This window comes from Myotis myotis, unplaced genomic scaffold, assembly GCF_014108235.1.
Source record: "Myotis myotis isolate mMyoMyo1 unplaced genomic scaffold, mMyoMyo1.p scaffold_m19_p_2, whole genome shotgun sequence".
Lineage (NCBI taxonomy): Eukaryota > Metazoa > Chordata > Mammalia > Chiroptera > Vespertilionidae > Myotis > Myotis myotis.
Window position 1 is genome coordinate 43,594,514 of NW_023416324.1, and position 103,064 is coordinate 43,697,577.

At 37.9% G+C, this 103,064-nt stretch overlaps 1 protein-coding gene and 1 non-coding gene across 3 annotated transcripts; one reads left to right on the plus strand and one right to left on the minus strand.

Annotated features, from left to right (window-relative positions):
* The first annotated feature begins 1,763 nt into the window (after positions 1 to 1,763).
* ATG4C (autophagy related 4C cysteine peptidase) lies at positions 1,764 to 66,373 on the plus strand. Of its 2 annotated transcripts, XR_004974451.1 has the most exons (11): positions 1,764 to 1,900; positions 4,756 to 4,839; positions 21,440 to 21,673; positions 25,071 to 25,401; positions 28,208 to 28,278; positions 33,523 to 33,659; positions 38,709 to 38,787; positions 39,448 to 39,524; positions 44,423 to 44,542; positions 64,750 to 65,406; positions 66,250 to 66,373. XR_004974451.1 is itself a non-coding variant. In XM_036352924.1 (10 exons), exons 1-10 carry the CDS (start codon positions 1,825 to 1,827, stop codon positions 64,915 to 64,917), a joined length of 1,377 nt encoding a protein of 458 aa, XP_036208817.1. In that variant the 5' UTR covers positions 1,764 to 1,824; the 3' UTR covers positions 64,918 to 65,858. The 2 variants fall into 2 exon arrangements, 1 of the variants encoding a protein (XP_036208817.1); XM_036352924.1 differs by lacking the exon at positions 66,250 to 66,373 and having other exon boundaries at positions 64,750 to 65,858.
* A 7,380-nt stretch (positions 66,374 to 73,753) lies between these two features.
* Positions 73,754 to 73,890, minus strand: LOC118677987. The gene has a single exon (XR_004974682.1). It is a non-coding gene; the product is annotated as a small nucleolar RNA SNORA2/SNORA34 family (small nucleolar RNA).
* Between the last annotated feature and the right edge of the window lie 29,174 nt (positions 73,891 to 103,064).

The window sequence follows — 103,064 nt, forward strand, 5'->3', positions numbered from 1 at the left end:
TCACGCTTGAGCTCTAGATCTATATAATCCAACTGCCTTGTTGTCCTCTCTAGAATATATCTAGAATGTAAGCTCGTGACAGAAGTATAATAGTCTGCACTTCATGTTGTCGACAGGTTTTGGAACTTTAAGTGAAATGATAGATAATTAAAGCAATTTCCCCATAGGTTAATTGATACAAACAAGAATTAAGTTCCTATGACATTTCATCAACATTATATAACTAAATGATGTTGAACGAAATGACTTTATTCAAGGACCTGTTATATTTCACTGCCTTTGTTCTAAGCTTTATCTGCATTGCCTAGAATAGTGCCTGACAATAATTTATCAGGTGATTAAATAAGTAATGATTCTCTACTGTTTCTCTCAGAGGCATCTCACATTCCACATAAATCAAATTCATGATCTCCCTCTAACCTGCCCCTCTCCTAATATTCCCTATATCAGTGATTGGCAGCATCTATTTAGTTTTATAAGCCTGGAACCTGGCTAGTTTATCCTTGACATATCCCTGTTTCTCACCTTCCACATTCATTTTATCACCAAGACTTAGTGAATTTTTGACACCCTTTCTCATATACTAGTATCGATAGCTCTCCATCTCCACAGCTCCAGTCCAACCTACTATTATTATTTCACTTATAGTCTTGTACAGTAGTAGTACACTCTCACCATCTACTCTTGTCCCTTTTCAGTCTATTCTCTTTGCTGCTATTGAAGTCAAATAAACCCACAGAATCTGATTCTGATATTTCTGTTTGAAACTAGGTGCTAGGATAAAGAACACAATTCTTAACATAGTCTACAAGGCCCTGTGTGCTCTGGCCCCTGTCTAGCCCTAGAGCCACATCTTGTGTTACTTTTTTGGACTTTCTCTTCACCTTGGCTTTTTAAATTCTTCCAATGGACTATGTTTTCTCCTGCCTCAACTATGATGTATAATTAGTAGCTTTTAATACATTTTATAAAATGGAATGTGTATTGTTAGAGAAATGAATGTATCAGTACTTTTGAGTAGATATTTATAACCCTAAAATGTAATGTTCTGTGCAGCATTTTTTTGAAAAGTAAACTGTCTGTGAATTATTGCAGATAAGCTCAAGCACTTTGAATTATAATTTGTTCCTCTTTCAGATTATATCACACATTTCTATTTTTCACCTCAAAATTAGTTAAAAAACAAACACTTATGAGCTACATTTATTCTTATTTTAAAGTAAGAAAACATTTCCTGTTGTAAATTTAAGCCATTCTATTTTTTTTTTAAATGCTGCAGTATTAAGATAGGCAGTAATTGTAGGAAATGCCTTAATTTAAAATAAAACAAAAATTTAGGCTTTATATGAAAGTAGTTACTTGATATGAGTGGAAGCCTCCATTCTGAAGATAGTCATCATTTTCCATAAGATTTCAAATCACCTTCTTTAATTACAAATAAAACAAATCTTGAACAGTTGCACAAGCACCAATGCTGAGCTGTGTTACTAAGTTAACTTATTGTTTTTAATTGTGAGTGCCTGGGAGAGATTATTGTCTAGTTTTGTGTGATAATTTATATTGTTGTATATTTGGTATTAAGTGTTTTTTAAATTTAAAATATTTATTGACTTTATTATAGTCTGTTCTATAATATGAGAAATTGGTTTGCTCATTTCAAATTCAAATTTTATTTAATCACTAAAGTAACATTAGCAGGTATTGTACCATATAACATGAACTTATTACTTATTTTCTTTTAACTTTTTTCTTTTAGTCAGTACAAAAGATTAAACTCTGTAGAAGAATGAAATCAAGTGATGGCTGTTTCTTTAGAATTTGAATATGGAGGCCACAGGAACAGAAGAAGTTGACAAGCTAAAAACTAAATTTATATCTGCTTGGAATAACATGAAGTATAGTAAGTATTTTGATTTAAAAATTGTATAAATCCAAAGATATATTTGAAGATGTGTATCATCTTCCTTATTAAATCACTGACATTGCTTAAGGTTCTCATTGAATGACATATTTCTGTAAGGAATGTAGATAAGAATGTCTCATGAAGAAAGAACCAAATATCAACATAAACAATGCTTAGAAACTAAAGCATACTTAATGTGCCCTCTTTTTTTTTTTTTAAATTCCAAACAGAATTTATTCAGGTGATGGTAATACCTCCGTTTTTAGATTTAATTTCAGGCAACCTCATGTATGAACCAGGAAGTAAGCAAAATAGACCTCTGAACACACAAAAAAGACGGTATAAAGTTCATGCACTGATACCTATGAATTTCTCCTGGAAGTACCCTCAGACCCTTATTTTTAACCTAGTAACTCTTGGTTTGCAAACAAATCCAATAAGGGTCATATGGTGTTTTCTTTAATTTGTTTTGTTTTACAGTTTATTCTTTTTTATTTGTTTTTAATTTTTTCAGTTACAGTTGACTTTCAGTGTTATATTAGTTTCAGGTGTACAGCATCGTGGCTAGATGTTTATATTCCTTATAAAGCAGCCCCCCAGTAAGTATAGTACCATACATAGTTTACAGTATTATTGACAATATTCCCCGTGCTGTTCTTTACATCCCCATGACTATCTTGTAACTGCCAATTTGTACTTCTTACTCCCTTACCTTTTCACCCAATCCCCTACCCTCTCCCATCTGGCAACCGATCTTATGGTACTTTTGAAGCTCACTTCAGACTAAAAACAAATAGGAGGTAAAGAAGCCTTCAGAAATGGAGAAATACTCAGCAGAACCAGTTTCAACAGGAAGAAATTCATAGCCATAAAATAAAAATGATAAAATTTAGTGAAATTCCTTGACACTGCAAATTCAGGTAAAACCTGTTGGCAGTTGACTTCTGGCTCACTGGAAGTCATGGCCAACTACCTATTTAGACAGTTATAACTTGATAATAACATGACATGGCATTCTGAAAATTATGAACATTAATTTTTAAAGTTGAGGTCAATAGATACAAAAGCCTAAGTGACCATTCTACCTGTAGTTATGACACGCACTGACCACCAGGGGGCAGACTCTAAATGCACAGGCATGGAAACATGGAACAGACTGATGAATCTCAGAGGGAAGTGGGGAGGTGGGAGGGCGGGAAGAGATTAGCCAAAGATCTTATATGCATACTAGAGGCCCGGTGCACGGATTCGTGCACTGGTGGGGTCCCTTGGCCTGGCCTGCAGAGATCGGGCTGAAACCAGCCCTCTGACATCTCCTGAGGGGTCCTGGATTGCGAGAGGGTGCAGGCCAGGCCGAAGGACCTTTAGTATCCGTGCACCGGGCCTCTGTTATAATTTATATACTATAAAATGCACCCTTTTAAAGTGTATGAGTCAGTGGTTTTTAGGATATTCACAAGGCGGTGCAACCATTATCACTATCTAATTCCAGAATATATTTTTAGCCCAAAAAGCAGTCCCATGCCCATTAGTAGCTACTCCCTATTCCTCTCCACCTCCCTCCAGCCCCTGGCAACCACCAGTCTATTTTCTATATCTATGGATTTCCCTATTCTGGACATTCTTCCTCCCTCTCTAAAATCAAATGTAAATTAAATCATACAACCTGTGGCCTTTTGTGTCTGGCCCTTTTCACTTAATGTTTTCAAAGTTCATGTTGTATCATGTATATATCAGTACTTTATTCCTTTATATGGCTGAATAATATTTCATTGTATGGCTATACCACATTTCTTTACCCATTCATCAGTTGATGGACATTTAGGTTATTTCTACTTTTTGAAATACGAATAGTGTTGCTCTGAACATTGTGTTCAAGGTTTTGTGTGAACATGTTTTTTTTAAAAATATCTTTATTGATTTCAGAGAGGAAGGGAGAGGGAAAGAGAGATAGAAACATTAATGATGAGAGAGAATCATTGATTGGCTGCCTCCTGCACATCCCCCACTGGGGATAAAGCCCACAACCCAGGCATGTGCCCGTGGCTGGAATCGAACCTGGGACCCTTCAGTCCACAGGCTGACTCTCTATCCACTGAGCCAAACCAGCCAGGGCTGAACATGTTTTCTGTTGTCTTGGAGTGGAATTTCTGGATCATATGTCAACTCTATGTTTAATTTTTGAGCAACTGCCAAACATTTCCAAAGTGGCTGCACCATTTTACATTCCCACCCTTAATGTATGAGGGTTTGAATTACTCCACATCCTCACCAATACCTTGTCCATTCTTTTATTAGAGCCATCCTAGTGGTTGTGAAGTATTTTACTGTGAGTTTGGTTTGCATTTCTTTGATGAACAATGATGTTAAGCATCTTTTCATGTACTTATTGGCCTTAAATGTATATATTCTTTGGAGTATATATTCAAATTCTTTGTGCATTTTAATTGGGTTGTCCTTTTGTTATTGAATTATAAGAGTTCTTTATATACTCTAGATAAAAAAGAATCCCTTAGCAAATATATGATTTGTAAATATCCTCTCTTCCTTCCTCCCTCCCTCTTTAAAATCAATAAAAATATATCCTTGCATAAGGATTAAAAATTCTTTTATACCATAAGAACATTGTTACCTGTTTGAAAGTAAATTAAAATTATTTTTTCTCTCTCATGTCCTGTAAGTGGAGTGAATGTAGTTAAAATACATATTTTCAGTTCATTGTCCAAATATTTGCTACTTTTGCAAAAAAATGCACATTCATAGTTGATAATTGATGATTTGAAATTAAAGAAAATGTTGCTAGAATTTTAGTGCGTAACCCTTTAATTGCAAAACAATTTTTTCTCATTTAGGTTGGGTGTTGAAAACAAAGACGTATTTTAGTAGAAATTCTCCTGTATTATTGCTTGGAAAATGTTATCATTTTAAATGTGAAGGTAAGTGCTAGATTTGTAACCCATTAAAAATATGTAGAAATTGATTGTGTAACTGTTTTCACTATTTTATTCCTAGATTAATCTACATTTGGCACATTTCTGTTGTTTTTTACTTCTATTTTAAAATTTGTGGTAAAATATAACATAAAATTTACCTCTTAATTATTTTTAAGTTCAGGGGTACTAATACTTTCTTAAGGTTGTGGTACCATTACCACCATTTATCTCCAGACCTCTCCATTTGTAAAATATGAAACTCCATATCCATTAAACAATAATTCATTCCTCCTTACCCTCAATCCCTAACAACCATCATGTTTTGTATAGTATAGGTGTGCTGGTGATGTATTTTTCCAGCTTTTATGTCTCTGATAAAGTATATTACTTTCATTTTTGAAAGATATTTTTGCTGGGTATAGAATCCTGGGTTGATCCTTTTTTTTCTTGCAGTAGCTTTGAAGATGTTGCCTCACTATCGTCTTGTTTGTTTTGTTTCCAGTGAGAAATCTGATGTCATCCTTATCTTTCTTTGTACATAATGTCCTTTTTCTTCTTAACTGCTTTTAAGTTTTTTTTTTATCACTAGTTTGGAACAATGTGATTATGATGTGCATTGGTGTAGTATTATTCATGTTTCTTGTGCTTGGGCTTTGTTGAACTTCTTGGGCTTGTTGGTTTATAGTTTTTATCAAATTTAGCCATGTTGTCTTAAAATACTTTGTCTGTTTTCCCTTCTCTTCTTTATCCTTCTGGATCTCCAAATATACCTACAGGGTGGGGCAAAAGTAGGTTTATAGTTGTTCATATGAAATATCCTATATAATAAAAGGCTAATATGCAAATTGTCTCCTTGACTGGGAGTTCGACCAGGGGGTGGAGCCAGCCGGCCAACCACCCGTAGTTCTTCCCCCTGGACAGCCCTGCCCCTGATTGGCCCCCCCCCCCCCCCTGGTCAGGGGTGGGGCCAGCTTGCCAACTGCCTGTGAATACATAATAACAAGAATAAACTCTGTTTCATGTACCCACAATTGTAAATTTACTTTGACCTCCCCTCCCCCGTGTGTGTGTGTGTGTGTGTGTGTGTGTGTGTATAATTAAATTAAATATATCTGTGAAACTAAAACCTGAGTTGAAAGAAATTTTATCCACGAAGAAATTAGCTTGAAAACTTGTTCCTTAAGACAGGTGTGATGCATTTTCCCCTTCTTTGGGGATAGGAAGGAGAATGAATTATTATACAAAAATAATGCAGGAAAAAATGTATGATGGGGAAAATATGACAAAAATCAATTAAATTTAAATGCAGATACACTCCAATGCAAGTAGGGGACAAGCTATTACTTCTTCCATTAGTAAGTTCCAAAGTAGTATGCATCATTTTAGGAATCTATCTCATAGAAACATACTTTTTGTTTTTCTAGAAACACCCAGTAAAGAGCACCTCTCCTTTTCATTATATTCAACAACTAGAGGCCTGGTGCACAAAAATTTGGGGGGGGGGTCCCTCAGCCCGGCCTGTGCCCTCTCACAGTCTGGGACCCCTCGGGGGATGACCACTTGCTGGCTTAGGCCTGCTCCCTGGGGGATTGGGCCTAAGATGGCAATCAGACATCCCTCTGGCAGCCCGGCAGCCCTCAGGGGATGTCCACTTGCCAGCGGGGAGCAGACCTAAGCTGCAGTCAGACATCCTTAACACTGCTAAGGAGGCAGGAGAGGCTCCCACCACCACCACTGTACTGGCAGCCATCAGCCTGGCTTGTGGCTGAGCAGAGCTCCCCCATGTGAGAGCGCCCTGACCACCAGAGGGCATCTCCTGCATTGAGCGTCTGCCCCCTGGTGGTCAGTGTGTGTCATAGTGACCAGTCATTCCCAGTCTTTCTGCTGTTATGGTCAGTTTGCATATTACCCTTTTACTATATAGGATAGAGGCCTGGTGCATGGTGGGGGCCAGCTGGTTTGCCCTGAAGGATGTCCTGGATCAGGGCGGGGGTCCCCACTGGGGTGTCTGGCCAGCCTGGATGAGGGGCTGATGGCTGTTTGTAGCTGGTCACACCCCTTCAGGGTTGGGGTCCCCAATGGGGTGCCTGGCCAGTCTGGGTAAGGGGCTGAGGGCCGTTTTCAGGCTGGCTGGCGACTGAAGCTCCCAGCCTCTCCTTTTTTTCGTTTTTAATTCTGGGATTTATTTACCTTTAGCTGTCACTGGAGCTGAGAGCCAGCTCCAGTTCTGAGGCCCAGCTCCAGCTCTGAGACCGCGGCTGGCTGAAAGCACATATCTGGGGTTTGTTTAGCTTCTTTAATTGAAACATTGTTGCCGTCCTGCTTGCTCCAGCTCTGAGGCCGCAGCTGCTGAAAGCAGGTATCTGGGGTTTGTTAGCTTCTATAATTGAAACATTGTTGCTTCCAGAGCTCAGAGCTGGGCCGCAGCAGGCCGGGAACCTTGACTTCCTCCATCACTGGAGCAAGCAAGCCTCATGCTCGCTTCAGCTGCATGGCTGCCGGCCGCCATCTTTGTTGGCAGTTAATTTGCATATCTCCCTGATTAGCCAATGGGAACCGTAGCAGAGGTACGGTTAATTACCCTTTTGTCTTTTATTAGATAGGATGTCTTAACAACAGAAATCCAGCAAATAAAGACAAATGCTTTTTCCTGGGATTTCTTATTTGCTAACTGGCTTTCCCTTCATATACTCCTTTTGAGATTAAAATGGAAATTATAAATTTATATTTAGGTCCTTGAAATTAATATATAATGGACACCAGTTTCTTAACCTGATCACTGGAGAAGACAATTAGTTGACTGAAGTTAGGTATTGCTAGAATGCCTTTAGCATAAGGGGGTCTGTTACTCATCCCTTGTCATCCTAGTCATATTCACCATTGGACTGTGGTTCTAAGTTTAGGCTGGCTGACTGTGCTGTCATCTAGAAATATTGTTGAGCATGAGCTATACTTTGTAGTAAGACTCCCAGGAGATACATGAAGGGAAAGGGAAATAGAAGAAAATGTCACAGTAAGTTAAACCTATAAAAGTGTGGTTTTTCCTTAGTTAAAATGTCAATCGATTAAGCATTGTAATTTTTCTTATGCTCCATGAACTGCTTGAGTGTGATATCATGTGCAGCTCTGTAGTAAACCCATTAGATACTCTAACTTCCACAGATGAGATTTGAGGAATGGGTTATAAAATGCTGCCCTTGATATAGCACCTATAATCAAACCTGGCAGACACCTATTATAAATATCCTATATAATAATGTGAAAAGTTTAGAATAAGATTTTAGTATTTTATTTTCTTAAGCAATAAAAAACAGCTGCAATTTTCTATTTCTACTATTCACTTACTACAATAAAATGTAATGCTTTATATAATATTGAAGGAAGAGCATTTTATAGCAGTAAATGAAAGCCAATAATGAATATTTGTTCTGGAGACAGTGTGACAAAACAAATGTGTTCGAGGCAGAGGTGTGTGAGTGCTGGGCTGCCCATTCACTAACAAGCTGAAGGGGCCAAAGGTCTCCCTGGGCCCCAGTTTACTCATCTGGAGAATAAAAGAGTTTTATAAGATTCAGATCCAAAGAAACAGATAAAACAACTTTAACACGTTAATTCTCACTTCATGTTTAAATAAGATTATCGTTACATTACTCAAGGGAGAACCTGAAAGAATACTTTTTATTCATTTTTAAATGTTATTAATTTTATTCTCTAAGTTATCTAATACTCATCATCACCCTGTCTCACTCATGCTGCTCCTCCCCGCAAATCCCTCCCAGTTTACCTCCAGGATATCTTTGCCAGTAGCCACACTATAAAACTTCTCCCTTTCTGTACAGTCACATAGCTCCACTTGTTACAAGGTACCAGCTGCTTACAGGGTGTCCCCCTCACAAAAAAGTAAGCTTCTCCAGGGAAGGGAGGTCTCTCACTTCTCTCCTACCCCCAGCTGCTGAGCACTCACAGCTGTCAGTGAGTGTTTGACAAATGATTTAAAATCAGTTACAGCTGGAAGGTAAATTTTATTACAGAAACAAATTCAAATTTATCTGTAGTGGTATTGGAGTGGTGGCAGTGAACTTTTTGAGATCCTTTTTGAGAGCAGTGCTTTTCAACCGGTGTGCTGTAGGAATTTTTAAAAAATAACTGACTAGTCAGGGGCACTGACTTCTTTTCCCTTAGATTGTCAAATTAAAAAAATGACCATAGCCAACACAACAATACCCTTCTGGTGTGAATACCTTGTCTTAAAACAAAAATATATCTATCTATATAAAACCCTAATAATCAACTCTACCAAATGGCAGAACGACCTGTGGAATGACTGGTTGGTGGGGGGCGGGGCTGGCGAGCAGGCGGTGCCAAGCCAGCCAAGGAGGGTGCCAGTGGGCAGAGGGAGGTGACTGGTGGCAGTGGTGGGGGGCGGGGCTGGCATCAGCAGTGGGATGATGGGGGCCAAGTCTGGCAAGTGGGTGGTGCCAGGCCGTCAGCCAAGGCGGGTGCCAGTGGGGGCCCCCCCTGATAGCCCTGCCAGTTGCTCCACAGATCACTGGCCAGGCCTACGGACCCTACACTATATATTGGGATCAGTTTCTTAGATTTAAAAATTAAAACCTGGCAAGGCTACTCTAACACTGAAAAAACAGGATGATGCAATGATGACATGCATGGACTCTGGCTTGCACATTTTGTGGTCAGCCCTGATTCTGACACTTACAACTGTGTGACAAAGCCAATTACTTAACTTCTCTCTGCTTCAGTTTTTCCACCCATAAGATGGGGAAAATGGTACTACTGCCTCAGAAGGATCATGTTATGTACCACTTTTTATAATCAGGGCAAAAAAATGTAGCTGCCCATACAACAGCAAGATGCCTTTCACCTGTATGAAAAATATGGTCACTGGTGCAGCATCCTGGATTGCAAGAGGAATGTCCGACTGCCAGTTTAGGCCCGTAAACCGGGCAGTTGGACAATCCTGGATTGTGAGAGGGTGCAGGCTGGGCTGAGGGACCCCCGTCCCCTTGCATGAATTTCGTGCACCGAGCCTCTAGTTACTAGAGTCTAGTAGGTCATATAATAGAGTTACATCTTATTGGTCATGTTGTATAATAATGTTGCATTTGATTGGTTAATTCTTGCTACCAGAAATCATTATATACATCTATAGACACCTACTTTTTAAAAATGTCACTTTGGAGCAAAAGGGGAAGATACATACTATTATTTTTTTTGTAAATCAATAAAAAATATACATATTTTTTGTTAGATCAGTAAAAAAAATATATTTTTGGTGTAGTACAGAATTTTAGTTATTTGTTTTTGTGTGCCATGAGATGAAAGTGGTTGGAAATCATTGTTCTAGAGAATAAAGTAACACACTTTAGAAGTAGCCTTTTATTTTTGAAGTATTAATTGATTTGTAAAGAGTCTAACAGTATAGCAAGAATCACATATTGAAATAGCCTAAACTATGTTAGGACAATTCTCTTCCTTAAATAAGGCCAATTACTAATCCCAGTCACTATAAGTAGTTGAAAGAAATAGTAGCATTTTTGAATACCACAGGATACTATTAAAACAAAGATTTTTAATAGGTTTTTTAGAGAGAAAGGAGGGGAGAGGGAGAGAGAAACACCAATGTGAGAGCAAACATGCCTTCTACTAGGGATCAAGCCCATAATCCAGGCATGTGCCCTGATCGGGAATTGAACCAGCAACCTTTTGGTGCATGGGACACACACAGTCAGGGTTCAACAATTTTAATATGCTACGTTTTGTTGTATTTTTAAAACTAATTCAGATCAGCTTTCCTTCCTCATACTAATATAAAATAGTTTTCATCATGCTATCTGTCACACTTTCCCATCAGGATCCCTCACTAATACACAAAAGATGGAGAGGGAGAAAATCTACTTGATGCCTTTTAAAATACATAACACTTATAAATTTCCAGTAGCCAATAATCATAAGTATCTATATATTATATAGGGGGTGGGCAAAAGTAGGTTACAGTTGTGAATATATGAAACACAGTTTATTTTGATATTATTTATTCTTGTATTACATATTTTTCCATATGCACAACTGTAAACCTACTTTTGCCCACCCCCTGTATAAAATGCCATTTTGCATTTTTCAGGTGTTTTACTGCAAAGGCACTTATTCTTTATTAAAAAGTTCAAGATCAAGATGGTATATTTTTGAAAAGTGTAATTATTTAGAGGACTAGATTTTCCAAGCTAGAAATATTTTAACTATAGCTAAAACTCTGAAGTGTTTCTTAAGCTGTGGGGTAAACATGCAGTTTAACTTTTTGATCTCAAAAAACAAAGACAGCATAAAGATGCAAATTCACTCAAATACTTTTATTCCAAATGGAACGTTATTTTTTATTTATTTATAACACAAGAATAATAATTCGTTTAATAACTACAACAATGTAGCATGAGTAGTCAACACCAGGACAATCTGTGGTATGTACATGGTGTCCCCACGGCAGTAAAAGGGACTCTGTGTGTCCTGGAGAAATGAAGTGAGAGACTTCAGGAAGTCCACAAAAAGCAGGAGATTTTCAGCATCCCGGACACTCTGGTGCACATGGACCGAGACATACGGCAAAGCACAATGGTCAGAGCTTCCAATGCCACATCTCAGTATCATGTGGAACTAAAAGTGCTTTACTTATCAGGACAGGAATGGCTTTATCGCCCCATCCATGAAAGATGAGAGCAGAGAAGTAACTCTTAGGGTAAACAGTGCCCCTTTCTACCATTCCCATCAACTCCCAATCCCTCAGAAGGTCACATGGAAAAACGTAGGCAGTCTGTTTATAAATTAGGGCAGGTTTGTAGAAAGAATTGCTCTCAGATGCATTTTCTCTGCTCCCTAAAAAGCTTAGTAAAATGTTGGATCCATGGGAAGAAAAAGTAACGCATTACACAAGCATCTCAATCATCATCCCATCAGGGGAAGGGACAGTAAAAACACACGTATTCCCACTTGCTGCTTCAGTTAACATTCAAGGCAGGTTTCCTAAGAGACCATCTTGGGATGTTGACAACACAGTGGTGGAGAGATCAGGTGATGAGTGTTGTTCCTGAGTTAAAATATGCTTAAGAGAGCAAACTTTAGTAAAACTTCAGTCAACTCTGATTTGTTTTTTACTGCAGTGTCTCATGCATCACCAAAAAATACTACTGTGAAAATATGGCCTGAAAAGAAAAAGAGTCTTCTAGTCCTAGCACTAATGAACAAATGCTAATTACAGGCAGTTGCAATTCTACGTGTAAGGTCAAGTGTGGGCAGCTCAACTTTAGGCCCCAGACATACCTACTGAGCTTGCAGCCAGGAAGGGGCTGGCTCAAGTGACCGCCCTTCAGTGGGAGATGGGCAAGTACAGGCATTGATTAGCAAGGGTGTGGAACAAGAACCAGGGACAACCAGAAAACCAAGTAGTTCCAGAGTTACCCAGTTCATAGGCATCCGAAGATTCTGATGCAATTAAAAGATCCTTGGCCAATACTTACGTGGCAAATCACAAAGTCACATCTGATGCAAAATGGGTATTTCTGAGAAGTCTCTAATGCAAAGTGCAGTGATTTTGCTTTTAAAAGATGTAACACGTTTTATGAAAAAGTTATCTCATTTTAAAACCGACCTCTTTACAAGAGGAAAGTGGAACGCACAGTCCCTGTGACACTGTGATCCTTTCTCCAAGAATAAGCTGGGCTTCAAGGCTGAGCTTCTTGCCCAGGCGCTGCGAAGCTCCTCAAGCCCCTGGGTCAGAGTCAGCATCAGGACTGGCTTCTTCCTCTGTCTGCTCTGCAGTTTGGATAGAGGGAGAAAATGGATCCATATTTAACCTTTAATTACTTAGGTGGCATTTAAGATGCATATTGTTTTATTCTTTTCTTTCTCAGTGAGCACTGCAGTCATGCTTGCTGCACCTTGATGGTAATTTATTGTTGATACTACTGCAGGAATCCTCCATTTCTCCCCCTTTGCCCACCTCCAGCCAACCTCCATCACCCCTCCCTGGCCCTCACACTATTGTCTGTGTCCTTAGGCTATGCATATATGTTCTTTCACTAATTCCTTCATCTCTAATGATATCTTCTGAATTGTCATCTAAGATCAGCATTACTTTCAGATCTTAGAGTAGTACTTTCAAATTTAAGACATCAGAACCTCAAAAATTTAAAAGAGGATGTGGAATATAATGAACAACATAAACTGATGAACAAAAATAGATCCAGAGACAGAGAAACATCGAACAGATTGTCAAACCTCAGAGGGAAGGCAGGGTAGTGTGGGGGTGGGGGTGTGTGTGTAAGAGATCAGCCAAAGGACTTGTATGCATGCATATTAGCATAACCCATGGAAATGGACACTGGGGCAGTGGGGGCTTGTCCTGGGGGGTGGGAGTGGCTGGGGAGGGGTCGATGGGGGAAAAAGGAGACATATATAATACTTTAAACAAAAACAACAAACAAAAATAATTTAAAAGATGAGTTATAATGTCCAGTGAGAAACCATAGCAACTTTAATTTGGGATAAGAACATTTAATGTTAAAATACTTTAACTATGAAATGACATCCTGAATTCCATAGGGAGGTACAATGCATCCGTTTTTATGTGTGTCCTTAGAATAACACATTGTAATGGGACTAGAGGCCCGGTGCACTAAATTCATGCATTCAGGGTGGTCCCTCAGCCCAGCCTGTGCCCTCTCGCAGTCTGGGAGCCCTCAGGGGATGTCTGACTGACGGCTTAGGCAGGCCGTCAGTCAGACATCCTTAACACTGCACGGAGGCTCCCGCCACCGCTGCTGTGTTCATAAGCCATGAGCCTGGCTTTTGGCTAAGCGGTGCACCCCCTGTGGGAGTGTACTGATCACCAGGGGCAGCTCCTTCATTGAGCGTCTGCCCCCTTGTGGTCAGTGCGCATCATAGCGACCGGTCGTTCCGCCATCAGGCTGAAACTGGCTCTCCAACATCCCCTGAGGAGTCCCGGATTGCGAGAGGGCACAGGCCAGGCTGAGGGACCCCACCGGTACATGATTGGAGCCAGGGAGGTTGGCCAGCCGGGAGGGACTGCAGGAGGTCTCCAGGGCGTGTCCAGCCCGTCTTGCTCAGTCCTGATTGGCCGGACCCCAGCAGCAAGCTAACCTACTGGTCGGATTGTCTCCCTCCTGGTGGTCAGTACATGTCATAGCGATTGGTCGACTGGTCGGGTGTCTGCCCCTTGGTGATTAGTGCATGTCATAGCTAGTGGTTGAGCGGCCTTAGCATATCATTAGCATATTACGCTTTGATTGGTTGAACAGATGACCTGACGACAGGACACTTAGCATATTACCCTTTTTTTATATAGGATTGTGTACAGTTTCACTTTAGAAGAGGTCCAACCATAAAGGGTGGGTAAATGGATGATGCTCCAACCATTTGATGGTCCACTGAACAGCTACCAGAGTCATGCAGTAGAGCTCCATGCAGTGCATGGAAGTACATCCTGGAGCGCTCTCTAGATGTCAAGCACAGTTTCAGAAGTTTTATGTCATTACTTCTTTTTATGACTTTTCTATATTTTTTAAATCTTTTCCATCAAATGATTATTAACATTCTCACCAGAAAAAGCAGAGTAAAGATGTTGCTCAGAGATTTTTCCACATAATATTGCCAATTCCTTCCCTACTCACTACTCAGGGGAAAGAAGGGGTAACTTGAGAATCTTTAGCCAGAAGATTAGTAAAGCTCATAAGGTCATAACATAAAAGGTTGTATAAAGTTGATGAGTAATCATAAAATTGTATCACAGGACTTTATTGTGTTACTGATACTACCATCAGTTAGATATATTGACAGGTAAAGGCAAGGTAGTAGAAAACTTCTTTTAAGTTTAACTGAAATCTATACTAGGTTCTTAGGAACAGCTCTTTAAAATGACTTAGAAGAAATCATGTTGCAGTCTCAGAAGAACAAGGCAGAGCATCATTCATATATAATTTTGTGTAACCAAATAATTCAGTTCTCCATTGTAGAAAAGCCAAAATGTTTTACACATAAGTAGGTATTTCTTAGTTTCCAGGGTAACTGATAGAAAATTGTCTGAAATAAAGACATTAAAAGCAAACTTTCATTGTGCTTGTACTTTATATTTTAGTGTTATGACGTTGTTTCTATGGAAACTTGATAATAGGCAAATGCTGAAATTGAGGTTTCTTATATCTCTTTATTGAATGTCTCCCCCAAATTAAAAACAAATTGAAATGAAAGTTTTACTATCATGTTGAACATGAAAAGGTAAATTCTGTACTCACAAACTCTGTTAACTATTCTGACTTAACACTTTCTATCAGAATGCTTAATCCTTACCTGCTTTCTTACCAGCTTCTCCTAAAGTTCTGTCCAGGGCAATTCAAAGTCATCGGGACAAACTCTTTAACATATATCAGCTTGTTTGCCTGGTAAATTCATGCTATTTTATGACGTCTCCTTTTATTCTTACTCATTATAATGAATTCATGAACATAGAATTGAGAGGTAGGTGTTGCCTCTGAGTTGTATACAATAATTTTGAATGGAAATGTTCAAAACTGGGGTAAGTTAAGATAGACTCACTTTGTGGAGGAATTGTAAAACATGAGCTGCATTCTAAAGAGCTTTTCAAGCACCACAAGAACTGAATTTGGCATATCTATCACCTCCACATCAGCTTCTGTTCAGTAGCTGTGTTACACAGTCATTTGAGACCTAACTCTAAATCTCGACTTCTTCATTAGCAATAGAGGGAGACTATACATGGGCCTTATTTGTAGTTAGAAGGGCCAAATGAGATATATATGAAAGTGAGTTGTAAATCTTAAAAAAAGAATTATATAAAGGCCCTGTTTTGGTTTCTATCACTACCACTACCCATCTACTAACTGGTTTGTAAAATCACTCAGAGGCTTACTGTACAGAACCAAGCAGAGCAGAAGTTTTTACAAATAATTATCTGCTTTTTGTTTAAAGGCACAATTAATTCACATAATTTGTTCATTTTTTTTCACAAGACTGTCTTAGTAATTCTGAAAAAAGAGTACTTCCCATTTACAAAGCCACATCCCATCTGGGTGAACTCACAGGCTTAATCTAACTTTTAATGAAATTAAGAGCTTAACTAAAATTTAAATAGAATAAGAGCTATAATACATTTCCTCTATGAAATAAAATAATCTCTGGCATTTAAGTGAGACAAATGGGGCTTTACCATCTTTATGACAATGTTTTTTACTTAAAAGAATGCAGTCTTCACTAGCCACGTTGTTACCCGTAATTATTTTAATCAAACATTTCCTCTCTTTTTCCTCTCTCCTCCCTCTCGCTTCCCTCTTCTCCCCCCAACACCCCAGCCATTTTAACTTTAGAACGTTTACCTCAACACTCTTTTTTTAAAAAAATATATTTTTATTTATTTGGGAGAGAGAGGATAGCAGAAGGAGAGATAGAAACATCAATGATGAGAGAGAATCATTGACTGGCTGCCTCTTGCAAGCCCCCTACTGGGGATCGAGCCCGCAACCCAGGCATGTGCCCTGACTGGAAATCGAACTGTGACCTCCTGGTTCATTGGTCGATGCTCAGCCATTGAGCCATGCTGGCTGGGCTTACCTCAGCACTCTTAAAGTTGAACAGGAGGGGAGAGGAGAGGGAGCCATGGAGACAAGCATTGTTGTGAAGGATCTGGCATCTTAATGCCCAAAACCTTGTGTTACAAATTAAAGTCTAAATTTGTTTTCCTTTTTTTTTTTTTTTTACCAACAGTCTCAAGAACACACCACCTCTCTTTTAGAACAGTCAGTGTAAAAGAGAAGTCTGTTAAATCACTGAAGTAAGACTAAAACATATTTGTGTAAAAGTGGAAATTTTAAAGTAATCAGAACTCTGTGGGTTCTCCTTTGGGTAAAAAACAAGCAAGCAAACAAAAATCTATCTTCTGCAGCACTGGCAGTCACATCTCACATCATTCAGTTACTTTATGTTTTCTTTCCCACAGTTTTCTTTCCTTCTGTGTTCAAATTATAGTTGGAACGAAAAAGGCAGCTTCTGTCTGAGATGCTGAAAGCAGCTCACTTAACACCATACAGCCTCTCCCATGTCAGTCTCTATTTTGAACTTAAATTACAAACCCTAAATTGTTTTCACGTGAATTGTCCTGAGTATCAACTCGCTTAACAGGTTGGAGCAAGGGTACCACTAAGCCCTTAATTTGATTCCTTCACTTAGGTACCATCTGGATAGGTAACAATAGACAAATACTCCAATGTTGGGATATTAAAGTTGTTATTGAGAAAAGAAAAAAAATATACCCTGAAGTCTTCATGTAGTCCCACAAGACCTTAAATAGAGCGATGCATAGGAAAGACTGAGGACTGGAGGGTCTCAGGCAGGTTTGAAAAATGAAAATAGGGAAAAGAACTGGGCTTTCAGGTAGTTGAGAGAGAAACTGGCTAGACACGATGGGGAAGGAATTAGGGGTGGGGATGCCAGGCATAGCCAGTGTTGGTCCCTGGTGTCCTGCCCTGGGAAAGCCAGCTCCAGGCAAGAAGGAGCCCGAGTGGTTAGACAGACTGACTTTCTCCTGGGTAGGGAGTGCAGGAGGAGGAGTAGGTTTGTGGAGGAAGATGACTTTTGGCTCTGTTATGTGGAACATAGAAGTGGAGCTCTCTGGTTGAAAGTTTGTTATAAATTTATTTTGGCTAAGTTTGTTATGTGACATCCCAACTTATATTTTAAAAAATAGCACACATTAAATCAAACACACAAAAAAACAATTAGGGAAATTTCTTAAAGTTAACATGCTAATATCACATTTTTTGTGATTGTTTTCACAGAGCAATTTGGAATCTGGTTTTAGTAAATGAGGCATTCTATGTAAAATAAAACTGTTAAATAAAAACACTTAAAATTGTATTGTTATTAGAGTATATAAAAAGTTATTGAAGCCGTGGGTATAGAAGTGATTGCTTTGACATATTTTTCTTAAAATCTGAAAAATTTTCAGCCATTTTTAATTACAGCTGTTCCCCATTCTTCCTATTCTCTCTTTTTGTATCTCTGATAAATCACTTTGTTAGATTTTTCTCCATGTCTCTGAAATTCTTTGGTCATATTTACTATACTTTGTCTCTCAGTGCTATGTCCTGAATAATTTCTTTAGTTCTTACTTCTGGTTCTTTAATTATCTCCTGAGCTGTGTGTAATTAATCCTACACCAAGCTCCTGTTTTTAGTTATTATATTTTTCATTTCTAGTAGTTCCATTGGGTTTTCTTTCTTATGTGCCTTGTCAGTTTTAATAGTCTCTTTTCTGTTATTTGTCCAACTTTAAATACCTTCCCATTTTTAAAACATACACATATCTAATTTACCCCACATCTGCTAAATAGCTGTACACCTAAGGTTTTATTTTGTAATTTGCTTAAATTCTGACTATTTCTCATCTTAGCTTGTCTAATTGTGATTTCTGATTGTGATAGCCTTGACTAAGCCTTCAATATTACCAGAAATTCTCTTCTATTTGCTTTATCAATTTTCCTATTTTTTTGTAATGGATTTTTGTCAGACATTCCTATCCTTCATAAAGTTCTCCAGTCTCTTCTGTCATAAAAAACAACAACAAAAAGACAAAAGCAAAGCAAACAACAACAACAAAAAATGGGCTTTTCCTTTGGTTCCATTTATTTTACATTCATCTGACAAATGTTTATTGCACATCTACTATGGACTGAACTCTGTGGCAGGTGCTGCAGATTCAGGAGAGCACAAGATAAACCTATTCCTTCTCTTTGGCCCTGGCCAGGTAGCTCAGTTGGTTAGAGCATTGTCCTGATAAGCCACGGTTGTGGGTTCGGAATCCAGTCAGGGCACATACAGAAAACAACTAGTGAATGCCTAAATAAGTGGAACAACAAATTTATCTCTCAAATCAATACATAAAATTAAAAAAAATATATATTCCTTCTATTCTAGGGTACTTGAAATCTGGAGGGATGCAGATGTAGATTTAAAAAACAGTATATAGTTATCCCCCACATAATGATGTTCTAGTCAGTGATGGACCTCATATACCTAGTACATGGTGGTCCCATAAGATTATAATGGAGCTGAAAAATCCCTATCGTAATTTGTATTAAAGTATAACATACAATTGTGTACAGTACAGAATACTTGATAATGATAATGAATGACGATGTTACTGGTTTCTGTATTTCCTGTATTATACTTTTAATTGTTATTTTAGAGAATACTCTTTCTACTTATCAAATTTTTTTTTGCTGTAAAACGATGCCATGTTAGGCTACCAGAAGCCTCATACATCTTGTGTTTACTACATCCCTTGATTGCATTGTTTTCTCATGCTTGATTTGACCTCGTGTGTAGTTTCGTAGAGTGACGTGCTGTACAGGTTTGTAGCCAATGAGCAATAGGCTATACCATTTAGCATAGGTATGTAGTAGTATACCTATATCATCTAGGTTTGTGTAAGTGCACTCTGATGTTTGCACAACTACAAAATCACCTAACAACACACTTCAAAGAATGTGGTCCATGCACGGCTGCAGATATAATTTCCTTTGTGACAAAGGAAAATCAGTCAGATAGTGGAAAGTTAACAGGACAACAAAGTTCATTTAGTACTAGCAGTTTTCCTATAATATTTAGAGTAAATATTAAGAGGAGTCTAGATCTTAAGAGGATAAGGAAGTAACTACTTCTAAGTAGGGGGTTAGGAACTATATGTGTGGCAAGCCGCAAGATGAGGTGTGAGAGTTACTAGAAACTATTGTATCAAGTTTTAAAGTTAAATGTCTCTAAAGTGGACATTTTGGACATATTTTTAGTGCCATGTTCAATTTTCAGGCATTTTATGTTTAATTAACTTTAACCTCTAACATTGAGAGATATTCATTGATAATGGGGCTTGGCTTTTATTCTTTTTATTATTGTTGAAACTATATGCTGCAACTTAGCTCCATTAAGCTGAATATATATATCAGGGGTCCTCAAACTTTTTAAACAGGGGGCCAGTTCACTGTCCCTCAGACTGTTGGAGGGCCGGATTATAGTTTAAAAAAAAACTATGAACAAATTCCTATGCACACTGCACATATCTTATTTTGAAATAAAAAAACAAAACGGGAACAAATACAATATATGTATTTGCATGTGGCCCGCAGGCCGTAGTTTGAGGACCCCTGATATATATATATATATTGGAGGTCTGATGCACAAAATTTGTGCAAGGAGCTCGGCTCTCACAGCCCTGACTGCCTCGGCCAGCCCTGCAGCCCCAGCTTCGTCTGGAAGGTTGTCCAGACACTTGTTCTGCTGTTCAGTCTAATTAGCATATTAGTTCTTTATTATATAGGATATATTGGAGGCCCAGTGCATGGGATTTGTGCACTGGTGGGGGGTGTGGCCTGTGGGGATCTGTCTGCTGTGGGAGCGCTGCTTATCCCCATCAGCCAAACGACGCTTCTGCTGTGGGAGCGCACTGACCACCAGGGGGCAGCTCCTGTGTTGAGCTTCTGCTCCTTGGTGGTCAGTGCGCATCATAGTGACTGGTCAACCCGTCGTTCTGGTCGTTCCACTGTTTGGTCGCTGGGCTTTTATTATTGGGTGATTTAATTTTTTCAAAATGGCCTTGAAGAAGAATAGGTGCAGGAAGGATGAGGAATAAAAGCATGATAAAACTGCTTGAGCATCCTCTCGAAGGGTATTAGAAATTGAACTCCTTGGAATTGAGAGTCGTAGGCAGATTTACCTACCCACATCCACCCACCAAACCAACCAACATTTATTAGGATCTACTTGTATTAGGCATTGTGCTGCATTTTGAGGTTGTAAAGATTATAAGACTTTCGGAGTAATCAAGGAATGTTAGTTCATTTTTAGCACTAGTGTTTTATAAGATATTGGGAAAACAGTGATCATAGTTTTCACATAGAAATTATATTAGAGGTAATCAATTTGAAAAAGCCTTTAAAAATGATATATATGGGTTGCAACAATTTTTAAAAAATTATATTTCCACATAAAAGGATAACTATAAGAATTTTATATTTTTACTCTTTATCTTGGTTTTGATTTTATAATTTGAGTTAAATATTCATGACATTGAATACAGTGTGCATATTTTATTTGATTTTAAGTTCAAACACATTTTTTATGCATTGATAATCATGATATTTTTATTGCAGATCTCATTTTAGAGAGCACTGATATCTATATCCTGAGCCAAATGAGGCAAAAAGAAAAGATATATTTATATTATCCCCTCATAAAAGAGTCGATTATGTTTGGACTATAGGATATTATTATTAACAATATTACTGATAATATATTAGTGCTAGAGTATACAAAACATTCAGAGTTCATTCTCATTTGATTTTCAGAATAGTCTGATTAGGATGAATAAGATTTATCTTCATTTAAATAGAAAAGAAGATTAGAAAAATTGTGACATACTCTGTATCATATGGGTAATAATGGCATATAATACCATTATTGACATCTCAGCATATATTTAGACTATAATTTATATTTTTATTTTGTAGATGAAAATAAACTGTTACCTGCAAGATCAGGATGTACAATAGAAGATCATGTGATTTCAGGAAATGTAGAAGAATTTCGTAAAGATTTTATTTCAAGAATATGGCTGACCTACAGGGAAGAATTTCCTCAAATAGAAGGCTCATCTTTGACAACAGACTGTGGTTGGGGCTGTACATTACGAACTGGCCAGATGCTATTGGCTCAAGGACTCATACTACACTTTCTTGGTAGAGGTAAATCAAATATCTGTTTTTATTGTTTTGTTTTATTTTAATTTGAACGCCAGTTTTTAAACTGCATAAAATTCCCTGAGGTTAATTTCTTGACTCCCTAATGCCTTCTAAAGTTGAAACTAATCTAACATATTGCATCCTTTGAATTGGGTGAGGTATGACTTATACATAAACTTTCATGATTCCCCTTTCAAAAACACGTGTGGAACCTATTATTCTTGGTTACTACCATGAATTAAGTAAGTTCAATTTTTAGTAGCCTTTGTTTTGGTGTGGTTATTATTTATTTACTAGAGGCCCAGTGCACAAATTTCATGTGTATGCGGGGGGTGTCCCTCAGCCCGGCCTGCACCCTCTCCAATCTGGGATCCCTCTCGCAATCTGGAACCACTGGCTCCTAACCGCTCACCTGCCTGCCTGCCTGCCTGATGCCCCTAACTGCTCTCCCCTCCTGGCCTGATCCCCCTAACTGCCTAACTGCTCTCCCTTCCTGGCCTGATTCCCCTAACTGCCTATCTGCTCTCCCCCTCCCCGGCCTGATTGGCGTAACTGCCTATCTGTGCTCCCCTCCTGGTCTGATTGCCCCAACTGCCTATCTGCTCTCCCCTCCTTGCCTGATCCCCCTAACTGCTTATCTGGTCTCCCCTCCTGGCCTGATCCCCTAACTGCCTATCTGCTCTCCTTTCCTCTCCGTGCCCTTCAGGCCCCTGGTGCAGGCGTGCTGAGAGCTCTCTGCTGCGGCCCCGCCCCCATCCTGATTGGTCGTTACATGATGGTGTCCAGAACAATTTGCATATTCCTCTATTATTAATATAGACTAGAGGCCCGGTGCACAGATTTGTTCACCAGTGGGGTCCCTTGGCCTGGCCTGCACTCTCTTGCAATCCAGGACCCCTCGGGGCATGTCGGAGAGCTGGTTTCAGCCTGATCCCCGCAGGCCAGGTCAAGGGACCCTACCGGTGCACGAATTCATGCAGTGGGCCTCTAGTTAGCATATAAGACCTTTGGTTAGTCTCTTCCTGCCCTCCCCTTCTCCCCCTTCCCTCTGAGATTCATCAGTCTGTTCCATGTTTCCATGCCTGTGGTTTCTGCTCCTGCGTTGAGTGTCTGCCCCCTGGTGGTCAGTGCGTGTTATAGCTACTGGCTGGTTGGCTGGTCAGCCAGTCGCTTAGGCTTTTACATATAAGATTTTTGATCGAACTTTCTGGATTATCTCCAGTTCAGTAAATCCTGGGCAGGTCAATAGCAGTGACTTTGAGCAGATGGTTAATATTTTTATATTATTTAAATTTCATTATTGTAACAAATTTTACACTTCTTTATTTTCTCTCTATATGTCAATAATGTTTTAACATTATTTTTATCTTTATAGATATGACAGTAATCAGTTAAACTGATTAGGCATTTCTTAATAAGGTCGTCATATTTAGTCTTTTAGACTCTCAAAAATGTCATTGATACCTAACTTACATATATCTTTTTTTTTAGTGTGCTACCTTCCTTACCCTTCCTATTAGTACATTTTTTTATAATGTGTACATTTGTGGGAGGATTTTAGTTTACCATTTTAGGCTACCCTATATGGTTACCAAGTGCTGTCAATTTTTGTTAGTTTTTCTGAATGCATGGCAAATATTTAGTAACCTTTCTATAGGGATTATTGATGAGATCATGTGGAGAATGTTTATTCAAAAGTGGTGTGAATAATGCAAGGAAGAAGAATTTTTAAACTCTGGGATGGATTTATTGTGAAATCAGGGGCAAGAATTGGAATATTTAAAAAAAAATTTTTTTTTATTGATTTTTTACAGAGAGTAAGGGAGAGGGATAGAGAGTTAGAAACATGGATGAGAGAGAAACATCGATCAGCTACCTCCTGCACACCCCCCACTGGGGATGTGCCCGCAACCAAGGTACATGCATGCCCTTGACCAGAACTGAACTTGGGACCCTTCAGTCCGCAGGCCGACTCTCTAGCCACTGAGCCAAACTGGTTAGGGCAAGAATTGGAATATTTTTAATAGTCTTGACTAGATCTCTGAATCTAGGACTCTTTTTGTTAACTTGAAATTACATCTGAGTTTGGGGACTGTCTTGTTATTAAAAACAGTGACATTGTGGAAAAGTTGACTTTTTTTTAAGAATGCTGATCTTTAATGACTTTATTATACTCTTTCATTTACTAGCAAATTCACATTACTCCTTAAGCAATGATTATGTTATTCTGAAAGGATTGTATGAGAAAAAAAATTTAAGAAATATTTAAAATTGCCATAGTCAGACTTCTGTTTTAATACATAACCAAAACAAACTTGTTTTCTGAAGTTATTCTCTCATAAATCCTCTGAATGTTAGTGAATATGTTCACTGTGCCTTTGGGAGGTCAAGACTGGATATCTGATAAGCAGTACAGGTAATGGAATACAAAAGTCTTTATCCCATCTCAGTGCTGTCAAAGAAAAGAAAAAAAAGCATATTCAGAATTGTCTATGTGTGTCTGAGTTTGCTATTTCTCTTTCTCTCACTTTCTTTTTTTGGAGGGGTCTTTCATTTTAGTGATTTCCCCCCCTGTTTTTATGTAATACAGTCCAATTTTAGAAATTATAGAAACTATAGAAGAGTCAGGAGAATAATATTGCTACTCAAAAGTAAGCTAAGCATTATCAATATATTGACCTATTTCTCCACTCATACCTTTATTTGCTTTTTTAAAAAAAGTGTATTTATTTATATTTTTATTGATTTCAGAGAGGAAGGGAAAGGGAGAGAGATAGAAACATTAATGATGAGAGAATCATTGATCGGATGCCTCCTGCACACCCCCTACTGGGGATCGATCAAGCCGGCATCCTGGGGCATGTGCCCTGATCATGTGCCCTGACTAGGAATCGAACCATGACCTTCTGGTTCATAAGTTAACACTCAAGCATTGAGCCAAACTGGCTGGATTTTATTTGCTTTGTTGTTTTTGTTTCTTTAAAATCTTTATTGTTGAAAGTATTACATATGTCCCTTTTTTCCTCCATTGCTCTCTCTTTTTTAAATCAACTTTATTGAGATATAATCTACAAATCATAAACTCACTCATTTAAAGTGAACAATTCAATGATTTTCAGTAGATTTACAGAGTTCTGCAACCATCGCCATAATCTAATTTTAGGACAATTTCATCATCCCCCAAAGAAACCTCGTATCTATTAGTATTTACTCCCAATACACTCCTGTTCCATATGCAATTATTAATCTACTTTCTGTCTCTATAAATTTACCTCTTTCTGAGCTTGCTATTTTAGATTAGTAACCCATCTAAGTTTAAATGCTGCATACTTATTTTAGTAGAATTGTTAAAGTCTAACTGTTTAAAAGATCTGAATACCTTGCTTTGGAACTACTATAGCTTGGACCTGGCCTGATGCTTTGAACATTGAAAATTCAGACTCTGAATCATGGACTTCCCACACTGTAAAAAAATTTACTGCATCATTTGAAGCATCGCTGTCAGGGGAAAGAGAACTCAAAACCCCAACAATTTCTCTGAAGGACACAATTGGGAGGTACTCTGATGATCATGAAATGCGAAATGAAATTTATCACAGGAAAATCGTCTCTTGGTTTGGTGACTCCCCCTTGGCTCTCTTTGGCTTACATCGACTGATAGAATATGGAAAGAAGTCTGGGAAAAAAGCTGGAGATTGGTATGGACCAGCTGTGGTGGCTCACATTTTAAGGTAAAATGTCTTACAGTCTTTCATCTCATGGCAGAGGTTCTCAGGCTCAGCAATACTGATTTTCGCAGTGTATATACGTCATTGGAACTTTTAAAGTTTAACTATGTGCGAATATTCATAAAGGAGCTTTTATTTGCACCGTTTTGCAACTCTAGTTACATTTCATTTACTGACAGTTTTCTTCATTTGCTCACAGGTATAGATGTCTAAGTCTTTTTAACCAGGTTTTCATTAAACTACCTTATTGAATTATTCTAAATACTAACAATTCTTTCAACTTTGTAACATGTATAACATTACAGGTTTTTTTTTTTTAATTAGTATAACTTAGGGGCTGTAATGTACTGATAGTGTAATGAAATGTCAAGAACTAAAATGGATGTTTTCAGCATTTCTTTGCACACATCCAATTCTTGTATGTATGGGACTATTAGTATTATAATTATATCATAGTAAAACAGTTTGTGACAGAATAGTTAGAAAAAAATCGAAAGTCGCCCTAGCCGGTTTGGCTCAGTGGATAGAGTGTCTGCCTGTGGACTGAGGGTCCCAGGTTCAATTCCGGTCAAGGGCACATGCCCAGGTTGTGGGCCTGATCCCCAGTAGGGGGCATACAGGAGGCAGCCGATCAATGATTCTCATCATTGATGTTTCTCTCTCTCCCTCTTCCTTCCTCTCTGAAATCAATAAAAATATATAAAAATAAGTCTAAGGTCAAATTTCTCTATACCTCATCTTTTTTTTAAACATATTTTATTGATTTTTCACAGAGAGGAAGGGAGAGGGATAGAGAGTTGGGAACATCGATGAGAGAGAAACATTGATCAGCTGCCTCCTGCACACCCCCTACTGGGGATGTGCCCGCAACCAAGGCACATGCCCTTAGCCGGAATCAAACCTGGGACCTTTCAGCTGCAGGCCGACGCTCCATCCACTGAGCCAAACCAGTTAGGGCAACCTCATCTTTTTATGTGCCATTTATTTGGATACTACTTAAGTTTTTAAAAAGTAGTCTTATTTGTTATATGTCCCATTATTATTACTATAAATGGAATTATTAATATGTCATCCGAGTATAGTATGTTGTAGTAAATTTATTCCATTTAGAGTCATCTATAAATTTGAAATTATTACCAAATTTTTGCATACTATATTAAATTGCTATTATATTTTATAGGTCAGATTCTTACAATTGAAAAAGTATTTGCATAATGTTATTAAATGGATTGTTAATAATATCAAGTTCAGCTTGGTATGACATTTATAAAAGCATAAGCATAAACGCTTAGCTTCTACTCTTTAAGGTGCAGAAAACTTTTTTGTAAAAGGCCTGATAGTAAATATTTTAGTCCTTGCCGGCCTTATAAGGTCTCTATTGCTCATTTTTCTTTTCTATTTTTTTCTTTCTTGCTTTCTTTTTAAAAACAAGCCTTTACACAGTAAAAACCATTCTCACCATAAAAATCCCAGACTATAGGTCATACTTGGCTTATGGCCCATAGTTATTGATCCTTCTGTACTAATAAACAAACATGTATAATAAGTTAACATGCATGTTAAGTTAAAGATTATAAAGATATAGTTAAGTAAAGATATTTATATTTCTACAACTTGTGTAATTCCCTTTTACAAGATATTGTGATTTTTAAAAAAAATATATTTTATTGATTTTTTACAGAGAGGAAGGGAGAGGGCTAGAGAGTTAGAAACCTATCGATGAGAGAGAAACATCGATCAGCTGCCTCCTGTACATGCCCCCCTGGGGATGTGCCTGCAGCCAAGGTACATGCCCTTGACCAGACTCCAACCTGGGACCCTTGAGCCTGCCGGCTAATGCTCTATCCACTGAGCCAAACCAGTCAGGGCAAGATATTGTGATTTTTAAAAAAATATATTTTTATTGATTTCAGAAAGGAATGGAGAGGGAGAGCTAGAAACATCAATGATGAGAGAGAGTCATTGATCGGCTGCCTCCTGCACACCCTCCACTGGGGGATCTAGCACACAACCTGGGCATGTGCCCCTGACCAGAATTGAACCTGAGGCCCTTCAGTCCACAGGCTGACGCTCTATCCACTGAGTCAAACCAGCTAGGGCAAGATATTGTGATTTTTAAAAACTATCATTCACTTTTAAAAACAATGCTTTCATTAATTTTAGAGATGAAGGTATAGGGAAAGAGAAACATGGGATCCACTGCCTCTTGCTTCACGCCCCCTACTGGGGATTGAGCTGAGCCTGTAACCCAGGCATGTGTCCTGACCCGGAAACGAACTGATGATCTTTTGGCGCATGGGATGACACTCAACTAACTGAGCCACAACAACCAGGGCTATATTGTACACCTTTGAGAAGATTATACTCACTTAGAAATATTTTTCAGTTTGCAGTTAGGCCTGTAGAATTCTAAGGCTTGAAATTAGGAAATTCATTTGTTCATGCCATACATGTTTTTGAATGAAGGGAAAAAAGCCATGTTTTTGTTTAAAGAAAAGAAAAAGACTTTCATAAGTGTACCAGTGGACAAATAGAAATTCACTGCCAGTCAGTTAATATGAAGCGAACCTTGAAGCATATTGTAATACCATTGGTTAGCAAGTGTTTAATGTTCTTTGAGTAATTTAGTGTAATAATCAACTTTGAAAAAATTGACCTGATTTTTGATACCACTCAGATGGTAGTTTTGAAAGCAGACATTACAAGTTAAATGAGAATGTCAGGGAAATGATGGATTTTCCTCTTAGCTCTTTACTTACCAACTGAAAATAACAGTTAGGATTTAAAGGATGTACTTGTTATTTCTTAGAAAAGCAGTTGAAGAAGCAAGACACCCTGATTTACGAGGAATAACTATTTATGTTGCACAAGATTGTACAGGTAAGGAATATAAATAATTTTAATTCTCATCTGTTCAATTGGTCAGACTTTTTCATATGTGTTTAAGTTATCCCAATTATATTCTAAATGATTATGAAGGTAGGGGCCATGTCTTACACATTTGCATTCCTATATAACCCCCTACACATAGTAGGCACTTATTAAATATTTCTTAATATACTATGAATTCTTAGTTGCTATACTAAAATAAGCTATTAAAGAAAATTCCAATATTGGAATGACTACTTTAGAAAAAGCTAGATGAGAAAATGTAACAAAGATATATACTTGGGCTGAGTATGTGCCAAGTACCTTCTCATCAATGGATATGTTTCCAGGAGGTAAAATTCTTCGCTTGAATTTGTTTTGTAATAGTGCTTCAGTACATCATCTAATGTTGCAGCTATTGTCCAGAATTTTGCCTTGTTTTATTATTTGGGTCTTCTGTTTAATGACCAATATTTAATTATGTATGTATGCATTTATTTATTATTGATTTTAGAGGAAAGGAGAGAGAGAGAAACATCAATGAGAGAGAGAAACATTGACCGGCTGCCTACCGAATGTGCTTTGACCAAGATTGAACCTGAAACCTGGGCATGTGCCCTGATTGGGAATTGGACTTGCCACCTTTTGGTGTTGGGGATGATGCTCCAACCAACTCAGCCACACCAGCCAGGGCACCAATATCTATAATAATGTCAAACTCTGGAGTAAAATAGAGACTTTAATTTGCTGATAAAATAAAAGTGCCTTTAAGCCATCATATACTGTTAAATTTATTTTTTATAGAAATGCCATTATCAGGATAAAATATGTTAATGTTTGGGGAAAGTTAAATATACTTCAATCATATTTAATATAAAGGTATTTGCAAAATACTTTATTTTGTAGAGGTTACCCTGATAACTAGCATTATAAACATAACGTGGAAAGAATGGTAACTAAGTACACATGCACTTTGTTTGTTGTTTTGTTAAGGTTAATTGTGTCTTTTTTTTAAAGAAAGGCTGATAGCCATATGAAAATGAAAGTTGTAAATTTTCAGATGAGTATGATTTTTACAGGTACTATATATATGTATTTTTTTTAGCTAGGAAGACTTGCAAATAAAATTTGTTGTGTTAAGAGTGCTAATTAGCCAAAGGATGTACTTAAACAAGTAACCATTAAATAAATTTATGAATTTGCCTTTTGTGCTTTTATTGCTAACAAACAGCCGTGGTCTTTAAATGTTACATATTGTTAATTAAACAACACCAAGTTCCTCATTATATTAGTATAAGTGGTTTGTTTAATTTCAAGTAGTTTTAAAAATCTTTAACACTGATGTTTCAGAATCCTAAAGGAAGAGTTTATATCAGTGTAGTGTATTTTGACAAATTATAGGGTTAGGAATTAGGTGAAGCCAGATTTTATCAATAATTTTTCCCCCTCTGCCATCATTAGTATTTTAAAAGGTTCCGTTTTCCGTTCCTTGCATCCTCTTCTTATTCGGAATGCTCTTCCTTTGTAATTGCATCTCTTTCCATGGCTTTGAGTAGTTAAGACTCTGCACTGTACACTACAGTACAATGTCCTTTATAATCTGGACTTTTGAAACTACATTTTCAATGTTGCTTGTGCCAATATGAGGTAACTTATATTTTCTTCTGCCCTTCAAATATCTCTACCTAGATGTTTTCAAACACTTCAAATTCAGCATGTTTAAGATTAAATTCATCACTTCCTCTACCCCACTCCTTTCTTCCTATTTTTCTTCTCTAATAGTATCATGTCCATATGCATACACTTCCTTATTCTCGACTCTCCTCAACCAAAGCTTATAAATTGCACTTAAAATATTTATTTCTGAAATCTCTTCTCTACTCTCATTGATTTAGATCAGACCCTTACTTGTAACATGGACTTTAACTTGATTTCCTTGTGTCTCTCCTCTTTTTGATCTATCTGATCACAGAAACTGATCATGTCCCTTAATGTAAAAACCTATGACTGTCCATTTACTCTGGCCTCGTTATTTTAGCATCTGAAGCACACGATGTCCTTTATAATCTGTTCTGACCTGCATTTCCAGCCTTACCTCCCAACACTGTCTTCCATGTTGATACACCCAAGTTCTGTCAACCTTCAGGCCATTCCTTGCACATACTATTATTATGTTTTCTCATGCCTTTGCACATAATTGCCTCTGCTTAGAATGTCCCTTATTATTAAAAGGCCTCTTGTTTACTTTTAACTCATTCTTTAAGAACATTCTCAAAGTTTACATCCTTGGTAAAGCCTTTCCTACTCCCGTCAGGCAGAGTTAGTTTGTTTTTCTGTGCTCTGTAACATTTTGGAATATCTCTATTAAATGTTGCACTTGAAATCACTTGTAATATCACCTTATGATGATCTGTTTCTCCCTGTAGATCAATGATTGTTAAGGTAGCAGGGGTAGGGGAAAGGCATCCGAATCATTTGGTTGGGAATCCGCTGGAGTGAGCTTGTTATGTAATTAGACTATTTCATAGTCCTTACATATGTTAGAAGTGGTGGAGAAACACCAGAACGATTGAACCAGACACTCTGAAATCAGGGTCTTATTTGCTATTATACCCCTCTAGCATTGAACACCTCGGTAAATCGGTGGCCCTCAATTAATGTGTGTCCAATGAAGATGAAGGGTAAGAGGCATTTGATTAGGGAGGAATTGTTTTACATGACAGTGGAAACATTATTACTTGGTCCTACTATGGCAATATTTGCTTCTGGAGGAAGTAGAACTTTCTGAGGGGAAACTTCATTCAATTGGCCTGTGTATTAGTTCAGAGAAGTGAAAGGTAGGAGATGGTCATGTGTACACTGCCTTAGAAAAGTGAGAGAATTTAAAGGTCTATAGTCAGAAGCCACTACTGAGGTGTTTGAAGAAAGTGAGATGTTAGAATTGAGACAAATGGAAAAAACTGTTGTGGCATTTTTGGTTTCAACCAGCGACTTTCAACCAGTATTCTGCAAGAATTTTTATTTTATTTTATTATTTTTTAAAATACATTTTTATTGATTTCAGAGAGAAAGGGAGAGGGAGAGAGAGAGAGAAACGTCAATGATGGGAGAGTGTCATTGATCGACTGCCCCCTGCACGCCCCCTACTGGGGATTGAGCCCGCAACCCGAGCATGTGCCCTTGACCAGAATCGAACCTGGGACCTTCCAGGCCACAGTCCAATGCTCTATCCACTGAGCCAAACCAGCTAGGGTAAGAATTTTTAAAACATGCAATACCTGATATTTAGTTAGGGGCACTGACTTCTTTTCCCTTAGATTGTTAAATAAAAAATAACAACAGCCAACATAATAATAGCTGTCCACTATGAATAATTCAAAATTATACCTGGTTTTTTTTTGTCAGATCAGCCAAAAAAGTATATATTTTTGGTGTGCCACAGAATGTGAGTAATTAGTTTATATGTACTATAAGACGAAAAGGTTGAAAATTGCTGATTTAGACTGACTGGTGGAAATGGGGAAGCTTGTGTACAAAGAATCAATAGCTCATAGTCTAAATTTGGAATTTAAAAGGAAGAACTGGGGCAAAGAGACAGAATTTGTTAAGCAGTTCACTGGGAGAGCAGAAGAGTTTGGTTAAACTGACAGGGAGTGCGGGTGTAAAGTAACTTTTGAATAAAACTATTTTATGTTGAACAAAACAAAATAAAGTTTTGTCTGTATTTGCTTCTACCGAATTCTCTCATTTTCTCTTGAATTATTCCACTTAGGCTCTCCCACCCATCATTCCACCAAAACTACCCTTATCAATAATTTAATCTTGCTGAATCCAGTGGTCCCTTCTCAGTCCTCACATCACACAGTCTGTCAGTAGCAGCTGACACAGCTGACCACTTTCTCCTTTTCTTTGTAACATTTTGTTTGCTTAGTTTCCAGAATACAACTTTCAGGTTCCCTCTATCTCCTTGTCCATCCAACTCCTCAGTCTCCTTTGCTGGTTTTTCCTTATCTCCCCAATCTCTAAAATTGTTGGTGTGCTGTGCTCAGCCTTTAGACTCCATGTCTTTTTCTGTGTACATGGATTTGGCTTTACAGTACCATCTGTCTGCTGTCAGTACCCGAACTTACAGGTCTACCCTGGGCCTCTCCCCAAATCCAGGCTTTTGTGTCCATGATTGCCTTCCCCTCTGCTTGCATGTTTAATAGGCATCTCAAACTTAGCGTGTCTAAAAACTGAGTTCCCAATCCTCCCTCTTATATTTGCGCCCCGCTTATACCCAAACCCTTCAAACCACCCATGATTCCTTTTTCATCTCTCACACTTTACATTTAATGTATTAGAGAATTATTTATCTTCAAATTGATCACTTTTCACTGCTTCCACATGACCATGCTGTGACCATTCCCAGTCTTCATAATTACAGCCTTTGTTCAAGCCATCATCCTCCCTTGCTGAATTACTGCAGGGGCTTTCTAGCTGTTCTCTGGGCTTCAGCCATTGCCCCTAAAGTCTGCCTTTAACACGTGAACCAGACAGGTGAAGTGTAAGTCAGAGCAGGACATTCCTTTCCTAAAAAAACTTCCCAATGGCTTCCCATCTCACTTCAGGTAAAAACTGAAGTCTTTGCAATGGCCTTTTAAGAGTGCACACAAGCTGTCTTCACTCTCTCCTAGTCGGTAACTTTATCTCCTTACCTCATTTCTGCTCCTGTACCCCTTGCTCACTTCCCTTCAGAGGTACCGGCCTCTTATTCCTGGAATATGCTAGCTGTGCTTCTGCCCTAAGGCATTTGCACTTGGTGATCTTTCTGCCTGGAATGCTCTTCTCCCAGGTATCTGCATTACTTGGTTTCTTACTTTAAGTCTTAACTTAAATATTAGTTTCTCACAAGACCTTGCCCACCATCTGATTTTAAATTGACCCTGCCCCCAGCATTTCCTGTCCATCTTTCTCCCTTTGTTTTTCTTTGATGCACCATCTGACATCTATTTTATTTATTTATTGCCCATTTCCATGTATAGAGTGTATGCTCTTTTAGTGGGATTTTTCTCCGTTTTGCTTGCCCTTGAAGACCCAGTGCCATGCAGTAGCTACTCAATAAGTATCTGTTGAATGCATAAATGAGGTAGGTATTTTTAACTCACTGAGACTTTGATAGTGATGTCAGAGATCAGGTGACTGGCCAATGTGGGGAAATTAGGGGAAAAATGTTTCTGAAAGTATTTAACACATTTTCATGTGGTTTTTTTTCAGTTTACAGTTCAGATGTAATTGATAAACAGTGTGCTTCCATAGCCTCTGGTAATACAGATGACAAAGCTGTTATTATTCTAGTTCCTGTTAGACTTGGTGGAGAAAGAACCAACACCGACTACTTAGAGTTTATAAAGGTAGGAGATGAGAGCTGTTTATTTTTTTAAGGCAATGATAGCTCATATGAAAAATACAGAAGGTTTGCAATATTTTCTATTTAATGAGTAGTGATTTTATAGCTGTAGATCATAAAGTTTGATATTAGAGATATAAAAAAATATTTAAAAATTGAGTTTTAAAGAGAGAGGATGGGAGGAGGAGAGAGAGAAACATTGATATGAGAGCAAAACATGAATAGTCTGCCTCCTGCATGCACCCTACCAGGGATCAAGCCTGCAACCCAGCATGTGCCCTGATTGGGCTTTGAATCGGCAACCTTTTGGTGTTTTGGTGCATGGATGATTCCCAACCAACTGAGCCACACTGGCCAGGGCTGACAGAGATTTTAAATTTCATTAAAGGTCAGATGTGATTTAAAGAGGGCAGTGTTCTATGACAAGATGAAAAGCCTTTTAATCTGTGTAGCTAATCAAGGAGACACAGATGCAGCAAAAATCATAATCCTATATAATAAAAGCCTAATATGCTAAGTATCTGGTCGACTGGTCAGCCATTGAACCAATCAAAGTGTAATATGCTAATAATATGCTAAGGCTGCTCAACCGCTTGCTATGACATGCACTGACCACCAGGGGGCAGACGCTCCAACTGGTAGGTTAGCTTGCTGCTGGGGTCCAGCCAATTGGGACTGAGCAAGACAGGCTGGACATTCCCTGGAGTCCTCCTTGGTCTCTCCCTGGCTGGCCTATCTCCCGCATCTCTCCCCGGCCCTGATCTTGCACTGGTGGGGTCCCTCGGCCTGGCCTGTGCCCTCTCACAATCTGGGACCCCTCGGGGGATGCGGGAGAACTGGTTTCGGCCCGATCTCGCAGGCCAGGCCGATGGACCCCACTGGTGCACGAATTTGTACATCAGGCCTCTAGTCTGTAATATATCTACATTTCCCATTATTGTTATTTATGATTTTTAAAAGCAAGTACCTTTATTTATTCATAAAACCCACATTAAATTATGTCAAATAATTATTGGAACAAACTGACTTTTCTATTATGGCTGCATTATCTATTCATTTGTTTCCTGTGTCACCATGAGGTCAATAAGAAGTTAGGATGATTACTTATATAGACAGAAATGATGAAGATAGACTGTGGAGAGGTTCCAACTTTGTTTTCTTCATATTAACCAGTTAAAAATCTGTTCTATTTCATAATTCTTTTTTCCTGAAGAACCTAATTATGTTATCTTGTTTTGGGCACCAAGATATTCAGTTGTCATAGAACTTTAACTTTTGAAATACTTAGTTTCTGGTTAATATTATAATATTTATATTATTTGCATAGTTTTAATAAAATTTCTCACGTTTTCAAGGGCAGAGATCAAATTCCTTTTTGAATGGAGTGTTATGGGATATAGTGATCTTGAAATAAAGTCTAGATTTGTGTTTTATGATTCATAACAATTTTTTCCCCACATGAAGCATTAATCCCATATTGTGGTCTCTATGTATATAGTGGAAAATGTATATTCAGCTTAAATTGTACTGATTCTAAAAACCTAGAGCAATTCTTTTCCGTATGTGGTATATGGAAGTCTTCTAGCTGGCATATTGGCTTTTCCTAACAGTTACTAAAATTTTGTAGGTACACTTGTTACTAATAACACCAATAATATATTAATAACATATTAATCCTTTAGATAGAATTGGGGTTTTGATTTCTAACTCATGGGTTCTTTAGTGGAGTTATTGGTAGAATGCGAAATTATAAACCATTTTATCTAGAGAGTCCATTGAAGATTTTGAGACTTGGGGCATCTTGTCATGTCTCAGTAGGTTCTAACAAAATCTGAACTGGATTCCCTCTCCTTTTTCCACTGCCATGAAAAGATTAGAAACAACCAATCTTGGAACTGACTCCTTTAGGCACAACCCCATTGCTGGTGGAATGGGCTGCAGATGGCTTCGAGGCATGTTATATTTGGCCGAGGGCTTTGCTACTTAGAGGTATTGAGAGTATCTCTCAGATGGCGGACTGCCTAATGCTCCTGAGTGATTCACTGGAGCCTGAATTGTGGTGAAATGAACCCTGTTTGGCATATAGGAGTTGTTCAACAAATACTTGTTAACTGGCATATTTGTATAACATTTTCAATACATGTTAATCTCATTTTGCCCTCACAGTCAGGAACTGGATTGTCTTTATAGGACAGAAAAGACAGAAGTTAAGTGCTATGGTCAAGTTCAGATAGCAAATTGGTAAGAGAGACTAGAACTTTTGGTTGGTTTTCATATTTTTTCCTTAAAACATGGACTTTTAAAAATGTAACATTTTTTTGAGCTTCTACTAAATTAATTTATACTATAGTCCACTAAAATGAGAGAGCAGTGGCTATTGACACATTTTAATTTTTCAATTATCAGATAAAAAGAGCTGAAGTGGCTGAGTGTAGTAGATCATATGCTAGGTGTTATGCTTGGTCAGAGGGGGTGTTTGGGTCAAAAGCCAAAATGAAAGCATGTAAAGAGGCATTTACTTACAAGTGGAAAAAAGTATCTAATAGCCCTAAAAGAAAAATGATCTTCCTCTTCTTCTTCTCCTTTCTTCTCCTCTTCCTCCACCTCCCTCTCCACCTCCACCTGTACTCATCTTTCGCCTTCCCTTCCCTCCCCCTCTGCTTCCTCTTCCTTCTTTATCAGCAGTTGTATTTTTTCCTGCCAAACCATTGCATAGTATGCCCCTTAAAATTCACCATTCAGTTGTGTTTTTCAAATTTTTAATCAGTAATTCCACAGTATTTCAGAGATGGTACCTTCTCCTTTACCATTCTGTGAGGAGAAAGAAACTTGGTGTGGTGTTTTATCAGCTCTTATCACAGGAAGTCTGTCTGCCTGTTTATCTATCTATCTATCTATCTATCTATCTATCTATCTATCTATCTATCTATCTATCCGTCCATCTACCGACCTATCATCTGTATGTATGTATGTATTCATTCATTCATTCATTCATTCATTCATTCATTCATTCATTCATTCATTCATTCATATTTTCTAAGGGACCAGGAATGAGGAAAATCCAATATGTTCTCTTTATTTAGCGAGAAAAATTAGGACTTTTTGACTGATTACTTCAGTCTTATTTGTTGCTCCAGGGATACAGCTCAATAAATTCACAGATAACTATGAAGAAGTTTTTTTAGGAACTGAAAAGTGTTTCAAGTTTCCAGAAATACAGCCCCTTATATGTAATGGCATTCGAGCTCCTTAATCTGCTTCTAAGTGTTAATGGCTAAATCTGCTCCAGTATGTTGTAAAGGGAATATAGATGTCAGGAACCGAAGTCTTTCTTCCATTACTTGGACTCATTCTTCTTCTGAGAAGAATTGGTAATGAGTCTTGTTATATATATCTTTTCTTTCTTTTTCTCAGCTGTGAGGGATTTAGAACTTTCACTCCCTCATGGGTACCTATGTCATAGCATTGTGTTTCAGCTGATCAGGTGATCTCAAGTTAAAGACACTATCTAATTGTGTTAGGATTTTTATTCAGGGGAAAGCAGTAGACTCATAAATGATAAATAACTATTATTGTCAAGTGTTTTGTGTGTGTGTATAATTTCATCCTAACTTATTTTATAGTTAGCGCTAACATTTTAACCCAATATGCCTTCTCTATTTTATTTAAATTTTTTAGTTACAGTTTTCCTTTTCCAAAAAACCTCTATATTTTCACAAGACTGATAGGGTTATTTTAACAGCGAGAACCTGAAAACAATTTAAATATTTATAATGGGGGTTTTAAAGCACATTTTGTTATCTTCATAAAATAGAATATTTTGTACTCATTAAAAATAATATAGGTCTATATTTATTGATAGGAAATAATGTTTATGACATAATGAGAGATAAAAGTTACAATAGTATACATTGTATGATGCCACATATAAAAATTTTATTTGTAAATCTACATCATATAGATAGATGTCAAGAAGATTTCCCCCCAAATGTTAATTATGATGAGCTTTAAGTGGTGGGATTTTGGGAAATTTTTACTGTGCGTTTTTATTACAATGACCATATATTTTTAAGAAAATAATTAAGCTTAAAAAAATGCTATGGTTTGATTACTTGTTAAAGGGAAAAAAGCGTTTGTTTATATATTCTTTATTTTTATATCTTCTAGATTTCAAAACATCTTCTCATTTACGAGAAGGAAAGTTTAACTATTGTTTAATACTTTGGGGTTGTTTTTCTTTTTTGAAAATAACATATTAGTATTTTGTGACATATATGCTAAAATTAATGCAGGAACTATTGACATTATTGATCCCACTGGACATATTCTTAACTGACCCCACAGGACTTTTATTTTATTTTTAAAGGTATAGAGTTATTTGGCCCAGCTTAAATAGAGTTCTCAGAATAGATGCTGAGGGGCATATTAAATCATTTATTCAGGTACCTCTGTTATTTTATAATTAGTAAAACAATTTAGCTTTAAATAAAATAGTAATTACTATTTTCCTTAGATTAAAACATTTCCATTAGTCATTATGTTTATTCCAAATGAAGTAGTATAAAAATATCTGTCAAGTAAATGCCATTGATTAGAAAATGGGTTTTAGTTTGGGATTCAGGGCTCAATGAAAACAGCAACAAGATCTAAGAAAAATTTCTAGCCTTTCCAAAAGTCCGATGAAAATACATTGATTGCAATAAGGCTGCACCAGCAACAGAAAGACCTGGTGTTCTGGCTTTGGCAGGCAATGTTATTGTCTGTACGTGGTACTGTTGTCTGTCCCTGTATTGGGCACACAGTAGTTGTTTAATGTTGTTGAGTGACACGCTGGTCAGAATACTTGATTTAGTCACGTTAATGTTGAGTGATTTAAAGAAAAGGGAAGATAGTTTTTAGACAGAATGATTTCAGAACGTGAGGACAAATGTAATAAAAATAAAACTGGTGGTGAAAAATTTGGGAACCCTAATATTGGTAATATAAATTTAGTTGTTTTGGATAATTACCATTTGTTTCTTGACTCTAAATCTGAATTAATTTCTTTTTGCAGGGTATTTTAAGTCTTGAATATTGTGTGGGAATTATTGGTGGCAAACCAAAACAGTCATATTACTTTGCTGGATTTCAAGGTTGGTGATTTAGTAAAGTATATTTCTTCATTGTTTTCTTTTGAAAGTCAGTAAGTTAATATCAGATCCTCTGGAAGCAGGATGATTAACAGAGCAAAATGAGTACCTTATAAATTCATCAGTCCTACCATAGCCACTCATTTGTCATTTGGTCCACAACATAATTGGATTCTGCAAAATGTATGTTTAATTTCTGTTATTGCATAAACAAGGCATAATTTATTGGTTTCACTAAACTTCAGAAGACATTGCTTTCACATTCTGGCAGTTGCTATTTACATATTTACTTTTTACCAGGGTTAGTGGTGCTAGTTGATGATAAAATGACAAGCAATATGTTCTTCCTGTCAGGATAAAGGAGTGCGATACATTTTTCATGTGCAAACTGTAGAATATAATTGTGTGTTTGTGAAAGTAATTTTATCACCAAAAATTAAATGACAATCTCATCACTTTATAAAAATTCTGCTTATACAAGCATATTTGATTATGCAAAAGTTAATCTGTCCTGTGCAAACCTATGTTTCAGTCAATGAATATCAGTCTGGCAAGCTGTTACTCCCAGGTTTTTTTTCAGCTATTCTACATAGAAATTGGATTGTAAGCAGTGTAATAATAAGGTGTTTTTTGAATTACTTGTCTTCTGTTTTGTCCTTGTAGATGACAGTTTGATTTACATGGATCCTCATTACTGCCAGTCTTTTGTAGATGTCAGCATAAAGGATTTCCCTCTTGAGGTACTATGGATTAAGAGCTGTTTTCTTACTATATGAAGCAAACTCTAATTATTTAGAGATGTACTAGGCAGCTAAGCTTTTATGGTATTACAATTACAGCTTAATAATACATATTTTACTGACTTATAAAACCATAATCCATACCATAGTCAAAGGTTAAATAATTTCTTACTGAATTTTAATTTAGGGTATACCTTTGTTTCCATTTATCTTTGTCTCTAACTTGTTAGACACCCTAGCCCTGCCAAAATAATTGAGCAAGCCTCCCAGTGACTGTAAATATACAGCAGAACAGTACTGAAGCATAAAAATGTTAGGTATGTTTAAAACAAAGAAAGAAAAAAAAGGGGGAAAAAGGAAAAGAAGATGGTGGAGTAGGGTGAGAATGACAAGGTGACTTAAGGAGACTACCTGATAAATTATTTTGCTGAAGTCTAATAATTAAATCTTAGCCTCTAGTTTTCAAGAGCTTAGTTGGGCTTCTAATTTTTGTTTTAGGTTTGATTTTGCAACAACTTTTTTCTCTTTATGTTGGTCATTTTGTGATCCAGCACTTGAATTCAGAAAATCTGAGAGTGCATAAGTGAGACATTTAATTATACATTGTTTTGGATATATTTTTTCCCCCAGTTGATGCTTGTACAGACTTTTAAAATAATTTTAATCATTTGAGTGGCATGGATCACTAATTCCAAGGCTCCACAAGTGACAAATGTGGTTTAGTACTTCGTTTTAGTAATAGCTTGCTAGCTAATGGTAATACCTAAAGATATTTAAGGAGATTAAGAAAACTGATCAACTGCAAGATTAAAACTGCAAGACCTTTAACTTTCAGTGATCAAAAAGACACATTATAAAACATTCTAGCACCCTTTGTAAACTGTTACCTCAACTGAAGTACAAGCCTCTTGAGGCCAAGCCTCTTGAAGCCAGGTTTGCTTTCTGCTTTTTTCCTTCATAGTATATTGTATGTAAACCTTAATAAATATTCCTCATGGACGAATTGATACTCGGGGAGGCACTAGAGAATTGTGCTATGTGAAGCACCTTGTAATTCTTTCCGCTGCATTGTGGTCTTGTGACACTGAGGGGATGCTTAATTGTGGATTCCCATGGTCAATGGTTAGTTCAGGGAAGAGATTCAACTGTTGGGATGAGTGTGTGTGTGTGTGTGTGTGTGTGTGTGTGTGTGTGTGTGTGTGTGTTTAATAAGTTAAGATTTCCTAAACCAGAGACTATAGCTTCATGTTATACTTTTGGAATGACCAGTTCTAACTCTTATAAATACCAAACTCTTATTCTGTTTTTAAGAGAATATTCTATTCTCTTAATATTAATATTTTATTAATAAGGTAAGAAAAACCATATTAGTACAAATGTTAGTCTGTTTTAATTCCTGGGCCCTCAATTTCAAGTTTCAGGTTTTAGGTTCATACAGTGGTGACTAGTTTAATCTATCCTAGTAAGTTCAGAGAATACTGGCATTAAGGCTATTAGAATGATGTGATATCATTAGATAGGTGGATGAGTGAATTAATCACTCATGTACTCTTTATGAATTACACATGTGAATTGCAACTGGTAGGAGGTGCTTTTTAGTAAGTGTATTCTCTAGTTAACTAAGGAAGCTTCATATACATCACCAAAATAGCATAGTTATACATAAAAGCATTTGTTTCATTATTGTTTGTATGTTTAGGTAATAGAATCCACTATTCCAAATAATAAGCTAGAACAGTGCCTGGCATTTAGTAGATGCCTAATAACTATTTGTTGAAGCAATGAATAAATATTGTTTTAAAAAAATTAAATAGCCCTAACCAGTTTGGCTCAGTGGATAGAGCGTCGGCCTGCGGACTGAAGGATCCCAGGTTCGATTCCAGTCAAGGGCATGTACCTTGGTTGTGGGCACATCCCCAGTAGGGGGTGTACAAGAGGCAGCTGATCAATGTTTCTCTCTCATCGATGTTCCTAACTCTCTATCCCTCTCCCTTCCTCTCTGTAAAAAATCAATAAAATATATTAAAAAAATTAAATAAACGAGAATTGACTCACCCTGGCCAGTTTTTTCAGAATCATTTTTCATTGTCACAGAATTGTATCAGGTGAACACTCCCTAAAATGTGTATGCTACTCTTACCAATAGTCAGAATTTTAAAAATTAAAAAAAGAATAAGTGCATAGTTCAAAGAATTATCATAAAATAAACATAGCCTTGCAATACAACTTGGGAAGATATTTTAAAATCTAACTTGTTCTGCAATAAACAGAAATGATTCTGAATTATAAATTAATAGTGATTTGACTTCAGAATCTTCTTGGGTGAACAAAAGAATGTAATTTTACATTTAAGTGATGTAAAATGCCTCACTGTAATATGAGTCCTTGTACTCATATAGTAACACTCTATAGCAGTTTCAGTGATCAGAGATTTATATCAGTGTTTTGTGGATAATTAGTTTTTGACAGATGTCAAAACAGCCATGAATAACAGTATAGTGTTATTATCTATGATGATTGAAGCAATATTGTGAAATAGCACCAAGTCTATTCTGGTTTAATCTTATTGATTCTTACATAAAAACTTTAATTGCCCCAGCCAGTTTGGCTTAATGGATAGAGTGTTGGCCTGCAGACAGGGTCTTGGGTTCCATTCTAGATCAAAGGCACGTACCTTGGTTGCAGGCTCCTCCCCAGCCCAGGCCCTGGTCAGGGCTGGTGCAGGAGGCAACCAATCTATGTATTTCTCTCATATCGATGTTTCTATCTCTTTCCCTCTCTCTTCCACTCTCCCTGAAAATCAATGGAAAAATATCCTCGGGTGAGGATTAACAAAAACAAAAAACAAACAACAAAAACTTTAATCAAAGCATTAATATAATGTAGGACGCTATTGTATATGAGTTAAAAAATATTTTTTTTGAGCTTTGGACAAACTTTGGTCTTTCTTCTTTATTCCCAAGTAGCAATAAACAAACAAACCAACCTTGATTATTATTGCATTTGACAGGAGCTGGGCAAATGACTATTTTTAGATACCTTGTATGTAGAGTAACTTTTTGTAAATATGACCTAGAACTTTCTGTGCCTTATATATCAATATAATCCTGTATATTGTTAACTAACAAGCTTTTACTTAGCTCTTCAGTGCCTTTCTAGATCTGTTTTTAATGTCTCCTTATAAATAAAACACATGAAACAATGTTAGAAGAAGTCCAACTAAGACAATACTTGTGTTGACTAGTACCTTGGGGACTCCAGTTTAGCTAGATCGGCTCTCACTATATAAGTTAAGTGTTAGATAAGCATTGGGTAAAAGGCATAGTTTGGTCTGTATTTACTGCCACGATGTTGTATTTGAGTCTTATATATGATTGAACTATTCATAAGGGAAAAAAAACAGCTTGAGTAGATGCAAATGAAGGGGGAAAGAATAAGGGGATTTTGATGGATTTACCGGGAACATAGCAAATATGAAAGCCTGTATTTCCCCACATTTTGGCAAATGGTTTCAAGGACAAATCCCGTAGTTTTAGGCATTAAATGTAGGGAAATTTTAATTTTATGAGTTCAGATTCAGCATAGATTGTTTCTTTGCCGGGAGCCGGTCCATCCTTGCTGTTTCAGGGGACCTGGCATATATGGCATACTGTTCTTAATATGTTTGCTATCCTTTAAATAAAACATATAAAATATACAACAAAGAATTTCCACCCCTGTGTCCCATCTGCACAGTTTTCTTCCTCTCACTTTAGCATGGTAATTTTTATATGTCTTATACAATTTATTTATGCACATACAAATAACTATGAATATATATTTTTGTGGCCTTCCTTTTGTTCAGAAACATCTTTTTAAATATATACAACAACTAAAAGGAGTTGGTGGCATCAGTGATTTTTAAGAACAAGAGCATTTAAGCAGTTAAAAAAAATTTTTTTTTAAACCAAGTACCAGAATGTGGTGAAGAAAAATATTAGAATGATTAGCTTTATATTCTATCCCTTTCCTACTTTTGTATTCTCCACTGAAAGCCCATCCCATTAGCGAGGGTAGAGAGGCTAGAGCAGCCTCCCCAGCCCACTGACATCTGTGGCGCAGTGACCACTCAGAAAAGTGAATTAAAGGGACAGGAGGACTGGTAAGAAGGAGGCAAGGGCCATAATAGAGCAGTTTTCACCTGTGCCTTTTATGGGACTAAACAAGAACTTAAGTCAAGTAGAAGAGTCGATTGGAAGAATGTACAATTATCTACATGTCAATTGCTAAAACTCTTAAGTTGACCTCTTTTCATATCACCATGGAACATTTTTAAAAATTAAATTTATTTATTGGCGTGACATTGGTTAATAAGATCATATAGGTTTCAGATGTACAATTCTAGGATACATCATGTGTATATTGCATTGCGTGCCCACCACTATGGAACATTCACGAGTCTATGTATTTGTTGAAAAAGTCTTGATATCCTTATTCAGAGGTTTATAAACATTAAAAAACTCTAACAAAACAGGTTTAATTGCAGTTCAATAGAAATGGCCAACTTGATTCTAAACCTTATATTAGCTTCTATCATTTTCAGTGGCACATTTTTCTTCCCTTTCACAATTGTTAGAAATGCATACCACTTTGACACACTTTCTTTCTTTTGCAGAATGGCACTGATGTCACATAAGGTGGAGATTTGGTGAATTGAATATACACAGTGTTGGCTCATATTTTACAGCTTTGGAGAGTAGGAAGGACTCTTTGCGTTGGATAGACTAAAACACCATTTGAGAAGCATATTTAAGTTTTGAGAAAAGCCAGATAGCAAATTTTAAATTAGTAATATTCTTGTATGTACGAAGTCCATCAAATAAAAGTAAATTAATCCTAAAGAATTTTTAAAATTACAGACATTCCACTGCCCTTCTCCCAAAAAGATGTCATTTCGAAAGATGGATCCTAGCTGTACAATAGGATTCTACTGTCGAAACGTTCAGGACTTCAAACGAGCTTCTGAAGAAATCACTAAGGTATTTTTATTTAAAATATTATAATAGCTTTTGTAAATGACCTAGTTTTTATTTGAGATAGTCTGTGAAAAGACAAAAATCTGTAAATTATGACACTTTTGTAAAATTGCCTCTCAAATGTTAATGTTATTAGGAATATTGAACTAGAAAGTAAAACTGGGGATTCCTAGCCTTTGATACTGGTGAAACCAACAGTAGAAAGTATTGATTGCTCCACTAGGTGGCACTGTTGAAGTAAAAATCCCTTTGCAAATGGATTAGGTTATCTGTGCAAGCAATTAGGTTATATTTTATTTGAAGAGGATTTTAAAAGGGCAATACCTTAGGGGGTAGAAAAAAATTAATGAAGTATTTGATCAAGCCAAATTGTGCATTATTTCTTGTTAGTCCAAGTGCTTCTTTGGTTTTTTTAAAATGAGAAATGGTATTTTTGGATTTCTACGAACTGCTTTATCAAATGAGCTGTGTTGTTACCTTCCAATAAGCTTGTCTAATCTGATCTATTCGACTTATAGGATCTTTGCAATAGGTTTATTTAACTCCTTCTCATTACCTGTAAGCTTCTGCATTTTTCTGGTTCTTGAGTACAGTACTGCTAACATTAATAGAGCCTCATGGATTGTCTATATTTAGTACTTGGGGAAATAAAAAAGCTTACTTATTGGGGAAATAAGCATAACTGTTTATTACTATCAATAGCTATAGCTTATCAGTTTATGGGTAAGTAATACTAGAATCACTTTTGGGAATTCTTAACTTGAGCTCAGATAAAGTAATACCTTATTACTGCTTGACTTACAGTTAATTTTTTTAGGAAAATAGACATAGTGGGTTGAAATTTTATTTTTATCCTGTAAAAATAAAATGAAAACATTAAATAAAAGGTCTAATATAAGTTAGGTTTACTTTACTTGACCTGCCATGTAAAAGAGGAAATCTAACAAAACCATGACAGAAAAATGAATGAGGAGAGAAAATGAGATATGTGAGAACCTCTTCTTATTCTTCATTTCTCATAGTTGTCGCCTTTTTACTCTCCGTTGTCAACCTGGAAGGCCAAGTGAACTTAACAAAATATGTATTCTACATTTTCCCCTCTTTTATTACTTGAAATTTGTACTATTTGTGTATTTTAGTTTGACAATTTTCTATATTTATACAGTATTGTATATGTGCTTAAATATACAAATTCAGATGATATTATAATACAGATTGATACTAATGAACATAATCCATTAAAAAGTTCCATTTCTCTTAATTTTTTTTATACCCAGGTTAAAACAAGTCAGTTTAGAATAATAAAGCAAACCAAATTATTATTACTAAGTTGAAAAATAAGATTCACAAATGGGTTTCATGTTGATATTTTCTCATTAAAAATAGATGGTTTTGTGGTTTTATACTGATAGTTATTAGGATTTTTACATTGGAAAAATACTTAGAAATCATTTCTCTTAATGCATCAGAGTAATGTACAATGTTGAGGCAAAGAAAAAACATTGAAATATTCAGAAGTATTGAGAATTTTGCTAGTCATTTAACTTTGCTTTAATAATAGTATTATTCTTAAGTTAATAGCTTTTTGTAGCAGTATCAAAAACTCACTTTGTCAATTAATAATTTGATTATTTACTTTTGATTGGAAGGTTATAAGTTAAGTAGTTTCCCTTTTCTTCCTAAAAATTGATTTTGGCATTTTTAGTAAAAAAGCTATTTTTTTTCTCTTTAAAAATAAAACAACTTAAAATTATTTTTTCTAGATAGGATGTATTTTGAGTCTAAACTATAATGTTGAATTTGTAGTGCTATATAAATGAAGATTCTAAGGCTTTAACTACATGATTTAAAAAATGTTATAGAAATTATTAAATTAATTCTATGTTTAGAGAGTTCAGTTCAGCAAGTGTCTGAGTAACTATTACATTGAAAGCGTAAAATGACCACGACATAATTCCTGCTTTTGAACAGGTATAAGGCTTCTGCCCTAAAGTAGCATTTATAGTTCAGGAGGGGGAATAGACATGTGTTACATTGAATATTGTAAGCGTCCATACAGAAATAGAAATAAATGGATAGGGAAGAAAGGGTGTTGAATTGAGAGGGGATGTCTCATTCAACTCAAAGTTCTTTATTGTGATGGTGATTATTTAATTTGGAACCTGAAAGTTTAGGCTTAATTTCTGTTGGTTTAGGGGGAAAGTAGGGTTGATAAGGATGTAAAACATTGGAAATTCCCACAGACTACTTGGTATGATCACTTAGGAGAACATTTGACAATTCTAGCAAACCTAAAAATATGTATACTGTTTGACACAGAAACTCCACTCTTAACGTATCTAGTGTACCTAATATAATCCTAACTAAAGTGTTCCAAATGCACAAAGTGTTCCTATTTTTCTTTAGGGCTATTTGTTTCAAGCAGAGGAAATAACAAGAGGAAAGGTATTGGAAAAGGAAATTGTAGAGCTTGTCACGGGAATGGCAAATAGTCTAATTGGTAGGTGCCAAGGATACCTATAGGGCAAGACTGTCTTCTGGCTGCCTGAATCTGTATGGGTGTGGCCTGGGAGATTTCTCCATTTCTAACAAGTCTTCCACATAATCTTGCACATCAAATCCAAGGGCCACTGGTGTAAGACAGTGCAACCCCAAGTGTGGTACTCGATTATTTTAGGTGGCACTGGAACAAATATTTTAACACTAGGATAAATATTTTAATACTTGTGTATTTATTTATATTCATATTAGAAAAATATAACCAGAATATCAAACATGTGATTTCCTATTTATTATTGATTTTAGAAGGCTATTTAAGTTTGAAATGATGGAAAGAGAAATCTTAATGATAATAGAGATGGGATGCACAACAAAAATAAAGGTATACAAATGTCCAAGTCTGTACTTGGCAAATATGTTGATTTTATTAATTTCAAGCATACAGAGATACAGAGAATAACATAATAATACCCATGTGCTACCATTGAGCTTAAGAAAAAAAAATTTACATGTATAATTGGAATGTGTTATCCATCCCCAATCTTATTCATGGCCTTTCTTCACAGTAGTAACAGCTACCCTAAATTTTATATACTTGTACCTTATATAACCATAAACAGCATAACTTATTTGAGATATTATGAAACTTTTCATTAATGATATACAATATAATAAAAGGCTAATATGCAAATCGACCGAATGGCGGAATGGCTGGTTGCTATGACATGCACTGACTACCAGGGGGCAGACGCTCAACGTAGGAGCTGCCCCCTGGTGGTCAGTGCACTCCCACAGGGGGAGCGCCGCTCAGCCAGAAGCCAGGCTCATGGCTGGCCAGTGCAGCGGCAGTGGCGGGGGCCTCTCCTGCCTCCATGGCAGTGCCAAAGATGTCTGCCTGCCGGCTTAGGCCTGCTCCTGTGGGGAACGGCCTAAGCCATCAGTCAGAAATCCCTCGACGGCTCCCAGAATGGGAGAGGGCGCAGGCCAGGCTGAGTGATCCCCCTGGGTACATGAATTTTGTGCACCGGGCCTCTAGTATTTATATAAAAATGTATATACCCTATTGCAACTAGTGTTTTCATGTAATAGTGACCTAGAGGTTATCTATTTCTATACATGTTGGTCTAGCTTATTCATTTAACCTGCTGAATAGTGAGTAGTGCATTCTATAATTCTAGGGTATACTACTTTTAACTTAAACTTTCTTTCATTGTTGGTTATTCAGCTGATTTTATTTTCTAATGACAAATCCTATATAATAAAAGGCTAATATGCAAATTGACTGAATGGCAGAATGACTGGTTGCTATGATGCGCACTGACCACCGGGGGGCAGATGCTCAATGCAGGAGCTGCCCCCTGGTGATCAGTGCGCTCCCACAGGGGGAGCACCACTCAGCCAGAAGCCCTGAGAAGGGCTCACGGCTGGCAAGCGCAGCGGCGGTGGTGGGATTGAGCCTCTCCTGCCTCCAAGGCAGCGCGAAGGATGTCCTACTGACACCTTATGTTAATACTATCTCCACTTTTCATTTCCTTAAGTTGTCAGTCAGACATAGCCCGAGTGCTCCCAGACTGCGAGAGGACTCCCCCTACCCCGAGTACACAAATTTTCGTGCACTGGGCCTCTAGTAATGTATATAAGAATACTTAAAATGACCCCAAGTTCTTATCTAAATGGAATCACCCACTCAGCCCCATGACCTCTCTGACCTCACCCCTTAGCACTCTTTCCCTAGCTTACTCAAGACCAATCACATAATTTCCTCCTGGAAAACCCTGGTTGCCTTCTGTTTCAAGGATTTTGTTTGTTTCCTGGACCTGCAGTCTCTTCCTGCAATTATTCCCCTGATTCTCTCTCCTTTTCTTCTTTCAGGTCTTTACTCAAGTGTCACTTTCTTAGGCCTTCCCCTCCACCCTTATTGCACTTGTTATTATCCCCTCCCCTCCGTTTTATTTTTCTCTTTAGGGTGTTTATTTAAGTGCATGCATGCACACACACATATATATTCTGCTATATCATATATAAACACATTATGCTTATTTAACTTATCACCTGTCTACTCCACTGAAATGTAATCTTGACAAGGGCAGGGATACTTGTTGGTTTTGTTTATTATTGTGTCTCCAGTGATTAGAGCTGCCTGTCACATTGTAGGAGTTCAATAAATACTTGTTGAATGACGGAGTGGATTAAAGAGACTTTGTTATAAATTTGTCTTATTTATAAATTACCATGGAGTTCAGTGATTGAATTATAGCAGATCTAGTAGATTTTCATCTATTTCTGTTATTGTAATTTCCTTAAATTGCCAGGACTTTATAATAGTGCATTTACTTTATACATAACTCAATATCTGTTTGGGACAAAAAAATTATCTTTATAAATATAATAAATGCTTGTATTTTTTAAAAAGTGAAATTATAATAAAAAGCTTATGTTGAAAAATAGGAGCCCCTTGCTATCTTATTCCTCACTCCACAGAGTACCTCCTCAGAGGTAGTCTTTTTTTTTTTTTAATATATTTTATTGATTTTTTACAGAGAGGAAGGGAGAGAGATAGAGAGTTAGAAACATCGATGAGAGAGAAACATCGATCAGCTGCCTCCTGCACATCTCCTACTGGGGATGTGCCCACAACCCAGGTACATGCCCTTGACCGGAATCGAACCTGGAACCTTTCAGTCCGCAAGCCGACGCTCTATCCCCTGAGCCAAACCGGTTTTGGCAAAGAGGTAGTCTTTTTTAACTCTTTTAGCTATTTGTTTATTATAGAGGTTTTCACCTCTACATTCCTAAGTAATGTGTTTATTCTGCCATTTTTTTTGTTAATCCATTTTAGACATTACCTATTAGTTTCTTTTTAATAGTACTTGAGGATTTAGCTATTCTCATATCCCTTAACCCATTTCTCTTTCTCTCAGCTGTACACCTTCCACAGATTTTGGTTAAATCACTATTCAGTGTTCACATTTTTATGCTTCCAGAATATTGTTTGCTAATCACATGATGTGCAATGATTACATTTCTTTTTTTCTCGTGCCTTCATTTTCTTGGAGTTAATACTATCCCCACTTTTCATTTCCTTAGTTTGCTTTGTAACCTATTGAAAAATTTTATGAATGTTGACTCATATCTGTTAAATATCTAGCAGCAAATTTTTCATAAATACAAATGTAAGAAAATCTATTTTTTTTCCTCCTTTTCTGGAGATTTCCTCTCTGTTTTCTGTCCTCTCTAGCCTTAACTGCTCTTTAGACCTGATGTAGAGTTGTTCATTTGGAACTTCTTAATGCTACTTTGCTGACTTGGATCCCCTGTCTTCTAAATCTCTCTTTAGTTTATTTTCTTGTTTTGCTGAGGCATAGATTCTAGTACCTTCCCAAATGAAGGGTGCCTAGACAGTAAAGTTTTGAACTCTTGCATGTCTGACTATCTTTATTCTATCTATAAATTTATTGATAACTTGATTTGGTAGAGAATTCTAGACTAAAAATAATTCCCATCCATGAACTTTGGAGACATTGCTCTACTCCCCACTAACATCCAGTGTTGCTGTTGAGAAGTTTGATATCATTCTGAATTCTTTTCCTCTAAAGTAAACTTTTTCTCTCTCTAAAAGTTACTGTGTTTGATTCCCAGCACTACCACTCCATTGCTGTGTACCCTTAGCCACATTGCTTAACTTCTCTGAGCATTAGTTTTCTCATGAAATGAAAATAATAATGGCTACCTCTCTCTGTAGCATCATTATGAAGATTAAACAGTTCACTAAGGTGAATGATTAAACAATTCACTAGGCAAATAATTTATAGTAGGTATGATATAAAGTATTAGCTATTGTTACTTGTAGCTAGTATTTGACACTTCATTATGTGTCTTGGTTTACATTCTTTTTCATCAATTGCCCTGTTTCCTTCCATTCTGGGAAATTTTTTTGAGAAAAAACAACAATAACACAAACCCACATTATTTCCTCTCTTTTGTTTTCTTCATTCTTTCTTTCTGGAACTCTTATTATACAATTGTTGGACCTTTTGAATTGTTCCTCTAATTTTCCTTTTCCTTCTATTTTCCATGTCTTTATCATTTTTATACTGGGATATTTCCTCTACTTTATCTTCTAAGTCCTCTATTGTTCTTAAATTTCAATTATGATATTTACGTTTCTAGGAGTTATTTTATTTTTCTATTATTCCTTCTTCATAACATTCTCTCTCTTTTTTTTCGTTATATGAATGTAGTTTTCTTTTCTCCTCAAGGAAATTAAGTAGGGTAATTTTGAAGTTTTCTTGTCTTTCTTTTGCTGTGTATGATTTATTACAAACTCTTTGTTTTGTTTTATTTTTTGTTTTTTGCTTTAATCTTCCAGCTTTCCACTGGCTGCTTTCCCCCAAATGACTGGTTATCTTCAGTGTCTGTTTATATTTGAGTAAGGGACTAAAAAGCTGAGTGGAGGTTCTGTGTGTTTGAGCATGGCTTTTTCGCTGGTGACCTTCATCCTAGGGTAATTGGGTGATAAACCTGCCTTTTTATTGGGTGACTCCCTTCCCCCATATGTTGGTAAGTGGTTATCTTTTCTCTAGAGTCGTTTTATTTTTTTTCAGAGAAGAGTTCTGCCATCTGCCTGTAGGATATATGTTGCCTACAGTGCTCCAGGAGCAGGAAGTGAAGGATGCCAGGGCCCTACAGTTCAGTATTTTAGACTGTCACTAAATTCCTCAGCTTCTGTAGTCATCACTGTGCCTGGTGTACTAGAGTTTATGGCTTTATTTGTTTTTTCCAAAGAATAAATCTTTATTTTCCTATGTGTGGGGTGGCTGGTGGGGGGCTAAAGAGGGATAGTTGTTACAAGAAAGGACCTGGGAATCGAGTCTATATGCAGGCTTTCAATCACTTTCCCTTTCAGTTTTGTGTCTCACCCTGTTTTTGTGCCTTTATATATTATTCCTCTACAAGTTCTGCAAGGTGAACTTGCTCACCTTTCATAGATATTCTTCCAACACATACCTCTCCCAGCCCCTGAACTTAGATTGTATCTTCTCTGCTCTGCTGAATGTAAGGGGCCTGATGTTGATTGTTTTTGTCTTATCTCACACTTCCTTTTCTTCTTTACCTTCTTATTTGTTCCCAGCCTAATGGTTGTTATCAAATAAAACACTCCTGTGATAAACTTACTACCTAGTAATGCTGCTATTTAAGGCCAGAAAACCTCAAATGAAAATGTGAGTATCAGGAAACTAATCATTTGATTATAGAATGAATATCAACACACAAAAAAATATTTGCCCATGGCCATTTGTTCTCTAACTACAAAACAAAATTTATAATACAGCCTTTGAATTCCAGACACCCAATCTGGAATTCTTCAATCCAAAGCTAACATTTGTTGAATCCTTGCCATATGTTACCAACTGTGCTAACTAAGCACAATATATACATTTTCTCATTTAATCTACACAAACCTTCTGAGGTAAGTAGGTATCTCCATTTTACAGATGAGTAATCTTACACTTACAAAGGTTCAGTAACTTTCAGAAAGGTCACAACTAATAAATGGTAGTGCTGAGATTCATACCTCAGACATTTAACTTGAGAACAAGTGCTTATAAGCACTATTCTGTACCGTCTCCCATTTATACATCAATCCGTGGTCTAGACAGTTGGCTCTCTAATCTTTATTTCAGGTAATGGTGAACCAATTATTTTCCTTGGGAATCTTTTCCATTTTGGACAGAACCTTATCATTAAAGAAGCTTCCCCACATTCAGCTGGAATCAGTCTGCACATAGCGTTTACTCCTTTGTCTCACTGAGTAAAATAATAAGTTTGCTTCCTCTTCTAGGGCAAACAGTCCCATTTTCTCCAATGGTGCACAATTTCCCATACCCGTCACTATTTTGCTAAAATGTATTTTTCAAAACACTTTAGTGTTTTACGTTTATTATGTTCATGATTATATTTCCCTTCCTTCTAATCTGTATTTTCTAGGTGAAATCTGGGAGATATATTTTTTTATAAGGACTTTTTTTACCTTTGGGATTTAATGATAGGAACTCTGATTTCTTTTAAAATCTTCAGGTGCTTCCAATTTAGTTGGGAAGACATGAAATGGATAATAAAATGACTGAATAAGATATGCCAGAAGACTAATATGATAACAATGCCAGTGATAATAGCCAACACGTAGGATGCCAAGCAAATCTTCTAATTATTTTACAAATATTACTGATTTAATCCTCACAACAACACTGTGAAATAGATGTTATAATTCTGACATTTTACAATCAGAAAAATGAGACAGTTTGGTTAAGTAACTTGTCCAGGATGACACAACTCATAAGTGTCAGCTAGGGTTCTACTGAGACTGTCCAAGACTCATGGTCCATGTTTGTAATCCTTACCTGATACTAGTCAGGCTTGCAGAAAGGAGTATTCAGTGTGGATCGAGATACTTACGGGACTTGGGCTGAACCTAAGGACTGATAGTTTCTTTATCAGAAAAATGTATTGGAGATGGCTAGAGGACAGAAGCATCTTGAGCAGAATCATTAGGGTAGAATGTTATGGGATGTTTATGGTAGATGTTTAATGTTCAAGGGATTTGAGGAATTGGAGAAAGGAAAATTACTTTGATATTCCAAATATATATTATCGTAGTTTCAAAAACACAATAGACAGGCTCAGTTAAGGTAAAGATTGACCTTTTTTTTATTTTTTATTTATTGCTTAAAGTATTACAAAGGGTATTACATATGTGTCCATATTTTCCCCCCGCCCTAGACAGTCCCCTAGCCTCCCCTATCCCCCAGTGTCTTATGTCCATTGGTTATGCTTATATGCATGCATACAAGTCCTTTAGTTGATCTCTTACCCCCCTACTTCCTGCCCCCTAACCCTCCCCGGCCTTCCCGCTGCAGATTGACAATCTCTTTGAGGCAACTCTGCCTCTGTATCTATTATTGTTCAAAAGTTTATAATGGTCTCTATTATCCATGAGTGAGTGAGATCATGTGGTATTTTTCCTTCATTGACTGGCTTATTTCACTTAGCATAATGCTCTCCAGTTCCATCCATGATGTTGCAAATGATAAGAGTTCCTTCCTTTTTAGAGCAGCATAGTATTCCATCGTGTACATGTACCACAGTTTTCTAATCCATTCATCTACTGATGGGCACTTAGGCTGTTTCCAGATCTTAGCTATGGTGAATTGTGCTGCTATGAACATAGGGGTGCATATATCCTTTCTGATTGGTGTTTCTGGTTTCTTGGGATATATTCCTAGAAGTGGGATCACTGGGTCAAATGGGAGTTCCATTTTCAGTTTTTTAAGGAAACTCCATACTGTCTTCCATAGTGGCTGCACCAGTCTGCATTCCCACCATAAGTGCACAAGTATTCCTTTTTCTCCACATCCTCTCCAGCACTTGTCGTTTGTTGATTTGTTGATGATAGCCAGTCTGACAGGTGTGAGATGGTACCTCATTGTTGTTTTGATTTGCATCTCTCAGATGATTAGTGACTTTGAGCATGTTTTCATATGTCTCTTGGCTTTCTGAATGTCCTCTTTTGAAAGGTGTCTATTTAGGTCCTTTGCCCATTTTTTGATTGGATTGTTTATCTTCCTTTTGTTAAGTTGTATGAGTTCCCTATAAATTTTGGAGATTAGGCCCTTATCAGATATGACATTGGCAAATATGTTTTCCCACACAGTGGGTTTTCTCATTGTTTTGTTGATGGTTTCTTTTGCTGTGCAGAAGCTTTTAATTTTGATGTAGTCCCATTTGTTCATTTTCTCTTTAGTTTCAAGTGCCCTAGGAGCTGTATCAGTGAAGAAATTGCTTCGGCATATGTCTGAGATTTTGTTGCCTTTGGATTCTTCTAGAATTTTTATGGTTTCCTGTCGTACATTTAAGTCCTTTATCCATTTTGAGTTTATTTTTGTGTATGGTGTAAGTTGGTGGTCTAGTTGCATTTTCTTGCATATATCTGTCCAATTTTCCCAACACCATTTATTGAAGAGACTATCTTGGCTCCATTGTATGTTCTTGCCTCCTTTGTCAAATATTAATTGAGCATATTGGTTCGGGCCGATTTCTGGGCTCTCTATTCTATTCCATTGATCTATATGCCTATTCTTGTGCCAGTACCAGGCAGTTTTGAGAACAGTGGCTTTGCAATACAACTTGATATCTGGTATTGAGATCCCACCTACTTTGTTCTTTTTCAGGATTGCTGCAGCTATTCGGGGTCTTTTTTTATTCCAGATGAATTTTTGGAGAGTTCGTTCTAGATCTCTGAAGTATGCCGTTGGTATTTTAATGGGAAGTGCGTTGAATTTATAGATTGCTTTGGGTAGTATGGACATTTTAATGATGTTGATTCTACCAATCCATGAACACGGTATGTTCTTCCATCTGTTTATGTCTTCCTCTATATCTTTTTTCAACGTCCTGTAGTTTTCTGAGTAAAGGTCTTTTACCTCTTTAGTTAAGTTTATTCCTAGGTAGCTTAATTTTTTTGGTGCGATGGTAAACGGGATTGTTTTTATAATCTCTCTTTCTGAAAGTTCACTATTGGTGTATAGAAATGCCTCAGATTTCTTGGGGTTAATTTTGTATCCTGCTGCATTGCCAAATTCATGTATTAAGTCTAGTAGCTTTTTGATGGAGTCTCTAGGGTTTTGTATGTATAATATCATGTCGTCTGCAAATAAGGACAGTTTTACTTCCTCTTTTCCAATTTGGATGCCTTTTATTTCTTCTTCTTGCCGAATTGCAATGGCTAACACTTCCAGTACTATGTTGAACAGGAGTGGTGAGAGGGGGCATCCCTGTCTTGTTCCTGTTCTTAGGGGAAATGGTGTTAGTTTTTGTCCATTGAGTATGATGCTGGCTGTGGGCCTGTCATATATGGCTTTTATTATGTTGAGGTATGATCCTTCTACTCCCGCCTTACTGAGAGTTTTTATCAAAAATGGGTGTTGAATTTTGTCAAATGCTTTTTCTGCATCAATTGATATGACCATGTGGTTTTTTTCTTTCAATTTGTTTATGTGATGTATCACGTTTATTGATTTGCGGATATTGTACCATCCTTGCATCCCTGGGATAAATCCTACTTGGTCATGGTGTATGATCTTTCTGATGTACTGCTGGATCCGATTTGCTAAGATTTTGTTGAGGATTTTGGCATCTATGTTCATGAGGGATATTGGCCTGTAATTCTCTTTCATTGTGTTGTCTTTACCTGGTTTTGGTATTAGGGTAATGCTGGCTTCATAGAATGAGCTTGGAAGTGTTCCTTCCTCTTGAATTTTTTGTAGTAGTCTGAGGAGGATAGGTTTCAGTTCTTCCTTGAATGTTTGGGAAAACTCCCCTGTGAAGCCGTCTGGTCCTGGGCTTTTGTTTGATGGAAGCTTTTTGATGACTGCTTCAATTTCTTCCATAGTTATTGGCTTGTTGAGATTTTTAGATTCTTCCTGATTGAGTTTTGGAATGTTGTATTTTTCTAGGAATTTGTCCATTTCCTCCATGTTGTCTAGTTTGTTGGAGTAGAGCTGTCCATAGTATTTTTTAACAATCATTTGTATTTCTGTGGGGTCTGTTGTTATTTCGCCTCTATCGTTTCTGATTTTGTTTATTTGGGTCCTCTCTCTTTGCTTCTTGGTGAGTCTGGCTAGAGGTTTGTCAATCTTGTTTATCCTTTCAAAGAACCAGCTCTTGGTTTCATTGATTTTCTGTATTGTTTTTCTGGTCTCTATGTCATTTATGTCTGCTCTAATCTTTATTATCTCCTTCCTTCTGCTCACTCTGGGGTTTTCTTGTTGCTCTCTTTCTAATTCTTTGAGTTGTAGAGTTAGATGATTTACTACCATTTTTTCTTGTTTTTTGAGATAGGCCTGTAGAGCTATAAACTTCCCTCTCAGGACTGCTTTCATTGTGTCCCATAGGTTTTGGATTGTTGTGTTTTCATTGTCATTAGTTTCCAGGATGTTTTTAATTTCTTCTTTGATCTCATTGGTAACCCAATCAATATTTAATAGCATGCTATTCAGCTTCCAGGTGTTTGAGTATTTTGGGTTGTTTTTATTGTAGTTTATTTCTAATATTATGCCATCGTGGTCTGCGAAGATGCTTTTTATGATTTCAATCTTCTTGAATTTGGGGATACTTTGCTTGTGACCCAATATATGGTCTATTTTTGAATATGTGTTATGAGCACTTGAGTAGAATGTATATTCTGTGGCATTGGGGTGAAGTGTTCTGAAGATGTCTATTAAGTCCATCTGATCTAGTGAGTCATTTAGGATTGCTGTATCTTTGCTGATTGTTTGTCTAGAGGACTTATCCAGTGCTGTCAGTTGTGTATTAAAGTCCCCTACTATGATTGTATTGTTGTCGATCTCTCCTTTGATATCTTCCAGGAGTTTTTTTATGAATTTGGGTGCTCCTGCATTGGGTGCATATATGTTTACCAGGGTTATATCTTCTTGTTGTATTGATCCCTTTAGTATTATGAAGTGGCCTTCCTTATCTCTTGTTATGGCCTTCACTTTGAGGTCTATTTTGTCCGATATAAGTATTGCTACCCCAGCTTTCTTTTCCTTTCCATTTGCCTGAAAGATATTTTTCCATCCTTTCACTTTCAGTCTGTGTGAGTCCCTTCTAATGAGGTGGGTTTCTTGTAGACAGCAGATGTATGGGTCATGTTTTTTTATCTATTCAGCCACTTGATGTCTTTTGGTTGGAGCATTTAGTCCATTTACGTTTAAAGTTATTATTGAAAGGTATTTGTTTGTAGCCATTTCTTTTTTTGTGTGGCTGTTTTCTTTCTGAGCTTTTTATTTCTTATTTTTATACCAGTCCCTTTAGCATTCCTTGCATTGCTGGCTTGGTGGTGATAAACTCCCTTAGGCTTTTTTTGTCTGTGAAGCTTCTTATTTCCCCTTCAAGTTTGAATGATAGCCTTGCTGGATAGAGTATTCTTGGATTCAGTCCTTTGCTTTGCATCACTTTGTAAATTTCTGTCCATTCTTTTCTGGCCTGATGTGTTTCTGTTGAGAAATCATTTGACAATCTAATGGGAGATCCCTTGTATGTAACTTTCTGTCTCTCTCTTGCAGCCTGTAAGATTCTCTCTTTGTCCTGAACATTTGCCATGGTAATTAGGATGTGTCTTGGTGTGGGTCTTTTCAGGTTCACCTTGTTTGGGACTCTCTGGGCTTGTGTGACTTTTTTCTTCCCCACCTCAGGGAAGTTTTCTGATATTATTTCTTCGAATAGGTTTTCTAATCCTTGTTCATCTTTCTGTTGTTCTGGTACCCCTATTATTTGTATGTTGTTTCGTTTCATGTTGTCCCAAAGCTCCCTTATGCTCTCCTCCTGTCTTTTAATTTTTTTCTCCAATTGCAGTACATTTTGGGTGTGTTTTGCTTCCTTGTCTTCTAATTCACTAATTCGGTCCTCCGCTTCTCCTAGTCTACTGTTGATACTTTCAATGGTGTTTTTCATTGCAGCTATATCACTCTTCATTTCTTCTTGGGTCTTACTTAAGTTGTTGATTTTTTCATCTGTTTCTTCTAGCTTCTTCCATATGTTATTGATTTTTTCATCTGTTTCTTCTTGCTTCTTGCAGAGGTTGTCGATTTTTTCCTCCATCCGGTTTATGCACTCTAGGACCCTTATTCTGAATTCTTTTTCTGTCATGTTGCATGCCTCTGTATTACTTAGCTGCTTTTCTGGAGAGTCCTCCTTCTCTTTCCTTTGGGGGTTTCTTTGTCTACCCATGTTTGATCTCACTGACATATCTAGACGTTGAGTTGTTCAGTGGTTGCTCCCTTGGTGGCAGTGACTTCTTGGTCTGTGGTTGCTCTTCAGGCGGTTGCGGTAGCAGCTGCTCTTCAGTTGGCAGCAGCTCCTCTGGTGGGTGCTGTTCACAGCTGTGGTGGCTCTTCTGGTTGGTGGGGTGAGGTTTCACGTACAGTTGCTGTTCCTCAGCAGAGGGTGTGGTGCTCAGGAGGTTGCTGTTGCTTGGATCTGCTGCGTTGATTTAAAGGCACAAAATACAACACAACAAGGCACCACATACCAGGCACTATACACAAATATATCACGATATTAATAACCCCAAATAAAGGTGACCACCCGAATTAAGAGAATTAGGGGATAAGGAAGAAGGAAGAGAAAAAGAGAAAAGAGAAAAAAGAAAAGAAAAGTAGGGACCAAACAAAGGAGTGCAAAAATGAAATTGGGAAAAAGGAGGGGGGAAAATAAAAGCGAGAAAAGAAAAGAAAAGAAAAAAAAAAGAGCGAAAAGAGAGAATGAAGTGGAAGAGGGGAAGAGCCTTTTTATATGAGGAGAATACTCCTATAGAACCACCACTAATCCCAACAAATTCCAGCAACAGCTTCCTGGAGATGAATGCAAACTAGAAACAACCAATAATATAACGATGAAAATAGAATGGAGAACACTAATCCCAAAATAAAATAAAGAGAAAATAAAATGGCACTTTAAAAAATGGTAAAATGGTAGCAGTAATAATACTGGTTAAAAATAAGAAGGTAGTACTTAAAAGGGTAAAATCAGGTGATGGAAAAAGAAGAAAAAAAAGAAGAAAAAAATTTAAAAAATTGGTTTCTTAGTTAAAAGGTGAAAAAAGAAAAAAAAAATTGCAGTAGTGAAGGTCCTTCGGTTCTTCTGTTCTTCAGTGTGGCTCGCCTTAGACCTGCCGCTTATTCAGGAGAGTGTTGAGTTTCCCTGCGATACACTGTTCCTCTGTGTTGTAAACCACAGTCCTTATTTTAAAGCAGGCCGTATTTGTTTCCCAGACTGCCTTATTTTGTGTTTAGCAAAGAGTCAGTTTGTGGGTCAGCCTCTGGGTGGCAGTGTTCTGGGGTTGGCCTCTGAGGCTATAGGGCCTCTCTGTCCAGTGGAAGTTCACTCTAAAGATTGACCTTTATCAGGGAAGATATTGGCCTAGGATAGGACATGACTACCCACCATAAGCTGCCTGTAGTTAAAAAAGTTTTAATTTCAGCCCATCCTTTGTGGTTGCAAGGCTGCCATGCAGGCCTTACATGATCTAGTCAGGTTAGCATGTGACCCATTTTCGTCCACACAGTGGTTATAATAGAACCAGACCACTTAAGCTTAAATTCTGGCTCTGTCATTTACTAACTGTGTGAACATAACAAGTCACTTAACCCCTCAATATTTCAGTTCCCTCATCTGTAAAACATGGATGATAATAAAGGCTAATAGTGAAGTGGTTGAAACTTAGTAGATAGTATTTTTTTAAAAATTAAATCTTTATTGTTCAGATTATTACATTTATTCCCTTTTTCCCCCCCATAACTCCCCTCCTCCCCGTTCCCGCCCCACCCTCTGCCATCACTCCCCACCCACTGTCCTCATCCATAGGTGCACGATTTTTGTCCAGTCTCTTCCCGCATCTCCCACACCCCTTTACCCCCAAGAATAGTCAATCCATTCCCTTTCTATGTCCCTGATTCTATTATAATCACCAGTTCATTCTGTTCATCAGATTATTTATTCACTTGATTCTTAGATTCACTTGTTGATAGATGCATATTTGTTGTTCATAATTGTATTTTTACCTTTCTCTTCTTCTTTCTCTTCTTAAAGGATACCTTTCAGCATTTCATATAATACTGGTTTGGTGGTGATGAACTCTTTAGCTTTTCCTTATCTGTGAAGCTCTTTATCTGACCTTCAATTCTGAATGATAGCTTTGCTGGATAAAGTAATCTTGGTTGTAGGTTCTTGGTATTCATCACTTTGAATATTTCTTGCCACTCCCTTCTGGCCTCCAAAGTTTCTGTTGAGAAATCCGCTGACAGTCGTATGGGTATTCCCTTGTAGGTAACTGAGTTTATTTCTCTTGCTGCTTTTAAGATTCTCTCTTTGTCTTTTGCTCTTGGCATTTTAATTATGATGTGTCTTGGTGTGGTCCTCTTTGGATTCCTTTTGTTTGGGGTTCTCTGCGCTTCTTGGACCTGTAAGTCTATTTCTTTCACCAGGTAGAGGAAGTTTTCTGTCATTATTTCTTCAAATAGGTTTTCAATATCTTGCTCTCTCTCATCTTCTGGCACCCCTATAATTCTGATGTTGATACACTTGAAGCTGTCCCAGAGGCTCCTTACACTATCTTTGTATTTTTGGATTCTTTTTTCATTTTGCTTTTCCGGTTGGGTGTTTTTTGCTTCTTCGCATTTCAAATCTTTGACTTGATTCTTGCGCTCCTCTGGTCTGCTGTTGGGAGTCTGTATAATATTCTTTATTTCAGTCAGTGTATGCTTAATTTCTAGTTGTTTCTTTATCACAACATCGAGGGTCTCATTCGATTTCTTGAGGATCTCACTACATTTATCGGCAGTTTTTAGAAAATTATTGAAAGACCTTAAAAGTGTGGTTTTGAGATCTATATCTTTTATTTCTGACATTTGCGTCCTGTTTCTTTGTCTCTGCATTTTTTTCTGTTTTCTTGGTGCACCCCCTAGTGGTCTTTGTGGGCAGTCTTGTTGTAGTTAAGCCTTGTTTGTTGTAGGTAATACTGGCGGGGATTTGACCACCAGGCCAACTGGCTGTGAGAATCAGCTGTGTCTGCAGTGAGAGAACTTCTGTCCTCTAGGGAGGTGCTAATCTAGCCTTTGCCTGAGGCTATCTGGCAAATGGCTCTGTGCAGGGCTTGGGCTGGGCGTGTCCCAGGGGTTCAACAGGGCTGGCGGAGCGAGCAATTATGGCTGCTCTCAGTCCCGTCCCCAGGGGCTCTGCCTCTCAGAGTCCCAGCAACCGCTGCAAACCTCGGAGAGAAAGCTGCCTTCGAGTTCCGACTGAAGCCAGACAATCCCGCTTCTCCTGTTTGAGTCTGGGTCCCTAGAGACTCGCCCGATCTGGAGCTCAGAGTCTGAGACTCCCTCCCGATTGAAACAGACAACCGCACCCTCAGCCGCCAGCCCGCTCCGCATGCACTCCGCACCTTAGTATTTGACTTCAGCACTGTGCCTCCTTTGAGTCTCGGTATGCTATTCTCTTTCCTCCAAGTTGTAGAACTTCCACTCAGCCAGCCTTCCTGTGGTTCTGGTGATGTCCCGTTCGTCTTTTAGTTGTATTTTTGAAGTGGTTGTTCGAGGCAGCAAATTCCAGCATTAACCTATGCCGCCATCTTGGTTTCTCAGTAGATAATATATATATATTTTTTAAATATATTTTATTGATTTTTTTTACAGAGAGGAAGGGAGAGAGATAGAGAGTTAGAAACATCGATGAGAGAGAAACATCGATCAGCTGCCTCCAGCACATCTCCTACTGGGGATGTGCCCGCAACCCAGGTACATGCCCTTGACCAGAACCGAACCCGGGACCCTTCAGTCTGCAGGCCGACGCTCTATCCACCGAGCCAAACCGGTTTTGGCGATAATATTTTTAAGAGAGAAGATAGAATATATAGAGAAGATAAAGGATCAATAATTGATTAATATTTACATGCAGGAAGTGAAGTCAGTGAAGGAGATAAAGAAGAAATAGTCCAGAAAATAGGAGAAACAGGAAAGCAAAATATTACAGAAATCAAGGGAAGTATTTTAAGAAAGAAATGCTCAGAAGTGTTGATTGCTATAGAAATATCAAGAGAATAGAAACTAATAAAAGGCCTTTTTATTTGAGAACTAGAAGAGAATTTTCAGAACAGTGAGGGTTAAAAGTTGGGTTCGAGCGATTTAAGATTGAATAGTAAGGAGATAGGGTGGAGTTAACATCACGTACACATTTAACTTCAACTCAACTACACAAACTCGTAATAAAATGTTATTTTTCCGTGTACTCTTTATTATATACTGTACATTTCTATATACTGTACTATTCATTTATACACGGTCCTGAACAGAGCTGTATATACAAAATTATGCATAACAACCTTTTTACACAATTTGAAGGTGTATGGAAGTTAATTTTGACTGTATTGATTTTGACTATTTGATTTTCATATTATGGGCTGACTTTAGAATTAAACCCTACATTAAGTGTAGCTCCACTGTGGTGAATACAGACCACATAGGTATAGACTGCTCTGTCTTGGGTATAGTTTTACATGTGTGCTGGCAGAGACTAGTGGAAAGGTTTCAGCCTGGGGACAAGTGGTCATCTCCTGGTCTATTTCTGTTCTTACAACTACTGGCATTATGATGGAAGAAATTGCTTAACTTCTGTCCTTTAGCTTTCTCCTCTGTAATTCTGAAACCTGTCAAGTTAGTACATAGGGAAAATGTGATAAAATATTTGACCTTCTGAAAAGAAATCTATGATTTGCCTTTAGATAATAAAGCTGTTTCCTGTATCTTTGGCTATATTATTAAAATGTATTTCATATTAACTCTCTCATTGAAATAGTTTTAATTGAATGTTGTTCTGTATGCCAGGAATACATATTTATTTTAGCCATGTTTCAAGAGAATCTATAAATGTAACATATAAGAATTTGACTAACCTTTGATTTAATATTGGCATTTGATAGAATTTGGTTTTTATCCCAGAAATTATCCTTTAAGAACAAATTATATTAAATTGATCATGATAAATGATGTACAAGGTGGGGCAAAAGCAGGCTTACAGTTGTGAGTACACGAAACAGAGTTTACTCTTGTATTATTATTTACTAGTTATTGTATTATTTTCCATATGAGCAACTATAAGCCTACTTTTGCACCACCCTGTATAAGTGCTCTTGGTATTATTTCCAGCATTCTCTGTGACTCACATAAACTTTTTAAAATCTTCCTTATAGTTCCAGGTTACCTATAGAAAAATTGGTTTCTATTAAAACATCATTCAAACTTCTAAATTTATTTTTTAAATGAAAATTGTTTATATTTTTTTAATAGAACTTGTTTAACAGAAAGATTTAAAATAGTTTAGAATGTGTTGCTGGCTTGTCAACGAATACCAAATGGATAGAGTTGCCATTGCCCAGTTACTGCTTTTTTCACTTCAGAATTATCTAGTGTAACTCTAGAAGGTAATATGTAAAGTGTGGATTACCACTATGTAGAAGATTACTATTTTTTATGTTGACTAGATTTTTGCAGAAATATTTTTTTTAAATATAGTGATCTTTAGAAGGAACAAACTTAATTTTTTAAAATAAGTTTCTATTTTTAATTTTGGTCATCTTAACAATGTTCTGAGATAAGGAGCTTGGATACCTGTTTTATAGATGATACTCAGGTAGAGTGATTTGTTGAAGATCACATCAAGGTAAGTTGTAGAACTGAGATTACAATGAACCTTCTGACTTAGGTTAATGCTTCTTTTTCTGGTATCAAGCAATCTTTCACAATATTGACTATAGTCCATGAATCCATTGTGTGTCGTTGTCTACTGCTACTAAAAGGAGATAAATATTAACCCTTTAGAGTGAGCCTTCTAACTAATGTGACCAGAAGACTTACTTTGGTGGGGGTAGGGAGATGGTACTTCATTTTTGAAGGCGAATCCCAATGGAGAAGCAATTATTTAGCTATAATTAAACAATATAAAGTTGTCTTTTAGCCAGAACATTAAAGCATTGGCACTGAATAAATATAAATGAGAAAAGCTAATGAGAGATTTGGGGCTAAAACATCAGATTTTGTCATGGGGTGCTACTGTGCACTACTGTTGGATAAATAATTCTTCTGTACTTTCTGTTACAGATGCTGAAAATTTCTTCTAAAGAGAAATATCCCTTATTTACTTTTGTAAATGGTCATTCCAGAGACTATGATTTTACATCTCCTACAACCAATAAGGAAGACATTTTCTCAGAGGATGAAAATAAAAGATTAAAAAGATTTAGCACAGAAGAGTTTGTCTTGCTTTAAAAGATAAGAACTCTTTGAAGGGGGAAAATGAAGAGAAACAAGTATACAAGAAACTGGTTTATTTTCACAAATATCTTAATTTTATATGTTCTTTCAAAAAAGAACAGTTGGAAATATACAAGTTTTAAAGATATTTTTTTGAGAGAGAAATGATTTATGAGCTTTGGTTTCTAATAAATAACAAGTGACTCTGGTTGCATCACTATTCTGCGGAGACCTTCTAATTATGCCACCTTAACTTCCAAGCCTTCCAGTTTTTGAATTCTTCCACCTGAGGCCACCAGTTTCCTGAAGGTTTTGTGATATAGGCCCCCACATTGGGATTCCAAATAGTTTCAAAAGCTTCAGTTCATACTAATGACCAGAAGAACAAGAGAATGCATCTCCTGATATTAATGCAACCATATTGGATGTATATTGCTACATGAAATAGCAATTGTTAGCTGTTATTATATGCATACAATTATATAAGCAGAATTGTGAGTTTAGGTAATATTTAGCAATATGATTTTATAATGGCTTCTCGTTTTTCTTGCTGTTGAGCTTTCTTTGAGGAGTAAATATAAAGTATTGGTTTTTCCCACAAACTTAAAGGTTATGTTACTCACAATAATGGCACCTAGTCAGATCAGATAAAGGCAATTTTAAGACAGAAATAGTATTTGTTTCTTACCTCAAAAATTAAATTTTATGGGGAACTGTATTTACTGTGTAGCTCTGAAATCTAAAGATAAGTACCAAGAAAGATAACAACAGATGCTCCTCTATGTGATTTTTGTGATTTGTATAAATCAGTGTAGTGGTGTTTAGAAGCTGAGGCCATCTAGAAGGTAAATCTGCCTTAAGTGTGTTATGTGTTATTTAAAGGCCAATTTGTGATATAAAAGTACAAGAGTTGTTATTGAGCCAGGATTATAAATAACTACTTTAATAAAGATGTGATAACATAAAATGCCTTTGTTTTGGTTTTAATGGGATTCTTTTAATCCTTTCATTTGAAAAATCATTGTCTCTACTAATGAATTCTCTTCACAATAAGGCAAATAATATTGTTGCTCAGAAAGCAAAATATTAACTTATTTTATGGAGCTTCCATGTTTCATTGTGGAAAGGTGACTTATCTGTGGAAATTGTGCATCATTCAAAGTCATTGATTTCTCCCATCAGAAAGCCTATTTGTTAGGTTTGGAGTTGCATGCAAAATGGAAACAGAGGGTGGGCAGATGGCTTTCGTATGCCTGATGAGAGAAATCAGGTTTGGCATTTCCCGGTGAGGATAGTTTTTTGAATTGAAATAAATAGCTTAATATCTAAAATTTTTCTTTTCCCTAGATAAGATTTGGACACATGAAGTCCAGTACTAATTTTCCTAGAAGGTCAAAGCAGCACAGGAACAAGAAGCCAGTTGTATGCCTGATTTTATACGCTGCAGTCCTCCCATTGAAATTATTGCAATTTGTTGTTCCTACATGCCTGCAGAATTCACAGGAGTCTACAAGCACATCAAATAAGAGCACCCATACCTTCCAGTGAATCAGAGCTAATTGTAAGTGTTCTCTTACAAGAACTCTGTAAAAACTGTGAATTATATATAACACTAGAGATCCGGTGCATGAAAATTCATGCACTGGACAGGGAGTCCCTCAGCCCAGCCTGCCCGCTCTCACAGTTCGGGAGCCCTCGGGCAGGAGGCAACCCAGCGATCAGAGGAAGGTAACACCCCATCACACCTCTGCTGCTGCCACTGCCGGCAGCGCAAGCCTCAGCCAGCCCTGGTTACCTGAGCCTCGGGCAGCCCTGGGCAGGCTGGGCAGCCACCATCGGAGGCTTGCCTGCACCTCATGCCCGCCCTGGGCGGCTGGGGGCTGAGGGGACTGGGTGCCACCATCTTGTGGCTGTGGGCACTGCCATCTTTGAGGGCGTGCCAGTCAATTAACATATTCCCTCCTTATTGGCTGTGGGTGCCACCATCTTTGAGGGTGGGACAGTCAATTAGCGTATTCCCTCCTTATTGGCTGTGGGTGCTGCCATCTTTGCAATGGCATGAGTGTCAATTAGCATATTCTCTCTTTATTAGGTAGGATTCTGTCCTCAGCATATTTGGTGATCATTTTTAAGAAGGATATTGGAATGAGATAAAATTACACCTGGACAGAGACAGAGTGGAGGTGAGAAGAGGCAGAAACTTTCTTTCCATTGAATTATATTGAAAATACTCAGAATATTGTCTAGACAAAACAAATAAATCCTACCCTACAGTCATCCCCACGACTGAGGATAAGTGTTTAGAATTAGAAGTTATTCTTTAAATCATTTAATAATATGTATGTATTAATGAATGAATGCATACATTCGTGAAAATTGAGAGATAAGCCGATGGATTTATCTTGCCTGTTAATTCAGCTTCAGCTAAGGACCAGACAAAAAGTGGTGATCATCTTTTTTTGGAAAGGCAGCAACAAAATTACATCATTATTATTAGGATAGAGGTTCTGTGTATTCTGGTTTCAGACTTTCTTGTGAACACAGATTTCATTTCAAATTCTGACAGTCAGTAAACTCAGGCAGTAAAGTTTAAGGATTTCATCCAGCCGGAATGAAGGAAAGTGAAAAAGGACAAGCTTCAAAGATGGCTGTTCTGTTAGACAGGATAGGCGGATCCTCCTTTTGGACATCAATATTAAGATACTAGACTTTGCCATTAACATTTCAGAAATGAATTTTTAAAATGCTTGATGTGACTTTAGATGGTGAAGGTTTCTTTTCTCTCTTCTTCCTAAGACTTGACACTTTGAATCCCCTTTTGTCAATGTATTAACCACCAGCAGGCAATCCTGAGACTTACCATTTGCCAAATGAGTGCATGAAAAGATCCTTTATAGTATGAGTATGTCCAAAAGAATTTCCCTGAAGTATCGATTTTTTTCTTTTTCTTTTTTTACATTAAACTATCCAAATTAAATCTGTATTAGTGAGAATATAACTTTAGCAGATTAAAATTTTAGGTCACTTTTGTGTTCTGTTAACCTTTAGGATTTAACATTGTCCAAGGGCAAACATATCTAAAAGTATATATGTTAATTCTTTCTTGTTTTTAGAACTAAAGGAACAAAAATGACTTTATCCAATTTTAGGTCAGAAATCTCTGTCTGCTTTTTTAGAGATCTGTATTTACTTTCTGTTTTTCAATGCCAGAAAGCACTGTATTTCTGGTCAAACCATACTAATCTAGGTTTTTTCCTTTTATCTGCTAATTACTTTGCTCCTAGAATAAGTTTCATCTTCATGGTTTACCAGAGATCACCTTTGTAGCTTACATTATATATCTAAGTCTTTTTAACTATACAACCAGGAAAACATTATGAAGGATTTTCAAAAAAAAAAAACAGGAAGGAACAAGAGAAAGAACAAATAGTGAAAAAAATATTTAAAAATATTAAATGATATGAATTTCTATTGAAACAGACATAAAGAGGAAACTGAGAATTTAAAATAATAGTAAAATAGAAGCAAAATATCCAGAATATATTGATAGAGGCAGTTTCTTAGAAAGGATAAGGGATTATTATTTTCTATAAAAAGAAGAGCAAGTGTCCTTTAAAAAATTTTAGGAGAATATTTATCATGTAATATTTATTATAGCCTCAGTATTGTCAATCAACCACAATTCAATAGTACTCTACTCAATTGAGCTTTAAGACCAAACTAGAGATGAATTGAAAATGTGAAACATCAGACCAGGAAAATTGGAAATATCTTATTGATTCTAATATATAAATTTTATATTATTTTATCGTTTGAATCTTAAATTAATTTAGAAACCTTAAGCATTTTTGTGTGTTTTTCATGGCTATATAAAGATTTTCTTCTTGCCTATAAACTTTGAAAAATATTATATTTAGAGTTAGTATTGCAGACACATTTTTGAATTAGCATTTTCCTTTCTTTTTCACAATCCTCTTTGACACTTGGTGGTAAGCAATGGCCCAAAACATTCACAACTACAGTTATAAAATTTCACTTATTCTCTCACAATAAGAAAAATATGTTAAAAGTAGACAGTATATGTTTGTGATTAGGTAGAAAATTACTGTGCTATCTTCTAACCAGTTGATCCAGCAATGTAGAAACTCAGTCTTGTCCTATTTTAGGTCAACGATACGATACAGATACCAGATGTCATCTAAGATGATTCATTAAAAAAATTCTGCAAATAATTATTTTTCATTTAAATTACTGAAAATTAATAATTATAAATATACATGTTATATTTATATTTTACACTAAGATATATAAATTAGTAAGAATTAGGAATTCATGAGTTACTTTATAAGCAGAAAGGGTAAGCAAAGGCAAGTTAGAAATTCAATATGAATCTGCTAACAAAAGGATGAGAGAATTATTGACAAGTTTTGAGTGTATCTAGGCAAATAGACCCTAGTAAACTGACACAGATAAAAATATATGAATTAAAAAGGCTGCGAGCTGGGATAATTTAAAATTTGATGTAGGTTTTGGAGGAAAGTAAGTACTGACCAATACTAGAAAGTGGAGAGGAGGCTGCCATGTTGCACAGTGCCAGTGAACACAATTTTGAGTGTACTGTGAATGTCACTCCCTGGAGTTGTACAGTGTGACATACTAATATTTACGTACTACTTGTTATTTACTTAGCACTGTTCTGGTCAATTCACTTATATTAAATTATAGCTAGTGAATCTAAGATGGGGAATTGGATATAGGATTAGGGAGACAATATGTCCTGGGACTTGGATTATCACATATGGAACAAATGAGAGTCTAAGGTCAGCATTCTAGTTAGTAATCAGAGGGTTTTAATGGAGATTACATATATATATTTAAATTAATTCCAAAATATTTAAAATAGATAGTACAGAAAAAAATTCACCCCACATTTCTGCTACCTCGACATATTATTTTTCCTTGTCTATATTCCCTTCTATTTTTTTGTTCATGTTCACATAACTCTAAGCATGCTTAATAGGTTGAATTTTGATTCTCATTGTTTAAATTGAGCTATTTTATTTTGATGGAGAAGGCTGCCATTCAGTCTTTCATATTTTGACTTGTATATCGATATTATCTTAAGCGTCTGATTTACATAGTAGTTTTACCTGTGTCTTATGACTGGTTCCTAATCCTGACCTACTGTGCTTGTCCAGTTCTGTGGCCACCAGCCCGTGTCTATACCTAAACAGACTCTTATTTTTATATGTAATATGTTCTTGTAAACACTTAAAACAGTTGAATGTGAAGGAACTGAACCATACCTTTTTTCAGTGTCCCAGAGAGTATAAAAATATTTAATTTTTTTACTTCTATTTTTTAAAAGGTACTTGATTGTTTATTTTTTTAAAAATATATTTTACTGATTTTTTACAGAGAGGAAGAGAGAGAAACAGAGAATTAGAAACATCGATGAAAGAGAAACATTGATCAGCTGCCTCCTGCACATCCCCCACTGGGGAAGTGCCCGCAACCCAGGTACATGCCCTTGACCGGAATCGAACCCGGGACCCCTCAGTCCGCAGGCCGACGCTCTATCCACTGAGCCAAACCGGTTTTGGCGATTGTTTATTTTTTAAAAATATAGTTTTAAAAAATATTTTTAGAGAGAGAGGAAGAGAGCGGTTGAGAGAGAGAAGCATCAATTAAAGAGAAACATTGAGCTGTAACCGGTTTGGCTCAGTGGACAGAGCATCGGCCTGCGGACTAGAAGGTCCCAGGTTCGATTCCGGTCAAGGGCATGTACCTTGGTTGCGGGCACATCCCCAGTGGGAGGTGTGCAGGAGGCAGCTGATATTTCTAACTCTCTCTCTCCCTTCCTCTCTGTAAAAAAAAAAATCAATAAAATATATTAAAAAAAAAAAAAGAGGAACATTGAGTGGCTGCCTCCTGTATGCCCCCTCCTGGGGATCAAACCCGCAACCTGAGCTTGTGCCCTGACCTGGAATCAAACTGGTGACCTCTCAGTACATGGGACAATGCTCAACCAACTGAGCCACACGAGCCAGGGCTAAATATATTTTTTAATTATAATTTTTTTCAATTATATAGGCTTGACGTGATCTTGGATGATATAGTTCTGGCATTTCATAGGTGTCTTTGTTTTTGTTCTTTTGTAGTCATAGAGCTTATTGAATTACAGTCCAGTGAGCATTTCTTTGAGACTAATGATTGTTTCTATCTTTATATTAATTATATTAAATTTATGAGACCTACATTTCTTATCATGAGTTTTAGCACTTTCATTTTTCCATTTTTCTGTCATGTTTACAAAATAGGGGGAAATGAAGTGTAAAATCCCGATAGTATATAAGCTGCTATACAAAGATTGTGATATTGCTGGCAGGCAGCATTGGCTCAGAGCTCAAAATGTTTGTCAGCTGATGTTCAAAAGTCCCAACTTCATAATATTTAAGGTGATTTAAGGAAATCAGATTGCATATGAAAGTCTAATGTCTTTGATTTTAGCCATCTTAGTGGGTGTGAAGTGGTATCTTGTGTTTTTTTTTTTTAAAAAGTAATAGCATTATTGAATTGTAATTCATCCTTTTAAAGTGTACAGTTCAGTGGATTGTAATATCTTTTTTTAAAAATTTTTTATTTCAGAGAGGAAGGGAAAAGAAGAGAGAGATAGAAACATCAGTGATAAGAGGGAATCATTGATTGGTTGCCTCCTGCTCCTTGGACTGAGCCAGCAACCCAGGCATATGTCCTTGACCAGAATTGAACCTGGGACCCTTTGGACCACAGGCCGATGCTCTATCCACTGAGCAAAACTGGCTAGGGCAATTGTAATATCTTTACAGAGTTATGCAATGATCACCACTGTCCAATTCCAGAACATTTTCATTACTAAAAAAAAAAAAAAAAAAAAAATACCCTGTACCTATTAACCTACTTTCTGTTTGCATGGATTCCAAGTATTTCACATAAATGGAATCACAGTGTGGTCTTTTGTGTCTGATTCTTTTCACTTAGCATGCTTTCACGATTTATAGCATGTATCAGCAGCACTTTATTCTTTTTGGTGACTGAATAATATTCCATTAGGTGGACATACCACATATTCTTTATTGATCAGTTGATAGACATATGGGTTGTTCCCACTTTTTGGCTATCTATAATAATAAAAGTATAATATGCTAATTAGACCGGACAGCCGAACAACCTTCAGGACATCATTCTGAACGTCCTTCTGGATGAAGCCATGGCAGGGGGGCTGAGGCAGAGGCGGTTAGAGGCAATCAGGCAAGCAGGCAAGCAGTTAGGGGGGATCAGGCAGGCAGGTGAGCGGTTGGGGGCAATCAGGCAGGCAGGCAGAGGCAGTTAGGGGTGATCAGGCAGGCAGGCGAGTAGTCAGGGGCAATCAGGCAGGCAGGTGAGTGGTTAGGGGCAATCAGGCAGGCAGGCAGGTAGGGGCAATCAAGCAGGCAGGTGAGTGGTTAGGGGTGATCAGGCAGGCAAGCAGGCAAGCAGTTAGGAGCCAGCAGTCCCAGATTACGAGAGGGATGTCCAACTGCCGGTTTAGGCCCTATCCCGCAGGGATCCTGCAGCAGGACCGGGCCTAAACCAGCAGTCGGACATCCTCTGAGGAGTCCCAGATTGCGAGAGGGTGGAGGCCGGGCTGAGGACTTTTCCATAGTGACTACACCATTTTACAATCCACCAGCAATGTTATAAGGATTACAATTTTCTACTTTCTCACCAACCCTTGTTACTATCTTTTTTATTTCAGCCATCTAGTGTTTGTAAAGTGGTACCTTATGTGCATTTTCCTAGTGACAAATTATGTTGAGCATCTTTTCGTGTGCTTGTTGGCCATTTGTATATCTTCTTTGGAGAAATATGTATTCAAATTCTTCCCTCATTTTGAATTGGGTTATTTGTCTTTATATTAGTGAGTTGTAAGAGTTTTTTGCATATTCAGGATACAAGGCTTTTATCAGCTATATGATTTACAAACATTTTCTCTCATTCTGTTGTTTATCTTTTTGCTTTCTTGATGGTGTCCTTTGAAACATAAATAGTTTTAATTTTGGTAAAGTCCAATTTGTCTACTTTTTATTTTTTCTTTGCTTATGCTTTTGGTGTTATATTTAAGAAGCCATTGCTTTATCTGAAGTCTCTAAGATTTATACCTTATACTTCCTCCTAAGAGTTTTATACCTTTAGCTCTTACATATAGGTTTTTAAAAATTCATTTGGGGTGGATGGAGGGAGATTAACCATATATGCATAGCCCATGGACACAGACAATAGTCTGGTGACAGCCTGGGAGGGGCAAGTGTGAGTGGGGTGGAGGGGATCAATGGGGGAAAAATACAAAAGAACAAACCAAGGGAGATATCTGTAATACTTTCAACAATAAATATAAATTAAAAAATAAACTTAAAAGTAAAATTCATTTTGATTTGATTTTTGTATATGGTCTGAGATAGGTATCCAAATTTCTTCTTTTGCTTGTGGAAGTCTAGTTGTCCCAGCACCATTTGTTGAAAAGACTATATTTTCCCCCATTGAATGGTCGTGACCTTCTTATCAAAAATCAATTGACCATAGTGTAAGGCTTTCTGGACTCTCAATTCTATTTCATATATATGTCTATCCTTTGCCAGTACCACACTATCTTCATTACTATAGATTTGTAGTACATTTTGAAATTGGGAAGTGTGAGTCATCCAACTTTGTTCTTTTTCTAGATAACTATGGCCAATTCTGAATTCCTTGCATTTTAATATGGATTTTAAGATCAGTTTGTCAATTCTGCAGAAATTGTCTTCATTTTTTTTGTTTATTTATCTATCTATCTTGATATTTCTTTGAAATGAGTTGACAGTTCCATCTCCTAAGTTCTGAAATGGCCAACAGACCGTAGAAAGACATTTCTTTAGGCTCTTGCTGGAAACCAACAGCTTAAGCAAATTGCAGGTCTTGATTCAGGGCCAGTCTTTATTTTTAAAACATAAAGTGTTTTTGAATTTTTATACAGTGTGAAATTTCCCCAAACACCAAAGGAATACAACATGCAAAACATAGGTGGTACGGCAATGGTCATAATCTATAAGAACATACCAAATTAGATAGTATATCACATTATACTAGTACCATAGCATCAGCTAGAACAGGTGTTTCGAAAGTAAGACTTTACATAGTCACTCAGTACTATCAGTTTGGGGGGAAAAAATGAATCCTTACATTTAGGGAAAAACCAGTGTTACTCTGTGAAGCTCCAGTGTTACACAGTGGAGATGGCACTCGTGAACTGGCTAAACTGTGGAGTGAGGCTGGCTCTGCTCGGATAGCCACGTTAGCACTTACTAGCTGCATGGCCTTGAATAAGTTACTTAACCTCATCTATAATATACAGATATTGCAACCATCACATTGGGCTACTGTGAGGAATTAGTGAGAAAATATGCAAAAACACTTAGAAAGTTGCCAGGCACATTGTGAATCCTCAATAAGTTTAGCATTTAAAACTGTGATCAAAATTTAATTCATCTCTAAAGATTTGAAAAGGCTTTAAGGAAATGTTTGCTTTTTTAAAATTTTTTTTTTAAACTAGCCTTGGAGAACAAGAATTAAAAAAGAAAAAAACAACAAGGAAATCTCTTAATTCCATTCCAATACTGAATGTCTGTAAGGCTCTTAAAATGTTTTGTGATGCCGAAACCGGTTTGGCTCAGTGGATAGAGCGTTGGCCTGCGGACTGAAAGGTCCCAGGTTCGATTCCGGTCAAGGGCATGTACCTGGGTTGCGGGCACATCCCCAGTAGGAGATGTGCAGGAGGCAGCTGATCGATGTTTCTCTCTCATCGATGTTTCTAACTCTCTATCTCTCTCCCTTCCTCTCTGTAAAAAATCAATAAAATATATTTTAAAAAAAATGTTTTGTGATAAAAATTGACACTTACACACACACATACATACACAAACCTGACACTTCTCTCAAGGAGCAGAGAAATTTACTTAATGATGGGGAAAATACGCAAACTGTCATGCTTGGGAGGGGAAGAGAAGACATAATAGAAGTTGTACAAAATAAAATTATATTTGCTTTCAAAAAAGAGTTCCCACCTGGCTATAGGGATTAGGGTAGTCTTCATGGAGGGGGTGGCATCTGAGATGAATCCTCCCAGTCTGGGATGGTTGATAGATAAGCAGGGAAAAGCTAGGTATTTGGGCTCATAAAGAAACAGCACAAAAATCCAGAGACAGGGTCCATGTTCCCCAAATAAAAGTGGGGTTGGGGTGCATTTGAAATGCATGTGCCTGGTTTTGCTTGTTTTACTGACGAGGGAGCACTGCTGGCATTTAATAAGGGGATAATGATAAACATCCTGCAATAATGTGGGCAGAATGAGTGATACAGATGAAATGTATGTCATTTATTTCTGAGGGCCTGAGTGTCAGGCTGAAATTTCTACTTATATAGGTAGATAGATGCCTGGGCAAGAGACACAGGAGGAATGATGCTATGAAGGGAGAAACAAAGGTTATCGAAGTCAAATTACTGGGGTTTAGTTCTAGCATTTTAAAATATGAAGATTTAAAATTGGAAGATGATTTCTCAAGCCCTACCCTTAAAGTCTGATTTATCTAAATATAATTATATAGGGTCTATGGATGAACTTAGTGAATTAAATGGGGCTGAGGAACGGTCATTTAATGGAGATGAACCTGATGAACCCATGAATAGAATAGAATTCAAGGGTCCATGAACTTGAATGTGAAAAAAAATCATGTCTTATTTTCACTAACAGCTAACTGAAACATAGTATTTCCTTCCACAAAGAAAACAGAACTATCAGCAGTACCTAGGATTTTGTCATTAATAAAAATCACAAATACTTTCATGGCATACTTAATGCAGTTACCTTAAAATATTTACACTGCATTGAAATTATAGGTGGAACTTGCTGCTAGCACTTATTAACGTACCCTTAAAGAAGCAAATATATTACCATATAAATATAGAAAAATATTTAAATAACATTTCCTTTGTAACCATATGCCTTTCACTTACATTTAAATATGTTTTATTGAGAATCAGTCCATAGACTTTACCAGGCCACCAAAGGACTAAAAGTGGGAAAGGTGGAGATATAGAAGGTTGTGAGAATGGAGGCAAGAAGGAAGTTGAGGCTGGCATTAGGAGCCGCAGCATTTTGAGTGTCGGAAGTAGATGGTATGAGCATCAGGAGAGGGTGCAAGAGGATAGAGCCAGCACGTGGAAGTGGGCATGCAAAGCTACCCCTCTGAGTCAGAGGGATTTCAATGGAAGGAGCGTCTTCGCTGGCTGAATTTAGGAGGGAATTAGTATTGTCAGGAAAAGTAAAAATTTGAGTCAGTGTGAAGAAATAGAGGATTAATGATTGCAATGATGATACCAATGGCAACAACTGCTATTTATTGGGCACTTACTAAGTACTTAAATATTATTTAGTTTAATCTTCGAAGAAATCTTGGGAAAATAGCTATTTTTACTGTTCCCATTTTACAGGTGAAGAAACTGAGGGTCAGATATGGTAAGGTCACTTGCAGAGTTAGCACAGCTGACAATTTGCTAGTCTGGGATCTAAACCTCTCCTGATTCCAAAGCCTGTTCTAGTTTTCGCTGCGTCATATTGAGTTAGAGCAGTGGTTCTCAACCTTCTGGCCCTTTAAATACAGTTCCTCATGTTGTGACCCAACCATAAAATTATTTTCGTTGCTACTTCATAACTGTAATGTTGCTACTGTTATGAATCGTAATGTAAATATCTGATATGCAGGATGGTCTTAGGCGACCCCTGTGAAAGGGTCGTTCAACCGCCAAAGGGGTCGCGACCCACAGGTTGAGAACCCCTGAGTTAGAGGCTCTAAAGGCACTGGCAAAAATAGCACCTAGAGTGCAGGAGGACTGAGCTGCGTGGGGATGAAAGCGGGCAGCTGTGGAAGGGGAGTCTGTGGCCAGAATTTTGGAAAATCAGGCTTAAAGACACAGGCAGTTTGGTTAGTAGACTGGAGAGGTTGAAGAAGAGATGAGATGCCACAGATTTATTTCTATTTCACTGGCATTGAGAATCAGGTTCCCATTGTTTCAGAAAGTCCCAGATAGATGGGAGGTTTATGTCAGATGCTCCTTTTCTCTCTTCCCTCTCCACAGTACATCCTGCCCACACTGGGGTGAAGAGTCTGATCTTAGTAGCCTTATGAAGCGGCATTTGGAACCTTCTCTTCTTTGCCTGGCCTTCAGACCCCAATTTTCCAGAGACCGCAATTGAGAAAGACCTTTTGTTGCTGTACAATAGGGGGGAAACTCCCAGGGCTGTAAAACAGACGGAGGACTTTGCAAAATATAGCAAGTTCATGTCTGCTAATATGTTAAGTGATTTGGCCTCCCTCGTGTAAGTAGTGATTTGTTGTTTTCATGCTAATACAAATTCTTGTATTAATAGGAGCATGGCCCTGGGTTTCTTCATCCGCCTGGGAAAAAATTACTTGTTTGATGGTAAACAAAGAACAGAAGAATTGATTCACTGTCCTCATTTTTAAAAAAAGATGGTATGAAGCAATAGTGGAATAATTTTAATTGTAACCTTCTAACACTTGCCATCAGTAAGATCATTTGTGTTCTGTTTTTAGGAAATGGAGTATTAAAGAGTACATAGTGCATTAGAAATGCAAAACATGACCGCATGTTCTCAGGGTTTTGTCAGTGTGACATGAAAGAGCGCTTGTACTGGGATGCTCAGCTCTGAGGGTATTCTCTGTTCAGTGTGTATTTACAGAGATGTATGAATATTTGATTAATGAGTCATGGGCTCTGGAGAAATTTAATAACAGTATTGCTGTACAAAGCCAGGCCCTTAACTGTTAACACAGCTGCCAATAGTGTCATTGACACTGCAGCCCTTTCTGAATCGAGTAGATTCTATGGAGTAAATTCCTCACTCAAGAAGGGATCTGAGAGAGGCATTATTCGGTTATCTGTTTTGAACTTTACTCAGTTTATAGGCTCTGATTTGTCAAGATTTTTTTCAGTGAAAACAAGCGGTGATACGGAAACTTAAAAATGATCTTTTTAAAATGATTACTTTCCTCAGAAAGTGGTTGGAAAAAATCATTGGTAAGTAAAAAGCAGTGATTATTCTCTTCAAGAGTTTTGTTAGGGACTCCGTAATAATTTTTGTCTTGCTTATCGTATATGAAATATCCACAAGAAGAAGAAATAGGAGATATATTTGTGATTTAGACTCACATCTATTTGAATGCCATAATCTAAATTATGAAATATAATTTAATCCTCAGGAATTATTGAAGGCTAATTTATCCCTTCATCTATTTTTTTAATTTTAATATCTATGGAGAAATCAATTCTAACTTTCAAAGGTAGGTAGGTATTTTAGTAATGTTACCTCATTTAACTGCTTGAGTCACAGGGAGAAATGTCAAAAAAAGATAAATTTAGTGCAGGCGCTTTTGCTGGAAGCTGTAACTGCAGGTTAGAATTATCCATGCTATGCAGAATTTCCTGCAACACTTCTCCTTAGGGCCACAATGCATTACAGCAGACGTATAATGAAGCTGCTATAAAATCTCTGGTAATTAAGGGGGATTTGACAGTAATTGCAACAGTGAATCAACTTAATTATTACCTGCTTCAAAGAGAGCTAACCTGATGTTATAATCTAACCTTTTCTACTTTTAAAACGGGAGATTAAACAAGTATATGTAGCATTTAAGAATTAAATCTGTTGAGATAGAATTGTGTTAATATACTTCTAATATATATTTTATGCACATGTACACATCATCTTCTCAAGAAGAACTAGGATTAGGCTCTCTGTGATCCATTAAAGTTATTGGAAATGGACCCAAACCCACATTTCTGATTCAAGTCAGCTTCTCCTCAAGACACACATAGACCTTGACTGTGGTCTACTTGCTTTCCACAGCATAGACAAGGATGTTTTCTTAATATTGGTACGTAAAGAAAAGAAATGCCAAAATTATCATCATGGTTTATATTTAAGAAGACTAGATCTTAGAACCTTAAAATCTCATCCAAAGCTGAAAGAAGTTGATCTGAAGGTGAAAGTTTCAACTCATCTGAAGTTTTATATAACTTGGTATAGCCAACCCTGGGTACAAAGAACAAGATACCCAAGGTTTAGCCCAAGTTCTATCTGTGGTAATGCTTCTCATAAAGATCTCCACCCACTTTCTATTTCCCGCTATCTTTCTTTTCACAAGAGTGGGAGTGGGCACAAATGGAAGTATCGGTGTGCTTTTGCCATGCGTCCATGAGTTATCAGGCACCTAGAACACTGAGTACCAGGTTTCTTATTTATGGTTTGGCCCTCTCTCAGGCAGATTCCCCTAACCTTCTTTTCTGCTTTTAAGTTTTATACTTGTGTCTTCATTGGCTTTAGCTTTACCAATAACCATATTAACTCTCTGTAATTGTAGAAAGCTTGGACTGTAGTAGTTTTGTTTTGGTGTAATCTTTTTGTATGGTTTTGTGTTTGCCATATGTAGAGACCTAATGAACTGATTCATTTCATGGGAGAAAATTGATGAAGCATAGATTTTGTACAATTTTGGGGATGGAACAGTCTCAACCACTGTTTGCCACAGTAAAAGAATGTGTTCCTATGAAAGTGAACCAGAATTGATTCTCCATCCAGGCAGCAGGACCCCTGGGCAGCTCATTGATCTTCTTAAGATTTATTCTGGTGTGTTGCAAATTCAGCCTGAATTCTCCGAAGGAAGATTGAGAACACACATTATATACCTTGTTTTCTGAGTTTGCTTCTTTCCACTAAACAAATTCTCAATATAGGAAGCAAATTAGGAGGGTCAATTATTTAATAACAGTTAGGGAGATAAAGCCAGGTAAGTTCTAATTTTGATTCGGTCACTGATGGACCTGGCGCAGATTGTCTGGAACCTCTTTCTGTTTCATTCCTCTACCAGACTGAATTACAGCTGCTCCACAGGGATTCTACACAACCCAGTTTGTACAAACTCTTATTTGGTGAGAAAACGTTCACCAAAACAGAAGCTCACCAAAGTAATGGCCTTTGTAAAGGTAGTGAGCACAACTTCCAAAAGCACCTATTTTGTGGTCAGGGATTCTGCTATTCCATGTGAGCCATGGTTCCTTTTGTTCACGCTCATGACTTTTCATTGACTGGGGAGTGGTGATCTATGCATTTTTGGTTTTAAAGAGTTCATTCTTTGTTAGTAATGAACAGAGGAGGTTAAAGACCATAAAGCCCAAACCAAGTGATTTCTACTTGATGAGCAGTGTAACAAGGCCATGGAAAAAAGTTGGAGCCGTTGGCCACAGTAATAATCTTTCCCTTCCACAGCTTGTCTGTGCACTTGAGATAGAAAGGTGAACAGAACAGGCAAGGTCCCTGCTCTCCTGGAGCTCACATTTAATTGTAACTTCCATTTACTGAGTGCTTATTATTCTAGGCACTTTATATGCATTATCTCATTTTTAATGCTATAAACAGAAATCTGTGCTTTATAGGGAAGAAACTTCAGACTCAGAGATTAATCAAATTGCCCAAGGCTACCCAGCTGGTATTCTACAGATCTGTTTGATTTCATAAATGGTTGAAACCACTCAATTTTGGAATTGTCTGTGGAATTAATGAACCATAGTGTTCCTTTTCTAGATATAAGTGAAAACGAACTTTGTGATATTTACCATACCAAATCGTTATCACATTTTACTATAATAATACAATGAGCTAGAGAGCCCTAAGTTTTTATTTTTACTTGTTTGTTTTTAAACTAGACTTATATGACACATTAATATCCTGTGTGTTACTAAACCCAGAAGGTAGCTACGGTTCATGAAGATCCCCTGAAATAGGACAGCTTTTTTAGTGCCAGCATTTACAATGTCCGAAATAACATAGGAACCAGTGAGTTTTGAAGCTGTTACCCTCAGTTCCTCTTAGATCTTTGCCACAAGCTAAATATGTACTAACTACTTATGAACTTTATGAAGATTGGCAGCCACTTAGAGACCTGCATGGAAAAGACAAATTGTCATACTTCTTTGTTCTTACAAAATGATGGAGTTCAAAAATTCGGATTGTACTTTCTGAGAGAAAGTTAATTACACAATCACCTCAATTATTCAGGGGTAGAATATTCGATTAAGGATATATTCATTCCTGTCTTCGGCAACAGAGAAGGACTTTTTAGTTGACACTAATATAATCATAATAAGGTATTAAGAGTGAGCTGGCATCACTTGAAAAATGACATATTGACATATATCTTTGAAGGGTGGCAACGTTTTAAGGGACCTTAAAGATTATATAGTACATTGTTTTCTTTTTACAGATAAGGAAATTGAGGCCAAAAGGATAAAATTACTGGCCCAAGTTGCACAGCTACACATGATAGAGCTATGATTAGAATCTAGTTTATTTGTTTAGTTGAGAGAAAATTTAATTTAAAGGATTTATGTTTGGCAACTTTAATGTAAATAGCAGAACATCTACTGATGTCTCTTAAACTCTATTCCGATTTAAGTAAATTGGGTCATTCAGTTGACTTTTAAGAGTAGAATCCTGGAAAGGGACGGAGTTCCTGTTATAGAAAATGCCTTTCCTTTGGTGCCCAATTTGAATATTGATGTAGACTTGGGATAATTAGTGAAACTGAAGAAAGAAAAGAGAAGACTCATTGCAGAGGTAAGTCTGGGCTCCCTTTTAAAAATAATTCTACCCCCTCCCCCTGCTCAGTTCATACCTTGGCTTTTTGTCTTATTGTTATTGGGTCGCTTTTGCAAGAGGCATTGGAAAATCAATTTTGATTGCCAGTTCGCATAGCTTCAAAAGGAGAGTAGGGTATGCAAAGAAAAAGAATGGAGAGTCTTATGATAAAAATCTCTGTTTCTGTTATCTATTGCCATGTAACATATTATCTGAAAGCATCATGACTTAACCTAATAAGGATTTGTTATTTCTGGTTGTTCAGTGGGTTGAGCTCAGCTATGAGGTTCTTCTGCTCTACATGGGGAAGCCGCAGTCAGTCTTGCGGCACTCTCAGTCGACGTTTGCCTGGGGCTAGAGCATTCAAATGGTCTCCTATCTCCCAGGACCATTCAAATGGTCTCCTATCTCCCAAGACCACCGTCCAAGGGAATTCTCATCATTATGTGGTCTAACCCAATTTGTTTTTACAATGGGACAACTGGCTCCTAGGAGAGCGCCGAAGCAGTAGCTTCCAGGCCTTCGGAAGGCTGGGATCTCACACAGCCACTTCCGCTAAATTCTATTGGACAAAATAACTCATAAGACCAGCCGAGATTCATAGGTAGACTCCACTGACAGATGGGAGAAACGGGGAAAAAAAACAAACAAATGATTGTGGCCACCTTTAATTCACTACAGTTTCAAATTTTTAGAATCTCAGTTTTTGTTTCTCTTTCTATCTTGCCCCTTAACTTTCTTGCCACTTTAATGTTCACATCAAAGATTCAACAAATGCTAGTATTTCCTTAGCCCAACAATAACCTATATTTTTCCTCAGTTTTCACCAAAGACATAGAAATTCAGACATACATGACTCAGGAAAATACTAAGATGTTGACTTGGTGAAATCCTAGATTTCAGAGATTATGAAAAGATTTCTAATTATCTGTATTAGAGCTTCTACTTTTTTTAGGGGTATGAAAATAAGGCCTCCAGTCCCAGGAAATTTAAATTTTGAAATAAAAAGAAATATGAACCTGTGAGGGCGAGCCAGGGAGAATTTTGGCTGGAAATTTAGATGTGTAATTTGGTTCGGCAAGAAGACCCCATCCATTTTCCCGTTGGCTGCTTAATTCTAATTTCCCTAACAGAGCCTGGATTTGGAGGACCGTCTTCTCTGACCACGTTCTCTTCTGCCAGACCAACAGGAAGCGCCAGACTGCCTCGGCAGCGATGGCCCATTTGACATGGAGACGTTGTAAAAATGGGAATGAGGGACCAGCTTGGATTTCCCTAAACTTGATTTGTTTAATACTCACGAAGGCACCACACACAGCGCGCAGGCCCGCTCCTCTGCGGAAAATGCAGTGGCCACACAGGCGGCAGGGCCCTCCGACCTGGCATCCACACCGCGGTGGGGATGGGCGTTATGGAGTGGATTTCACTGTAAAGACAGCGATGTGATTTCGAATCCCTTTTCCCTGAAGGTACCAGCGGAATCACCAAGAGGCAGCCTATTCCTCCTCAAATGAGATACAGCAGTTTATCATGTCAGCCTGCGCCGGGGAGGGTGAGGGCTAGAGGGCTTCTGGCTGTCAGGAGCCGGATTTCATCTTGGGGCCCCTCAGGCCACATAGCGGAAGCGGAAAAAGTTCATTCTGCCTTCTCCATTGTCTGGTGTTCTGTCTCCTTTCCCATCCCATGTCCTCTTGACCAAGCTTATAGCCCAAATCCAAGTCATGTGTGTAAAATACATGTAATTTAGATTTTGCTCTTATCCTTTACAAGAAGCCTCCCTATTGTATCCTAATCATTTTAGTTAAAAGAAATATAAAGGAATGGATTGTTTTAACTGATAAATTCTAATGTGCTTCTACAAACTTCGGGAGCTATCTTTGAACATTTGGAACAATTCCGTGAAAAGAATGTGAAATTATTTCTGCCGACTGGAGATGCAATCTATGGAAGCAGGATCAGGAGAGACGAATACACACGTGTGATTCTTTGGTGGAGCTGCAATATTGAGATTCTGCTCACAGCTCCTATTAGCGTTCATGCCACCGATTTCAGGCTGTGCCCACAGTAATTGTTGCATTGTAAAAATCTTTTGTGTGTACTTTCTGAATTGCTGCGTTGTCTATAAATATTTAGTGATAATTCATGATTGGGTTGTATTTACCCCCGTAGTTATGTATTACAAATGAAACGATAGCATCTGCTGAAATTAAAAGTGGCCACATTTTCACTGGAGCTTAATTAAATGCCAAAATTTATCTACATTAACAACAAAGTAGTGAAATTTATTGATCAATTCACATGATATAAGTTGACAAATGGCTTCGGCAATTTCCATAATTTTCTACACGTGTTAAAATTTGTAATGAAAAAGAACACGATATTAACATTAAATGAGAAATGAAAGGGAGGTTTTGTACGGGGCCAGTGCCCTGGAGCGGTGTACTTTGTTTTCCGGCCCTGTCCAGGCTTGCTGTTGGAGCTGTGTACAGATGGGTCTCTGACAGTCCTACAGCTGTTCTCCTAATTGTCCATTAAGTGTTCTATTGATTCTCTGATTCAAAGTACATGTCTTTCAGCTCAAGCTATCGTGTGAAGTGGCAGACACATTCCTTGTAGAATGACAGAGCTGCTTGAAACCTAAAAATGTGGTCTGCCAGTTTCAATTGAGGATCCTGCTTTCAAAGGAGAAGGCTTGGTTAAAGGCGCTTTGTAATAGCTGGTTAGGTTTTATTTTCTAAACTTTTAGCATCAATCAATTAAAGCAGCAGCAGCACGAAGAGTTTTAATTCCTGGTTAAGCATGTATAGATTGCGCCCCGCTGATTCAGGGTAGGGCAAGGGGATGGGTATTGGTCTCAGAAGGTGCATGCAGATTTTTCCCCCTGTGCACCTGACATGCGCAAAGTCATTTTCATTTGACTTGCAAGTTCACTTTTAGCATTTTTTAAAAAATTGAGATCATCTGCAATTCCAGATTATGCCAGTCAGAAGCCTGTTTAAAATCATCTCTCTTTAATCTGGAAAGTGAAAGATAAGATGCATATCTGTTGCGAGGACCATAAATCTTCAGAGAAACAAATAACCATAGATAAAACTGTAAAAGTTATTTAGTTCTCTACTGAAAGCGGTTTATTAATCTAAAATTTCCAGTCCATTGTGTCATGATTTGGTTAGCACTCTGTATCTCATTTTGTGCAATTGTACCTCAAGCAAAGAGCTGATCGCTTCAGTCTGAACTTTATCTTTTGTAATCTTAAATGCAAGGGATAAAACAAAAGCCTCTATCAAAAGAGTCCAAAACAATGGTTTAGGTCACCCCAAATGTATTTGCTTTCTTTTCTTAATGGGATGACATATCCGAATGTTTTTACCATTCAGGTTTATCTCTTAATTACTTTGTAATATAACATTGCAGGAGAAAACGGTCTTATTTATCCTGTAATCTTTCAACTACAAATGAAATGAATAAATAATGTTTGTTGCCTCCTGTGTATCAATTTAATTAGGAGCTATCCCAGCGGTTCTAATCACAGATGAGGTTCTCTGGTGTGATTTTAACTACTAAATAAGTTTTCAGATCCATCTAGATTTTCAGAGGAAAGGGAGACTATCAAACACACATATTCAAATCTGTTTAATGCATTCAATATGCATATTTAAAAGTATTAAAATGAGAAGTATAGATTATATTAAGGAAAATCACTTTAAGGATGAACTAAAAACTGCTCTCACAATTAGTTGTCCATTCTTTTTTATTTTTAATGTCTCCTTTGTATCTCCTCACAATAGCCCCCTTTGAAGAATACTCCCTTTTCTTTTTCTCTCATTATTGTTGGGTAAAGGAGCATGGCCACTAAACTAGGGTTCCTTTTGTCAAAAGCAAATGATTTGTACCCTGATGCTCTGTCTGGGGTATGACTTTCTCTACTGTGACCCTCCCTCCCGCCTCTCTCCTGTAGCTTCCCAAGCAGGAAGTGAGTGGCCTGCGGGAAGAGTTGCTGAAACATGGAGACGGAATTTGTGTACTTTTAATTTCTATCTACTGTAATGTGTTTGGGATTTGAAAGTATTAGGACTTGTATCCTCTATTTGCTTTTTAAAAAGATTCGCTTTGAAATGAATAAAATATGTGAATGAGTGGAATATATGGTTTGTATTACAGAACCTAGCCTGAATGTGGGACTTTATATATGTTTTGGGAATATGGAAACTCCAACCAAAATGTCCTCTTACCAAAGGATGATGAATCCCCCCGATCTGCTTTTCCTTGGGAAACAAGTGAAAAATCTATTTCTCACGCGGTAATGGAGTATATATTGATACCTGCAAAACATTATGTGAATCTACTTAGACGCCAGCACTTTCAATTACACTGTTAGCCAGTTTTTTAAAAAGATTTTTAGAAGCTTTCAACTGTAGACTTTTGTCTTGTTGAATGAACTTCAGCTACACTAAATTTTAAGTAAATTTGTGATGACTGAGCAATATACATTGGCTGAGCTGGAATCCAATAACCCACAGGACAAATTAATTTTCAACAAAAAGGGCAGAAACCTCAAGTGCCATGAGTATATGGAGTCTCATTCTATCTCTCTGGAGCCATTTTTGCAAATCACTACAGCTATTCATAATCTAAATCAGTCTCCTTTAGCAGCAGAAAGATCTTTTTTCATGACAAAACAGAAGATGACATTCATTAGTGCCTAACTTGCATAAGCTACCTTAAATTTATTGGTGCTCTTCTACTTATCCGAGTAAGGATTCCTTTGTCTACAGCTATAGGAAAATTCCAGTTGTACTACTTAAAAATATAAATTGTCACTTTTATCAGAACTTTTGGCAGTTTACTTTATTTTAGAAGTAAAACGGGTGGTTAAGATTTTAAGACTTCCAACGGGCATTGTTTCAGTCATATTTAATAGGTGCCTAGGATAGTAATAGGATTATGTGTAAGCTTCTCTGCTGCCAAAAAAATCCACATGCTCATCCACGTACTGCTGGGAGGTTTGTGGGGAAGTCAACCTTTGTGGGTGGGTGTGGCTAAATGCAGCATTTCCTGACAGCCGTGGACAGACTTAAAACTACCCAGCCTGTTTGCTTATATATCCAAGGGCTATGTGTGATTTTTAAAGGGGGCAAAATGCTTAGAAGACATCATTTGGAAATGCCCCATAAGCTGTTCTAAACCTTCCAACCTAAAAAAAGAGCCTAGTCAGGGGGAAACTTAGTCTTATGTTCATAATCTTCTGATTAGAACCCTTCTTTTGTTGGGCACATTTTTTTTTCCCCAGTTTGTAAGAACTAACCTTGGATCCATCTGGAAAAATTAAGCTATTGCTACATCCTTAGGACCATGTTTTTGCCTTTTGTCTTCTCCTATCCCCACACATGATGGTTAAAAAAGAAAAAATGAAAAAACTGAGTATACATAATTTTGCATTGATAGAATTTGTTTGTGTTTATTTTTAATCCTGATGATCAGATGCGTGGCCTGATGAGACAGGGAGGAGAATTACCTAGGAAGGATTTTTTGGAAGGGCACAGTGGCACCTCGGCCCATCTATGTAGCGCTGGAGGAAAATGTGGGTATGACTTCAACTGAACCTGACTTGGCTGTGGTAGCGTAAGAAAGCCAGATCCTGAAAGGATCTTTCACTGAAGCTGCTTCTCCTGTGTGCCTACCTAGCATCTCTACTGCCCAAATTCGCATTTCTGTCTGTTGCTAGTCATCACTTATCCTACAAGGCAACATTGGGGTGCGCCTTGGACATGACCTGGAATGAAGGGAGAATTGAACAGTACCACAAGTGGTGTGGCCCATGAGTTGGAAGAAGTCTGGTGCTCTGATTACAATAAAAACAAATAGTTGATTCAACTGTGGGAATTGTGGGAAATTGGGGATTAATGGGAGATGAACGAAGAGAGCTGCTGATATGTTCTAATTATATCTTGGCATGGGGATGTCAGATACTTATCAGCATAATCTCAAATGTAACCACGCTTGACAAAGATTGCTTAGTGGTCAAAACACTGTAACCAAGTTAGTGAGCCAACATGTAGAGTGAAAGTTGAAAGAGACCACCCACAAATATATAAAAAATAGTTTATTATAAATGTCTCATTATCTCCAAAAATGAATACACCTTAAATCCATGTGAGCAAAACTGAGTTTGGCCTCTAGATCTAATTACAGGGCAGAAGCCAGGGTATGATTATCTGAAGAATGAATTTTCTGGGTGAGGTCTTGGAAGTTTAAATAAGTGATTGATACCTAGAAGTTTTTTATCAACTAGTATGAGCTGCCCAAAGCCTTATAGTTTACTAACTAGGTAATGCTCCCTCAAAGGTAGAGTTGATTTTGAAAATTACATAAAACAGTTGGTTGAAAATGTCTCTCCTCAACACTGCACTGCTACCATCCTGTTCTAAGCCTCTGTCATTTCACACCGGGATTATTGCAATAGCTTCTAGACCCCCAGTCTTTGCCCTCCTTCTGTCTATTCTCAACACAGCCAACAGAGTGATCTTTTAAAAATCACATCAAAACCCTCACATGGTTTCCCAGTTACTCAGGCAGAAAACAAAGTTTTTACAATGGCTCACAAGGCCCTTCATATTCTGGTCCCTGGTTACCTGCTGACCTCATCACCTCCACCTCTGCCCATTGCTCAATCTTCCTCAGCCACCTTGGCCTCCTTGTTCCTTAAACATGCCAGGCAGGCTCCTGCCTTAGGTCTCTGTACTTGCTTTGCCCTTTGCCTGGAACTTCCTTCCACAAGGTAATCTCATAGCTTGTTACCTTGCATCTTTCAGGTATTTGCTTACACATCACCTTCCTATTGATGTCTTCTCTGACGCCCTCACATCCAATTCATCCTATTTCCATTCTCCATCAGTGCCTGTAACATATTAGACCTCAATAAATATTTGTAGAATGAGTGAATGAAGTGCTTCGAGTAGTTCCTGGCATGTAATGAGAACTCAATAAATGTAAACTATATTTCATTCCAATTATAAACTTGTCATTGTGCATAGTAGAGGACAGCTCTCAGCAAAGAGTCTCCTTATGCATATTAATAGTAACTCTACAGAGTAAAGCTCTTTTATTATTTCACTTTAGCCTCAAAATATCCCTTTTGGGTTACCACAGTGCTTAGCACCATGCTTTGTACATCCTCAGTAAACGTTTGTTGAATGAAACGAATAGTTCAGATTCTGAACTGAGAACCTCCCTTTCAGAATGACAAGAGTAGAAATCCACTGTTCCTTGGGACCACCTCCCCGATAAAGCTTTTCAAGACAAAAGCAACAAGGGAGGTAGAAATTTATAGGTTAACATTTCCAACTTCTTCCATTCTAAGTCTTTGTTCTTAGCCCTGGGTCCTTTTTATTTAACTTAAAATTATTGGGCAATTTCAACAGTTTAAATTTGTTTTCCATTGTAGAACTTGGTGTTCATGAGTATTGTAATACAAAGTTTAACATCACAGCAAATGATACCTTTGTGAAGAGACCTTTTTCAGGTCAGTTTAATAAATATGAAGATCTGCTATGTGTTAAGCACTGTGCTAAGTGCTAGGGGTTTGTAGATGGATATTATTTGGTTCAGTCTTTGAGGAGCTCAAGAACAGTGGAGAAAACAGATACGTAAATAATTGCCTTTCAATGCAGTGTGGTAAATGCTGTAATACAACCATATACAAAGGTACAGAGGTAGCAAATAGGAAGGAATGTTTAACTTTGGGAGATGCTGTCATTAGAGGAGTTATTCCAGTAAGTAAGTTGGAGGCTGAAGAGGGTGTAGGCATTTTAGATAGAGGAAACAGCACATTAAAAGACACAAAGATGTATCACAGCATAATGTGTGCAGAAAATCACAAATAGTTTGGTATTACTGAAGCAGTGTGTGTGTGTGTGTGTGTGTGTGTGTGTGTGTGTGTGTGTGTGTGTTTAGGGGTGGTGACATGTGTGGGAAGTCCCAGAGCATGAGATTGTAAGGCTTTCTATGCAACGTTAAGAACTGTTACTATCCTATGTGGTCAGTGGGGAGATATTCAAAAGAGAAGTATGGCTTTAAACACAATGCCTGTTCTCTAGAGGGTGCATTGAAGGAGGTAAGAGTGGAGGTGAGGAGACCACTAAGAGGTTATGAAAAAAGTCTTGGGGTAAGAGGACGATGGCTAAGGAAGATGGTTACTGGAGATGGGGAAGAAGAAAGGGCTTTTGAGACATTCTTAAGACTTAGGCAAAACTAATTTGAAGGGTTGCATTTAGGGGGCATGAGGACGACGGACCCCTATTTGCTTCATAAAAGTACATTTCCAACTCTCAGATTCTAAATAAGTTGGAGCCTTATTATTTGCTGAGAAGGGGCATTCTGGGAACAGAAGCCGTGGCAGGACTCTACACCCTGCAGGCCCAGAACGGAATGGTTGGTTTCCAAGGCCAAGAATTCTATTCTAGTCTCTAAGAGCTAGAGTGAGTCTCAGAGGTCGTTTAGTTCAAGCTTCTACTGAATGCGGGAACCATTTCTGTAGAATTCTAGACAGAAGATTATCCAGCTTCAACTTGAAATCCACTTCAGTGGTGAGGACTTTGCTCTGTTGAGGGCTTGGCATATATTGGGTACTCTGTGCCCAGCATGTCACACCCCAAATCATCACTTCCCACCAACTTTTCACCAAGTGTCTCTGGCTTGAACTGATGCCCTTCTATCAGCTGCCTAAGAGGAATCCCACCTCTGTGCTCTCCTTTCAGAGCACTGGATGAGGAGTTGGAGAACAACCTTTGTCCCCTAGAGTCAGGCCAGGAGCCTGTGCTGGAAGCAAACATCAGTTCCAACCTCTGCTCTTTCTGGAGTACTGCCTCTTCACACAAGCAGAATCTATGCTGGGCTATAATAATCCTGAATTGAGAGGCAGATTTCCAGAATGCTCACTGCTCCCGCCTACGATACACATCACATCTTGTATTGAGTGTGTTTGCTTCATTGAGCCTAACAAACTCACACTTGAAGCTTTTCTGTTCAGACCTGGCTGCAGTCTACAGAACCCTTTTCACCTTGGCAGCTAGGACTTCACCTCCCTTAGCATAGCCTCCCTCCTTTCTAAAATGAGAATGATATTCTCTCCTTCCTCAAAAGGCTTTTTTTCAAGGATCCAATGGGAAACCATTTTACACATTCTTTTAAAAAATGTATTTTTATTGATTTCAGAGAGGAAGGGAGAGGGAGAGATAGAAACTCAATGATGAGAGAGAATCATTGATTGGCTGCCTCCTACACATCCCCCAACCTGGGCATGTGCTCTGACCTGGAATCTAACTGTGACCTCCTGGTTCATAGCGATGCTCAACCACTGAGCCATGTCAGCCGGGCTCACTTTACACATTCTAAGGAACTGCGTAGGTATTATTATTTACTAGAATCATCCTTGGTCCAATTCAGCTCTAAGGGTCTAACTCAGGCAGCTGGGAAAGTTGTAACCAATGGAAGGAAGAAAGTTAGTCCTATGGAGCCTACAAGACTGTCACAGGACAGAATCGCCCTTATTTTGCCGATGAAAAACAGACCAGAGAGGACAGGGGGCTTGCTTTGAGATTTGCTTGGGTCAGAGGACCGGCAGAGAAGTAGCAACCCCAAAGCTGGAAAGGACATGATTGCCAGCCAGCAATCCAAAACTGGTCCCGCCTCTCGCTTGGTCAGGGAAACTATTTATCTCTTCACCAGGCGGATGGTTTGTTAACCTCTTTCCTTACCCTGAGAGCAATGGCAGGCTTCCTCTGGCCCACAGGCTCCTTGAAGACCCACCTGTGTCCTTTTATCGAATGGATTTCCCAAGTAAACACAACCATGTTGTTTGTCTCTCAGTCGCTCTGCTGTGCAGGGAATGAGGGCTCCACTCTCGGTCAGCGGGGACTCCAGTGCCAAGCCTCTGATCTATAGCGCGGGGACTGCAGGGCATCTGAGTTGTAACAAGAACAAGATGAGCTTGTGGCCTCAGGCTTCTAACCTGCTCCTCAACCCACACTTCAAAGAAAGTTATTACACAAGAGTTAGACTAAATCAAACCAAGCTGCAATGTTTGCGTACTGTGGCCCATTTTCAGATCTCATTGTATCTCACCACCAAGTCTCTCAGAAACCCAGTTGGGAGTAGCACAAAACGACCCAATGATAATTTAGTTGTAGGTCTTTAAAAATGAGTCCAACTGATTTATTTTGAAATTTCAGTTAAGCATGATGTCAAGAAAATCTCTCTGGCTATTTATCACCGTTTTTCCTCTTGCATAGTCCAAGTAGGCAGAATAAAATTAGAAGCCAGCTACTCACATGCTTCTAGTTTTTGAAATTGTAGGCTGATGTTGTTCCTAGAATATCAGAACACTAAGATGTTTTGATGATAATTTTCTGCCAAAAGAACACTCATCATAGCAAGGAGGACTTTACTATGTCATTTACTTTCTTTATTAGCCTTGTTGTACAGGTGCTGCAAGAAGAGGCACAATAGATAATCTAAAGATAATGTATTTCACTTTGGTTAGACCAGCTACTCCCATTTTTCCAAATCACCACAACCTGGAAGCATGAAAAATTGCCTTTTTCTTTTTTTAGCTTTGAATAATGGATACAAAATCCATAAGGTTTTTGAACCATCATAGAAATAAAGCTTCTATTTATTGCTGTCTAGTGTTAGGTATGTTTTGTAGAATGGTGTAGAAAACTTTGGGTAAATAGGGCAACTATCATTTATTCTAGTAATTGAACCATTAAAAACTATCCCTCCTAGCCACTCTTTACATATTTATTGTGTATGACAGTGAAGCTTTTAGAAAATTCTTTCTTTCCAATCATGAACCTTTGCAATGTCTCAGAAGCGTGAAGGGTTAGGGCTGGGAGAGAACACCAAGTTGTCTGAAGCAGTTAACTGAGACCACAAAGACAGGTGACTTACTCGAGGTCACACAGCCATGGCTAGAATTCAGGTCAGAGCTCTTTTGCTTATACCCATACGTGGTGCTTCTTTTGTGAAATCAGGGATGACAGTTAGGAGAACCAAAATGAAAGAATTTTGCATGAACAGAGACAAAAATGAACTATTTATCACAACCCAAAGGGCATCAGGGAAAAACTAAAAGTCAAACAGTCAATCCAAACTACCAGAGTGGAATGAGAAGCTGCAAAGCCCAGGGAAATGATGTTATGTGTGTCTGAAGATAAGAGGAGAGGGGGATGCTTCTGGCTTCTGAGTCTGGACACATCTATGGTGCAGGAATGGAACCTTTACATAACCGGTTCCTGTTTCTATCTATTGCTCCAATATTTGCGTCCCATCCTTAGGGATCAGAATGAAGCTTCAAGCTGCTTTGTTTTGGAAAAATTAAAGACTGAGCTGATGCTGAAGAGTTTCTCACCCTCTGTCCTGGTCAGCATCTTACCCTTTCCCATGGAGGTGCTGCCACCACTTGTCTCCTGAGGCAGAAGGTTCTGATCAGCCCGTCACCTAGTCTGGCTCCTCCACCCTGGCAGATACAAAGCATGTCACACACTCCTTGCCCTCAGGGAGATCATAATCAGTTTCAGAAGTTTCAGGGGGTATTAGCATCTTGAAATTATTTGCAAATGTTCACGTAAATGGGAATATCTTTGAGACGAGTCGAAGAAGTACTTGATTATCAGAAAAGGTTAGGATTAACTGGTCCAGTTGGAGAGACAAGACTAATTTACAGAATCAACTAAACAAGGACAGTGTAAAATGCAGAGATCATGGTGGGTCAGTGTGAGATATCTCCCAGAATGAAGTGGGGTTTTTAGGTGTGTCTTGAAGGATAGAAGATGTCTGAATAGGTAGTGTGGAGAGGGCAAGTGTGCCTGATGGGAGAATATAGAGGATTGGAAACTAACATTCATTCAACAGAGTATCTGTTATACATTAGGTGCCTTACTACGTCTGATCTCATTTAATGTCACAACAAACCAGTGAGGTGAGGATTATCATCTCCATGTTACAGGTGAAAACAGATTCAGGAAGGTGAGGTGACTTGTGCACCATTAGAAGATTGGAAAAGCCAGATTTAAAACCCAAGCCATTTGACCTCAAACCTTTGTTCTCCCCCTCCCCCCGACTTCCCTATGGTAGCTATAGCATAAACAAAGGAATGACAAAGGAATGAGCATGGTACACACAGATGAGAGAATCTACTTGATTGAAGTGAAGGCTTCTTGCCAAAGAGCATGACTCATATGATAACAGTAGAGTTAGATCCTGTCAGGCTAGGATAATAACTAACTTATATTGAACACTTACTATGTGCCAGTCGTGATGGTAAACTCTTTATTTCATTTAAACCTCAAGATAACCTTATGAAGGGGGTACTGTTTTATCCCCATTTTGCACTTGGGGAACCTGAGGTTATAAGTAATCTGTCCAGATTCACACAGACAATGGAGGGTTGAACAAGAATAGCCTAAATTAAAATCTAATCTGTTTGACTCCAGAGCCTGCACTCTTGAAGAATGCTAGAAAGTTAATGTTTTGTGAGTTTTCACAGTGTGCCAGGCACTGTGCTGAGTGCTATACATACATCGTCTCCTTCAATTTCACACACACACAAAACCAGGAGATATAATTTTTATGTCCCCTATTTTACGGATGAGAGGCAAAGGCACAGGTGAACTGAAGCTTAGGAAGGTTTAGTAACTAGTCCAAGGTCACACAGTTTGGCAGGACTAGAATCTAACCCAGGTCCTCTGGTTCTGGAACCTGGACTCAACTCCCATGGTATACTGTTTGCCCAAAGTAGGGATTCTGGGAATGAAGGGCTAAATACACTTATCTTAACTATTCCCTCTTCTCCCACTATATTACTTATATTCTCCATGCCTTTTAGTGGCTCCCCTATTATTTTACGGTAGGTCCTCTTCCACACGCCCCGTTCCCCGCCCCCCCTTGACATTCCCCTGGCTTTCACACTTCTTACTCTCTCATTGCACACCTGCTCTCTTAAACTTAAAAAGTCAACACAAAGCCAGTGGTTTGTGAAGACATCTGCTACTTGCAGGGCTTTTGTTGGCGATATCAAATGTGCTGTTCTTAGGAAAAGCTTTGAATGTGTTTCTTATTGGACCAAAGCAGCAAACTCCGGTGATGAAGCTCTGAGTTGAGGGTATCTCTCATCCCACGTGACTTTTAACCAAGAGATATTTCCAAGGTTTTTCCATATGTCTTTATTATCTTTAGATTTTTAAAAGTTAGCTTTTTATAATATAAACTAGAGGCCCAGTGCACAAAAATTTGTGCACTCGGCGGGGAGGGAGGGTCCCTCAGCCCGGCCTGTGCCCTCTCGCAGTCTGGGACCCCTCGGGGGATGACCACCTGCTGGTTTAGGCCCGCTCCCAGGGGGATTGGGCCTAAGATGGCAATCAGACATCCCTCTGGCAGACTGGCAGCCCTCGGGGGATGTCCACTTGCCAGCGGGGAGCAGGCCTAAACTGCAGTCAGACATCCTTAGCGCTGCTGAGGAGGCAGGAGAGGCTCCCACCACCACCACTGTACTGGCAGCCATCAGCCTGGCTTGTGGCTGAGCAGAGCTCTTCCCATGTGAGAGCATCCTGACCACCAGAGGGCAGCTCCTGCATTGAGCGTCTGCCCCCTGGTGGTCAGTGTGTGTCATAGTGACCAGTCATTCCCAGTCCTTCTGCTGTTAGGGTCAGTTTGTATATTACCCTTTTACTATATAGGATAGAGGCCTGGTGCACGGGTGCGGGCCAGCTGGTTTGCCCTGAAGGGTGTCCTGAATCAGGGTGGGGGTCCCGCTTGGGTGCCTGGCCAGCCTGGATGAGGGGATGAGGGCTGTTTTCAGGCTGGCAGGTGACTGAAGCTCCCAACCTTTCCTTTTTTTCTTTTTTCTTTTTATTCTGGGATTTATTTACCTTCTATGGCTGTCACTGGAGCTGAAAGCTAGCTTTAGCTCTGAGGCTTGGCTCCAGCTCTGAGACCTCGGCTGCTGAAAGCAAGTATCTGGGTTTGTTTGGCTTTTATAATTGAAACACTGTTGCAGCTCCAGCTCTGAGGCCCGGCTGGCTGAAAGCAGGTTTCTGGGGTTTGTTTAGCTTCTATAATTGCAACATTGTTTCTTAGAGTGCAGCTCAGAGGCCGGCAGCGGCAGGTGGGGAACCTTGGTTTCCTCCATCACTGGAGCAAGCACGGCTCCTGTTCGCTTCAGGTGCCTGGCTGCCGGCTGCCATCTTGGTTGGCAGTTAATTTGCATATCGCCCTGACTAGCCAACGGGAAGCGTGTCAAAGGTATGGTTAATTACCATGTTTGTCTATTATTAGATAGGATTTACATTGATAAAATTCAATTTGAAGTGTACAGTTTGATGAGTTTTGACAAATGCATACAGTTGTGTAATTGCCATTACATTCAAGATATAGAATAGCTTTGGCCTGTGTTGCTAAGTGGCTAGAGCATTGGCCTGCACACCGAGTGGTCACCGGTTTGATTCCTGGTCAAGGACATGTACCTGGCTGGGTTGCAGGTTCAATTCCCAGGGCATGTGCTGGAGGCAACCAATTGATGTGTTTCTCTCACATAGTTGTTTTTCTCTTCTCACCCCTCCACTCTCTCTAAAAATCAATGGAAAAATTTCCTCGGGTAAGGATTAACAACAATAAAAGGCATAGGATATTTTCAAAACCTGAAAAATTCCCTTTGGGCTTTTTGCAGTCACTGGATTCAGTCACAGTAGTGAGAGCTATAGTGACCCACTATCAAATGGCTGAAAAGCATGACCAATCTCAGGGACCAACATTAACTGAGCACTTTCTAGATGCCCTGTTGCAGTATATGCATAGATTTATGTACACCCTTATAGGCCTCCTGGGGGTATCATCTCCATTCTGCAGAAGAGGAAACCAAGACCCAGAGAAATGAAATAACTTGCACAAGGTCATTGAGCTAGAAGTGGTGGAGCCAGATTCCACCCAAATGATGTTTCCCACACTACCTTTTCACTGCTGATCTATAGAGGAAAGCTATAAAGAAATATGGGAAGCCAAACACAAAAGACCAGATAGTCTAATTCTATTTATATGAAGTTCTAGAAAAGGCAAAACTAGTGATCAAAGCAGATGATTGGTTGCCGGGGTGGGGAGGGATTATCTGTAAAGGGCATGAGGGAGATTTCTCAGGTTATGGAAGTATTCTACATCTTTTTTGTAATGGCAGCTATGCAAATACATTTGCCCAAGCTCATCAAAATGTATACGTAAAATTGATTTTTATTATATACAGATTATACTTTAATAAAACGAATTTTTAAAAAATTTAATATGAAAAAATAGAGAAAGACCTTGGAACCATCTCTTTATGTAGAAGTCACAGCAACATGGTCACCTTTAAAAATGTAACTTGTCACATCAATTAATAAAAGTATAAAAATATTTTTTATGTAACTTTATGCTAATTTTTTTAAAAAAATTTTTTAATATATTTTATTGAGTTTTTACAGAGAGGAAGGGAGAGAGATAGAGAGTTAGAAACATTGATGAGAGAGAAACATCGATCAGCTGCCTCCTGCACATCTCCTACTGGGGATGTGCCCGCAACCCAGGTACATGCCCTTGACCGGAATCGAACCTGGGACCTTTCAGTCCGCAGGCCAACGCTCTATCCACTGAGCCAAACCGGTTTCGGCATATGCTAATTTTTTTAAAAAATATATTTTTATTGAGTTCAGAGAGGAAGGAAGAGGGAGAGAGATAGAAACATCAATGATGAGAGAGAATTGTTGATCGGCTGCTTCCTGCACGCCCCACATTGGGGATTGAGCCTGCAAGCAGGGCATGTGCCCTGAGTAGGAATCGAACCATGACCTCCTGGTTTATAGGTCAATGCTCAACCACTGAGCCATGCTGGTCAGGCTAACATTTTTTGGTGTTGTTGTTAATCTTCACCCAAAGATATTTTCCCATTGATTTTTAGAGACAGTGGAAGGGAGAGGAAGAGACACACAGAGAGAGAAAAATCGATGTGAGAGAAAACATTAATTGGTTGCCTCCTGCACACATCCTGACCAGGGCCTGCATGCAACCATGAGGTACAGTACCCTTGACCAGAATCGAACCTGGGACCCTTCAGTCCACAGGCCCAGCCGACACTTTATCCACTGAGCCAAGCTGGCTAGGGTGATGCTAAAACATTTTCAAATCTGGCAAAAATAAATTAGTGCTCACTATAACTTTGAAATTAAGTCAACAAACTATTTCCTTGCACTAAATGAATAATTTAATATACATTTCTGAATTCTTTGCAAACATCTGGTGAATAGGGGTCTGATTAGGCATGATGCAAAAAGAGCTTGCAAGTCGGACTGTTTACTAACATTTCAATTTCTATGCCTCATTTATTAGACTTAGAATAAAAAGGTGAGAGGGCTGTTTGGGATTGCCTTTAACCTTGATGATATTTCCACTGAAGCAGCATAATGGCTCTTAATTGCTTAAGTGAAGAGAACATGTTGACGTGTCCTTCTTTGCCTAAGAGCTTAGAGCCTAAACCATTATGCTAATTCAAGCATTATATACACCAAAGTATTTATGGGACTGACACAAGTGATGTTGCAGGTAAAGGGCTGTGAAATGGTCTGTAAACAGAGAGAATTGATTTGAGGCCCAAAAGCAGTGCTGTTAAAAGTCACAGCCATTGAACAGCCAACCCTACAATTTCTATCCAGATTGTCAAACTGGGTCAGACAGTGTCAGCAGGGCTGCCATTAGAGATCAGATGGGTGGTTTAATAATATGTAAACCAACCACATAAACAGTTAAGTCTCATGGTAGAGGTCCACACCCGTGTGTGTGTGTGTGTGTGTGTGTGTGTGTGTGTGTGTGAATTTTCACTATGGAAACTTCACAGTACCATATTTAGTCAAATGCTAATGTGTTTTGTTTTTTTTCTCACAAAGAAAAACTTCCAGCAGGCACAAGTTAAACAAGACAGCAACAATCAACGTAAAGACATCAGGGAGAATGAATCTGCAACCATATAAGAAGAAGGGACAATCAGATCCTTGCCCTTGACCTTCCAGGCTTTGGACATCACTTGTTTTTTATGTGTCTCTTTCTATAATAGGACTGTACAGTTTTTGAGCCAACCTCAAAATAATGATGTAAGGCTCCTTGTCACCTGCATTATTACCAGGCTGCACTTTGGACATTAATATATATATATAATCGATTTCTTTAAAAACTAGGTTCTATTTATACAGTCTCCAAAATTACTACTGGATGGCTTAGTTCCATCCTTGCTTTAAATGTGTGAAAACTGGAATTACCCTGTTGTTTAGTTTGATTTTAGAAGACTAATGGAAAATTTCCTCCAATCCCAGCTTAAAGGGCAGAGGAAAAAAAATCATGATTTCCTTCCTTCTTTTTCCAAAGCAAAACAAACAAAACAAAACAAAAATCTGTGAACATAAGGGGAGCAGAGGATGATGATGAAGACCATGGACTTTGAGTTTGAACCCCTCCTCTGCCACTGACTGACTTAGGGCAAGCTCTGCAACCTCCCTATGCCTTAGTTTCTCCCTCTGTAAAATGGGGGGTTTACTTCACAGGCTTGTCGTGAAGTAAATTTGTAAAAAGTGCCTGGCACTGAGCAAGCATTCAAAAACGTTAAGCATGACTGATACATTGGCCTCATAAACGTTTGATTTATGCCTGATATAATTTTCATTAAGCACAACTTTCTCTATTCTCGGGGTTCACAGAGATTACTAACATTCTGGTTTATTGGATATGTATGGTATTTAAAAAACCAAACAGCTCACTGTTCACTCTTTTTTCCTTTTTTACCCCACTGAAGGTTTTCTGACATAGGCTCTGCCTCAGGAGCACATGCTTCTCATTTGGTTTTCATACTGGTGCTGCTCACGTGCACTCACCATGAGTGGAATGACAGTGACATCCTGTCCTAATTCATACGGATCAGTTCAATTCTTCAGGCCCTTTATTCTTGGACAAGAACCTCTAGGATGCTTTCCTCTTATTAGATTGACATCTTATGTAAATTTGCTGCCATTCCAAGCCAAGCTTTTGGTATAGAGCTCTGCTTATATTGATTAATAGTTTTAATTAAAACATCTTTTTCTAGGTATATACCTGCTCAGGAAATTTTGATGGATTTCAGAATCATGAATGATTGTATTTAAACTCGACACAGTATGAAATCAAGACATGGTTTAACCATCATATGATTTTACTGCCCTTTTAACTGTCTTCCTTTAGATTGTGCATTAATAAAATGATAAGATTTTGATTTAATTTTAAACAGCTAACTAATCAGTTCTAGATGTGAAAGGTATTATGGTATTTTCTAAGAGCTTGTCATGTGGGATTATGTCGGGGGTTATACAGTTTAAACTACAAACGTTCTGTGTTAAAATTTCTAATATGCTACTAATGTATATTTTAGAAAATATTTTTAAATGCACATATGATATCCCTTCGTTGTAGGCAAATATTTTTTCCAAATTCTGTCACAATATTTTAAAGCTAGAGGTTCCTTTGAACCTTCGAACACGTACATTTGTTTCAGGGACGCCGTTAGTAAGTCTGGCTGGGGAGAAAATAGAATATCAGGACCACCAGAGATGATCTCTGGAGGATATTTGCTTTTGGTCCTTCCCATAGGCAGGGCTGTGCCCAATAATTCTGGACCAGTAGAAACCTAGCTTATTTATATATGTATCTAAAAATTTCACAGCTTCATATAGTAACCCATTCAGAGTTTCTATAATCCTGGCCAGCAATTCTTCAATACATTTTAAACCTGGTTCCAAAGAACAACATAGATTGCACCCCTCCTGTCCTCTGGGCAAAGTCACAGAGGTGTACAAACAGCCGGAGCTGGTTTCCTAGTCCCCTAGGCCACAGAGAAAAAGCCTGTAAGTCTATCAGGGATGAGAAATAGATTTCAGCAAGAGTGTCCATTCTGATGGATTAGTGTAGTGCCTGGGGCAAGGTGTTTAAGGACCCGAGGCTCTGTCCTGGATCAGCAGGAAATCGTGCCATGATCTATTAGCAATGCCTGCCGTGGTGAAGCTCTGGAAGACAGAAACATGGGCAGCATCTTTGCTAAGATTTGCCATTCCAAACTTGTATGTTGTGTTTTCTTCCCTGTTGCCCATTTTCTCTGGTTGAAGCTACTTTAAGGCTAGAAAACCAGTACCAGTTTAGGTTAATACAAAGCAAATGTTTTCTTTTACCTGCATTGCATTTTGAGATTTTCATGTAATTTGGAGAACATCCTGGGTGCTCTTTTTAGTTTTTTTCCTGAAAAAAAAAAAAAAAATCAGAATTTCTTCTGGGAGCTTGCAACTTTTACTTCCCTGAACAACTATATTGAGCACCTACTCTGTGCTAGGCATGTGGCAGGCATGTATAGGTAAGCATCAATGGGCTATTTTATTTGTTCAAAATATCTTTATTAAATAAGTTAAAACATATGAAACTCCCCTAAAGTCCCCAGAAATGTTTCATGCTCAATACATCTGAATTATCATCCTCCCTCTCTTTATGTTTTTTTTTTTTTTTTTTTTTTTTTTTTTTTAATATGCAGGATTTAGTTAAACATGTTTGGGCTTTCAGCATCCCTTCACCCCTTTTGCAAGAGGAAACATGGAAACACCTGACTTGGGAGTTGAGAGATCTGGTCTCTTTTCCTGGTTCCAACACTAGCAAGCAGTGGGGCCTTGGGCAGGTCCCTCCACGGGCCTGAGCCTCCATTCCCTCTGTACTGGGGACACTGCTCGCCCCTGGGGTGTTGTGAGACTGGTCATGTGGCAAAGGGAAGCACCAGAAACAAGAAAACATTTTACGTCATTGCTTTCTGTAATATCAGCATGGAGCTTTATGTATTGTTGAAAACTGAACAATGGACAAGCACAGGCCGGAGAAAGAGGTCACACCAAATATTATCTAAAATATTTCAACCTCACATTTTAAAGTCTTGCAAATATGGGGGAGAGGGGAAGCAAGGACTTGGCCCAAGGCTGGATACATGAAGAGTTAAATAGGCTGGAGTTCTAATGTGGCTTCTGCCACTTATAAATTCTTCAGAGAGTTGCCTCTTATGAACCTCTGTTTCTATATCTGTACAATGGGAACAGCAATAGCACCTACCTTAGGAGGTTGTATATTGGATTAAATAATGATGTAAAAACGGAAAATATAGTAAGATTTAAATACATTTTAGCTATTATTACATTGCTTGGCAATGCTATTTGGGTAACACACAGGAATGTGATGTCTTATTTTTTATAATTATAACTAAAGGCCCGATGCATGAAATTCGTGCAAGAGTAGTCCTTTGCAGACACAGCGGCTGCCTGGATCCCTCCCTCGCAGCCATGGCGGCTGCCTCCATCCTGTGGCTACAGCCCTGGCTTCGTCCAGTCTAATTAGCATATTATGCTTTTATTATTGTAGATAATTCTTTACATGTGCCATTACATAGCTTGCCAACACCTTGCACAGCCAGCATTTTGGAGACTCCTGGTAAATAGTACCATTTCCTCATTGAATCCTCCCTGAGACTTTACGAGGTGCATATACCTACCTCCGGGAGGACACTGAGACTTAGAGGTCAAGTGACTTGCCCAAGGTTACAGAGCTGAGAAGTGGCCAAGCCTGGACCAGGGCCTGAGTGCAGAGCTTCTGACTTGGGTGTTGGTAAAACACTCTCTCCTGATGACACCGGCACTCCCCAATCCTCTCACCAGCACTCCCCAATTCTTTCAATGGTTTGTGTTCTTGAACATTTATTGTTGAATGCTGTCTGCAACACAAAACTCAAGGGGAAAGGGCCCAGAGTTCAAAGTCAAAAATGTCTCCTAGCAACCCAGTGAATTAAAATATGTAATAATTTATTTTTCTTGTCCTATTTTTTTTTTTTTGGAAAAGACCATTCTAATTTAGCCTAAAAATTAAAAACAGCTTAAAACAAACAAACAAAAAGACATCTATCTAATAGATGTGAGACAGTAAATTGTCCTCATCATTTATTTCTGAATGTTTAACACATAGGCCAAGAAGTAATAAAAGATCCTGGTCTCCTAGCACCTCCCTCTCATCTACCCCTTTCTTTTCCTTTCAACAGTCTTCACACCAGAGCAAATATTCACATGAACATGATGAGTAGATTTGGAGAAAGACTGTTGTCTCTATCTTAATGGTCGAGGTGATAGTGGTGCTGGCACTCAGGGAAGACCACCTCCGATGCTGACATGGCGATCAGACCCCATTACCCCACGAGTGGCTCATTTATATGGGCCTACACGAGTCTGTCGCCCAGACATACACATTTCTCCCATGGACTCCCGTGGAAATCATTCAC

Coding starts and splice junctions, on each gene's coding strand:
- ATG4C (XM_036352924.1), top strand. CDS start 1,825: ATGGAGGCCACAGGAACAGAAGAAGTTGACAAGCTAAAAACTAAATTT. Junction 1,901..4,755: donor TTGGAATAACATGAAGTATA/GTAAGTATTTTG, acceptor TTTCTCATTTAG/GTTGGGTGTTGAAAACAAAG. Junction 21,674..25,070: donor ACTACACTTTCTTGGTAGAG/GTAAATCAAATA, acceptor GAACTACTATAG/CTTGGACCTGGCCTGATGCT.